The 144,179-nt window shown below is 37.9% G+C and overlaps 5 protein-coding genes across 6 annotated transcripts; 2 read left to right on the forward strand and 3 right to left on the reverse strand.

Moving 5' to 3' along the window:
• Positions 1-767: 767 nt before the first annotated feature.
• Positions 768-5,682, reverse strand: LOC131425258 (phosphoinositide 3-kinase regulatory subunit 4). Its single transcript, XM_058587002.1, has 6 exons — positions 5,469-5,682; positions 5,227-5,407; positions 4,180-5,098; positions 3,000-4,117; positions 1,393-2,906; positions 768-1,330 (listed from the first exon to the last, which is right to left on the reverse strand). The coding sequence occupies exons 1-6, from the start codon at positions 5,564-5,566 to the stop codon at positions 1,099-1,101; spliced, it is 4,062 nt and encodes a 1,353-aa protein (XP_058442985.1). The 5' UTR covers positions 5,567-5,682; the 3' UTR covers positions 768-1,098.
• A 1,690-nt stretch (positions 5,683-7,372) lies between these two features.
• Positions 7,373-11,034, forward strand: LOC131425260 (sesquipedalian-1). Its single transcript, XM_058587004.1, has 3 exons — positions 7,373-7,997; positions 8,056-8,355; positions 8,942-11,034. The coding sequence occupies exons 1-3, from the start codon at positions 7,796-7,798 to the stop codon at positions 9,322-9,324; spliced, it is 885 nt and encodes a 294-aa protein (XP_058442987.1). The 5' UTR covers positions 7,373-7,795; the 3' UTR covers positions 9,325-11,034.
• Positions 10,949-23,369, reverse strand: LOC131425259 (uncharacterized). Its single transcript, XM_058587003.1, has 10 exons — positions 23,215-23,369; positions 22,603-23,160; positions 22,476-22,548; positions 21,882-21,965; positions 21,405-21,737; positions 20,932-21,348; positions 20,494-20,877; positions 19,586-19,945; positions 11,404-12,078; positions 10,949-11,345 (listed from the first exon to the last, which is right to left on the reverse strand). The coding sequence occupies exons 1-10, from the start codon at positions 23,219-23,221 to the stop codon at positions 11,096-11,098; spliced, it is 3,141 nt and encodes a 1,046-aa protein (XP_058442986.1). The 5' UTR covers positions 23,222-23,369; the 3' UTR covers positions 10,949-11,095.
• Positions 23,370-31,357: 7,988 nt separating this feature from the next.
• Positions 31,358-44,385, reverse strand: LOC131425262 (uncharacterized). Its single transcript, XM_058587005.1, has 10 exons — positions 44,236-44,385; positions 43,497-44,181; positions 43,060-43,443; positions 42,559-42,942; positions 42,058-42,441; positions 41,558-41,941; positions 41,061-41,444; positions 40,422-40,781; positions 32,126-32,800; positions 31,358-32,069 (listed from the first exon to the last, which is right to left on the reverse strand). Exons 1-10 carry the CDS (start codon positions 44,240-44,242, stop codon positions 31,778-31,780), a joined length of 3,939 nt encoding a protein of 1,312 aa, XP_058442988.1. The 5' UTR covers positions 44,243-44,385; the 3' UTR covers positions 31,358-31,777.
• Positions 44,386-45,330: 945 nt separating this feature from the next.
• LOC131425263 (intraflagellar transport protein 140 homolog) lies at positions 45,331-72,812 on the forward strand. Of its 2 annotated transcripts, none has more exons than XM_058587006.1 (5): positions 45,331-45,597; positions 45,648-46,021; positions 46,081-46,302; positions 68,220-69,202; positions 69,596-72,812. In XM_058587006.1, the coding sequence occupies exons 1-5, from the start codon at positions 45,451-45,453 to the stop codon at positions 72,271-72,273; spliced, it is 4,404 nt and encodes a 1,467-aa protein (XP_058442989.1). In that variant the 5' UTR covers positions 45,331-45,450; the 3' UTR covers positions 72,274-72,812. The 2 variants fall into 2 exon arrangements, with proteins under 2 accessions (XP_058442989.1, XP_058442990.1); XM_058587007.1 differs by having other exon boundaries at positions 45,337-45,399.
• The last annotated feature ends 71,367 nt before the right edge of the window (positions 72,813-144,179 follow it).

A 144,179-nucleotide genomic window follows, 5' to 3' on the forward strand; every position in this document is an offset into this window, starting at 1 on the left:
AACATCGATTAAATCCATACAGTTTGTTAGGTGGGCCAAAATATATGAAGTGGCCAAAATACCTCTGTTACCCTATTTACGTCCGGTGTTTTGGCTTTGAGGTTAAATTTGTTCGTATCTGTTATGACAAACCTACTCCATAGCAATTTTACGAACTTACCCCGTTATGGATCAAATGAAAATCTGAGTATTATGTTGTAAACAAATCCACTATCGATATCCAATATCAAACAAGTATTCAACTAAAAAGTATTCGAATGATCTGACGTTAAAATGAAGCCTAACATATCAAGAAATTTTCGTTTAGTATTTACGACTAAATTAAAGTTTTAAAAAACAAAACAATATGAAATTATTTCATGGATGTTAAATAAACAAGATCGTATATTTATATTTATATTGATATTGGTGATAAATGTTCACTAGAGAGTTGACACACTTGCCCCACCTTACCCTATATAGAAAATCATTTACGAAAAATATTATGAATATAGACGTAATATTTTTCGAACATGTTTGTGGATACTTGATCTATAACATAAATACACTAATAGCAAAATCGATTACCAAACGAAAAATGGGCGCGGTGTTACATTTCAGATATTTTTACTAAAGTATAATTGATTATTTGAAAACCAATACAATTTTATTTGAACCAAACTTTGCCGTCGTTCAAACTTGTGTTTTTCTTTAACTCATTTGCATTTCAATGTCAGGAAAACTTAGTTTCGGATAATTTTACTATAGATCAGTATGACAAGGTTAGCTTAGTGCGTATGTTATATTATTTATTACAGCTTCAATTCTAAGGAATGGAATATAATTATACGGATCATTTAACAAATGTGGAATAATGAATATAAATATAAACTATTTTGAGTTTTTGCCGTCCAAAACTATATGAAGTTCGTTCTACGCGTGTGCTACTAGTTTGTGTGTTCTTGTACACATCAGAACTTCAGGTCAAGCGATTTACCACGCGAATGATTTTCATGATATGGAGAACGTTGATAACTATATACCTAAAGAAAACTTATTGGTGTTCCGACATAATTGGAGTTTCTTTCGGAATACAAACTAACAGAAGCAGTGTACTTCTCATTTCCACAGCTTGATCACCCCGTCCCGACTGCTGGATACTACAAAAGATTGCCTCGGTGTTCGACACATTAGCAAATCACTGATGACGTCGTGATGTCCCGGAGCAGGCATTTCCGGTCCCGATCGTGGTACGTCTTCCGAGCCTGCTCGGTTACTGCGATCTAACCCTCCGGTACTGCTATTAGGATAAATTTCTGATATCACTCTGGTGCCATCGATGAGACGGGATCTGAACGGAAGAATATTATATTTAATACTAGAAAGGTTGAAATCGAAATGCGACACTCTTACTCGTAAGAAATATTGGTAGACGCAAGATAATCTCTCGGTGCTGGAACTACCAAAGAGCAGTTTTCTACATTTGTCGAATCCCAATAGCGAATTCGCTGGTCTGTTCCGCCGGTTAGTAAGAAACCATTGCCGTCCACAACTCCCGGAAGAAGAGCACACACTGAATGTGGTGAAACATTAGCATTTGAAAGTGGAGGGCTCGGGCTTGCCCAGAAAGCTTGTTGGCGATGTCCTGTTTCTATGTTCCACACGTAAACTTCATTGTTACCTTGAGAAGCTGATACCAACCACGAAGGCTCAGTTGGATGATGAGAAACGCGGCGTATTCGTGAATCATGTGGATGTCTAATCTCGGCAATTGGAAGTAGGAACCGTAAATCCCAGCAGATGTGACGACCACTGCTTGTGCCTACGGTAAGCCAAGAGCTTGTTGGATCTACACAAAATGTTGTGATTACTCCTTTTCTCAGATCACTTTCTAAGCGCCATGCGTGACCGGGCATCCTGATATCCCAGCCCACCAAAGCCCCATATAGTGTGGCATATACAATCACACTCTGAGCTCCCTGGTCTAATGACTGCATTTCGACCACTGGACCATCATCATGTGGCTCTTCACTTCCCCGATCAACCCGGGTATCCGAATTGAGATGCCGAGCTTGTTGTAACGCCATTTTACTAGAATTGGTGTCTATTTTCAATAACAAAAGCGCTCCGTCCTTACCAGCGATGGCCAACGATTGGCCGGCATCACAAGCAGCAATGGCGTGCAGTGGAGTGTTTGCATGATATGACTGTCTAGAGCGGTTAATGGATTGTTGGCCATCTAATTTGTTACAATCCCATAGCCGTACAGTACCATCTATCGAAGCACTGGCGAATAATGACCCGTATGGTTTCAGCGTAGTCATTCTACTAACGGCTGCTTTATGTTCATGTAAGTGAGCTACTAGTGTTCCGTTCATTTTCCATCCTGGAGCTAGTGGTGAAGCGTTTAACGTTGGATCTCGTAATTCTTTATTCAAAGCATAAGTGGCATATTTTGCTTTTAGCTTTGCGACTAATCTTTCGAATTCCACTCTACACTCGGCGGATCGTTCCTGCATAGATGTCCGTTCGGGCATACTGTACTCCACCAGACTGGAAGTTGGAGTTGGTTGCGTTGGCGGTGCTAGATTTGTGACGTTCAAAACAGATCCTACCGAGTCATTTGAAGGTGATGTAGGCGATGGGGAGTGTGAATCTATTGCTGTGAACATATGTTGCCATTCTTGTGGGTTATCGGATTCACTTTTGCGTTGTTTAGTTTTCGAAGCTGGATCATTTTTGCTAGCCCGATCACAGAGTGTAACGACACGAACGAGTGATGGGTTTATCTGAATACGACCGTTGCTGTGTGGCAGACGTGTCTCCGCTAGTTTATACCGGTGAAGTTTGATTAAATGAGCACTCATTGCAAGCAACTGCGCTTCGATTAGATCTGTTAGTCCTTCAGTACTGAGTCGCCGAAAGAGCTATAACAGGTATAAAGGGATAATTACCAATCATTGATGGAATTCAAAATGATTTCGGCTAGCGTCCAAAATGAAGCTCATTCTACTACTTACATGTTTTATCTGTGTAGTCAATTCTCCATATTGTGGAATGCATCCTTCTCCGCACTTACTACGAGCTACTTTTCGCTCTCGTAGTACTTCAATCAACTGATTAATATCGCTATACTTGATTACGGCATCATATATACTTCTGGGAATCGGCGGCAAAAGACTATCCATCAACAATTCTGGTTTCTCAACCTGAATCAATGGCGTCTTCAGATGATTGGCAATCGATGGCATGATTTTGCATTGGACATCAAGAGCACTCAAAACTCTAGCAGAAGTGGATATCAGCCCGCATATTTCATGCCGGATCCATAAATTTGGATGATTTAGGTAGCAAGCACATTCGGCAATAAATTCGATGATCCCTGGCTTTTGGATCAACCCTAGCTCAATCAGTGAAGTTGTTGCTCTTATCGCTTTAGCGATTACGAACTCTTCCGGATCGGTGAGACCTTGCTGCAGGAGAGGTATCAACATAGGAGAACAATGCCAACCAACAAATGCGGCAACTCCGACAATGCAATCGAAGAATGATCCACGTAAACTTTTGTCTTCTTTGTCATTTAAAAATGTGATCATGTGGGATAAAATTACATCGTTCGCTTTTTGGCGACCGAAAAATACGCACAGTTTGTTGATACCGGATTCCATGAGCATTTGCTTTACAATTGGCTGGGAATCAGTGAGAAGGGACAGAACAGATTGATGAAGCATTTCATGAAGAGCACTCAACTCTGTTTCGTAGTGTGGTGGAGCATGATTTTCTGCGCTGCAACTAAATTGCGATTGCTCTAGAAAGCCCACTGCAGTTTCGGCCAACGTAGCTATATTTCTCGCGTATTCTACACGGACTATCGTGCAAGGGTCGGTCGCGAGAGGAGCAATGGCAGGAAGTATGTAGTCAGGAAAAACATTTGCATCACTCCGAGATAAATTTTTAACCAAACCAAGACAACTGGTAAGGGAATCTAAAGCACGAACCCGAACTCTTGGAGCGGAGTCTTGCGCAAGATGCAGAATATAAGGTAGAATACGGTCAAGAATGGTTTCGGACGTAGTGTTTGCTGCAAGTTTCCGAAATATTTCTAGTGACGCGAGTTTAGAACTGCAAAACTTGAGACCTGTAGATAAAAATTTTATATTATATGTATACGTTTTTGAGCTAACATATTTAGATACTTACCTCGAATGCAAGACGATACTACAGCAGTAATGAGAATTAAACCATCTCCTTCTGATTGTAGTTTGCAATCTTCGGTATTCGCCAATTCAGGAGTCACCTCCTCCGACTCTTGAGATGAAGGTCGATTCTTTTTCTCTGTTACGATTTCAATGATTTGATCAATATCAGAGTGTAATCGTGTAATCTTTTCATCGGGAGGAACAATCGGAATGGTTGAAAACATTTGTAGATAAGATTGCAGAAATGAATAGAAGTATTCTGGAAAAAGTTTGCCTCTTTCCTGGTCCAGATACAGCTCAGCTGATTTTCGTTTTTTTGGATCCAAATTTAACATGGATTGTAGCAGACTTTTTAGACGATCGTTTTCGATACATTCTAAGTGTTTGTTAACCAACTCAACTTCCCCGCGGCGATAAGCCAGAAGTTGAGAAAACTCAAATGGAGCTGTTCCTTCGGTCCACAGTTCCAACAAAGCACAACCGGCCGAGAAGATATCCATCTCGGATTGTAGATTTCCAGTGTAACAGGGACCATCTCCCACCAGTGACACGTCCGCTTTCTGAGGTAATGTTTCCCCACTTGCAGATTTGACAAACCGTTCCGGTGCTATGTAACACGTTCTTCGACGGCTGGTGTCGAAAAAGAAACTATAGTCTGCTGGATTATCCTCCGGTAAAAATGTCGGCTTGAAGGAAGCAAAATCAGATAAAAGGATCCAATTCCATGAAGTGATCATGATGTTTTCTAGTTTAATATCTCCATGGCTAATTTTCTGCTTGTGGCACTGGTGCATCGCACACAGAATTTGAAACGTGATCCACTTCTTTTCAATTAGTGTGAGAAATGGACGAGTTGATACACGATCGTACAAACTATGCTTTACGTATTCGCGAATGATAAGGCATGCACGTTCGGTTGTCTGTAAATGGAAATATATTTATGTTCGTGTTAATAGTTCCTATAGTCTCGGTAGTTTCAGCTGAATAATTATTAGTTTGGATATTTAAGGTACAGAGCCATTGTTTTACGTAAATCGAATGTACTCACCAGAACCCGTTGAAAAGGCAAACAATTCGCTGCATTAGCTAGATTCTTTTTAATGTATTCTATTTTATCGATGTGTTGTTCCAAAGGCAGCGATGGGTCGTGCTTTACAAATACCTTCACCACCACCAATCCTTCGTCGGACTTAGCCCGGGCAACCTTGAGAAAGCGAGTGCTTCCCATACTAGATTGATGGGAAAAATCGAAAAATAATTCAAGATTTGCCATTATCAGTGCATTCGTACCTGGATTCATACTGGAGCTCAGATTCAAATGCTCCAGTTAAGTAATGTTCAACGGGAAAAATTTGTGAAGGAGCTACTCCTACTAACTGGTTTCCCATAACTTTAAAAGCACTATATGTAGCCCAGAGATAAACACAAAACACAGAAACGAAACTGATTTTTCTGATAAATATTTTTTTTCTGATAAGAATTGTGTTTTGATTGCAACCGCTTATAATGAATATTTTGACAGTAAGATGTCATTATCATGAATTGACAGAAAACTAATTTTGAGCAATTTGAGCACATACACGGTTATACATCTTGATTCAAATAATTGTTTTAGTTACTCAGAAAATTCTTTAGTGATTTAGACACAATCAATTGCGAATTTCGTGACCCTTTATATCTTAGTTAAAAACGATACCTTATCATACTGAAATGGAAAATGAGCTTTGAATACATGAGAAATAAATTTTGCCTTTCTACAAATACTTCCGCCAAATGGAAAATAAATGAATGAATGCTATAAAATGAGAGAGAATTCTATCAAATATGATTTTTCTTAATTATCGTTTAACTTTTCCTATAACAAAAATTATCTCGATGAATGAAAACTCACAGAAAAGATTATTTTTTGGAAAAGGTACACTCGGAGCATATGTCAATTGACCCTGACCTGTCTCCCACTGTACGGAAACACTGACAGCAACGACACGACCAGGCACTTCGAAGAAAAATTGGAATAAAAAGTGATCGCTAGCGATTCACCACGGGTTACCCTGACACCCCTTGTTGATTATAAAAATAATCTTCGCGATCAACACAATTCTGGTTGCTAAGAATCAAGAAACCACAGTGAGGAATCGTTTTTCGTTAGCAGTTTGCAAAAATAATAGATAACTAATATTCACAATTATGTTGGGTATTTGCGAGAGGGAACGGGACCATAGTGAAATAAATGTGATTAGATGATGTCTAAACTATGAATTATACGCACATTACCTACGTTGGACTAGAAACATACTGGAATTTGAAGAAAACCACTTCAATAAGGATGTGCTTGATCCTTATAAGTATTCTTAAGAGTTTATTGGCCTTGATTTTGTACTTGTCTATTATTAACTGTTTCAGGGATGTTCTCAGTCGTTCAAAAATGTTCTCAGCCGTATGGGGTAGAATCTGCAGCCAGAGATGTCCATCTCCTCTGTGTGACGAAGAGTAAGCAAAATTTCTCCCCTCGCACTGACAACTTCAACGAGAGCTATTCTCTTTCACATATATACACCACTGTTGTATAAAGTGTACACGCATCATGAGTGCGTTTGTTTATTTCCTTTTACCTCCTCCACTGAATCGCACCTAAGTGCTAGAGCATTAGCTAATAAATTCTCTGAGGTGGATGCAGATACTTTCACAGAGGTGTACACGCCGGTGAGCACTCTGCTGTATGGTTTGCGTAGAAGAAGCGTGGACACACAAAATCAGCAAAATAAAACAATTTATCGTAAAATTTTCGGTTTTCCTTGCAAATTTTTCATAGCAAGGCCAGATCTACTCTCTATTAATTGAAGTTCATAGAAGTGTTCACTCACCATTACGCGCCAGTGGTCTTTTGGGTGTATTTAGACGAGAGCGCGTGAGAGCGATTCATGCGAAGAGAATGTGTTTCACTCGCGCCAGCTGCTTTAACCACAAGCACACACTCAAATGTGGACAAGAATCTGACGCCAGCGTGTATCACTCTGGTGAAATGACATCTCTGTCTGCAGCTGCTTCGGAATTAAGGTGATAATCACACTGAATGTGGACTATTTTTGCTAACAGTGTTGTTTATCATCTGTCTGTACCAGAGTTGCCATTTTAAAATCTGTGTATCAACTTGAAAAATCTGTGTACCATCTGTGTTGCATATTTTCGATCATAATCTGTGAAAATCTGTTAAGAACATTTTGAAAATCTGCTATTTTTATGAAATATTCATAAAAATCTGCAGAAATCTGTGAATTTTGATAAAATCTGTGACACAGAATATGTGTGGCAAAATAGACAAAAAAATTCTGTGGTAAAATCTGTGAATATGGTAACTCTGATCTGTACCCTTCATCTGAAACGCTTTTTAAAATAGAGAGGTTTTTATTGTATATTGCAAAGTATGCCTTTTTAAGGCTTAACAGCCTTAGTTAGCATCGAATTAATCAGTGCTGTTATATAAAAGGATAATTTACTGTTAACTTATACGTCCAGATGTTTTTTATATCGATTAAAATAGTGACTAAATCTCCAGAAGAAATTTTGGGTGGAGCTGCTGTTCGATTGAATAAGATGCTGTATAGTGAGTCATAAAGATGAAAATCAACGAAAAAAATCTATGTATGTTTGCAACTTCACCTCCTGTCGATTTGGAAGGATGGCTCAACAAACGGGGAGAAATAAACAAAAGCTGGCAGCGTCGGTGGTTTGTGTTGAAAGGAAATTTGTTATTCTATTTCGAGCGGAAAGGCGAACGTGAACCACTTGGCATGATCATATTAGAAGGATGTACCGTGGGTAAGACAGCTACATGTAGCGGTGTAGTAGTAATTTTATAGTGCGTTGATTTTCGCAGAACTTGCCGAAGAAGGTGAGCAGTACTGTTTTCAGATCATCTTCCATGGCCCGAATAATAGAACTTATTACTTGAGCACCGAATCACAAGGAAACATGGAGCAATGGATGAAAGCACTTACATGTGCCGGTTATGACTATATGAAGCTTATGGTTGCAGAGCTACAGCGGCAATTGGATGAAATTGAGGGTTGCAAAGAGAAGACCCCAGAAAGAACGCCACTAGCACCACCGAAAGCGCCTCCACGAAGGCAGAATCCTTTTAATCGACCGTCTCCAATCGAGTATGCTTCTAATGCAGGTGGGAAGCTTCACTGACAAAATGCTAATATGATTCGCATTGCTATGCAAATGGTATAGGGTATATGTTGCTATTTTTTTTTATTTTTATCGATATAACTAGCATGCTTGTGAGTTTTTTTTTGCTGATAATTTGTGTTAGAGGCTGGTACGTATTTGTTGTTAAACTTTCATTGTTTACCGAGAAATAAGCCAAGAGTTTGTTTTAATTAATCGCTCCTAAAATGTTAGAATGTACGCACTGTCAAGTATTTGTTGTTCAAATTGATATAAAACGAAGGTTTTTCTTTTTATATTTGGCTTGGAAAATGCTAAATATGTATTCCGGCGCTGCAGCAAATTTAAATTGTAGTCGTGATATATTTTTTGTGATGTGCCATGTCATGTAAGTTACAATGAGCAGAGTTAATACGGAATCGGACAATTTCTAAAAATAAATTAGAAAAATTGGATGTTGGGAAACAAATATTTCTCGGTAACCAATCCATAGAATTTTTATAATTCTATTTCTTTTTCGTTCCCAAATGATTTATTAACAAACTATTGACCATTGAAATTAATTTCAACTAATAACCTTAATGATTTAGTGTCCGATTCGTGTGGCATATCAACGTCGACAACCGTGTCGCCTCAAGTGATCCGACGAGCACCCGTACCCCCAACGCAAATTATGCCATCAACTACATCGTCAGCAATCCAGACCACTTCGACTTTGCCTCCGCTAGAGGTTGCATCAGGCAGTAATGTACAGAAACAGGCAAGTCAGAAACTTGACAATACTTCGCGATCGAATAGTGGAGCATCGAGCAAAAGTAGTAATGTTTTAAATGTCGATTTATTGGCTATTGTAGGCGAATGTGAATTTTCGTTCGAGCGAATGCATTCGGCGCTAGGTGTACCGGTGCTGACGGATCTGCGTGCACGGAAAATAGCGATGGAAAAGAATGAATCTTCGCTCATAATGTTCTAACAGCATTGTCGTTATTATAACAAATTGCAACAATCTCGAAATACTCGATTCAATCTTCATTTGTTTCCAAATCTGGTTGTTTTTCACTGTTTCTACATTAGTGATATGTAGTTTTTCAAACATTTCCATGGAAATACTGCAACTTGAATATTAGCTTCTAACTACTAAAGAAAACTAACTACAAACGAACAAGTAGCAAATTATCAATTAAACTATTTTCAGTTTCAATTATAGATAAACCGACCTAAAAATTTGGTGTTTATAACATTCGTACAATACCAATTTATTATAATATTTTGATAAAGTCAATTACATGATGCACAAATCATAAGGAAACAAAATATTATTTTATTTCCGTGAAATAACTGAAAGCACAAACCACTAATATAACCCAAGCCGTAACTAAACTGTAGTTTTAATTGTATAACTAATTGATCAGAGCATTCAAAAGATTTGATAATTTCTCAAGCTTGACGTAAAATGTATGCAGTTATTAGATTTCAAAAATCTAATATCTATTCCCAAAGGACAAAAAATGCACTGTAATACAAAAACCATTTTTTTAGGTCAGTTTACGTTTCAGAAATAACAGTTTTGATTAGTAACAATTAAATAACTTGTAGCTTCTTTTGAGACAATATTTGCTTCAAATTTAACATCAACGAAATGAAATCAAAATCAATCATCAATTTTCTGAAAATTTTAATTTGTTTTAGATTAATTATCTGATTCCGAAAAATATTGTTTGTATTGTATGGCGTTTTATGATCAAGGATTCATCATATAGGGCAAAAAATGATTCGAAGTAATTTTAACTCTTTAAGTCACAACATCTTTCATTGTGTCAATCAATACAAGATTTATTGGTTTACGCAAACAAATTACTTGTTATTTCATATCTGCAATATTCGTCCAAGTAATAATTGATTCATTGCATGGTTAGATCGAACCAGCCGGAGAATCGCATATGCATGCAGCAAATGCTCTGTGGCACTATGGAAACTTGTTTAACCAGTTCGTTATCATGACATAAGAAACTTACTGCTTACTACTTACACCATGACAAAGTCGCGTATTCACAATCATTTTAACTCTTAAGTCTTGTTGTCTGAACCATATTCGACAACGCTTCGATGTTCTTGTCAATTCTATTGGTACATATCATTTTCCTGCATTCATTACCATATTTGTTGTAAGTGTTGCTAACATTAAACTAAAGAAAAAAATCATATTCGCTCTATCCGTTCTGCGCACGATAGATTAACGCACTAAACCGCCAAACTGCTTAGAGCTAGAGCTACTAGAATACAATTCGAACGAACGAACGATTTTCTTCCATCGAAAATTTTCCGTTCCAGCAGCTGCAAAACGGCACCGCAAAAGAAAGCCGCTTGAGTCTCATTTTTAGACATTTATTTGTTTCCAATGATGTAGCAGATTTTTCGAAAACAATGAATTTTCACCGGACTCTCGACGAAATGGAAAAGAACAAATTCAAGTGCCAAATTGTTAGATTTTAAGTTTCAGTGCAGAATATTTTCAGTACATATTAAGTGGAATCCTCCTTCATCGAAGACCCGTTAGTCACCATCGTTGCATTTCCCCAACACTAATTTTTAACTCGTTTTATGAGATTTGTTAATATGTAATTTATTTACGGAAGAATAGCATGTAGGGCTTTAACATATAATAAATTATCGATACAAATAATAGTTATTCGAATGAGTTTGAATGGAGAATTTGAGAAATCCTCGGCATTTTTGTATCGCACTCATTTAGTCGCAACAGAAGCGATTGCTGATTGCAACTCGTCCAACTGAACGCCATGTTTCTTCAGTAAGTGTGTTTTCAGTTGAACTTTCAGCATAAAGCGTTGATCACATAGCTCACAGGGATACGGTTTCTCATTCGTATGAACACGCATATGGACGTGCAAAGACCACTTCTTTTGAAGTACCTTGCCGCACACTTTGCAGACAAAACTGCTTGTATGAAGCCGCTCGTGATCCTTTATAAGACTCCTGGAAAAAGTAAAGTTTGTTTAGCTTTTTCTATTTAAAAAAATATTACTTATCCTACTTGTGCTTCAGTAATTTTCCACAAATGCCACAAGGGACCTCATGACTCTTGTGTTTGATTGCATAATGATAGTCGTACTTGGCTCTTTGTTTGAACTTCTCTCCGCACTGATCACATTCAAATCGGAATCCTCCCTGCCCGTGGACCATTATTTCGTGTCGATCTCTTGTAATGCGGTTTCCGTATCGTTTGCTACATCCTTCGAACGTACATTCATACGGTGTAAGACCATAATGACCATTCATGTGGTATTCAAACATTGACCGTTCGATTTGTTTGCCACAAAGTTCGCAAATTTTGTGGTACCGAACGCTGCCGTTTTCTCTCACTTTAATGCATCCAAGATCATCGTACTGTCGTTTTCCGGTAAAACGACGCTTGAGTACAGTGGGGTTATTCGTTGGATCCAGAATTGGTCTCTTTTGTCCAGTATCAGGGTTGTCTGTTTTGGTCACTGTACTAGCTCCTTCGCAGACCAGCGATAAATACTGGTTTAATGTATGATATAACGACTCTGCAGCACTCTCCTCGAGATCACCTTGAGATATCCGTACCGTTTGTGCATGATGATAATCCCGAAATCGCTTCCATTCATCTCGAACGACATGTGGTTCAACTTCGAACTTGGCGGCAATTTTTCTCCATGTTTTACCTCGTTTCCCTGATTTGTGAAAGCTGAAAATAATGTAAGAAATTTTCCATATTGGCAAGTATCGAAGAGCACGGTTTGAATAATTTATTTTATCACTGAAATAGACTATAATAATTGAATTAAAAAAGGCGGGTGGCTAATGTAACAGGCACTACTGGAGGTAAAAGTAAAGTAAATTTCTGTCATCAGAGATGGCAATTCACTAGAGTGATACATCAGTGCGTAGGTTTCAATTAAACACTGCGGATACATTTGCTACACTCCACACAAAGAGGAAAGCGCACTTCTTCTCAGTGTCCATACAGACAGACTTTGAATGCGTGCTTGTGTTGAAAGAAGCTGGTAGAGAACATTCTCTTCGCACGAATCACTCTCACGTGCTCTCGCCTAAAATCACCCAAGTGATCACTGGCGCGTGATGGTGAGCGAACATTTCTGTGAACTTCAATTAATAGAGAGTAGATCTGGCCTTGCTATGAAAAATTTGCAATGAAAACCGAAAATTTAACGATAAATTGTTTTATTTTGCTGATTTTGCGTGTCCCACGCTTCTTCTACGCAAACCATACACCAGAGTGCTCACCGGCATGTACACCTCTGTGAAAGTATCTGCATCCATCTCAGAGAATTTATTAGCTAATGCTCTAGCACTTTGTTGCGATTCAGTGGAGGAGGTAAAAGGAAATAAACAAACGCACTCATGATGCGTGCACACTTTATACAACAGTGGTGTATACATCTGAAAGAGAAGAGCTCTCGTTGAAGTTGTCAGTGCGAGGGGAGAAATTTTGCTTGCTCTTCGTCACACAGAGGAGATGGACATCTCTGCCTGTCATTACATTCATTTTGTGGAATTTAGCCTTTCTGTTTCTGTAATTGAAATTCTAAATCAGAATTCTGGATTTGAATCACGAACATAAAAATATGCAACATGAAGAAACGCACATTGAATCAAATGCATGATGCAAGTTGTATTAGTGGGTCGAGAAAAGGATTCATCTTGGTGAATAATACGATCCTATTATTTGAAAACCTACACGCGATGCTCGTAACCTGATCGCTTCTGTGCGACCAACCTCAACACGAATAAATTATATATTATTATTTATAAAAATATCGATTCACGACGCCTGACTTCGCGTTATTTTAATGCTGTAATATTTCTATTTAGATAGGACATACGTCAGGTACACTTCAAATTCTAAGGATGGTAGTCAATCGATTTGAGATGCCACACCAAGGACAATTATTATATATGAATAATCTACAAAAATTGAAATTATAAATTTTATAATGGTTTATAAAAGCCGAAATGCATTGATAAATTTCTAACGAAATGTTAACACGCGGAAAAATAGTTTTAAATTTAAACAGATTGCGCTTTAAGTTCAAAAATAATTTATTTTGAATCTGCGCCTATTTTCATTTCCTTTTGATTCAAATACATTTAATATTTACTTCTGTGTGAATAATTTTTGTTTCAACACGCACAACAATAAATAAAATAAACATTAAATTCAAATACATTGTGTTTCGTATTCAAATATATTTTATTTCAATCTGAATCTAATTTAATTTCACTTAGGCTGTGAACCATTTCGCGGTTAATTTTAACTTTTGGTTAAAATCTGACACATGAGTGTTTATTTTGTGTCGAGTAGTTAAATTTAACTAAAACTGTGGCTTATTTAAAAATTTGACGGATGGAAAGTTATTTGGGTTTATATTGGACTGGAAATAATTTTGATTAAAGAATTGATATTAGAATTTTCTTTAGAAGATTTTTTTCAGTGTCGGAAAATAATCATCGATCTATCAAAAATAACCGTGCTTTCGAGGGTTATTTTTGACAACATCAAAATAAAAATGTTATTATGTTATTTAATTTAAAAAAGTTTTGTTTCCACAATCAGGCTTCCGTGCGGTTGTGTGTAGATTAAATGATTTTTTTTTAAATTCATTAAATTGTTATTTAGAACGAATGTATTGTAAATATAATAATCACCCTGGTTTTCAAAAAAATAAATACTTAGTGTAAACAATAAAACATTTTAAATTTACGCTCAGTCGCGGTGCACGCTCAGCCGACGACGGATTCCTAGCACCTGATCTGTCGGAGATAAGCGAGGAGATCGACAAGCTGAAGAACAACAAAGCCGCGGGTAATGATCAATTGCCAGGCGAGCTGCTCAAACATGGAGGAGAGACATTAGCTAGAGCGCTGCACTGGATGATTTCTTAGAGAAGGAAGAGATTCTACCGCAGGAATGTATGGAAGCAGTGGTATGTCGTTAGATGCACACCTTCTTCGAATTGGACTTTCCGATACTAATCATTGTGCTTGTGGCGAAGGCTATCGCGATATTGATCATGTCGTTTGGACATGCGTGGAGTATCGTGATGTCAGATCTCAACTAATAAATTATTTGCGTACCTTGGGTACCATCCAATATCCCAATTCGAGACATTCTTGCTTGTCTTAACTTTTCTTACACTTTATCATTTTATAAAGATAATTGAAGTTTCAATCTAATAATTGACCCTTTTGAGTCTTAGTTCTGACTCCTACTGCGTCCATTAGTTCATCCAATAGTAAAATTTTAATAAAAATGATGTGCTGATAAAAACAAACTCGAAATAGGTTATGAAATCAACAACAAAATGTATAAAAATTTCATTTTGTTTTATAATTTATAGCAGTTTCTATGAGAGGGCGCCACTAGAATTAAATCCATACCATTTTCAGTTAGTACCAACCTTCAAAAGATACGTGTATAAATTTGACATCTGTCTTATTATTAGTTTGTGAGATATTGCATTTTGAGTGAAGCTACTTTTGTTATTGTGAAAAAATGGAAGAAAAGGAATTTCGTGTGTTGATGAAACACTACTTTTTGATGAAAAAAAGTGCCGCCGATACCAAAAAATGGCTTGATGAGTGTTATCCAGACTCTGCACCGGGCGAAGCAACAATTCGTAAGTGGTTTGCAAAATTTCGTACTGGTCATATGAGCACCGAAGACGATGAACGCAGTGGACGTCCAAAAGAGGCTGTTACCGATGAAAACGTGAAACAAATCCACAAAATGATTTTCAATGACCGTAAAGTGAAGTTGATCGAGAAAGTTGACATCCTAAAGATATCAAAGGAACGTATTGGACATATTATTCAAGAATATTTGGATATGAGAAAGCTTTGTGCAAAATGGGTGCCGCGTGAGCTCACAATCGATCAAAAACAACAACGAATTGATGATTCGGAGCAGTGTTTGGAGCTGTTATATCGAAATAAAACCGATTTTTTTCATCGATATATAACAATGGACGAAACATGGCTCCATCACTTCACTCCGGAGTCCAATCGACAGTCAGCTGAGTGGACTGCACGCGATGAACCGAACCCAAAGCGTGGAAAGACTCAACAATCGGCCGGTAAAGTGATGGCGTCTGTATTTTGGGATTCGCATGGTATAATTTTCATCGACTACCTTGAAAAAGGGGAAATCCATCAACAGTGACTATTATATAGCGTTATTAGAGCGTTTGAAGGACGAAATTTAAAAAAAACGGCCTCATTTGAAGAAGAAAAAAGTTTTGTTCCATTAAGACAATGCACCGTGTCACAAGTCGATGAAAACCATGCTGAAATTGAACGAATCGGGCTTCGAATTGCTCCCTCATCCACCGTATTCTCCAGATTTGGCCACCCAGTGACTTTTTCCTGTTCTCAGACCTCAAGAGAATGCTCGCTGGTAAAAAATTTAGAAGCAATGAAGAGGTAATCGCTGAAACTGAGGCCTATTTTGAGGCAAAGGACAAATCGTACTACAAAAATGGTATCGAAAAGTTGGAAGTTCGCTATAATCGCTGTATCGCCTCTGATGGCAATTATATCGAATAATAAAAACGAATTTTGGCAAAAAAGGTGTGTTTCTATTAAACGATACGAACTTTTCAGCCGAACTGTTAATATGATATTTAAAAAATAAGAGGAATATGTTTTATTAAACTCAAATCGCTGTGACTATATTAGTATTACATTAGGATAAGAATTCTATGTAAAAGTGACATCGAAGAAAAACTTATGCAAATTGCCTTAAGAATTGAACGTATTTATGAAGCAAGTACATTGCTGAACGCCGCCTACAAGGTACTCTCTCAAATCCTTCGCCGTCGTCTATCACCAATTGCTAAGGAAATCGTAGAGTCGCACCAAGTGGGATTCACTGGAGCCCGCTCCACAACGGATCACATATTCGCGATAAGACAAGTAATCCATAAGTGTCGTGAATACAACGTACCCATTCATCACCTATTCATTGATTTCAAAGCAGAATACAACACAATCGATCGAGAACAGCACGATTATGCACGAATACGGTTTCCCGGATAAACTGACGCGATTGGTCAAAGCAACGATGGATAGAGTGATGTGCTACGGCAAGGTGATGGACTCTATTGCATCTTGCTCAATTTTGCTTTGGAAGGTGTGATTCGAAGAGCCAGAATCGACAAGAGTGATACGATCTTTTGAAAGTTCGTACAACTTTTTGGTTTCGCTGACAACGATGATATTGTGACACGTAACCAAGAGAAGACGATGGAAGCATACATCGGACTGAAAGCTGAAGCTAGGCGTATCGGACTGGCCATTAATGGGACCAAAACAAAATACATGAAAGGAAGAGGCTCTAAAGAAGAAACACTGCGCCTCCCACCACGAATACTGTTGGACGTTGATGATATCGATGTGGTTGACGAGGTTCTTGAATCTAATCCGACTGGTACAAGAAAAAGAGGAGCGCAGCGAGCAAGGTGGATCGATCAAGTTGAATGCGATTTACGAAGCATCCGCGCCTTGAGTAGCTGGCGGCGAGCAGCCATGGACCGAGTTGTGAGGAGACGTATGCTTGATACAGCAAAGCACACCCCAGGACTGTAGCTATTAGACAGTGGCGTACCGAGGAAATTTGGCGCCCGGGGCAAAATAAGAGATTTGCCTCCCCCATTGTAGGTTTGATGGGCAAAAAAAACAAAACCGAACTCCATCTCCGGAAAGCTGACTTGGGCGAGCAAAAAAAAAAGGCCGCCATCCTAAAATTGTTGCGCCTGGGGCGAATGCACTCTTCACCCCCTCCCCCCTAGATACGCCACTGCTGTTAGGTGAGGTAAATAATAATAATAAACAATCCACGTTTTGGTTCGGCACGTCAGTATAGACATTGCATTTCGATGCAAAGAAAACAAGTGTTCTGTAAGTAACAGAAAATTTACGTCTGCTTAGCGGTTCAAATTGAACTGCCGAGTTTTGCATAAAGCAGTTCAATTTGAACTGCTATGCACTGATGAGTCAAAGACAAAACGTAAACATATCAAACAATCCAATGATTCAAAGAATAACGTTTATTAGTGAGTTAGCGTTAACCGTTTTGTTTTATGCGATAACGTAAAAAAAAGAAGCACTCTTTACTTTACTCTACTCGTTATATACTATTCGACTCAGCTCGACGATCTGAGCAAATGTATGGGTGTGTGTCTGTTAGTTTGTGCATGTGGCAAAAATGTGCACTCGGTTCTCTCGAAGATAGCTCTCTTGGTCCCATAGTGGTCTTGCTATTCAATTTTGCCCGGATCGAACTTCCGGTTCAGGAGGAACAGAATAAAATGTGCAACAAAAAAAAATGAAGAAAAAGTGCACTTGATTTGATGGCTCAACCGATTTTCTTAAACTTAGATTCTAATTAAAGGCCTTGTAGTCCAATAGCGTGCTATTAAATTTCATGTAGATCCGACTCTCGGTTCGAGAGTTAGGGGGTAGAATATGCAAAAAGAATTAAAAAAGTGCACTCAATTTTTTCGGCAACCGCTCATCGCTAAATTCAAATAGAAGGTCTTATAACCCCATAGAACACTATCAAATTTTACCCTGATACGACCTCCGGTTCCGGAATCACAGGCTGATAAGTTTAAAAATTCCATATTCCAATATTACTCCCGCACAACTGACAACACCAATATATCTAAAATTAGGTCGGTGGAGGAAGGTGGGGTAAAGCGGTACATTTTGGTTTGATGATTATTTTCACTACTTAACAGTTCGGCTGAAAAGTTCGTAGGTCTGAGAACAGGAAAAAGTCACTGGGGGCCAAATCTGGAGAATACGATGGATGAGGAAGCAATTCGAAGCACAATTCGTTTAATTTCAGCATGGGTTTCATCGACTTGTGACACGGTGCATTGTCTTGATGAAACAAAACTTTTTTCTTCTCCAAATGAGGCCGTTTTTTTAAATTTCGTCCTTCAAACGCTCTAATAACGCTATTAATAGTCACTGTTGATGGTTTTTCCCTTTTCAAGGTAGTCGATGAAAATTATACCATGCGAATCCCAAAATACAGACGCCATAACCTTACCGGCCGATTGTTGAGTCTTTCCACGCTTTGGGTTCGGTTCATCGCGTGCAGTCCACTCAGCTGACTGTCGATTGGACTCCGGAGTGAAGTGATGGAGCCATGTTTCGTCCATTGTTATATATCGACAAAAAAAATCGGTTTTATTTCGATATAACAGCTCCAAACACTGCTCAGAATCATCAATTCGTTGTTGCTTTTGATCGATTGTGAGCTCGAGCGGCACCCATTTTGCACAAAGCTTTCTCATATCCAAATATTCGTGAATAATATGTCCAATACGTTCCTTTGATATCTTTAGGATGTCAACTTTCTCGATCAACTTCACTTTACGGTCATTGAAAATCATTTTGTGGATTTTTTTCACGTTTTCATCGGTAACAGCCTCTTTTGGACGTCCACTGCGTTCATCGTCTTCGGTGCTCATATGACCAGTACGAAATTTTGCAAACCAGTTACGAATTGTTGCTTCGCCCGGTGCAGAGTCTGGATAACACTCATCAAGCCATTTTTTGGTATCGGCGGCACTTTTTTTCATCAAAAAGTAGTGTTTCATCAACACACGAAATACCTTTTTTCCATTTTTTTCACAATAACAAAAGTAGCTTCACTCAAAATGCAATATCTCACAAACTAATAATCAGACAGCTGTCAAATTTATACACGTATCTTTTGAAGGCTGGCACTAACTGAAAATTGTATGGATTTAATTCTAGTGGCGCCCTCTCATAGAAACGATACGAACTTTTCAGCCGATCTGTTAAATGAATTTGTTCAAAAATTACATCGCGTAGAAAATTAGCTTTGGCATACTACTCTGTCGAACAATGAATAAGTGAAAAAACAATTACAACGACTATAAAGTGAATTCATTTCTTTTTGAGCATCGAAATTGTATCAGTATGATTCACCAGAGATTGCACCCACTCAGGCAAAGTAAAGTTACAAGTCGCTGAGCGCTGTGCAATACTTTCCGACTCGTAGCAAGCAACGAAATTCTAAATGTTTTCGGTAGCTGGCACCATAACCAGAAAAAAATATCAAGAAAACCCCGCCTTTCCTCCCTTTCCACTACATGGGCGACCTAATACCCCACCAAAATCACTACAGTTTGACTTACTCTGGATGGTCAACGTTCCAAATCATTTCATGTTTCGAGATTTCTTCGGCCAGCCGCACTCTCTCCTCAACGGAGCCGTAGGATTCTGTTTCACTTGGTTTATTCAAAGATTCGTCACTACGAGCTTGACTGCGGATGCCCACTTGCATGTTTTCGCTCAGCATTACGTCCAACACTTTATAGAGTGGATCCATCAGAAGAGAATCGTCTTTGCGTATCTGTCCTCTTATTAAACGTATACTTCTGCATCGATAAACATTACGCAAGCGACCCCACTGGAATTTCACTTCTTCACGTGTGATGTTAAGATGTTTCGCTATCTCATCCCATGCTTCTTCTCGCTTGATTGTAACGGAGTATCTATAAATACAATTTTCATTTGAATACCAAGCTTGCTACTAGATTTTCCAGTAAATTAGTCCTTTTTTGATTACTTTCTTTTGCAATAAATACGTTTTTCATTAAATTCAAAGTTTTCAATAGCAATGGAAACGATTATTACATTAGTCATAAATTGCTTATATCATAATAATCAGAGAAAGTAAACAAAAAAGCTATCATTAACCGATAAGACCATTTGCAGAGTGTTCTTTTATGTGTTCACGATACACGATTAAAGTAAAATACCCATATATGAGTACCACAAATACTCTTTTTCGGTTACAGTTCAAGCTGTTTTTGACATATAAAACTGGGCGGAATACTATCCATATCCATACTCTTTAATTTCTGTGTTTCTACCCATTCTAGGTTCGTTTCCTCATATAAAACTAGATAACAACCCACTCAATTTTTACACTTATTATCTTTACCCATTATTGAGAACAGGATATGGGTCGAATAATCCACATACATGGGGTACTTTATTTTAACCGTGTATAACAAATTGTCCTAAGTAAGTTGCTTACTCTGGGTGTTGGCAGTTCCAAATAACTTCATGACTAAGGCAGATTTCAGCCAATTGCAATTTTTTTTCTAAATTTAATGTAGGGTATCTTGTTGAATTTCCGTCATGCTCATAATCGGTTCCCTGCCGTGCAGATTTCCTTTTATTAATACCACCACGTGATCCCACTTGCATGTTGTTACCAAGCATAGCATCGAGCACTTTGTAAAGAGGTTCGTTCATTAGCGGATCGTCGCTTGCAGTATCACCTTTATTGGCACGTATGATTCGACTTCGATACACGCCTCGTAGGCGATTCCATTGAAATTTGATTTCCGCCCTCGTGACACCGAATTCTGTCGCTATCCTATCCCAAAATGTATCTCGTTTGGTGGGATTGTTATAACTGCAACAAGATTATTAAAGTTTATTTTCTCAAAAAAAATTAATTCATACAAACAATGGATGCTTGTTATTCCAAATTATTTCATAAGTTTGACAAATTTGAGCCAGTTTCAACTTATTCTCGTAATCGAAAATTTTATAAGTTCTTTTACAGAAAGTGTGACCCTGTTGAGTTGAATTTTTATTGCCATCTGAAAGAGTCGGAATCGTATGCTGTCCATTGATTAACTTCTGCGCTCCTCCCCGTGCTCCCACACGCATGTTTGATCGAAGCATTTTATCGAGAATTACGTACAACGGATCTCTCAAACTAGGATCGTCGCTTTGGATACACCCTTTTAGTAATCGTATGTATCGGTTCCGGTACAAGTCTCGTAAGCGTTTCCAATTCGCCTTTAAAAATGTCATTTCAGATCCCAATTTAGCACCGATCTGTTCCCACGTTTCATCTTTCTTTTCCATATGGTGGAAACTAAAATTAACGAAAGTAGCACAAGTAAAGTAATTTACGGAAAATGTCTCACTTACTCTTTATGTTTAAAACTCCAAATTATTGGGTGTTTGATAACTTCTTTAGCGAGAGTTATACATTTTTCCTGGTCTCCGACCCAATCATCTTCATCTTCATCAGGATCATCTTTAACATCTGCGGGGCCATCACCGTAGATTGAATGTAATATTGCATTAAGACGAGCATACGTTTTGTTCTTCGAGAATCGTCTCTTCACTCCCAGCAGCTCTCGTTTCCGTGCCGACATGTATTGCCCACGCAGTCGACGCCAATGGTTGCGAACTGATGCTATACTCATTTGGAACTTTTGGGCTACTGTTTTCCAACCGCTATGTTTTTTTTTCGGTGAACTTAAAAAATATCGGATTTGAAACAATCGAATTAATAACTTATTCTGAATCTATATTCATCCTCATGAAAAACTGAATGACAATGATTTTGATAGCTTTGTACATTATTTATCACTTAACCGTTTTATTCGAAAACAAACTTACCCTGATAACGTGATTTCTAATAATTCTGGATTGTTTTTGATTTCCTTGGCGAGAGCTAATTTTACACTAAGTGGCAATTTTTGGCTGAAATATGATGAATAACATTTATAAAATAATACAGGAACTAATCGCAATCGAAATGAATAACTTCATAAACTTAGAGATAAGTTAGTGTGACTTATTAAATATATCGTTAAATAAATTAAAAGAACTCCATAGAGTTTATGGATTTGTTAAAAGAATTAAGTTATATATTGTCTTATTTCTTGAATATATTTAATCTTGATATTAGACTTGTGCATTTACTTCAATGCAACAAGCCAAACAATGTTGTTTACATCCAGTTTTATAAAGAATGGGAAGCATTTCAATTTGCCAAAGACAATAACAACGCCTGGACAAATAGAAGCAATAACGATAATTCCGCCAATAACTGTTCTCGTTTCAATCGCTGGATAGCAATAAAAACGCTTCTTCTTCAAGGAAGAAAATGACAACGAGATGCAGCTCAAAAAACAAATGTTTTTTTTTTGTTTTGTTAAACGGCCAAGTCGAAAAACGGATGAGCTCCCTCTAACGCAAAAAAAAACTTACAGTTTGTTCGTTTCTTTTCTGTCCGTATATTCGTTCTCTGATGATGTTTCGCTATCTTGGTAGGCTACTGGTTCTGAGTAGAGGAATAATCAGTTTCATAAGAATTTTGAAATTTTTCACGGTATACCTGACATGCATGCGTCGTCATTGATATCTACATTAGTATCTGCTTCAATCTCAAGGCTTTCCTCTTTAATTTCTAGTACAGTTGTTAGTTTTATATCTTCGGTCCATTCAGAGGTAGTATCAAAGCTTTCATGTTTGACAGTAGGGCATGCTTCAACGGGAAAATCTTTCACTTCAACCTCTTCGTTCATTAAGGCTCTGCTTATTCTAAGGTGTTGTTGTTGTATTAATTTTCTCAATTCTATGACATGTTCTTGATACTGTTTTGGTGCGTTTGGATCACCTGTTTGCAGTTGAATCGATTCATATATTTCATCAGTCTGGTGACATAAAATACGGAACTCTTCAATGAGGTTAATGGTTTGTTCGCAATTTCCACATATTTTTATTATGGTTACGTTAACGTCAATAAAAAGTCCTAGACAATCACGTATTTTATCTACCAGGGCTAGGTCCCTTGTTCTGTTTATCACTATTTTTTCAAGATGCACATTTTCCGAATTTTCGATTTGGCAAAGACATAGTCGACAATACTTAGCTTCATCAATCATGTTTTGATCTATAAGATGAAGGATTGTTAATAGTTGTATTTCATAGCTCATTGACCACTTACCGCCCATTTGTTAGTTTCGATTAATTGATATTCTAGTAGATCTCAAACACAAAGTACAAAAATATTCAATAAACTTTTCCGACATTCGCAATTTTATTTTGTCTCTGTAGTGTTGACAAACAAATAGTGTTGCCAGATTTTGGAAGATTGTGAATAATAATGAGATTGTGAATAATAATGAGATATCATTTTGAAAGGTCGCAACAAAAAATTGTGAGCAAACAACAATTAAGGTCTAACCGACGACACGACCTGCCACTCGTCTATCAAAACTGTATCGTAAATTTAACTACCCCTCAGTAACTGGAAATGTCAAATCGAAAACGCTAGTGATTTTTTTTAAACTGGCAGCACAAGTTGATATATTTATTGATTTTGAACAACAGTCACCATAACCTTGGTTACTGCATATCGAAGGCAAGATGAATGTAAACAAAATAAATTTCAGATCGGTTATTATATTACGGAACAGTTTAATGGATTTACCTGACTCGAGCGGAATGTAAAAAATGAGGAGTATGAGTTATGTCTTGTATAAAGCCAAGTTCAAAATTCATGTCTTGACTTGAAACCGTTGTGTGAGAAGGAAGACATGGAAATGACCGACAACGAGCTGAGCGAGGCTAGTGCTCTGCGGTACCTGTATAACGTACGGTAAAATGATTTCTTTGTGGAATTCCACTAGTAATCCTCGAATAGTGGCCAACAAGGTGAAATACTGATCATTGTCCTCGTTCGTTGGTTTCATCCTTAGTTTCGATTAAATTCCGAAAATCGAGTTCATTTAAATGCATTTCTGCTTAATTTGGACAAAGTTATAGAAATTTGGACACTAATAGAACTATTCCACCGCTTTCAAAACATGTTTATTTGTTTTGGGGTTCCTTGTAGAGATGGGCAATTCGCTCCTGAGCTGTTCCAGTGAATCGAATCATTGAAGTGAGCTGACAGCTCACAGCTCTTTTTAAAAGAACCGCAGCTCACCAGCTCACTCATTTGCTACCCAGTTCACTGCATTATGACGCAGGGAACACGCTACGAGCTGATCGGATCTTCGGCTCTTTAAGAGATTCAATTTAGTCGACATCAATTGAAGATAAATTATTTCGCATGGCATTCATTGCATCATTGCAAATCAATGATTCAATTTCGATCATGCATTTGAAAAAAAACCGGTGCATAAGAAAAACGGCGCACAAAATGAACCTTAAGTTCAAAATAAAAGAGCTGATGAGCTGATACATCGAATCGGTTCACTTTGGTGAGCTGATCGGTTCGGAGCTGTTCACCAAAATGAGCTGTTTTGCACGCCTCTAGTTCCTTGGTAACTAGTCCATAGCAACTTAAACAGTGTTGCTCGAGATTATTTTTATCATTTACAAGGGGTCGCTAGATTTGTGGTAACTGGCGGTGAATCGTTAGCGAACAGTTTTAATGCTGATTTTTCTTCGAAGTGCCTGGTCGTGTCGTCGGTCTAACCCCATCTGGCCGATCACCGACATCACCGATCTTTTTTCGGTCTTCGGTTATGACTGAGCTACCGGTGTGCGCATGTACTGTTTCGTAGAAGTCCTCCGCTGGTGTGCGAATCAACGTATGCTTGAGCTGAATTTTTGTCAAACGGTGTTCCATCCGCCATCTCCATACAGCGAATGTAGTCTCCGAAATATCGAAGAACCGTTAGCGGCTACCGTTATTAACAAGAATAATCTCCATCTCACTAACATCCGAAGTATTTCTGTTTCGGTCTGATAATTTTTCATCCCGTAGCTCATCGCTGTAAATTCCTGCTGGATCCTACTTCTAGCCGAAACTTTGCTACTAACTTCAAAATAACTGCTTACCCAACAATCTCGGTAGCAAATTTTAAAGATAATTTTATTTAAGTTCATTTCATCAAGTCTGTAATTACAGGGTTGTTACGGTCGCGCGGATTCCGCGGATATTCATTCGATATTTTTTAATTTGCACTCAATTAACAGAAGACATCGCAAACATTTGTCTGGTAGATACACCAAAGCAAATGTTTTGGTGATAACAATGTCAACAAGTTATCTTGGGAATTCCGTTCTGAAGATCATGAATCAATGTGAAAATATGTTCAAGAGAGTAGTAATGCTGGATTAAACTCGGGAAAATGAATTTATCTGTTAACATTTTTCTTTATCTTGAATCAATTCCAATTACGATATCAAGACAATTGAAGGATTCGGCGAAATTACCCTTTCGGCGAAACGGCTTTTGACGAAATTACACTGACACCTGACGGGACGGCTTTTTTCTCTTCGGCTTCAACGAAGCAGTCGACATTAGAGAAGGGCAATTCGTTCGCGAACGGTACAAAAGAACTAGTTCTTTTGAAAGAATGAATGATCAATCATGATACAATAAAAAATACCCACATTATCAGATACGAATGGATTCCGAATCAATTCCGAATCGGTGAGAAATTTTCATTCGAAATTCCATGTGGAAATCATGTGGAATTCCGAATCAATTCCAACTCCAGTGCAACAACCAATTCCGAATGAATTTCGCCTACAACCGGTTGATTCGGAAATCTGTCGGAATTGAGTGAGAAAATGCGGACTGAATTGTCAATTCGTCTTCTTCTTCTTCTTCTACTTTCCCGATTTTGCACGTTTTCGTGCTGATTTTCAGTTTATTTTAAAACGAAAACATTATATAACTGAATATACAAATTTAAATCTTCATGTTTTTCGGATATACAGAACTAGTAAATAACCAGTTCTTCTTAGAATTCCATTCGCTCAAATTAACAAAACGGTCTACCTTAGTCAGCATCATATATTCCTCTAGCTGGAGTGTAGTGAAATGGCTTAAGTCGCCTCAATTTTTCACTAACACATCCATAAAATGAGCGAATATTCAATGACATTTATAATGTCACTGTCAATCAGGTTGATCGAGCAGCCAACTCAGGCGAAAATTCTAGCACTGAACCGATCGAGCACTAAAAAATCATGCAGTCAAGTAAGAATTCATTGCCCATTCCGTCATTTCGATAATCTGGGTTTTCGTGCTGATTATCAGTTTATTTTTAAATGAAAACATTACATAACAGAATATACATATTTAAATCTTCATGATTTTCGGATATACAGAACTAGTAAATAACCAGTTCTTCTTAGAATTCCAACATAAACTGTTGAAATTCGCTGGAAATTAACAAAACGGCCTACCCTAGTCAGCATCATCCATCCCTCTAGCTGGAGTGTAGTGAAATGGCTTAAGTCGCCTAAATTTACACTAACACACTTATAAAATGAGCGTATATTCAATGACATTTATAATGTCACTGTCATCGAGCAGCCAACTCAGGCGAAAATTCTAGCACTGAACCGATCAAGCACTGAAAAATCATGCAGTCGAGTAAGAACTCATTGCGCATTCCGTCTTTTAGATAATGTGGTTAAACTCAAGATAGAGTAGTTTGCGATTTCTTATATATCATTTGAATAGTACCTCTCATTGAGCTCGGTTCAGTTTTTTGAAGCAAAACAACAAGCGTCTGATCACTAGATGCGTCGTAACTTGACAATGAAATTATGTTTGGAAAAATATCAAGTTAAAGTATGAACGATATTGAGCAATTTTGCTTTATATCCAGTGATTCCTACATTCGGAAAGTAAAAACTTATTACCGAACCAACTGGTTCACGATTACTGACCCAACATTTTTCAATGAATCGTATGGAACATTGTAATCTTGAATTTATCTTTGATACAATGTACACCGTCCTACTTGACATCAATATATACCATATATGAATGAGTTAACACGCAATGTGTATATTTACTCGAAGGCGAATATCACATTAAAGCTTTCATAACATAGTTTTGTAACAGGCATTGTATGGAACTTTTATTGAATGTCATATTGGATCTTCACAAACGAATGTTGTGGATTCATGTAGTGTATTGCGTTATATATTTTAACAAATTGTGCACGGTTTCATTACTTTACTTCCAGAATTGTAACGATTCACCTATAGGCTCATGTGATCTTGTTAATGATTTTTATAGGATTTCTTTTTTCAGAGTATACTAAAGTACAACGATTGCACGACACACTCATTCTAACAATAAATTAATAAGAAGGTAAAAGAGAGTAAAAAATTGTTTGACTACAGAAGCACACACGGTACGAATTACAATTATTTCAATGGAAGATAATATCAAAAAGTTCTTTAATAATTAGTTTATTGATATTAACAAAACGTTTCAAATTTTACATTTTATATCTACCTAGCTGGTAACCCGAAAATGCAATGTCGCTCACTGCATCAAAACCGTTGTCCGAGCACGAGAAAGACAAACAAGAGCCATGGAATTTTCTTTTTAATATTCGTCGAAACCAAACATTTAAAAAAATAATTTTGGGTTATTTATGGTTATTTCATACTACTGAAAATTCAAACACAAATTTTTGATTTTATTTCCGATAGCATGGAGAGAAAATTATGTTGTTAAGTACAAGAGATATTCACGATTAAGTTCAACCCATTCTTGTGCAAGGTAAAGTAAGTCGTATTCACGACAAAAGGTACTATCAATCTCCCATTGAACCCCAGCCCCTATTTGTAAACATTTATTCGTTTACAATGATAAATTAGTTTTTTCCAAAATTTAGAATGTTCATTGGGTGTTACCAAAGACATCATATTAACAAGATATCCAGCTCTCACATTTCCCGAACAAATCATTGGCAACATCCTTTTTTGCGAGCATGTCGCCCTCAGGTGAGTCCGCATCGAATCTCATACATAGAAGTAAGGGAGAGAAATGTCAAATTCGTGCACTCCAAAATAGCAGGGCTGCGCACCCATACAATTGACATGATATGTTGAATGTGATGCCGTGCGATGGCGTTGTTGAACTGAACATTGATTTCGCTCCAAGCTGACAGGGTCTGGTGTTACGTTATGTACTAACCCCTCGTTTGTCACTCCGATTGACACACGATTGAAAAAAGAGAAAAACAGAGTTTTTAAGCGGGAAGCAGTTTAAAAACGCTAGATGAATTCGCTCTGTATTTCAGTTGAAATAAATCGATGTTAACTATTATAAACCGTGTTTATATCAAATACAACATGGTGTCAGAAGTCGGCGCGAGTTTTGTATAGTTTTGTTCCGGCGTCATTATCACCTATATCGCGGAAAAAACAGTGTTACAAACTCGCATCAGTGATTAATATTCGGCGCGATAGCAGCCATTTTATTCTCAAGTGAAATTAAGGAAAAAAACGGTGTATACTCATAGAAATGGATCCCAATCAGTTCAAAATGTTTTTAGAACATCAGACACACATTTCAACAACTCATGCAAACCGTTAATGCATCTACAACGGCATCGACATTAACCATCCAACAGCGTCAACAATCCGAGCAGCAGCGATCTTGAGCAGCGAACGTTTCGGTACCACAACCATCGACACTAGCTTTAGAAGGCGATATGGAAGTAATTTACGACTTCTTTGTCAGAAGTTGGAACGACTACTCTAAAGCGATTGTAATGGACCAATGGCCACCAAGCGATAACGCTAAAAAAGTCAGCTTCTTACTAACTGTTATCGGTGAACCTACGAGGAAAAAATATTTCAATTTTGAGCTTACAGAAGAGGAGTCAGTGAGCATAGAATCCGTATTACGTGCAATCAAATCAAAAGTGGTAGCAAAACGCAACATAATCATCGATCGGTTGGATTTTTTTTCGGCCTTACAAGCTTCTCAAGAATCAATTGATGAATTTTCCTCTCGCCTCAAAGGGTTAAAGAAAGTCTCGAAGCTTGGGGCTTTACAATCAGAACTCTTAACTTACAAAATTGTTAGAACAAATCGATGGCAACATCTAAGGACAAAAATGTTAACGATCACAGATATAACGTTGGATAAAGCAATAGATCTGTGTCGAGCTGAAGAAATCACGAAGAAGAGGTCCCAGGAATTAACGTACATCGTTCCTGAATCGGAAGTATGTACATAAAGTCAACAAGAGCAGTTCTCGCTTTAAACAGTGGAAGTCATCTCGATGCAAGTTGTGCGGAGATGTACATGAATTCTCCAAAGGAGCATGCCCCGCTCTCGGAAAACGTTGTCATCGGTGTAACAGAAAAAATCATTTCGAGAAAGTGTGCCGAGCAACGGAAAAGTCCAAAAATAACAGATCTCGACGTGTAAGAGAGGTGAAGGATGAGGAAGAATGTTCAAGAAACGAAGAATCTTCGGATGAAAGTGAACAGGAGTACGAAATCAGCCAAATTTTCGACAATACTGACAAAGGAGGTGGAGTTGCGGTCGAGTTGGACTTTAAATTAAAAATTTCGTGGAAATCTGTGCTCTGTGACCTGGATACGGGAGCCAATACTAGTCTTACTGGTTTTAATCATTGGGCAGAACTTACGAGAGAACGCAGTCCATCCTTACAACCGTCGTCAGTTCGACTACAAAGTTTCGGAGGTAATTCGATTAAACTTCTGGGACAGGTGTCGACGATCAAATCGCAAATATCGATTGATTTTGCAAGTCGTTGACGTTAACCATCGTCCGCTGCTGTCAGCTAAAGCATCACGAGAACTCGGATTCATTAAGTTTTGTTAAACAGTGAAGCTGGAAGCAGAGGAATCTACTAATTCGTCTGAAAAATTACTTCACGTGTATCGATTGAAGACGCAACAAAGCATCCATGAATATCAAGAGCTTTTCGAAGGATATGGAAAGTTACCTGGAACAGTGACCCTCGAAATTAATGACAGTTGCACACCGTCAATCCAATCACCTCGGCGCGTACCGATAGCAATGCGTAACGAGTTCAAAAAAGAGCTTAACTATCTGGAAGAAAATGGTGTAATCGTTAAAGAGACAAACCACAATGATTGGGTCAGCAATCTGGTCCTGGTTAAGCGACCTACCGGTATACGAATTTGTCTGGATCCAGTATCACTAAATAAAGCACTACTCAGACCGAATTTACAATTCGCTACATTGGACGAAATCCTTCTAGAACTTGGCAAGGCTCGTGTATTTTCCACAATGGACACAAAAAAAAGGATTTTGGCACGTAGTTCTAGACATGGAAAGTAGCAAACTGATAACGTTCTGGATACCGTTCGGCAGATATCGGTGGACTCGCTTACCTTTCGGAGTCGTAGCGACTCCAGAAATATTTCACGTAAAACTACAGGAGGTGATCCAAGATCTAAAAGGCGTTGAGTGCATTGCGGACGATTTACTTATTTTCGGAATAGGCGATACGCTCGAAGAAGCCTTAAAAAATCACAATGTTTACAGTTTCTTCTTCTCCGGCCCAAAAAAAACAATGTTAAACTTAATCGCTCGAAATTAAATCTTTGGCAGACGTCTGTTAGATTCTATGGCTATATTCTAACAACCCAAGGACTACGACCTGATGAAACATAATTGGCGCCATAAAAAACTATCCGACCCCTACCAACAAAAAAGAACTTCATAGGTTTGTGAGCATGGTTAACTATCTGAGCAGATACATTCGTGATCGGAGCGTTAATCTCACGTGCCACCGCAAACTAATCGTCGAAACTACACCTTGGCAATGGACACCCACCGAGCAGAAAGAATTCGAGTTGATAAAGAACGTAGTATCTAATATAGACACGCTACGATATTATGACGTAACGAAGCCGTTGACCATCGAATGCGACGCAAGCTGCTTCGGTTTAGGAGCTGCTGTATTTCAAGGTGACGGGGTTATAGGTTACGCCTCACGAACTTTGACACCAACGGAAAGAAATTACGCTCAAATAGAGAAGGAATTGTTAGCAATAGTGTTTGCTTATACAAGATTTGATCAAATAATTGTCGGTAATCCAAAAACAATTATTAAATCGGACCATAAGCCATTGATAACCTTGTTCAGCAAACCACTTCTTTCAACCCCAAAGCGTCTCCAGCACATGTTGAAATTGCAACGATAACGATAACAATTGAATGCGTTGCCGGGAAGAACAATGTGGTAGTAGACGCCTTTTCTCGTGAGACAGAGACAGAGTTTTTAAGCGGGAAGCAGTTTAAAAACGCCAAATGAATTCGCTCTGTATTTCAGTTGAAATAAATCGCTGTTAACTATTATAAACAGTGTTTATATTAAATACAACATTGGGTTCTCGGAGAAATATACTTCCAGTCTAACCTCATCGAAAACCTATTAGTCATAATCGATGCATTTCTCCAACACTAATTTTAACTCGTTTTGTAGGATTTGTTACTATGTAATTTATTTATGAAAGAATACCGTGTAGGGCTTTAACAAATAAATCATCGATACAAATATGGGAAATAATAGTTATTCGAATGAACTGAATGGAGAAATTGAGAGATCCTAGGCAGTTTAGTATTGTATTCATTTAGTAGCGACAGAAAACCAAAAGTATTCGCGGATTTTTTAGGATCTTTAAAATACAGAACAAGGTTCCGAGTGAACTTTCAAGCTGCATAAAAACTGATTAGAAGTTCGTTCGGTTGCGTCGCGTGAACTTTCAAGTGTGGATAATTAGTTGTTTAATGTTTATGAATTTCGTAAGCTGCTTAAGCCAAATAAGTCGCTTTTATTTGAACTCTTGTTGAGTTCGGCCATTGCTGATTTTATTTCGTCCTGCTGAATACCGTGTTTGCTTAAGTGTGTTTTCAATTGAACTTTCAGCATAAAGCGTTGATCACATAGCTCACAAGGATACGGTTTCTCATTTGTATGAACACGCATATGGACATGCAAAGTCCACTTCTTTTGAAGTACCTTGCCGCACACTTTACAGACAAAACTGTTTGTATGAATCCGTTCGTGATTCTTTAAAAGATTCCTGAAAAAGGTAAATTTGTTTAGCGTTTTCTATTTGAAAATGATCACTTATCCTACTTGTGCTTCAGTAATTTTCCACAGATGCCGCAGGGGACCTCTTGACTCTTGTGTTTGATTGCATAATGATAGTCGTACTTGGCTCTTTGTTTGAACTTCTCTCCGCACTGATCACATTGAAATCGGAATCCTTCCTCCCCGTGGACCATTATTTCATGCCGATCTCTCGTAACACGGTTGCCGTATCGTTTGTTACATCCTTCGAATGTACATTCATACGGTGTAAGACCATAATGACCATTCATGTGGAATTCAAACAATGACCGTTCGATTTGTTTTCCACAAAGTTCGCAAGTTTTGTGGTACCGGACGCTGCCGTTTTCTCTCACTTTAATGCATCCATGATCATCGAAATATCGTTTCCCGGTGAAACGACGCTTAAGTACAGTGGGGTTATTCGTAGGATCCGGCATTGGTCTCTTTTGGCCAGTACCAGTGTTGTCTGTTTTGGTCACTACACTAGCTCTTTCGCAGACCAGCGATAGGTATTGGTTTAACGTTTTATATAACGAGTCTGCGGAACTCTCATCTAGATCACCTTGAGATATCCGTACCGTTTGTGCATGATGATAATCTCGAAATCGCCTCCATTCACTTCGAACGACGTGTGGTTCAAGTTCGAACTTGGCTGCAATTTCCCTCCAAATATTACCTCGTTGCTCAGCTTTGTAAAAACTGAAAAATATAAATAAATTAAATAAATTTTTAAAAATAAATTCAGTTCCATATTATCAAGTATCAAGCATAAGAACACATGTATTAATCGGTGTATTCAAACCTTTTCGGTCCGATTCTGTGCCGACACAGTTCCGTGCACAGACGCAAATAATCTTCCTCACGATGCAATGCGTGTATTCTAACTTCCGTGTGAGTCCGTGCATGGAACTATGCCGGCACTGAACTGAATCGGAAATGTTTGAATAGACCCTAAACAAAAACAAGTTATATTTAAAGATTCTGAGGTTTGCTATTAAGACATGTAGCAACCACCTTTGGACACCTCTAAATACGTATATCTCTACACCTCTGTAAACTTGTCTGGAATTTGATTTCCAAATGGATTTCGAATCATATGCTACAATCTATTCCGAACCGATCCGTGTTAAAATCGGTTTTTGCATCTGAGATTATGGACGATGAAACTTATGTGCTGCAAGACTTCATGCAGCTTCCCGGAATGTCTTTTTTTACTGTCATACAACAGAACGGCGTAGAGTTAGTTTATCTAAATATATTTGGTTTGGCGGGCAATATGCAGCTGTGGTCGAGCAAGCCAAAGCTTCATTAGTACGGAAACGATTAACAATTAAATATACCGTGGAGAATGCCTAAAGAAACGATTGATACCATTCCTACGCAGCCATAGCGGCCCTCGCTATTCTGGCCCAATTTGGCATCTTTTCACTACGCTAAAGATGTTTTGGAATGGTATAAAGCGAATGGAAGACGTTTTTTGGTAAAAAAAATGACATCTAGAAGTAACTTTTTGCACTAAAATATCACTTGAAATGTTCATTGAGGATGTATTTAATTTTATTTTATTTAGAAGTAGGAAAAAGCCCAATGGAGCTGAACCCTCATAACCTTGCTTTCTATTAGGCATTTCCTCGTGTTTTATATCAACAGATTACAGTAATCCAACAGATACATATACACTAAAGAATTTTTCTATGCGTTTTTATACGGGTTTTTTATCCGCCTTTTTCATGCGAATTTTCAAAGATTACGAGAGTGAATATCTAAAATCAGTTTTTATAGCAAATCATAGTAATCAGTTGAAGATTGTAACAAATGTGCTAGAAAAATGAATTAAGAGACATCTCGACAAACAGATAACAAGTCGAGATCGATTAAGTTTACAATGCTTCTGAAACTGAGAAGGTTGTAGGGATCCTTCCAAGGGAGGCTATGAAGAGCGAACCGAAGAAATTTAAACTGAACGGCTTTGATGCGTTGGATGTCGAGTTGATAATAAGGAGTCCAAACGACAGTATATTTGAAAATAAAGCGAACCAGTGTGCGATATAATGCATTCTAGCAATATTTATATTATATTTATATACGTATTATATTATCACGTATTCCTTAACATTAAGTTTTGTATGCAATAAGATTCTTAAATCCTTGACGGTCGAATCTCGTTTGAGAACAGTTTGGAAAACGATATAGACACCCTCATTCTTGTTTACGGCCGTATGCGATACGTTCGAAAGTATAGCAAATTCGTATTCCCGTTTACGTTCGAATCAATCACACTTTTAAACATCGTACATGCATAAAAACAACGCCCATCCAACTTTAAACTATCAGTTCTGGTACAGATTTGAGTTGTAAATAAAAATCTTTGATATCATTTGTTATTTGACTTGTTTTTTTCACTGATTTTGTATCATCATGTTTGCTTACGTCCGTATCGACCATACGACGAACACATGCTTTCGAACGAATGCGAACAAGCCATTCTTGTTTTCACTCGAATTTGAAATAGCAGTCCGATCAGTGGTATCTGCGAAAAATATGTTGCATTTTTCTTGCAATTTTGTCATGTTTTCGATAGCCTACATATTTATTTCTTTGGTAAAATCATGCATTTAATATAAAATAAAGCATGTTTACCAATGGCGTATTTTCCATAAAGTACTTAATAGATGAAAAATTGATGCGTAAAAACTTTGAACCTCGCATATATTCAAAGGCTCCCCAGAAAAAAAACAGCATTTTACTATACTGCTTTGCTTTCTAAATGATTTATGCAAAACACAAATTTATGATTTGATTAAAAATCACCTTTAGATTCGAAAATAATTTTGTTAGAGATAGGTTAAACTTTTTTCAATGTGTTCGAACGGTTGATTCGCAACATTAAACTGACGAATCGAAACCACGGCATTTCGTCTATTCGTCCGTAAACGGGAATGGGACATTTCGTTCGTACGAATGATGTTCGAATACACGATTCGTTTGAAACTAAAATGGCGTACATTCTAGCGTTTCGCATATGGTTAATCACATGAATTGGACTGATTACATCAAGGCTTAGCATTTATTTTAAAAAGTTTACTGATATTTGAATATTTTGTGGCAAACGAGTCGCGTTCAAATTCATTCGAGTGAAAACAAGAATGGCTTATTCGTATTCGTTCGAAAGTACCCGTTCGTCGTATTGCGGATACGGACGTAAACAAGAATGTTTTAAATATGATTTTCCCGGAAAATTTTTGTTTTAAATTTGTGGCTACCCCGTTTGGCATAACAGTAATTGGCATAAAATTTACAAATCTTTGTTACTCCATTTCACATGCTGTAAAGTGCGACATTGTCATTTCTTCAAGCATCGGATGGGTAACGTCAGAGACATAACTGGATGACATTAAATCGTATCGCCTTTTTCATAAAGAAATGTTTTGCAATCACTGTGAAAACCGACCTTTGAACCGAGTCCCGAAAAATGTCAGTGTGTGTATGTAACGTTTTTTTTAGCATTAACTTGTCTCGGGGATTGCTGAGCAGATTTTCACAAACTTGGAATTATATGAATGGTCTTATGATCCTATACAAAAGTTCTGAAATTCATCTGGATTCTAGATTCCGGTTCCGGAATTACATGATAAAGAGTGTTGAACATCTCACTCATACAGAGAAGTGTTGCAAAACACGGAAAAATGGGGTTACTGGGAGCTCAAATCAGTTTTAATTGATGGGCATTGTCAGTTGACGGCTGAACGTAGCCATTCCGGCTATACCAGTCCCTGGAAATAGTGGTCACACAATCTAAAATGGAACGAACTCACTTTTCTCAGCGATGGTCTTTCATCCGGCTCTGACTTCCGGTTCCATAATTTCAAGGTGATGAATGTCCAAAACTTCAAACCTTCTTATAAAGTGCACCGGTACGTACATGCAGTGGTACGGAAGAAGAAAACACAACACCAATGACGTTATGAGATTGCATGGAAACATACCGGGACGCACTGTTATAGGCATTTTGGAAGCTCCTGAACCCCTCACCACAGTCGAGCCATTGCAGCCAGCGTTCTCCAGCCGTCCTGGTCCTGTGTGTGGGTGTGATGAAGGAGTCTTCCAAACATTTCTCCACGGCAAGTATTGTCTTTTTTCTTTGCATCCAAGTCCTGATCTTGTTCGTGCTTGTAGATGTCTGCCCTCGTTGGAAACCTCTTGCTGCCCAGCACCATTGATGCGCGTGATTTATCGTTTGAGGTTGAACTGGGACGCAACATAGTTAGCATCATGGAAGCCCCCGATACGTTCCCACAGTCGAGCCACAGCCGCCAGCGATCGTCAGCCGTTCCGGTCCTGTGTGCGGAAACGAAAAGGGGGTCTTCCAAACCACCACAAATGGCAAGTACTCATCTGCATTGAACGGTTCTAGCACTGATCCGATCCCCGTTTCCAGCCTTCCATCGTAAGTCCGATCTGCAGATTTACTACCAAAACGTCGGTGGTATGAACTCATGTGTCGACGAGTATTTGTTAGCAAGTTCAGACGATTGTTTTGACATTATCGCTCTTACCGAAACTTGGCTCCGAGAAAACACGCTGTCTGTCCAGGGGTTTGGTGCCAGTTACGAAGTTTTTCGAACCGATCGCAGTACTCTTAACAGTCCCAAATCTATCGGAGGCGGAGTGCTCGTTGCGGTACATAGACGTTTCGAAGCGCAGTTGATCGAATCAACGCCTGGTAGTCGTGTCGAGCAATTGTGGATCAGTATCAAGCTCGCCGAGTTCACACTCTTCCTCTGCGTAATCTATCTTCCACCTGATCGATGTCGCGATCTTGCTCTAATCAATGCTCACTTAGAGTCCCTTCATGAAATTTTTTCAACTCACGCGCGTCCAATCGACGAAATTTTAATCGTTGGAGACTTCAATTTTCCCGGAATCAAATGGCAAGGAACTTCCGGTGGATTCTTTTTCGCTGATCCGACGCTTTCAACATTTCATGTTGGCACTACGACCTTGCTCGACGGTTATAGTGTCAACTTACTTCGCCAATCCTGTTGCCAACGAAAACGACCGAATGCTGTATCTTTGCTTCTCGAGCAGAGCAGATGTTGCACCTATAATTAGTGCCTCACCGTTTCCTTTGGTCAAATCTGTTCGACATCACCTGCCACTTCATATTGTGCTCAACTCTAATCTTCCACCAGATGGCTACAACACGACCGACATCATCAGCTATAATTTTAATAAAGCTGACTACACTAAAATGACCGACTTTCTAATACATATTGACTGGGAGGAGATTCTCGACAATGATGATGTCAACGCTGTTGTACAAACGTTCTCTAACGTCATGAGCTACGCGATTGACTTTTTTGTACCAAAACGATCCAAACGGCTGTCCCTGCATCCACCATGGCAGACCACCGTAGTGAGACAACTGAAAACGACTAAAAGAGCCGCCCTAAAACGGTATTCAAAACATGGAGGATAGGCACTGCGTAATCAATATGTCCAGATCAATCAATTATACAAGAAAACTGTCAAGCGTTGTCATGTCAACTACTTGAAAAATGTACAAGGAAATTGAAATCCAATCCGAAGTCTTTTTGGAAACACGTGAACGAGCAAAGAAAGGAGTCTGAGTTACCTTCTATAATGAAGTTTGGAGAGTTTACTGGTTCGTGTAAGCGGGAAATCTGCCAGCTTTTTTCGGAAAAAATTTCTCGTGCCTTTACAAACGAAACCTTAAGCCCGCAACAAATTACACTCGCCGCGCTAAACGTTCCAGAATCTAATAATTCTTCAAATCTCATTCATATTGACTAAGATTCGATTCGGACGGCAATCGGATGAAGTCGTCTACCTCCTCTGGCCCTGACGGCTTACCGGCAGTTATATTGAAAAATTGCTCGACTGGTGTAATTGTTCCCCTTTGTCGAATATTTCGGATGTCACTCTCTAAAGAAGTTTTTCCCAACTTATGGAAATCTTCTTTTATGTTCCCAGTGTATAAGAAAGGTGACAAAAAAGACGTGAACAATTACCGTGGCATCACATCGCTTAGTGCAGGTCCTAAACTGTTTGAAGAGGTTATTCTGGCACCGATTTTCAACCACTGCAAGCAATATATTGTTGACACTCAATATGGTTTTATGCCTAAGCGCTCCACAACCACCAACCTATTGTCATTCATGTGCTACGTGACTGATGGTATGTCGAAAGGTTTACAAACAGACGCTATTTACACCGATCTCTCTGCTGCCTTTGATATAATAAACCACAATATAACAATTGCTAAATTGGAAAGACTTGGATTCGGCTCTAACATCCTTCGGTGGCTGCAGTCATATCTTATAGATCGTCGTTTAGCAGTGAAAACCGGCGATCACGTTTCCAATGAGTTTATCACTTCGTCCGGAATTCCGCAGGGTAGCCATCTCGGGCCTTTAATATTTTTACTGTATTTCAACGACGTCAACTTTACTCTAGAGGGCCCTCGTCTATCGTTTGCCGATGACGTTAAGATCTACTATTACATTCGAAGCCCAGAAGATGCAGGTTTTCTTCAACGACAGTTGTGGTGTAAAGTAAACCGTATGAAATTGAATCCTAACAAATGCTCGACCATCACGTTCTCGAAGAAGAAAGAGCCATTTCATTTTGATTACTTTCTGGAAGGATCCCCGATAGTCAGAACGACGTGTGTTAAAGACCTTGGTGTCTTTCTCGATGAGCAACTGACATTCAAGAAACACATCAGCTATATCGTTTCTAAAGCTTCTCGCAACCTAGGATTTGTAATGAGGATGGCTAAACATTTTACAGACGTGCACTGTTTAAAATCTCTGTTTTGCTCGCTTGTTCGTTCATCCTTGGAGTACTGTCCTGTCGTTTGGAATCCTCACTACATAAACGGAGCTCATAGAATCGAATCGATACAACGCAGATTCATTCGCTTCGCCCTACGGCGCTTACCGTGGAACAATCTTCACCAACTACCAAGCTACGAAAGTCGCGGGTTATTAATCGGTCTCGATACACTACAAGTTCGTCGAGATGTTGCACGTGCTTTATTGATAGCAGATGTTCTGACCGATAGGATTGACTGCCCTGCTTTGCTCCTCGAAATTAATATCAACGTCCGACCCCGTGCTCTTCGCAACAGTGCATTTCTTCGACTTCCTTTACGACGAACTAACTACGGTGCTAACAATGCTATTGTTGGCTTGCAGAGATCATTCAACCGCGTTTCATCAGGATTTGACTTCAATCTATCACGCAGTAGGACACTTGGAAATTTTTTATATATTACCAGAAATTATCATTAGGACCATATTGTGTCTGTTGATTATACCTAAATAAATAAATAAATAAATGATATCAGAACCGTTTCGACGTTGCAACAGAAAAAAAACAACACCGCCTTTACGAAAGAAGTACAGTGTGCGTGGTGTTCGATTACCTACTCGCGATAAAGAAAACGAAAACCAACACCGAAGCTCGATTTAAAAAAAGCGATTCCATTGGCACCGTGCACACATGAGTCCGAGTTTTCAACCGTTTAAAAGAAAACCGAATCACGACATAGGTACCTGTAACCGGTGTGTGATTGAAGAAATGAGTAAAGAATGAGCATAATGAAAGATAAAAATGTCTAACCTTTATATAGTAGACGACACAAAACTGTACGAAATTTTCGGAACAGATTAAATAATTAATCGAACTCGTAGGCTTGCTATTTAATGGCTGTTAAATTTACAGCTACATTGACAAATTCCGGATTCCGGTTTCGGAAAGAGTTCTTTGTCCGATATGAAACTTGCATTCTGAACTTTTGAAAATTTTACAGAATATTCTCAACTAAATTTAGTACACATTGTCAGATTGATTTTGAAAATAATTGCCACTTTACAGTGTTCTTGCATGGGCAGTGGTACGAACCTACGGACTCTAAGGATCCTTTTAAGTCAGGTCTCGGACATACGAGATCTGGCTTGCTAGACCAGCGCCTTATACTCCGAACCGTCGACCCTGACGCTCAAAGCAAATCGACCAATGAGCATCCGATGGGAAGAAATACAATTTTCAGTTACTTGGAATGATTACTACCCAGGAGTATGAGCTTTTCTACTTGATTCCTATCAAGAACTTATCACATGGACTTATCTCTTACATGGTAAATTTTGAAAATACGTCCAATAGTAGAGTAAAACGTGTTCATTCAAAAATAAGTTCGGAAAACATATAATAAACATGGCTGTAGTCGCTCACGGGAAGGAAAACATATAAGCAATTCTAGCTGCAGTTTCTATCGTTCATACGTTAGACTTACTCTGGATGGTCAAGGTTCCAAATCATTTCATGCTTAGAAATTTCTTCGGCTAGCCGCACTCTCTGCTCAACGGAGCTGTAGGATTCTGTTTCACTTGGCTTATCCAATATTTCGTCGATACGAGCTTCACTGCGGATGCCCACTTGCATGTTTTCATTTAGCATAACGTCCAACACTTTATAGAGTGGATCCGTCAAAATAGGATCGTCTTTGCGAATCTGTCCCCTTATTAAACGTATACTTCTGGTCCGATAAATACTACGCAAGCGATCCCAATGGAATTTCACTTCTGCACATGTCATGTTAAGCTGCTTCGATATTTCATCCCATGCTTCCTCTCGCTTGGTTGTACCGTAGTATCTATAAATATAATTTACATTTGAAGACCAAGTTTAATACTGGATCTATTAGAAAACAAATCTACTTTTAATTACTTTCATTTCGAATTGTTACGTATTTTTTACATATGATTTTTTTCAACACCGATGAAGATGATTATGGGTTTAGTCATAAATTGTAAAGTTTCTGTTGCTGTTCCGTTATAATCAGAGAAAGGTATCATTAACCGATAAAACCCATTCGTGAGGTTTCTTTTTATTTATTTTATTTGATATAAAAAAATTGTCCTAAGTTACTTACTCTGGGTGTTGGCAGTTCCAAATAATTTCATGACTACAGCAGATTTCAGCCAATTGCATTTTTTGTTCTGGATTCAATGTAGGAAATCTGGATGAATTTTCTTCATGTTCATAATCAGTTCCAATCCGCGCACTTTTCTTCTTATGCATACCACCGCGTGATCCCATTTGCATATTGTCACCAAGCATAGCATCAAGCACTTTGTAAAGAGGTTCGTTAATTATCGGATCATCACTCGGATAACCGCTTTTCTTGGAACGTATACTTCGACATCGATACACGTCTCGTAGCCGAGCCCACTGTAATTTAGCTTCTGCTCTCGTGACACCGAATTCTGCCGCTATCTTATCCCAAGATGAATCCCGTTTGATAAGATTGTTATAACTGTAACAAGATATTATAAAATAGAATGAAACTAACATTTTCTGATAACCCATTAGTAGTATTTCTTTTTATTTTTTTACGATATAACAAATTATCTCTAGTAAATTACTTACTCTGGGTGTAGACAGTTCCAAATAGCTTCATGGGTAAGGCAGATTTCAGCCAACTGCAATTTTTCATCTGAATCCAATGTAGGAAATCTGGATGAATTTTCTTCGTGTTCAGATTCAGTTCCCTTCCGTGAACATTTTTCCTTAGGCATACAACTGCGTGATCCCACCTTCATATTGTCACCAAGCATAGCATCGAGCACTTTGTAAAGAGGTTCATTAATTATCGGATCATCACTTGCAATATCACCTTTACTGGCACGTATGCTTCGACTTCGATATACGTCTCGTAGACGAGCCCACTGTAATTTGACTTCTGCTATCGTGACACCGAATTCTGCCGCTATTTTATCCCAAGATGCATCCCGTTTGGTTATATTGTTATAACTGCAACAAGATTACATTATTAAACAAAATGAAACGATCATTTACCAAAAAAATATATGTAGTGTTTCTCTTTACCTATTCACGATATAACAAATTGTCCTTAGTAAATTACTTACTCTGGGTGTAGGCAGTTCCAAACAACTTCATGACAACGGAAAATTTCAGCCAATTGCAATTTTTGTTCTGGATTCAATATAGGGAATCTGGTTGAACCTCCTTCATGTTCATCAGCAGTTCGCTTTCGTGCACTTTGCTTCTTATGTATATCACCACGTAATCCCACTTTCATATTGTCACCAAGCATAGCATCGAGCACTTTGTAAAGAGGTTCGTTAATTATCGGATCATCACTTGCAATATCACCTTTATTGGCACGTGTGCTTCGACTTCGATACACATCTCGTAGACGAGCCCACTGTAATTTGACTTCAGCTATCGTGACACCGAATTCTGCCGCTATCTCATCCCAAGATGCATCCCGTTTGATTAGATTGTTATAACTGCAACAAGATCACATTATTAAACAAAATGAAACTATCATTTGCCAATAAAACCATATGTAGTGCTTCTCTTTATATATTCACGATATAACAAATTGTCCTTAGTAAATTACTTACTCTGGGTGTAGGCAGTTCCAAATAACTTCATGACTACGGCAAATCTCAGCCAATTGCAGTCTTTGTTCTGGATTCAATATAGGGAATCTGGTTGAACCTTCTTCGTGTTCATCATCAGTTCCCGTCCGTGAACTTTTCTTTTTAGACATACAACTGCGTGATCCCACTTTCATGTTGTCACCAAGCATAGCATCAAGCACTTTGTAAAGAGGTTCATTAATTATCGGATCATCACTTGCAATATCACCTTTACTGGCACGTATGCTTCGACTTCGATATACGTCTCGTAGACGAGCCCACTGTAATTTGACTTCTGCTATCGTGACACCGAATGCTGCCGCTATCTCATCCCAAGATGCATCCCGTTTGATTGGATTGGTATAACTGCAACAAAATTACATTATTAAACAAAATGAAACTATCATTTACCAATAAAACCATATGTAGTGCTTCTCTTTATCTATTCACGATATAACAAATTGTCCTTAGTGAATTACTTACTCGGGGTGTAGGCAGTTCCAAATAACTTCATGACTACGGCAAACTTCAGCCAATTGCAATTTTTGTTCTGAATCCAATATAGGAAATCTGGTTGAACCTCCTCTATGTTCATCATCAGTTCGCTTTCGTGCACTTTTCTTCTTTTGTGTATCACCGCGTAAACCCAATTTCATATTGTCACCAAGCATAGCATCAAGAACTTTGTAAAGAGGTTCGTTAGTTATTCGATCGACGCTTGCAGCATCACCTTTGCTGGCACGTATGGTTCGGGTTCGATACACGTCTCGTAGACGAGACCACTGTAATTTGACTTCCGCTCTCGTGACTCCGAATTCTGTCGCTATCTTATCCCAAGAAGCTTCCCGTTTCGTTGGATTTTTATAACTGTAACAAGATTAATAAAGTTTATATTCTCAACAAAATTAATTCATACAAACGATGGATGCTTGCTATTCCAAATTATTTCGTAACTTTGACAAATCTGAGCCAGTTTCAACTTGTTCTCGCGATCGAAAAATTTTTCACAGATGGTCTGGTCCTGTTGATTTGAATTTATATCTGACACGTACATTAATGCGTCGTCGTTGATATCTATATAATCTGCTTCAATCTCAAGGCTTTCCACTTTAATGCCTGGTAAATTAGTTGGTTTTATATCCTCGGTCCATTCCGAGATATTATCAAAACTTTCATGTTTGATAGTAGGACATGCTTCAATGGGAAAATCTTTCACTTCAAGCTCTTCATTCTCCAAGGCTCTGTTTATTCGAAGGCGTTGTTCTTGTATTAGTTTTCTCAATTCTGTGACATGTTCTTGATACTTTTTGGGTGCGTTTGGATCATCTGTTTGCAGTTGAATCGATTCATATATTTCATCAGTCTGGTGACATAAGATACGGAACTCTTCAATCAGGTTAATGGTTTGTTCGCAATTTTCACATATTTTTATTATGGTATCGTTGGCGTTAATAAAAAGTCCTAGACAATCACGTATTTTATCTAATAGGGATAGGTTTTCGGTATTGCTTTCGACTGATATATTTTCAAGAGGATCCATACTTTCCGAATATTCGATTTGGCAAAGACATAGTCGACAATACTTTCCTTCAATCATTATTTGATCTATAATATGAAGGATTGTTGCTGTATCCATTTCTTAGAATATTGAAGGCTTACCGCTCATTGTTTAGTCTCGAATACTTAAAACTTATCGAATTTTTGTAGATTTCGTGCATAAAATTTTCAAATACAATAATATTCAATAAACTCTTTTGACATTTGCAAGAGCTTACACTGATAAAAATTGACACGTTGACATCATGTGCAGAACATGTAAATTACAAACTCTCATTGAAAAACACTGGTGGCGTGGATTGCTCGAGCAAAAAATGGCAATGAAACACCGCTCTAGAATAGGAAATTGACGATTCGTTTGGCTCCTTAAAAAGTATTCGCCGGTCTGGTACTATGAGAGCCTGTAATATAACCCTCTTAAAAAAAAAAGTTCAACGTTCCGATCAACATCCAATTAATCGTTCAACGGGAGGCCAACACGGATCCTTCGTTTGCCGATTTTGAAATGGTCTGTTGAACCGAATGCCATGTTTTTCGTTCAACAAACCCGGCAGACAGAGGCCTATTGTTGAGCCATTTTTAATACGAGGAGTTGGAGCCCCGTTGGACTAAAGAATTTCTGAAGTTTTTTCACTTTTTTTAAAACTAACACTACATAACTGTTCAATTCTTTTACTTCATGTAAAATAACAACAAATTTTCTTAATGTTGCAAGAGAAAAAACAACAACAAACCGTTCGTGACAACTGAACGATTATTTCGTGCAGTATGCCGTTCAACAAACGCTCAACGACCAACAAAATGTAATCGCTTGCGGAATGGGAAACTATAAACTATTCTCGTGGAGTGTTTTGCTCGATTCTGGAATTTTTCGTGCAGTCGAGCAGTCAAAACAGATGCACAAATTTTATTAGTGTAATATTTTGTTTCTGAGCTGTACTGAAATAAAAAAAGCTTATTTATATTAAATAGAGATTTTAATCGCATATCAGAGTAATTAATGTATATTTTGATCAATTGTTCAATTATGATCATAGAATTTGATTGATTAATAATCGAATATTAGTTTCAAACTAATCGATTGTATTCTAGTCGATTGTCTGGGTTATTCGTTTATTCGATTATTCGATCGACATCTCGACATCCCTAACTATAACTGTTACGATATATTTGGCAACCCTGACTGGACCAAACGTCGTCGCTATGGAAACGGATTGTTGTGTGATTTTTAGTAAACAAGTCGCAAACTATGAATGAATTAGATTTGTAAGAATTATTTGATTGATTTTATTAAAATTTGATTGCAAAAGAACAAATATGACTCTGTATTTTGAAACAAAAGTTCAGTTTTTGGACAGTGAAGCAATCAGTACCGTTGGTAGTTGGCATCCAAAGGAGCCAATATTTGCTGTGGCATCTTATAGCAATGAACGAGGCGGCTCTGTTACACTATTCGATGATACTGTACTGTCTGTATATTGAACGTAGTTCATTTCTAACCTTTCTTATTGTAGGGTATACCTCTAAGGAACATTACTTACCCCGTTCACACAACATCCCAAGCAACTGTTCTTACATGGCACCCAGAGAAAAAAATTTTACTAAGTGGCTGGGAGAATGGTGAGATTCATGCATGGTATGAGGGTAAACGCGATTTCACGACGATCAACGGCCCACACAAATGTCCAATAATGTTACTTGAATTCAGTGAAAAAGGAGGCAGAGTTATCACTGCTGATGCTATGGGTGTATTAACTGGCTGGCGGTATGATGGCCACGGTCAATTTTTGACCTTGTTTCATCACGATCTGAGAGATCCATTACTGCATATCACATTTCGAAAGTCAATTGAAAGTGCAAGTAATCGAGAACTAACGGATTTGGCGAAGTAAATACTGTTTTTTTTATATTGTGATACAGTTCTTTTACGTTATTTTATAATTGCAGAGCTGCAGTTGCCGGCGACGAAGCTGCTCTGGATACATTAACAACCTGGCGACCAAGAACAGCTGTTCGAAACATGGCTCATTCGTCAATGCAGGATAACTATTGTTTTTATGCTTGCACCCAAGGCGGTTTTTTATACTACATCAATCAACAAGGAATTTGCACAGAAATCATTAGTGGAGATAGTATTCCAATCATACAAATTTTGTGGCATCCTAAACAGTAAGTCAAAAAGATAACATAAATCGTTCGTATTTTCTCCAAAAAGATTGATATGTTTCATCAAGTGAAACAAGTTTCGTTCATCTAATGACATTTATGCAAAACTATGTTTGAGATTGCACTAAAATTTTCCAGTAGATTTGTAGTAATTTGGTAAGGAAACTTTGAAAGATCTCGAGCAAAACTAAAGAAACTAATCACATTAGCTTTGGTTAAATCTATGTGATAACGTAATAAACATACAGTTCCTTGTCCAATTCTGAGCGAGAGCAGGCAGATACACGGTAGAAAATAAAGTCTACCGCGTTGAGTACAATAATGTTCTGTTGTTGCCATTGACGTTCGTGTGAATGACCTTTCTCGGAGTTTCAGAGAGCTTAATTAAGCCTTACACGAGATCGAGTCAAAAGAACATTGATTCCGAACCACCACTTCTGGAACAAGAAATGACAACAATAATATACTACAACGAAGTACATATGGTACAACACCAACATAAAAAATGAATACGAAATAATGCTTACAAAAACAACCATAACGAATGCAGCAATAGCTACAAAGAATGGATGGATGAAGCCGTAATTAGTGAACCAAGAGACCTCTAGTCCCACCGGTTGGTGAGGAGACTTCCTCTCCCCCAAGACCACTGGTACACAAAAACCTCAATTTACGCGCCTTATATATGTATATATGTTACATGTGAGGCGCGTAAATTTAGGTTTTGGTGTAGAGACCCTGCACTAAAGTCCCTATTATAAGAATCGCGCGAGTATGAAGCCGAAAGCAATCAAACGAACCGCCAAACGTTGAACCAAACGAGTAAAGTAAACATTATTTGTTTCTGAAATATTCAAGAGGAGTATTGTTATCAAAGCTAAACAATTAGTTAATGAGTTTAATTAAGCGAAATATCAAAGGAATGATTTTGTTTAATTAAGATCTAATTCTTTAGATACAACCCTCCCGTGGTTGATGGGCTTGACGGTATTGCAAACATCATCAGATACAATCAATTTGCGTTAAAATTTGATAAAGATATGTGTTACAGTTTTTAGCTTCATTATTGAATTAAATAAATAAGATATGGAATGACTTGAAAAATATGTTGATTGCATTACGCTCCAACATCCGGGGTTGAAGAGGCCGGTAGGGCTTAACTGAGCTCAGTTTTATGTTTCATTTTCATACTACCGGCCCTTATTACCAGTGTGGAGTGGAAATTAAGTGAAATGAACATATCCCAATTGGGTTTCACACGATGGCAACAGGTGAACGGTAAATCAAGTTCATTTTTGACGTTTATTGTTGGTTTGTGTACCATAGAATATAGTGGAATGAGATGTAATATTGTGAAATAGAATAAAATAATATAGACTGAACATGTAAGCAAACCAGCTAATAGCTGTCAAACGATGTTCATCCAGTTTATTTTGTAAGGATGTCTGATGGGTGAGTTGATGTGTGATTGAAATGTAAGAGGAAGTGCATGCAAGAACGGTAAGAAAGGCCACCGTTCCAGCTCAGGACTAACGATCGACCAATAGTAGAGATAGAAGTAGGGTAACGGTACCCTCTTTATCTCACCTCCATTAGTCATCTCATATACGAAAACCATTAGTTAGAGTGAGATCTGTTGTTTCTGTTTGATAAATTGTTTTTGTTTGAAAGAATTGATTCTAGAGTGAGATAAAATTAGGAGCATTCGCTTCGAGTTTTCGCATCGCTATATCAGTATTGAAAAATTTTCGAACTACTTTTTCTGCGATATAACTTCACAAAACCAAAGCAAAAATGTTGGATTAGATTTTATCATAATTTATTGATTAAAATTTGAGTAATCGGTAAATTAACATGATGACTCTACTAATGAGATGACTATTGGTACATTAACCCTTGTTCAAAACTATTAGAATAGAAATAGTAACTCAATGTTATGATGTTTATATGTGTGTGTGTGTATGTATTTATATATGTATGTTTGCATGTATGCAGGGCTTTTTTTCACTTCTCTCCAAGGGACGCGCTAATGCTAATTTTTTTGTATCTCCAACATTATGTTTTAGAGAAAATATTGAAGTCATTCATACCTTAAAAACCCTAATATTATAGTAAAATAGAATAGCAGACCTTTTAATCGGTTTTTATTGTTATAAAATAGTAACTTTTGTTTAAAACATACGTATCAAATTTTAAAACAGCTTCCATATTTGGATGTTAAAAATCCCAACTTCCGTATGGTTGATGACGCAAAACAGGGAGGAAATCATCAAGATTTGTTGGTCTGGCTAGTTGATGATCAAAATCATTTACGAATTGATAACTACAGGGTGATTTTTTAAGAGCTTGAGAACTTTTTTAAACAATAAAACGCATAAAATTTGCAAAATCTCATCGGTTCTTTATTTTAAACGTTAGATTGGTACATGACATTTACTTTTTGAAGATAATTTCATTTAAATGTTGACCGCGGCTGCGTCTTAGGTGGTCCATTCGGAAAATCCGCTTTTTTATCGACAAATTTTGTTCAGCGATGAGGCTCATTTCTGGTTGAATGGCTACGTAAATAAGCAAAATTGCCGCATTTGGAGTGAAGAGCAACCAGAAGCCGTTCAAGAACTGCCCATGCATCCCGAAAAATGCACTGTTTGGTGTGGTTTGTACGCTGGTGGAATCATTGGACCGTATTTTTTCAAAGATGCTGTTGGACGCAACGTTACAGTGAATGGCGATCGCTATCGTTCGATGCTAACAAACTTTTTGTTGCCAAAAATGGAAGAACTGAACTTGGTTGACATGTGGTTTCAACAAGATGGCGCTACATGCCACACAGCTCGCGATTCTATGGCCATTTTGAGGAAAAACTTCGGAGAACAATTCATCTCAAGAAATGGACCGGTAAGTTGGCCACCAAGATCATGCGATTTGACGCCTTTAGACTATTTTTTGTGGGGCTACGTCAAGTCTAAAGTCTACAGAAATAAGCCAGTAACTATTCCAGCTTTGGAAGACAACATTTCCGAAGAAATTCGGGCTATTCCGGCCGAAATGCTCGAAAAAGTTGCCCAAAATTGGACTTTCCGAATGGACCACCTAAGACGCAGCCGCGGTCAACATTTAAATGAAATTATCTTCAAAAAGTAAATGTCATGTACCAATCTAACGTTTAAAATAAAGAACCGATGAGATTTTGCAAATTTTATGCGTTTTATTGTTTAAAAAAGTTCTCAAGCTCTTAAAAAATCACCCTGTATGATAAGCCTAAAAATGCTCAGATGAGTCAGGGTGATATTTTCGAAATTTTCTTTAGGGGCACTGCGTGTCCTCGCGTGCTTCCACAAAAAGCCCTGTATGTATGTATGTGTGTATGTATATTTGTAGGTATGTACAATATACATATTCAAAAAATAAAACAAACAAATACACGATGATGACGAAAACTGCAACTGAATTCATAAGACACAAACATGAACACACTTAACAACAATTTTATAAAATCTGTTTGAATCAGCACAAAAAAACAGTGACCAAGTGGGCACCATAGCCTAGGAACGTCTGTGTTTTGATTCAAAATAGAAGCTCATAGAAGCAAATCATATTAAGGGTTCAGTGTAGAACTGCTGCCACTGTGACTACTTACAAACAAAAAAAAACCTGTTTTAATTCACCTAGTGTTGTAATGATGCCTTTCTCATATCAATCATACTATCATATATAATACTGTGGTATTCTTCAAAATAATTTTCTTCGATTCTTAAAAGAATAACCGAAATCGGTTTGTTTGACCGTCTACTGATAAAAACTATCAATTGGAGAAGATTTGATGTCGATTTAGAAATTTTTTTAAGGTTTTTCCCCATTTTCAGTGATGGTATACAATTTTTAACCCACTTTACCCTATATTTTCGGATCCGGAAGTCGGATCCGCATGAAATTCAGGAATTACGTATGGGACCACAGGACCTTTCATTTGAACATAAGTTTGTAAAAATCGGTCGCGCCATCTATGAGAAAAGTTAGAACATATTTTTTTGCACATTTTACCCCATAACTCCCGAACCGGAAGTCGGATCCAAATAATACTCAGGAATTTTATATGGGACCTAAAGACCTTTCATTTGAATCTAAGTTTGTGAAAATCGGTTCAGCCATCTCCGAGAAAAGTTAGTGCAAAAAAACGTTACATACACACATACGCACATACACACACATACATACACACACACACATACACACACACATACACACACACATACACATACACACACAGAGACATTTTGCGTACTCGACGAACTGAGTCGAATGGTATATGACACTCGGCCCTCCGGGCCTCGGTTCAAAAGTCGGTTTTCACAGTGATTGCATAATATTTCTATATGAGAAAGCAAAAATTAAGATCTAATTCATTAGATACAATTATTCATTTATAGGTTTGATAATCAAGTTACATGGATCGAGGAATGTGTGTGCTGAACCTAAAACCCGGTTCAAATTATTCTTTTGGTGGTAAGCTTCAACAAGGATGGATTTTTTAAACTGGCCGTAACTGGAGAGTTTACCAAACGTTTACTTTGAAACACCCGATGAACATAAAATAAGCTTGACATACGCGGTAATTTATCCTCATTTAAATATCCGCGATATTTTATCCTCGAGATAATACCGATTTGAACATACCGACATTACCAAGTGAACAAAATGTGACCTTCACAGTACTATATGCACGGATTTATTAAAATCTTCGTTGATGTTTTAAGCAACGCTCAAATTCGGAACAGACATGTAAACTGGGATAGCCCAACCAACAATAGAACCAACATTACTTTCTTTCTTTGGAAGCAATACACAAATCACGTTCATAATTGAAGTGGAGCTTAAATACGAATCTAAAACTTACTCTATACATCCTAGAATATTCTGTTAATTCGCAAAAAAACATTCCATTGAAATTGAATAATTTTCAGGTGACTCATGGTGATGGAGCCCTTCTCCAGATGAATCAAGTACAGTTGATCTCGATACTTCCGATTTTCCGTGTCGTTTTATTCTATCCTCTCGATCAAATTCCACATTGGAATGTAATTCCATAACTTTGCTTTGCTATATAGAAAACAAAGACGTAGTCTTACGTCAAAATGTGCGATACCAGTGCAGTGAATAGTAGTACCGATATCTACGCTCACGCACATTAGATTAAACTTGGATCTTCCATTAGCTAATTTTCCGTTGAATTATTCCTTATTTTCAGAGAACATATCTGTATTTCTGTATCGAGTCCAAAAATCGGTATAGTTGGCAGCGCTGGTCAACACCCAAAAAATTTGCATTGTTGGTGATACTGTATTCTAAATGGATGTAGAGCTGCCCCTTTATGTAAAAAATGATAATGATTACGGAGGCATCTCATCGGATTTATATAACAGTATAATACTAATCGGAAACATGATCTAGCTTAAATAATTTTCCCGGGAAAGTTCGAAATAAATTATTTTTTTGATGAACAAATTCTCACCAATGCCATTATGTTTCGGCGCCCCCTGTATGTTGGCGCCCGAAGCGGTCGCCTCACTCGCCTCACCCTCACTTTCATAATTTGCTTCGGTTCTTGAAAGAATAACCGGAATCGGAATGTTTGGCCGTCACTCTTCAAGTGATGATATAAAATTTTTAACACACTTTACCCTAGAATTCCGGAACTGGTAGTCGGATTCGGTTGTAATTCAGGAATTTCGTATGGAACCATAGGACTTTTCATTTGAACCTACGCTTGTGGAAATCGGTCAAACCATCACCGAGAAAAGAGAAATTTTGGGAAAATATGACCACTATTTCCGGTACTAAGTCGAGAATCAGGGGTGGAATCATGTAAGGTGATTATCACTTTTGAAAATTTGGAATCATGTAAGGTGATAATCACCATGTTCTGTCACCACTGCTGAAAGGCTAACATCACTATCAAACGTTGGCATTACGTAAGGTGATAGTCATCACGATTTAATCACCTTCATGTCAAAATGGAGGTGATAGCAATTTAGTTATCACTTTTAGTAGTGATTTGATTTTTTGAGAAGTGGCTTTATAAATTATTGTCCGTTAGGTGAGTTTTGAGCCACTGATATAAACATAACCTACCAATATTGGTCAGAGAGGATAATTTTTTAAATAAAATTCGTACTGATACTGTGTCAAAATTAAATACCTAAATGAAAAGTAACTTAGTTTATATAGTTTAAAGAATTCACAGAATGAACGGTAGTATTTACCAATTAAATCAATTCATTTATGTTGTAATTATTATTTGAAGGAATATCATTGGGGTTTTCGTAGAGTCAAAGATAAATTGCTTTCTGGAAAAGTGGTAAGTTTATGAATGTAGACATCTCCTGTTGCACATAATGTAACAACATAAAAAATCTATGCTAACATTTTCAGTAGAATTAGATGGCCGTGACTTAGTGAGCAACATATCAGTCTCGTTCAACTGAACGAGTAAAAAAGATTAAACTGCGTTCTTAATTTTCTTCTTGTGAGTTGAACTAAATAAGGCAATATTTTTGGACAATTAGTTGCTGCTAATCATAGTGGATATTCGTAGTACCGGTGGGTAAAATTTCCGAAATGGAACTAGCATTTGAAAGCTCTGTGAAATGCCATAATCGTAAAGTGAATGAAAACTATACACAAAATTAGGGTAACAGAGGTATTTTGGCCACTTCATATATTTTGGCCCACCTAACAAACTTTATCGATTTCATCGGATTTTATCGATGTTAAGTAACTCATTTTGCATCAATTTGAAGCTAATCACATTAAATTACCTATTGCGGAAGGGGTTTTTCAAGACATTACAATATTTGGTGGATAAAGTGGGCCAAAATAAAATCAATCCTAAAGTGGGCCAAAATACCTCTGTTACCCTATTTAACGGATCTTTCTCATTCGAGAGGAATGTCATCCATTGTGAAACATCAAGAAGATCTATCAGGAATCAGGAATCAGAACAAATTGGCCCAAATGGCACGTTCCCCTTGATATTTGGAGATTTGTGCCTTGCCATCAATTTGTTTTTAGCATCATTTTCCCGATATATAAGAGGGAAGGATTGAAAGGAAATGGTAAGGGTTGGACTAGGAGGATGGGAAAAATTGACGACACAAAAACACATAAAAGCAGAAGTAAATTCTGCACCCCTAAGGGATGCTGAACAATCTGCTGAGGATCACATTTAGTGGAAGCAGAAGGAAATTCTGAACCTCTACGAGGTCCCGAACAGTCTGCTGTTAATAAAACCTCCAACCCCCGAGTGGATTTAGAGATCTTACAAAAGCGACACCATTCTGCACTCCCGGAAGAATGCAGAACGACTCGCAGTATGTACGAGCAGAAGTAAATGCGGTACCCCCCAGAGGATGCCAAACAATCTGCCAAACCCTATTTAAGGTGAATACAGAAGGGATTCATTCACTCCAGGAAGAACGATGAACCCTTCTGACTATAGCTCCTTACCACATTGGGTGAGAAACGAGAGAATATCCTTCAATTTTAGCTCCGCATACACAGACTCAACCATGTATGGAGAACCAAAAACCCGGATACGTAGCTGCGTCAATGCGGGACAGTTACATATCAGATGATATGAAGTACCATAATCGCATTCACACAAATCACACGAATAATACTCAGCACGTTGAATAGTAGCCATGTGATAATTGAGTTTGCAATGTCCAGTCAGAGCTCTGACCAGAATACTTCAATGATACTTGGAGAAATGCAGTAGACACTTTGACATTTTCAGATTTAAATCTGGTAGAAATGCTTTTGTCTGAGCGCAAGTTTGCAAGCTGCGCCAGTAGCTGGCATGTTTGGATGCAGCCCAAGAACGTATCTTGTGCTTTATCCAACTAGTTGAAAATGGTAAAGCTGGTCCAGGACCAACGAAATCATTCGTTGCACCAGCTCTAGCCAACTCATCAGCCCATTCATTTCCAGTAATACCAGAATGGCCGGGTACCCATATGAAGTAAACAGCATTTGAAATGCTGAGGTCTTCAATTTGAGTTCGACATGCGATCACTAGATTCGACCGTGAGTCATTCGAACTGAGTGCTTTTAAGGCTGCCTGACTGTCGGAACAAAAATAAATACGTTTACCACAGATCCTCTGCTGAAGTGCCGATTGTACTCCACACAGAATTGCGTAGATTTCTGCTTGGAACACAGTACAGTATCTACCAAGTGAATGAGACTGCTCCAGCCTATTTCACGACAGTAGATACCAGCACCAGCACGACCATTCAACAGAGAACCGTCCGTATAACAAACTATGTGTTCATCAAGTTGTCGTTCCAGACAACCAGACAATCATTCCTAACGAAGAGGATAGCTCACATTGAATGTTTTAAAAGGAAAACTGCATGTGAGAGTTAGGTCACTAGGAGCGAGTAAATACTCATCCCACGGAACCATTTGAGACCACAAGCGAGTGTGACTGGTAGCATATTCTAATGGGTTACTGTTCCAAAGCCCTGTAACCCTAAGACGGTATGCACAAGATAATGCTTCTTGTTTTAGGAACACATGTAGTGGTTTAATGCACAGTAGCGCCTCTAGAGCAGCAGTAGGAGTTGTCGTGAATGCTCCTGTAATCGCCATTAGGACCATCCTTTGGAGATGATTTAGCTTTGACTGAACTGTCGCGACTTCTCCTTTCTGCCACCATACAAGACATCCATATGCTAAAATTGGTCTAACGATAGTTGTGTAGATCCAATGAATATATCTGGGTTTGAGTCCCCATGATTTTCCAAAAGCTCGTCTGCATTGGCCGAAAACAATGCAAGCTCTTACAATCCTGAAGTCAATGTGAGCAGACCAATTCAGTTTTGAGTCAAGAATAACCCCGACGTATTTAACTTGATCGACCACAGTGACCCCTGAACCAAAGAACTGCAACGGACGAGCTCCTGTAATTATCCTACGATGAGTGAAAAGCACCATTGATGTTTTACCCGGATTTACAGATAATCCAAACCTGACAACACCATTGTTCAACAGATCGCAGGGCTTGCTGCATTAAATCAAAGAGAGTGTTAATGCTTATACCGGTCATCAATATATGATAATCGTCGGCAAAACCATAAGTCGGAAGTCCAAGGTTATTAAGTTTCCTTAACAAACTATCAGCGACTAGGTTCCATAAAAGTGGGGATAGTACACCACCTTGAGGACACCCACAGACACTCAGCTTTCTAATCTCTGGCCTGCCGAAGCGATGATCAAAGAAGTTGATTGCTAAGCATTGCGTGTATCCAGTAAGGGAAAAACCCAAGATATTCCGTTCACGACTGCAATGTTTAACCTCCTGCAGCCATTCAGCCATCGGCACGGAAATACACCTTGACTTAGGAGTTCCTATTTTTGTGGCCTTTTACGACATGGAATAGGAAACCAGTGGATCAATTCTTGGTAAAAAATAATTCCGCCGGATGCCACACGGCTTACCTGTTTGGTGGACTTATACCACCGGTACAGGTGGACCGTAGCGTTATTCTTAGCAGTTGGGAAACCGCTACCGACACTACACGGCTATCTAGGCTGCTCAGAGAGGGAAGTTAACATTGATGGTCAACTTCCATGGATGGCCGAGCAGCCGGTGGGCCAAAATACCTCTGTTACCCTATTTAACGGATCTTTCTCATTCGAGAGGAATGTCATCCATTGTGAAACATCAAGAAGATCTAACAATTCGTGTAATTTCAAAGCTAGCAAATTTATCCCAAAGAACTGACTGTGACATTGATTTCCATTGAAAAATAAAAATCGGCACTAAATTAAACCAACAAGTTAATTTTTTTATTTGTTTGTGCGCAGTTTGCCATACTCGCGAGGCATTTTTTTTCAATCATCATTGATAAACATGACTCGAATTAATGAAATGGATTGAAAACTATAGGAATAAAAATTTAGATTTTAGAATATTACATGGGTATACGCCACTTTCATATGTTACTCCTCCTAATATCAACGGTATACGCCACATTCATATTTTACTCCTGAAAAATTGACGTTTCTTGACAGGTGATAAATTCTTAACATACTTTACTCTATTATTCTGGAACCGAAAGTTGGGTCCAAATGATATTCAGAAGTTTTGTATAGTCATCAGACCATTCATTTGAAACTAAGCTTGTAAAAATTAATCACGCCATCTCTGAGAAAAGTGAGTAAGTAATTTGAAATTGGAACTTTCACACTAATCATCCTATAACTCCGGAACTGGAATTTGGATCCAGATGAAATTCAAGTTTGGGAAAGGACTCTTAGACCATTAATTCGAATCTAAGTTTGAAAAAATCAGTCACACCATGTCTGAGAAAGATTAGTACACATATTTTCATTTTTTGAACATTTTACCTCGTTACTTTGGAACCGAATATCAGATTCCAACAAAATTCAGGAATTTTGTGAGGGATCATAAAAACTTTCATTTGAATCCAAGTTTGTGAAAATCAGTTCAGCCATCTCTGAGCAAAATAGGTGCACTTAATTTCACATTTTTTGCACATTTTTTCCATAATTCCAGAACCGGAAGTCGGATCCAAACAATATTCAGTCTATTTTTTGTGGCGACATGCGATCTAAAAGGAAAAGCTGGTGCGTTGAAATTTAGATTCAGAATGTAATTTTATTTCAGAAACTTTTGGTTTTGTTAAATCTATGAAGTGTGATAGACTCTTAGACCATTAATTCGAATCTAAGTTTGAAAAAATCAGTCACGCCATGTCTGAGAAAGATTAGTACACATATTTTCATTTTTTGAACATTTTACCTCGTTACTTTGGAACCGAATATCAGATTCCAACAAAATTCAGGAATTTTGTGAGGGATCATAAAAACTTTCATTTGAATCCAAGTTTGTGAAAATCAGTTCAGCCATCTCTGAGCAAAATAGGTGCACTTAATTTCACATTTTTTGCACATTTTTTCCATAATTCCAGAACCGGAAGTCGGATCCAAACAATATTCAGTCTATTTTTTGTGGCGACATGCGATCTAAAAGGAAAAGCTGGTGCGTTGAAATTTAGATTCAGAATGTAATTTTATTTCAGAAACTTTTGGTTTTGTTAAATCTATGAAGTGTGATAGTATATGTTATGGTCTTGAGACTTCGGTAAATTGTTAAGTATATAGAAATGTTTGAACAAGGCTAGTTATTTATTGAATATCGCCCAAACTGAGGCGACTAAAAGTACAATCAAAGTTACGGGCAGCGCGAAAGTTAAAATATTTATTTTCATTTCCTTACTTCGCTATGTGCTATAAGCAATTTAAGTATTTCAAGTGTTTGAAGTGCGGTTGACCGTTTTCGGTACCGAGCATAGAATTTGAAGATATGATTCTTAGAGTGCTGATGTACCAAATCATGAGATCAAATGTGCTACAATGTATGGCTGGGTTCCGTAGAAAGTAACTTCTAGAAAGGCTTACAATGTATTGACATTGTGTTGCAATGGGATATGCTTTTTGAAGATTAGAATGTAGAAAGCGTTGTAAATTAGCATGTAAAAAGAGTTTACGGATTCATTTTCGTTAAATTAAAAAAGCTAAGTTTGTGTCTCGAGAGATCTCTTACAATACAGTGTAAAGTATAGTGTGTTTTACAATGTTTTGAATTTTCTTATATAATGGGAATTCCTGGATTTGAATTTTGATTTACATTGTTGTATACACCGAAACCTCCATTTACGAACTAAACGGGGGTTCGTAAAAAGAGGTAGTTCGTAAAAAAAGTTTACGTTATTTGGGATTTGGTTCGTAAAAAAAGTTTACGTTATTTGGGATTTGGTTCGTAAAAAAAGTTTACGTTATTTGGAATTTACTTCGTAAAAAAAGTTTTGTGTGATTATTGTGGAAACCGCGCATCATATGTTTATTTTCGGAACGGATGTGAAGAGTAAGTGCAATAAAATGATGTTTGGGTTCGTTTCAAAATCCAAGATGGCGGCTTCCGGTTTATTGAGATTGCCTAAAACCCCTAACAATATGGGTATCTTCGGAACGGAATTGATGAGTAGAAGTCGGAAAACGATGTTTGAAGTGGTTCTGAAATCCAAGATGGCGACTTCCGGTTTCTTGATATTCCTTGAAAATCTTTACAATATGGATATTTTCGGAACGGAATTGATAAGTAGATGTCATAAAACGATGTTTGAGGTAGTTTCGAAATTCAAGATGGCGACTTCCGGTTTGTTGATATTCCTTAAAAATCCTTACAATATGGGTATTTTCGGAACGGGGTTAAGGTGTACATATCACTAAAGGATGTTTGAAGTGGTTCTGAAATCCAAAATGGCGACTTCCGGTTTCTTGATATTCCTTGAAAACCCTTACAATATGGATATTTTCGGAACGGAATTGATGAGTAGATGTCAGAAAACGATGTTTGAGGTAGTTTTGAAATTCAAGATGGCGACTTCCGGTTTGTTGATGTTCCTTGAAAACCCTTGCAATATGGGTATTTTCGGAACGGAATTGATGAGTAGATGTCAGAAAACGATGTTTGAGGTAGTTTTGAAATTCAAGATGGCGACTTCCGGTTTGTTGATATTCCTTGAAAACTCTTGCAATATGGGTATTTTCGGAACGGGGTTAATGAGTAGATATCAGAAAACGATTTTTGAGGTAGTTTTGAAATTCAAGATGGCGACTTCCGGTTTGTGGATATTCCCTGAAAACCCTTACAATATGGGTATTTTTGAAACGGGGTTAATGAGTAGATGTCGGAAAATGATGTTTGAAGTGGTTCTGAAATCCAAGATGGCTACTTCCGGTTTGTTGATATTCCTTGAAAACCCTTACAATATGGATATTTTCGGAACGGGATTGATGAGTAGATATCAGAAAACGATGTTTGAGGTGGTTCTGACATCCAATATGGTGTCATCCGGTTTCTTGATATTCCTTGAAAACCCTTACAATTTGGGTATTTTCGGAATGGGATTGATGAGTAGATGTCAGAAAACAATGTTTGAGGTGGTTCTTAGTTCCAAGATGGCAACTTCCGGTTTCTTGATATTCCTTGAAAACCCTTACAATATGGGTATTTTCGGAACGGGATTGATGATTATTTGTCAGAACACGATGTTTGAGGTAGTTCTTGAATCCAAGATGGTAACTTCCGATTTGTTGATATTCCTTGAAACCCCTTACAATATGGGTACTTCGGAAAGAGATTTAAAAGTAGACGTCGGAAAATTATATTTGAGGTGGTCTTGAAATACTAAACAGTGACTTCCAGTTGATTATTATCTTTTGAAAGTTTTTGCCATTTTCTTTTAACTATTTATTCCTTTAAAACACTATACCGTTCCGAAAATATCCATATTGTATGGGTTTTCAAGGAAAATCAACAAACCGGAAGTCGCCATCTTGAATTTCAAAACAACCTCAAACATTATTTTCTGGCATCTACTCATCAATTCCGTTCCGAAAATACCTATATTGTATGGGTTTTCAAGGAATATCGATAAACCGGAAGTCGACATCTTGGATTTCAGAACCACCTCAAACATCATTTTCCGACATCTACTCATTAACCCCGTTCCGAAAATACCCATATTGTATGGGTTTTCAAGGAATATCCACAAACCGGAAGTCGCCATTTTGGATTCCAGAACCACTTCAAACATAATTTTCCGACATCTACTCATTAACCCCGTTTCGAAAATACCCATATCGTAAGGGTTTTCAAGGAATATCAACACACCGGAAGTCGCCATCTTGGATTTGAGAACCACTTCAAACATAATTTTTCGACATCTACTCATCAATTTCGTTCCGAAAATACCTATATTGTATGGGTTTTAAAGGAATATCAACAAACCGGAAGTCAGTTCGTGCTCGCAACGCATCCGACGCAGTCCAAAATTTCTTACGGTCGCGACGACAGAAACAAAGACAATACAGTGCAATGAACAATAGAGTGTACGAAATGGGCAAATACGATTTAACAAAGCCTGAAACTTGGCCTACAAGGCCAAATTCAATTTGTATTGATTTCAAGCACTGCAAAGTTAGACCTGCAGCAACCGAAATTGAAATCTTGCTTAAGGAACGAATGCATCTAAACGTTAATGATGTTAGTGAGATTCAATTCAACAAGGCGTCGAACTGTGTGTACATTATGTTTAAACGTGAAAAAGATGCAATTGCATTTGCTTCGGTTAATAACGGGGTGCACAGTATTGATCATGACAATGTTAAATATAAAATCCCTGTGTACATGGTGGACAATGCCATAGAAGTACGCGTGCATGACCTTCCCCCGCAGACCAGCGAGGGGTATGTTCGGGAATGTATGTCGCAGTACGGTGAAGTTCTTTCCATCGAAAAGGAAGTATGGCGGAATTTTTTCCCGGGTATCCGGAATGGCGTGCGAGTGGTACGTATGCAACTACGTAAAGCAATTCCATCTTACATCATTTGTGGTCAAGACGGGATACATCCGTGTAAAACGTTGATTACGTATGAAAATCAATTGGTTACATGTCAGTTTTGTGAACAACCTGCACACTACGGCAAACCTTGCACTGAAACTGCGAAAACAAACAAAACAAACAAAAACAAGGACAACCGCTCAACAACGGAAACTAGTGAATGCAGTGCTCCTGTTTCAAAAACACCTTCACCATCTAACCAACTATCAACTGCAATCAATGTACAAAGCGCATCTGCGGCAACTGCAAATGAACCCAATACGGCGATCAACAACGAAAACAAGGAAACGGAAACCGCTCACAACTCCAACGATATAGCAATGGATGATACGAGCAACGGACAAAACGACCTCCAATCTTCGCTAGAAGGAAATGGAAGCTCCTCTCCCCCTAGAAGAAGGGTGACAACGAGATCCAACAATAAAAAAATAATTTTATGTAACAAAAACATGGGTAAATCGGCCACGTAAAGCTATACGCAAATTGGCCTGAATAAAAATTGTTGAAAAAAAAAAAAAAAACCGGAAGTCGCCATATTGGATTTCAGAACCACCTCAAACATCATTTTCGGACATCTACTCATTAACCCCGTTCCGAAAATACCCATATCGTAAGGGTTTTCGAGGAATATTAACAAACCGGAAGTCGCCATCTTGAATCTCAAAACTACCTCAAACATCGTTTTCTGACATCTACTCATCAATTCCGTTCCGAAAATATCCATATTGTATGGGTTTTCAAGGAATATCAACACACCGGAAGTCGCCATCTTGAATTTGAGAACCACTTCAAACATAATTTTCCGACATCTACTCATCAATTCCGTTCCGAAAATACCCATATTGCAAGGGTTTTCAAGGAATATCGATAAACCGGAAGTCGACATCTTGGATTTCAGAACCACCTCAAACATCATTTTTCGACATCTACTCATTAACCCCGTTCCGAAAATACCCATATTGTATGGGTTTTCAAGGAATATCCACAAACCGGAAGTCGCCATCTTGGATTCCAGAACCACTTCAAACATAATTTTCCGACATCTACTCATTAACCCCGTTTCGAAAATACCCATATTGTAAGGGTTTTCAAGGAATATTAGCAAATCGGAAGTCGCCATCTTGAATTTCAAAACTACCTCAAACATCGTTTTCTGACATCTACTCATCAATTCCGTTCCGAAAATATCCATATTGTATGGGTTTTCAAGGAATATCAACACACCGGAAGTCGCCATCTTGGATTTGAGAACCACTTCAAACATAGTTTTCCGACGTCTTCTCATCAATTCCGTTCCGAAAATACCCATATTGCAAGGATTTTCAAGGAATATCGATAAACCATAAGTCGACATCTTGGATTTCAGAACCACCTCAAACATAATTTTCCGACATCTACTCATTAACTCCGTTCCGGAAATACCCATATTATTAGGTTTTCAAAGAATATCAACAAACCGGAAGTCGCCATCTTGAATTTCAAAACTACAAACATCGTTTCTGACATCTACTCATCAATTCCGTTCCGAAAATACCCATATTGTATGGGTTTTCAAGGAATATCAATCAACCGGAAGTCGCCATCTTGGATTTCCAAAATACCTCAAACATCATTTTCCGGAATCTACTCTTTAAACCCGTTCCAAAAATACCAATATTGTAGTAGTTTCCATGGAGTCGAAAATCACTTTCGATGAATGACAAAACCTCTTTTTACGAAGTAGGTTCGTAAAAAAAGTTTACGTTATTTGGGATTTGGTTCGTAAAAAGAGGTACGTAAAAAGAGGTTACGTATAAAAAGTGTTCGTAAACGGAGGTTTGGGTGTAATGGTTATGAAATGTGGTTATCTTATATAATATTGTGTTATAAGGTAATAGTATAATAATATTATCAAACGTAATGGCCTTTTAATTATGTAATAGTATTGTCTTGCAAAAGAGATTTTGTAGTATAATAGTAGTATAGAATTTATATATATATATATATATATATATATATATATATATATATATATATATATATATATATATATATATATATATATATATATATATATATATATATATATATATATATATATATATATATATATATATATATATATATATATATATATATATATATATATAATTTAAAATATCTACCCTCGCAAAGGGGTTTTTAAAAAGAGAGAACACTTTTCACTTCTAAGGTTAAACTGAAACTAAACTTTATTTTTGTTCTAACTTTACTCTAAGCCTAACCTAGCTAGCTGCCGATCGTGAGAACCCTGTCGATTTACTATTCCCTAGCGCCGGTAACGCGATACAAGATTTGTTTACCGTGTACGTGACTGATGCTGGGGCGACGATTGTTGTTGATGCTGCGGTCTTCATTCTGTGGGAATCTCGATCGTCTGCTATTGGTGACGTTCTTGGGAAACGCTGGCTGTAAACTTATATACGGAGATATAAAAAATATATTTTTTTGTAATTATATTTGAGTGAAGGATATAGTATTTGCATTTTGAATGAATGCAATTGTTGTATTTTGTTATGAGGACATCATTTGGTTTTTGTGAACCTGATTGCTTTGTTTCTGTATTTACTATTGTTACATTGTGATTGTCTACAGGGTCCGCCATCTAACATTTTTTTTAACTAGCGGTTATTTCGACATTGGTAACCTTAATGTCACTTCTGATTTGACAGAAACTTAGTTTTATCCTTCCGCTGAACGAAAATGGTTTTGTATACGCTTGAGGAACGCGTGAAAATAGTGCAGTTTTACTTTGAAAATCAGCTTGAAAAAGACGCCGATTTTTGCCAAAAAATCATCTTCTCGGATGAGGCACATTTTCATCTCGGTGGGTATGTCAATAAGCAAAATTGTCGCATCTAGGGGACGGAAAACCTGCACGTTATCATGGAGAAGCCATGCATGCATCCTCAGAGAGTGACGGTTTGCTCTGGGCTTTGATCTGGCGGCATCATTGGGCCATTTTTCTTCGAAAATTAGGCAGGAGCCGCCGCCACGGTCAATGGCGAGCGCTACCGCGCCATTATTAGCGATTGGTTCTTCCCGTTACTTGAAGAGGAAGATTTGGACACCATTTGGTTCCAACAAGACGGCGCTCCATGCCACACAGTCAACGCTACGATCGATCTTCTGCGCACAGTCTTTGAAGATCGAATTATCAGTCGAAATTCGGATGTCGTTTGGCCGCCTCGGAGCTGTGATTTGACGCCGTTAGATTATTATCTTTGGGGGGGCTGTCAAAGACAAGTGTTATGTGGACAAGCCAGAGACAATTCAAGTCTTGAAGGACAACATTCGTGCAACCATAGCTGAAATAAAGCTGCATACAATCGAAAATGTACTAAAAAGCCCTTCTTAATCCACCTAGTGGTGTGATAATGCCTTTCTCTTCTTTCATAACAGTCTCATGAAAATATATTTCATACTTTTATTTAATAATTTCGGATACTAATTTTGACACCAATTGATTCAGATTGATTCGAGTAGTTCACAAAAGCATGCTTCAGTGTTTATGTCACACAGTCAGCATCATTTTTCCAAACTAGTGCTTGACATTTGCGTTGCCTATTTGTATAAGAACAGTGATGCTAATCTAAAAAAAGCCTTCTTAGTCCACTTAGTGGAATTTTCATATATCTTGAAAAATCACCATAGGGGGGAATACATGAAATTTTCGAAATCGAAAAAAAATTTTTGATGCCAAAAGGCTTAGAATTGCATGAAACGTCGAGATTTAGTGTCATCTCGAAAAAAATTTTTTTTGAAAAAGTCGACTTTTTGGGACTTAGAAAAAATATGAAAATTTTTCTAAGTCCCAGAAAGTTGATTTTTTCAAAAAAAAATTTTTTTTGAGATGACACTAAATTTCGATGTTTTATGCAGTTTTAAGAGTTTCGGCATCAAAAAAAATTTTCGATTTTGGAAATTTCATGTACTCCCCCTTATAGTGCTTTTTCAAGATCGAAAATTGTCAAACCTTTACCACCGGGCAGCACCCCTTACGCATGTCCGATTTAGTTCAAATTTTGCATGAAGCCATTTTTCGAGGTGCTTAAACTTTTGAGCACTAGAGCTTAACGAAAATAGAGGTGATCCCAAAATTTTGGCACCCTTATATATATAAGAGCGATAAAAATCAATGTGTTTTGTCGGTTACGTCACTTATACCATCATATATCTGGAACCAAACGTCACAACCATTTGATCTTCGAACTTGATCAATGGCCCGACAGTAGCTTTCAAACGAGCCCAAGTTTGTTAAAATCGGTTCAGCTATCTCTGAGAAAATTGAGCGCGTTCAAATACAACGCTTTTTGTCGGTTACGTCACTTATACAATCATATCTCCGGAACCAAAAGTCACAGCCATTTGATCTTCGAACTTGATCAATGGCCCGACAGTAGCTTCAAACGAGTCCAAGTTTGTTAAAATCGGTTCAGCCATCTCTGAGAAAATTGAGCGCGTTCAAATAGCACGATTTTTGTCGGTTACGTCACTTATACAATCATATCTCCGGAACCAACAGTCACAGCCATTTTATATTCGAACCTGATCAATGGCCCGACAGTAGCTTTCAAACGAGCCCAAGTTTGTTAAAATCGGTTGAGCCATCTCTGAGAAAATTGAGCGCGTTCAAAAATCTTCGAAAAATGCACACACATACACACACACATACACACACAGACATTTTCCGATCTCGTCGAGCTGAGTCGAATGGTATATAACACTATGGGTCTCCGAGGCTCCGTTCGAAAGTCGGTTTTTCCAGCAATTCTACTACCTTTCTATAGAGAAAGGCAAAACTGGACCGACCGTATGGGGTACCGCAAGGCCAGTCGAGGCAGCCATTTGAATGAAATTATATTCCACAATTAACCGGAAGGATTGTACTTTAATATGAAAAAATAAATTTTGAAATCGGATGAACCGTTTGTGTTTTATTGCATGTTTAAAAAAAAAGTTACATGGCGGACCCTGTTTATTTGATACTACATAAGGACCTTTATAGATTTTGTCAAATTTTGTTTTGTTGTGATTTTCTAATATCACTTTGTCGTTTATTTCTAGTGATAAAGGTTTTGATTTGCTTTCTTGATTTTTATTTCTTTTGATTTTGATTTGCTCCAAAAGTTCTGAAAGCTGCATCAAAACTATTTTTAGTTTATATTTTAATTCTAAGTAATACTCGTCGTAATTGTAAACTGGTTCAATTGTTTCTGAGTTTCTTAGTTCGTTCGGTAATGATGCTGGTTTTCCAAAAAATAACTCAAAAGGTCCAGTCGGTGTTGAACAGTCGTTCGCACCGCACGCGTATAGCTCTTGGCTCCTGGAAATTTTTTCTGGCTACCTAGAGTTTCATTGATTCAAGGCTTCAGTCTTTTTCAAGGCTACCTGAATCACTAACAGTCTTTTTAAAGACTAACAATTAGTCAGCCTTTCTCAAGGCTATACAAAGAGTGATATTAGAGTGACTAAGAAATTAATCAGCCTTTTTTAAGGCTAGCTAGGAGTCTAGTCGAAGACTAATTTAGCCTAGTTAATTTAATTTAAAATTTCATTCATTTCAAAAATGCCTGCGTCCAACCGGAAAGGCAACAAGCCTAAGGCTAAAAATAATTCAATACGGAATAAATCACAATCCGTTATTCAACATTTTTCTAATAACATTCACGATCTTATAGAATCTGAATGTAAAAATAAAAGACACTAAACTTTTTGAAAAAAAAATCTTGTTGAGAATTATGTCTCATATAAATGAGAATTCAATTTTTCTACCAGAGCAGTTTAGATTTCGTCATGAACATTCAACTTCTCATCAACTTGTCAGAGTAACGAACATGATAAAAGCAAATAAATCTTCTGGGTTATCCACTGGAGTTGCTCTTCAAGACATAGAAAAAGCATTCGACAGTGTTTGGCACAAAGGTTTAATAGCAAAAATTTCTGATTTCCAGTTTCCTATTTATTTGATCAAAATGATTCAAAATTATTTAACTGATCGTACTCTTCAGGTTAGCTATCAGAATTGTAAATCTGAATTGCTACCCGTACGAGCAGGCGTTCGGCAGGGTTCGAGCGTAGCTACAATCTTGTATAATATTTTCAATTCTGATCTTCCAAATCTACCCGTTGGTTGTCAGAAATCGATATTCTGTGACGATTCAAGTCTGTTAGCACAGGTAGAAATCTAAGAGTGATCTGCAGTCGCCTACAAAGAAGTTTAAATATTTTCAGTGAATATCTGTCAAAATGGAAAATTAAACCAAATGCAGCAAAAACGCAATTAATTATCTTTCCTCATAAGCCAAGAGCTTCTTTTCTTAAACCAAACAATAATCACATTCTCAAATTGAATGGCTTGGAATTGACATGGTCTGATCAAGCTAAATACTTAGGTTTAACGTATGACAAAAAACTCACTTTCAAGGATCACATTGAAGGAATCCAGGCAAAGTGTAATAAATATATTAAATGTTTATATCCTCTTATAAACAGAAATTCTAAGCTCTGTCTAAAAAACAAATTGTTAATTTATAAACAAATTTTCAGACCAGCCATGCTTTATGCAGTACCAATTTGGTCAAGTTGTTGTTCTACCAGGAAGAAAACGCTTCAAAGGATTCAGAATAAAGAATCCTCCCTGGTTTAGTACAAAATGAGTTACACAGACTCACAAATATAGAACCATTATATATAATGTCACATAATATTATAAGCAAATACCGACAAAAATCGATGCAATCTTCAATTGAATCGATTCGCTCTCTGTATTAGCTAGTAAGTTAGTATATAAGTTCCTTTTCCCCATTACACAATGCAAGTAGGTTTAGAATTTTCCCTGCACAAAAATATCAGAATTGCGGAAGCAAATTATGTCCTCATGGTAACAATCATATATATAATAGGGCTGAAAAGTCACCACTTGTGGCTGAACACCCAATTTAAATCTTAATAATTTAATTTTAACTCATATTCCAATAAATAGTTATTTAAAAAAAGACTCAAAAGGTGTGTATGGAAAGTCAGTATGAGGGGCCGTAATGTAACAGAATGTGTAGTAGTAATGAGATTCGTTGATAATTGTTTTACGTCCTCATTGAGACATCTATGATTTTTCTCTAGACTTCCAATAGTTTGTGGGTGATATGGTATTGAAAAATCGGTCTAGCCATCTCCGAAGGAAGTTGAAGTTCGTTACATACTCACATATGCACATACACACACATACACACACAGACATTTTGTGTACTCGACGAACTGAGTTGAATGGCATATAAAATTCGGCACGTTATTCTGTACCTAAATGAATGCATTCATTAATGTTCGATTTGGTGAATGTTCTGTTTTTGTTCGATCATTTTACTGGCAGGTAAACTAAAGTTGTATATATTTTTTTTGCAAATTCAGAGACTCCATCGTGCTACTACTGGAAGATCTCACAATTGGTCATTATGACGTAGATGGCAATGGTCAAATTACCGAGCTGGATCGAGTAAAGCTGTCGGGATCGGTTAAAGTATCTGGTTATAAAAGTGCTATTACATGGGTAGCCGGGGTAGGAGCGGCACTTGCAATTTTAACAGGCGATCTAACAGTACGAATTTGGGATATAGAAAGCAATGATAACTACGTACTATCGATGGAATTGACAACAAAATTGAGTGTTGATGAAAACAGTACAATTACGCGGGCTGCGGCTGTAGAAGTATTTACATGTGTTGCTTATTGCAAAGAAAACCAAACGTTGAGTGCTGGAACAAATCAGGGAAATTTGTACACATGGCGACGTCTGAACATCAACCGATCATATGACTATCCTGAAAATCAGTGGCAACTATCTAACGTTACTCCCGTGAGAGGAACGATTAAAAGTTTGACTTGGGGTCTAACGAACACAAATCGATCCTGCATGATGGTAAATTGTTTATCGAGTGTATTCATATTGAAGGAACAGGCATTACTATCTGGTCATATCAGAAATCTATGGGTAACCCAAAAAAAGTCCAACGAACTGGATGTTGTGCTATACAGCACATCGGCTTCTGCGAAAAGTGGCACGACGCAAAAAGCAGTGTTGAAAAGCGATAATTCCATCATCCATCTTGCACTGAGCGAGATAAATCTTGTTCTAACGAATGGCCGCACGGTTGCTGTGTATCGATTGGGCAGCGGTGGCGTTCCAGGTAGCAAATCTTCCGTCGTGTCCTCAGCGACCGTTGGTGATGAAGATGTCGATGGACTGTCTATCACGTACGTAGGCAGTTTTGCCGTTGATTGTGTCGCGATTTTCCTTTACGAGCAAAGCGTGGTAGCACTTGAAGCGGACCAGGTTAAAATTTATTCACTCAGTGGAGTAGTATTGCAGGAGATATTTTTCAATGATAATGAAGGTAAGTATAAAGTTTAACCTCTATTTGACCCATTTATTTCCGTATCATTGTTGCGAAATTCAAATCTTGTGGGCACCAAAAGTTCACGTTAGGCTTAAATAGGTTAATGTTTATTGTCGAACCCTAATCTAAAATTGTTTTTTTTTGTTTTCAAATCGTCCGCCCTGATTCATAATGTATTTTGGAACTATTTACCATAGAACAGAACTAATCCAATACCATTAGATCGATTGATTAATGAATTTACTGTTGATAGTCGCTGTTTTTTCCTCATCAGAAACTATAGCATAGTTAACTAATGTATTTTCTACAAGCACGTAGATGAAATTAACTTTTTTCTCGTTTAACAATTCTTATCTTCAATAGGAAAGTAACTGTAATATATTTTTACAGGTAAACCAATCGGCGCTGATCTGTTGGGCCAATATCTAACCATCTTTACCCTGAACGGCTATATCAAGCTATTCGATATTTCGCGGCACGAATTAAAATTGGTACAACCTCCGAAATGTGCCTACGATTTATTTGAAAAATTCGGAGAAATCATTTCAGCTAAAAGTAATTCAACCGGCACACATCTGGCGTTGACGATCGCAAATGAACAGTTACTTCCGGATGGAAAGTTGTACTTATGGAATTTGGAAAGCAATAGCATTCAACATTATGAATTTTTAACTAAGATTGACTCCGAGTCAATTGTTTCGCATCTGCCCGTAGTATTTTTCTGGGACACTGATGACCCGAGAGTGTTGGCTTGTGAGAATAAGCCTATTTTTGGATCAGGGCAGAAGCTATCTGGTAAAACTGGAAACATTCCAGAAGCCCAAATCACTATTATGTTTGTTGACCAAGCAACGCAGCTGAAAGAGTTGGAAGTGATTGAGCTGAATAGTGGAGATCAGTTGATAAATTTATGCATACCCCACTTGGTGTTACTTAAACTGAATCAAATTGAACGGATTCCTTTGCGTGACTTCAAAGGAATGGACCATTGTGATATTGTAACAAAGAATATGATTCTGAATTTTAGTTTGAATGTGGCACAGGAGAATATGGATCTTGCGTTCAGTTGTATTCGCTCGCTGAAATCGGACACTGTTTGGACCAACTTGGCTAAGCTTTGCGTACATACTGGTCGTTTGGATGTTGCGAAGGTGTGCTTAGGTCATCTTATGAAAGCTAGATCAGTTCGTGCGCTAAGAAAGGCCATGGAAGATGAAACATTAGAACATGAATGTCGTGTAGCAGTTTTGGCAATTGAGTTGAACATGATTCCAGAAGCAGAAGTTTTGTATAAGAAAGTCGGCCGATATGATCTATTGAATAAATTATATCAGGCGGCTGGAAGGTTCGAAGAAGCACTAGAAATTGCAGAGAATCTCGATCGGGTACATTTGAAAAATACATATTTTAAATATGCAGAATGGTTAAAAGAAAACGGTAAAATTCAGAAAGCAATTCAGTACTATGAGAAAACTAACACCCTGCTGCATAACGTTAGTCAGTTGTTAATGGATGATCCGACTGCCTTGAAAAAATATATGCAAACTACGAAGGACCCCGAACTATTGAAATGGTGGGCACAATATATTGAAAGTAGTGGTGACATGGAAGGAGCTTTCAAAATTTATCAAAAATCCGAGGACTGGTTTTCTCAAGTGAGAATCTTATGTTTTATTGGTCAAGTAGCGAAAGCGGATGAAATAGCTAAGAATAGTGGAGATCGAGCTGCTTGCTATCATCTGGCACGATACTATGAAAATAGCGGGAAATTCTCGGAAGCAATTCAATTTTACACGCGAGCTGAAACTTATGGCAATGCTGTGCGAATATGTAAGGAAAATGATCTTCAAGATGAGCTTTGGACCGTCGCATGTACGGCTAGACCACGTGATAAAGCTACTGCAGCTGCTTATTTCGAAGAAAACGGAGACTACAGACGAGCTGTGGAATTGTACCATCGAGCAGGAATGCTGCACAAAGCTGTAGAGATGGCTTTCAAATCGCAACAGCCAGAATCACTACAGGTGATAGCTTCTGAGTTAGATGAAAATTCTGACCCCGAACTGGTAGGTCGTTGTGCTGACTTTTTCATCGGGGTTGAACAGAATTACAAAGCTGTTCAATTGTTGGCTACTACTCGACAGCTCGAACGAGCTTTGCAAGTGGCAGCTGATAACTCGGTACCATTGACTGAGACATTAGCCGAGCTTTTAACGCCTGCCAAAAATGAAATACCGGAGGAAAGACGGGTATCTCTACTGCTGCAGCTTGGTGATATACTACAAGAGCAAGGAGATTATCATTCAGCTACTAAAAAATTTACTCAAGCGGGTGATAAAATTCGAGCGATGAAAAGCCTATTAAAATCTGGTGATACAGAGAAAATAATTTTTTTTGCTGGGATGTCCCGTCAGAAGGAAGTATACGTGATGGCAGCCAATTACTTACAAGCTTTAAGTTGGCAGAGTGATTCAAAAATATTGAAAAATATTGTAACCTTCTACACTAAAGGGCAGGCTTACAGTCAATTAGCGAATTTTTATGCCAATTGTGCTCAAGCCGAAATTGATGAATTCCGTGATTACGATAAGGCGTTGAAAGCCTTACAAGAAGCAGGAAAATGTTTATCCCGAGTATCGCCACCATCGCAAAAAATGAATGAAACGTTGCAACAAGCGATGATGGAAGTTCGAAAAGTTATAGATTTACAGGATGCTGTTGAAAGAAGAGAGTTTTTAGCGGCAATCAAAGTGTTAAAAGTTAAACTGGAAGAACAGATAGCTCCTCCAGTAAGGATTTGGGACCTTTTGGCCTTATTAGTAGAATGCTTGGTTTCGACTAGCCAATACTCGGAGGCATTGTTCTATTTGAAGCAGCTTGCACAGAAAAAGATCGATTGGTATCAACAGGATTTAATTGAAAGAAGTTTGCTGGATAAACTTGTCGCTGAAACGGGGATCAACTTGGAACCTTACGCTAATCCCGGGAAAGTTCAGCGTCCGTTAACATCTTCAACTGTGACGATGAATAGCGACGAAGAAGAAATTCAGGAAGAGTTTGATGTGTGAAATGTTACAGTACTATCGAAGATTACAATATTTCATACTCATTCATTGAAAAATGTTGGGTTAGTAATCATGAGCTAGTAGGCTCGGTAATAGTGTAATTTTATTGATCCTTCGTTGATACGGGGCGATAAGCTCCGGCAAAATGCCATGGAACAATAAAACAATACTTTCTTGTATTTAAATTGCTCAATATAGTTCATACTGCAACTTGACATTTTTTCAAACATCAACAAACATTGTCATAGTTACGACGCATGTAGTGATCAGATGCTTGTTGTTTTGCTTCAAATGATGATTGAACTGAAAGTGACAGTGAACCGAGTTCATCGAGGGGTCCTCTTCAAATGATATAAGAGAAATAGCAGATCACTCTATCTTGAGTTTATTTTTAGTACTATGACGAGAACAATTACTGTTAGTTGTACGTCACGTTAGTCACGTGTATTAGTATTTAGTTTCCTGAGTAAAACGATATTGATGCAGAACTATTTCTAATAGTGAACAGAAATTGCATTAAAACCCATTAATGACAAGTTGACCAAGCCTTGAGAACGTGTGTTTATATTGGTTCGTCCGAAAGCCTAGATTACCATTAATGACTATAGCATACTGTACGCTATGATTCGACTCGAGGTTTGTTGAAACAGAAAGTCAAACTCCACCAAACGAATATATATATTCATATGTGCACGTATATGTAAATGTATGATATATATATATATATATATATATATATATATATATATATATATATATATATATATATATATATATATATATATATATATATATATATATATATATATATATATATATATATATATATATATATATATATATATATATATATATATATATATATATATATATATATATATATATATATATATATATATATATATATATATATATATATATATATATATATATATATATATATATATATATATATATATATATATATATATATATATATATATATATATATATAAAGACATAACCATGAATACACACATACATATATAAGGCGTGTAGATCATCGTAGTCATCTCATTAGTAGAGCCGCAAAATTATTTTCACGATTCCTCAACTTTCAATCAACGAATTGTGATAAAATTGGATATAATATCCCGGTAAGTGACCGGGAAAAAGTCGGAAATTTGTTGAAACAGAAAGTCAAACTCCACCAAACGAATATATATATTCATATGTGCACGTATATGTAAATGTATGATATATATATATATATATATATATATATATATATATATATATATATATATATATATATATATATATATATATATATATATATATATATATATATATATTTATATATATATATATATATGTATATATATATATATGTATATATATATATATATATATATATATATATATATATATATATATATATATATATATATATATATATATATATATATATATATATATATATATATATATATATATATATATAAAGACATAACCATGAATACACACATACATATATAAGGCGTGTAGATCATCGTAGTCATCTCATTAGTAGAGCCGCAAAATTATTTTCACGATTCCTCAACTTTCAATCAACGAATTGTGATAAAATTGGATATAATATCCCGGTAAGTGACCGGGAAAAAGTCGGAAATTTGGTTTCATGAAAAAAAAACAGGAATTTAATTGAAAAATCGAAAAATATTACTAGCCCAAGTATGACTAATTGTTAATATAATGATTTTTTTTATTCAACAAACGAAAAGTAGGAGACAATACCCAGTTTTGCGTTTGTCAATTTTTAGTCAAAGTGTTGAAACAACTTATTCTCTTATACAGGTTCTATGTTGAACAATCCATTGGAAATTGGACCAACGATTTTTTAGGGGTCTGTTTTTGCAATGACTGAGTGGAAACATATATTGCAGAAGCCAAATGAATGAAAAACTTACAGAAAAGATGATTTTTTGGAAAAAGATACACTCAGAGACAGGACTCGAACCTGCGTTCTTATGTATTCCGTGCATACGCGCTACCATTTCGCTACCCTAAGCCTTGTGATAGACACAGCTCTAAAACACGATTAGTCATGATAAAGCGTTCATCGAACATGGTCTACAATTCGTCAAAGAGAATAAGGACTTTTGGCCGGTTCTGGTGAAGGCTCATTGTGCCAAGAGATTGCTACGCCAACCTATTCAATGTCCTCCAGTGTGGTTCTACACCAATAATCTCGTGACCAAAAATAAGGAGCATTGTTGGTGTAAAAGCTGTAAAAAATGTTGACAATCTTCTTTCACTGATCACGGTTATTGTTCCTGCCAACTTCCACAGGATGTCGAAGCATTTTTGTAAAACGCAACACAGGATTCAATAAATAATGGTTCCATTGAAATTCACTTTTGCATTTTTCTATCGCCCTATGAAATTAGTCTTATTCCAATGCATGCATGAAGTTGCTGCTTTTTATATTATCATTTTTTGAGTGTCATAAAACTTTGGCCTCGTGTTTTTTTCCCAAAGCGAACAGCAAAATGATAACATAATGTGATATCAATTGAAAAATTCATTAGCTGAAATCAAATTAATTATGATAGTAATATCATCATAATTAGATTTCGATTTGTTCTCGACAAGCAGAGAAATTCAGAGACGCATCTTGTCAGGAAATCGAGGTAAAAGTAACCTCGATTTCCTGACTTCGCAGGACGCTTCGATCGAGCAAAATTCGTCGTCGAACGAAGTTAGCTATCTACAAAACTCTGATTAAACAGGTTACCCTCTACGTGTACAATCCCTGGACAATGCTTGCCGATCATCAACGTGCACTAGGTGTTTTCGAATGGAAGGTGCAGCAAACCATCTATGTCAGAGGACGGATGGAAGACGGTAGGTGGAAAAGGCAAATGAATCATGAAATGCATCAGTTTTTTGGAAGGATCGTCCCTCGTCCAAACGGCCAAGGTCGGACGGTTACGGTGAGCCGGGCATGTTGCTAGAATGTCGGAGAACAACCCGGTCTAAATGGTCCTCGACAATTATCTAGTATAAAAAGAATAGGAGAACACATAGCGTACAGAATCATTGCATGGCTAGTGCAACAATCCTACTGTCACTAAAAATCTTTCCAGGCTTACCCGGTTGAATGGAGACGCCTCCTATATACAACGGAATCCCACGTGGCCTACGACTGAAAAAGTAAGTACAAATTATCAAATAAGGCGCAACACAAAAAGTGTTTTGCAAATTGCATCGATTTTACTTCTGCCTAGTGGTTTATGTTGTTATGCACTGACGAGTCTGAGACTAATTGTAAAGAAAAGTTCATCTGGAATCGAAATTATGAGTGGTATGCATTTTACTTTTATGATCGAAAGCCGCTTTTTCGTACATGCTAGAATTATTCTGAAATGTTAGAATCTCTATTACACCTAAACAAACTGTGGTGAGTGGATTTCCGGAAAACAAGTTCCTCATTTCAGTTTCACCAATTGGCTTTAATTATGAATCGAATTATTTGCTATCGAATGGTGCATTCAATACAGTATTTCTCTCGAATGGCTTTAATCAAGAGCTCTGCAGTTTCCGTTTTTATGATTTTCATAGCGCGCTGACGAAAAGGGAATAGTCCATTCATTGAATAACTTCCGATAATGCTTGGTTACTCATCCGAGTGCCCTGTTCAGCGTGATTCGGTTTGAGAAGGAAACTAAATCTATGTTCACTTATCAGTAATGAGAGAGAAAACGCGATGCTACAAAACCAGGCCAATTGCAGTAAATAGTACAAAAATAAAACATTACATCAATTCAACGATCAGTGCGAAGAAATCTTCTAACCAATCATATATATAGTGGTTGAATATATTTCTGAGTTCCAACTTTATCTCAGGTTGGGACTGGATTCAGTAGGAGTCGGGGGGACCCCTAGAGTCGGGTCATTTTTGTAGAACATGTGTTGTTCTTAAGAAAAAGTGTGTTGTTCTTAAGAAAAAAACTAACAAACTGATTTTATCAGTTGAGTCAATAGTGAGAACTTGACATTTTTGTAGTCCCGAAAGACATTTTAGCGCCTTGCAGTAACAAAAACTTACGAAATCCGTATAATGTAATAATGTATAATGTAATTCAAAATTCAACAACTGTACGTGGTAAAGCAGGGTTTTCTTGATATCTCTTCTGGTTTGTGGTGCCAGCTACCGAAAAAAATGGAATTCGTCAATTTTCTTGTATATTTATGACACTAGTCTTTTGTCTCAGGGTGTCATTATAATCGTTTGAAAATTTTAACCGCACTTGAGGTAAACTTTATTTAATTCAATTGAAACCGAATGTCAAACAGGGGACGGGTATAGCGTGATGGGATAGTCGATACCTTTCACGCAGCCCGCCTGGGTTCGATTCCCAACCCCGCACATAGGGTCAGAAAGTTTTTCTGGTCCGAAGAGGCGAATGACCTAAGATGTTAAAGCCTCTATAATTGAAACAAAAAAAAAATGTCAAACACACTGACGATCTCTCTACTGCAGTAAGCGTCACACTCTGACACACACAACGTTCGCTGACGTACCGAACGGGCAGCATTCAGTTCTTCAGTCGATTCTCTTCAAAACAAAAGTCACTTTAACAACTGTCAGTTGATCTCTTGAAATAACAAAATATCTCTTTCAATAGTTCAAATAGTTTCCTCCTTCAGTTTTCAATTTTAATATTTTACTCCATTTGTAATTCTATTCATTCGAAATTTCTCACTACCAACAGCGTAGGCAATGACGCGGATAGATTACTTGGCACTTGAAACTGAGCAAGCAAAACTTCAAATCAAATGATGATGAAAACTTCACTTAAAATGGCAGTAAAAGTCAAACGAATTTGTATCGATATACGATCTTTTGTTTCTTATTTCATTCGATTTCAAACTCGTGCAATTTTCAAACCAAACAATCAAGCTAGTCAAAATTGTCATATACCATTCGATTCAGTTCGTCAAGCTGAGCAATGGCTGTGTGTGCGTATGTGTCAAGTAATCTCACTAGGTTTTCTCGGTGATCCGCTGAACCGATTTTGACAAACTAGAATGAAAGATCTCGTGGCCCCATATGGTACTCCTGAATTCCATTCGGATCCGACTTCCGACCCCGCGTTGATCCCTACATGGGGCAAAGCGAGAAAAAACATTTTTTTTTAAATATTATTCTGAACAACTCGTTAACGTAACGAATGTTTAAAATAAAAATAGTTTATAGTCGGGTTATTAGTTACTAAGAAAATGCACTTTACTTTGATGGCTTTTCGAAAAAAAAAATCCAAAATAGGAATAAAAATAGCCGTCATACCTGCTGACACCCTTAAAGTGATGTATAAATTCGCAATTAGTATATGAACACAGTAGTTATCCTTCAGTCAATGCAATATTCCATTTTGTACGTTTCATTGTACCCTAATAATGAGGAAGAGTGGTTACTTGCAAAGAAGAAGGTAAAATGAAATTCAAGCGGACAAGCCTGGCTGTATTCCACTAACGATACTGCAATACGCAGTTTTTAGTATAATTTAAACTGCGATATTTAGAAGAAAAAAAATGTAATACTGTTTTTCAATTATTTGTCCATGTCCATAATAGAGTTTTTGTACCAATAGACATCTCGTTAGTAGAGTCACCGCGTTATTCTACGGATGACTCAACTCCATTTACCGATCTGTGATAAAATCCGGAAATAATAGCTAAGAAATAATATTACAGAAAAAAATAGTTCGACAATTTTGTATTGCTGCTATTATAACGACGCGAAAATGCGTTAGTTTTCGTTTTACTTTTCGAATCAATACTCACTCTATCTAATGGTTTTAGTATTTGAGGTGAATGATGGAGCTGTGATAAATGGGGGTACCGTTACCCTACGTGCATGTTGAATAATATACAAAATTATTACACTTGCTAGCTTTATGTTTCGTCTTCGACTCGGTAGTTGGATGATGCGATATTAGTAAACTTCAACTTTAGAGTGAATAGTTTGTTACCGTATTCGTGGTAATGCTTACACCTTCCTTTGTTTTCTCTAGATTCATGTAAGCTATAACTTATACAATGGTAGGCTGCGCATAAAAGATGATTTGTCTCATGCGCAAATATCTCAGAAAGACATTTCAATCGTCTTAGATCGCGAAAAGAAAGGACAACTATCCGCGAAGGCGGCCATAGGTCGTTCGAGGCACAGAGAACAGGCATCCAAGTCGAGATTTCAACTTATGTGAGAAATTTAACGGTTGCTTTAAAAAGTAATCACCAAGTAGCAATTCTCCTGTAGAGGCGCTTCGAGCAGTCCAGTACATAATTCCTTATGGGCTCTTGCGTTCGAGCTTTCATACAATGGAAATTCATGCGTGCAAGGTCGTGCGCAACGGTGATTTTTAATGGAGCTTTTTTGAAAAAGTTTGTACTAGCTTGGATGTCTGTTCTCTGTGTTCGTGGTCAGCTCCTGTTCCGAAGGTTATCGCTACCAACAAATGGATTCTGGCGAATTCAGTGCGTCCCATTAGAAAAGTGGCGAAGAACACGGGATCTCCAACTTTACGACCTGGAATATTGTGAATGAATGTGGCGAGAACGAAGTCGAGTGCACGATAACAAAAAGTACGGGTGTGTAATGTCAGAGACATAACTGGATGTCGTGAATACGAATAAATCTGACACGATTTCTTTACACTTTCGAATTCGAATTGATAGTTGATCGATTGTGTGAATTGCTAAATTTTCCCCCTTTTCATTACTAAAATTTTCAACGATTTTTGACGTCGATTATCTCATTTCGGATTTGCATATTTCATTGAAAGAAACTATAAAGATGCTGTACAGGATTCATTTCTGCCTTTTAGAAGGCCCAAATTGTGGAATTCTCTACGATGTTTAGCACAGTTCGGAACATTTATCTCGAACGATTTTCGCACAGCGCAAATCAAATTATTTTGATTTTTCACCAAACTGATGATTTCTAACTTCGATTTGTAAAGAATTAATCTTACTAGTTCTTTAGATAACATTTAGAGCCATTAGAACGGCTGATTTTATATAATGTTGTCCACTTTTCGTTTCTTGTTTTCTTTCTCTCCAATGCAAAGCACCAGCAGCTGATGTAATCGTTCTTGCTTGAATTGAAACTAGCTTTGCGTACAAACCGACACATCCGCTCGCAGTGCCAAATGATGCGAAACTGGTTTAATGCGTCTTCTCGCCTTGACGACCGGAAGGCAAATGAGAACTACGACCTGAGCGTTTGAGGGCTTTAACCACGCAAAAGGTGCGCTCTCCTTTGCCGCTGTTTGAATGCGTCTTCTCGCCCCGAGGTCTGCTTTCATCCAACGCACAAGAAGAAATTATCGATTTTCGCATTTTTTGCATAAATATCTGTTTATTAATCTTATTTTTGTGTATTACATCAACATTTTACAGTACAAGTGTTTTGACCCTTTGGCCTTTCATCTTTGTTGTTCATAGGGGGTAGATTTAGAATCATCTTTAAGATTTTACTTTGAATGCGCTGAAGCCTAAGTTTGTATGTTCGTGCATAGCCCCGCCAAACAGGGACTGCGTATTCAATTGCGGAGTAGAAGATTTGTTTATAGACAGCCATCTGATTCTTCAGGTACAGTTGAGACCTAATGAGTATGCTGCATTTTTGAACGATTTTGTCAACATGTGACCTGAATATCAGATGTCTGTCAAAGGTGAGTCCTGGATAGATAACTTCGTCAGACCATTGGATGACCTCATCACCGAATCGTATTCGGCATTCGTCTGATGGAACAAGTTTTGGAGATCTTGAATGTGGAAACAAGATGACCTGAGTTTTTGCTGCATTGATCACAATTTTCCAGCTTGTAAAATATTCAGTTAGAGCGTCCAGACCTGTCTGTAGTTTATTCTTCAGAGCATTAATGACACGACCTTTGTAAAGAATGGCAGTATCATCAGCAAATTGTGACAGAACACCACCACCCGGAAGAGGTGGGATGTCTGATGTAAAAATGTTGTATAGAATGGGACCTAGGATACTTCCGTGGGGTACACCAGCAGGAATAGTAAATCTTTCTGAAAGTGCATTATTCAGAGAAACCTGGAATGCTCTATCTGCAAGATAATTTTTGATAATTTTAATAAGATACATGGGAAAATTATACCGATGCAGTTTAAACACCAGGCCATCGTGCCACACATTATCGAATGCCTTTTCAATATCCAATATTGCCATGGCAGTTGTTTTGGACACTTATTTGTTTTGCTGGATGACGTTGTTAACCCTTGTGAGTTGGTGGATGGTGGATCTTCCTATCCGGGACCCAAACTGTTCTTCCAGTAATATATCCTGTTCATCTGCAAAAGCAAGAATTCGCCTTTGATCGATTTTCGCCCACGGTTCCCCTTTTATAACGTTCAGTTGAAGATATGTGCCTGACTACCTCAAAATCGTCGTCCTTGCGCGAAAAACGCAAGCAAAAGTAAAGTGTTCCGCGTTGTTTTAAAATTTTCAGAAAACTTAATGTTTGAGTTGTTTGTGGTTATCTCAGACTGTTCAAAATATTGTCCTAAATTCCTGATCATATTTTTATGTTGCTGCCATTAATACAAGTCGAGATATTCACGATTAAGTTCTGCCCATTCTTCCATATGGCTAATTTTGTAAAGGCGCCCCATAGTAAAGTAAGTCGTATTCACGACAAAAACAACTCATATGATTACCAATCGTATCTTTGAGCTACGAGTCGAGTGAAGTAAGAAAATTGTAAATTTCTTTGACAATTTATATAAACGTTGAATCAAATCAGGTTTTTAAGTAACTAATTACACTTGAAAGTTCACGAGTAACTTGCTCTGTACTTTCAAGTTACTAAGAAGGCTTCCGGAACTTCTACCGTAATTTCAAGTTGCCTAAAGATCCACGTATACTTCCGAGTAGTCATAAAGCTCACGCGGGTTTAGTTCTGTATCTCTAAACAGTAAAGCTTGAACTTGAAAGTGGGGTTTTATTTAGATACTGTGTAACTTTTGATTGCTTAGTTAAGAATAGATGCCCTTATTCCAAAGTAGTTTTCATGTTACTTGACTACTAAAGCTGTTATGCGAGACCTGCTTCTTTTCTTGCCTTTAAAGGCAAATTAAAAATTAAAGGCAAGTGTTGGATTCTTTTTCTTTTTACTAACTCGTATTAGTCTTAACATTTGTTTTTTTGATAATTCCGTTAACTTTGTTTGTGTTTATAAATGTTATACTTATTTTTTGTTATTCTTTAAACATCTTTTCTGCTATACTATTGAGAACTAAAGACACAGTTAGGCTTGATGAAACATTTTTGCCTTTGGCCACCTTTCGACACGTTGTTTCAAATCAAATTATATTGATAGCTTTATTCACAATAAAAATATCACACGACACGTGGGAAACCTTGTTTCATGCTGGTTTTACTCGTAGAAACATTCACTTTATCCCCCGTGGACGTGTTATCCCGTCAGTAAAAGTTAAGGCGAGACCAAATCTGAATGTAATTTGTCATCAAATAGATCTAATTTGTCTCCAAGTCTCGCTTCGGAAGCTCCATGCAACAGCGTGAGGGTTCCGATGGTATTCAAGTGGAAAAGGTGTTTGACTTTTTCTATCGGATTTCTCTTGCTTTGTGAGAGGGTGTAGTTAGTGATGTTCAGTTTGCTTTATCTTTGATGATGTTTCAATCATTAATTGTTTTTTATGTTAAAGCGCTTTCTTTTCGTTCTATGCAATATTCTTTCAGGAAGAAAAAATATTCTCAGAATTGCTTAAACATCTCTCTCCCTCACTGTCCCTTTTAGTAGAATTGACAATCCAGTTTTGGTGTTCCACTTCCGCATCGGATTAAGAGGTGACTTACCATTTCCCATGTTCATCACAACCTCAGGCACAGGTAGCAGATCGCTCATTCACATCTTCAATAAAATATGTTCGCTTCGCAAGTGTATTTCCGGTCGGTGGTGTTGCGTATTTGCTTTGAAATTTCCATTTTCATGCCAATCCTGAAATGGTGACACAGTCTTCTTTCTATTCCACAAAAAAGGACCGATGCTAGCAGTTGATAAGCCAACAGTTCGCAGTTTGGGTGAATAAAAAAAAACATTTGAAAACCAGGCATCAGGTAGTCTATTTATCATATCAAGCTTCTTTCCGACCCTTACAGTTGAATTTGTGAACAACCATCATCATGAATAAAATATTTATGGTGGTATCAGCTTATGGGAGATGGAATTCTCTTGATACATTTTTTTTTTCTCTATGAAATCGTGAATGAATATTGTGGGTTGGACTGAAAAGTCTGTTGGAAAAGAAAACATGCCTCGGTTTCGTACACCAGATCAGAGGTCGGGCTCAACAGCTAAGTTGCTTGAATGTGAGGGATTTTACCGTCACCTTTCCGGTGTGATGATAGAATGATAACGGCTTTTTGTATGTAATCAAATTAGGCGGATGAAAAGGATTGTTAAAAAGAGTGGTTTATTAAGAGATTGGCTCTCGTGTGTTTTGCTTCCATTTTTGAATAAACTGAGTAAAATGAATCGGATTTTTCTCTGTAACTGGTGCAATACTCTCGCTATGGGTTAGTTTGAGAATGTTCAACTATAAAATAATATCACAAACATCTAAATATGTTGAATATTGGTCGATGTTTTTATTTATTTTCTAATTTTGTAAGTATTTTATGTAAATGAAATAAACAAAGTTTCAGGTAACTGAAACAATCAATTGTTTCACTTAGGACTACATGTTATCATGGTAGATAGAGTAGAGACGACAATTTCGTATCAGGCTATTGTACCAATAGCCATCTCATTAGTAGTGTCACCATGTTATTTAACCGATTACTTGACTTTCAATCAATTAATTGTGATAAAATTTAACGATTACGCCACTTGTACGATTATATCTCCGAATCTTGACGTGTCAGCCATATGATTTTCGAAATCAACTCACAGCTAAATTTAAGTCTCGAAAGAGCCTAGAATTATTGATATCAGTTTATTCGTTTCCGAAAAAATGATGCGGAAATGAGTTTTGACGTATACTTCACTTGTACCATCATATCTCCGGAGCCAGAACTAATAGGGATATGGTCTTCGAACTTAATCAATCGCTTAATAGTCGCTTTCAAACGAACCTAAGTTTGTTGAAATTGGTTCAAATTCTGCTAACAAGCAACACAAATTATAAATATGGGATTACGGACAATATATGCTTAACTAAAAAATAATCATACTTCAATTGGATGAAGCGGTAGATTTTCTCTGGAATACAACCAAATACATTAATTTCACATCCAACCTCCTGCTGTCTGAATTGTTACCACTAGATCGCGTTTGGTTTATAAAATATTACAAATTATTTACAGCTCATTAATTTACAAGAAGCGTACGTGTAATGTATGTGCCAAAACTTTTGGCCTCTTTTTTAATTCTTCGTGATTATACATTTCTTCTATAGTGGTCTTTATTTTCCACGTCGAATAATTTGTCATATTGAAGATGTGTGCATTAGTTTTATTAGACTCAGTTCGTCGAGTACGCAAAATGTCTGTATATAATTACGTTCTTGGTTCGCGGGAGCGAGTTTTAAAAAACTTATTTTATTATTATTATTAACAAAGGAACCTTCTTTGTACACTTCTGATAAAAGACTGATTGAAAACTGCCTAAGCTACCTGCCGCTAACCTAACCTGTTGGGACCAAGGGTGCTGATGATGCAGTTAATATGCCGGGTCTCTGGTTTCGTTGCTAACCGGGATAGTGCTTACGTTGTTTCCTGTCTCACGCCACGTCGTCTGTTGGCAAGTGCGTGAGATGCTTAGTTTGCATGAATTTAGTCCATAACTCCTCCGGGGGGTGAAAAAGTGGCGTCCTCGGCACTTGAGCATGGGTTTCTAGAATTTGTAATGGTTTGGGAATTATTGGGTTTATGAGTTGTCTTGTGGTGATTTTTCCAACGATCTTTTGAACGTTTGTAGGAAAGAATTATGAAGGCACTTAAGGCTATTAACAATATTGTCGTTAGAGACAATCCTCCTGATAGACTCCATGTCCAGATCTTATTATCATACTGCTTTAAATAAACATGCTGAATTTGTTTGCGGTTCAGCAGTGTTCTATTATCGATCTCGTCAATGTCATGATTGTCCAACAGTTGATGATTCATAAGTAGGTTGTGTAGAGCGCCTTGCATAACTTGTGGTTCTTCGAAGATTTCGTTTGTTGTGAATTGTTTATTCATAATTATTATGGTACAGTTTGAGAATGTTATTAGGAGATTTCCTTTTAATGGTCTGTTGTCTGGACCACAGTCGGATTTTAGCTCGTTGTTTTTAGCATTCGTAATTAGAAGCTGGTTGTTTCCGATGAGTTTTGCTTCGGTACCGGATTCGGTTTTGGTTATACAGTGGCTTTGCATTCCGTTGATAATGGGATAAATGCAATTGTCTTGGAACTTTTCGATGAATGTGCTTCGTTGAACGTAGTCTTCTGGTTTGCTTGTTGTAAAAAGTTCTTTTCCATGTTTGATGAGGTGAATTGGATGGTTTTTGATAACTGTGTTGTTGTAGTTTAATGCGAAAATACGGATTATGTCCGATTCCTTTTCCTGTAGTTTTGGAATATGTAGGATGTACAAAAGTGTGTCCTTGCTAGTAGCTATTTTGGGTGTAACATAGGTAAGCGCTTCATCTGGGATGTCTACTGTGACTCCTTGGTTTTGTAGTATTTGTTTGATGGTGTTAACTTCTTTGAATGATAACATTTTACTGTTGGCTGTTGCAGTTTTCGATAATAGTATCGCGTCCTGGATGTCTAGTAGTATTTTGTTTATTGTGTCTACGTTCAAGATCAGCGTAATTGTATCTAGTTCGGTGAGAACTAGCTGGTTGGAGTGGTAGTTTTCTGCTATGCTATTTATAGCGTTTGTTAATTGTTGAATTCTTTTGACCCAGTTGCTCGTTGACCGTGTACTGCCTATTATTTTCGTCTATTAGTTTGTTCAGCGTTGTGTTGATTATCCTTAAGTCCTCTGCATCCGGGTTGCCGGCGATCCATTTCCATGTACTCCCTAGTGTGTCCCATCTCTTGAATCTGTGGTTTGTTTCTGGTCTGATCTGATAGAAGTTACTATATGTATTTCTAATCTTATGTTTTGCTATGTTTTTCAGAGTGTTGTTATCTGAGATCTTTTTGTATGCTATGTTGGTCAATGTTTGAATAGTAATTTCTAGATTTGTTAAGTTTATAGGATGTATAATTTGAGTGTTCCCTATTTGGATCCTGCATTTTCTTAGTTTCAACATCAAGATAGGCTTCTCGTTCAAGTCTGTGATTCCTAGGTTCTGACACAATGTTCCTGTTACTAAAAATAAGATAGTTATAATTTGCATCTTGGTATTGAATGAAGGGAGAGAGAAAAATTTGATACTAGGGTTTTTTTTTTGTTGAGCTGAAAAGAAAAGAATGCTGGTATTTTGGTTAGTGTAGGCTGCTTTCAGTGGCCGGTTTTGTAGTACGTCTCTTTATTTTCTATATATTTTTTTTTATTGTATCAATGGTTCCTAAAACGAGAAAGGAAAATATTAGTGGAGTTATCTCTTGTTTCTTGTCCGTTTTAATTTGCTCTTGTTCCTTTTAACGTTTCGTTTAATTGCAATTGTTTTTTCGTTGTTACTTAAACATTTTGATTCTGTAAATCTGGGGTCAGTTTTCTTTCTAGTTATCTTTTTTATAAAAACATCATCATTTAATTTAATTTCTGGGGGGTGTTCTTTTGTGTCGTTGTATTTGGTCATGTTTATTTGACTTCTTTTTAGGTGGTTTCGGGTTTTGGAGAATATATTCTGGGCGGCTTGTGTTATGTTGCGTGGGTGTATTGTATTCGTTTGGTTGAAGATAATTTCATTAGGTTTATATGAGGTAGCTGAGTGTATGGTTTCGTTGTATAGAGCTACGACAAGTGCAATGATTTCTGGAGAATTGAGTTCGGGGAATTTATGTTTGTTTGTGTTGAACATCTCGATTATTGTGCTGTGAGTCTTTTCGACTTGGCCATTGGATTCTGATGAAGAGGCGAATTGTATTTGAATTCCGAGTTCACCTAGAAAACTTTTGATTTGGATGCTCGTGAATGAGGCTTCGTGATCACAAATTAGCAGTTTAGGTGTGCCAAAATGTAGGAAATATTGGGATAGTGCGTTTTGGATGTCTACAACGTTTCGAGTTGGGATTTCGATAAGATAGAGGTGTTTCGAGAAAGCACATATTAGGGATAAGTAGTTGTGCTTGTCAATGCCAAAGATGTCCATATGGACCCTATGGAAAGGAGCTGTTTCTATTGGCCTGGGTGATATTTTGATGTTGTATGGTCGTCTTTCGTATTTATGTTGCGCGCAGATTATGCATGAATTTATAAATTTCCGATTTTTTTTTGTTATATTAGGGAAGAAGAAAGATCGTTTTATCTGGTTCTCCACTTCTTGTATGCCACGGTGGGCACGTTCGTGCTCTCTTTTTATAATTTGATCTTGTCTCTCTTCTACGGTCACGTCCTCTACTGTATTTTGTGTTATGACAAAGTGGGAGTTAGAGTTTGAGAAATGTTCTCTATACACGTCCTGAATCATTTGCAACATATTTTCTGGGGCTTGTATGGCTGTCTGCCTTCCGTTATGATATGTTTTCAGAGCGTCTGTAATGGTTTCATGGTTAAAAGAACCACGGCAGATAATTGTTCTTCTATAGTTTGGAAAAATTTGTTCGGTGATGTCTGAATTGAAGGTAGCTTCTCGGAATATTAATTGGTTTCTGAAGTTATTGATGGGTCTTTCGGTACAGTGGATGTAGAAGTCGTCGGACGTATCAGCGGAGTGTGAGGTGTCTGGCAAGGAACAGGGTGGGTTGTTGATTTGGGAGTCTGAGAGGCTTGAGGTTTCGTCTGTTTCGTTTGTTTTACCTGTTCTGTATACTACGTCGTAGTCGTAGTTTTCTAGGTCTAATCTCCAGCGGATTATTTTCTGGTTTTTGGTCGAATTTTTTATAAAAATCAAAGGTTTATGATCCGTTATGAGAGTGAATTTGTTTCCGTATAAATACGGTTTGAATTTTTCTACGGCCCAAATTATGGCTAGCGCTTCTTTTTCTGTCGTGGAATAGTTGATTTCGTGTTTATTTAACGTACGGGATGCGAAAGCAATGGGATGGTCTTTTTGTTCGTGTATTTGGGATAATACAGCGCCCAATGCGTAATTAGACGCGTCGGTCGTCAAAATGAAGGGTTTGGTGAAGTCGGGGTATCTGAGTATGGGGTCGCCTACTAGGATTTTTTTGCATTTTTCGAAAGTTTCTATAGCTGCCCTTACACGAGACAATATTATTGTCAATACAAGGAGTATTGACAATACTTTTGATCGTGTAATGGAAACTTCATTGGATTGACGAAAATATTGTCAAAAAAATCAAAACTGCTCATCAATCCAACAATACTTTCTCTCCAGAGAGAAACTGTTAAATATGTGCAATAATCTCTTATCTCTATATTTTAATATTCATTTGCAATATTTGAAGCTCCAAACGCTTGATTTTCTCGAAAAATGCGGACTCCAGTGACCAAGTCAATTGGATTGACGGTATTGACAATACTTTGGATTGACAATAATATTGTCACGTGTAAGGGCTGCTTATGAATTGTGGGTCGTTAGCATTTAGTGTTTTTTTCTTTTTTTAAGTATTGGGTCATGGGTTTTGTAAGTTTTGCGTAATCTTTTATAAATTTCCTGTAGTAGCCTAAAAGTCCTAGGAATTGTTTGATTTGTTTTTCTGAAGTTGGCAATTGCAAATTTTGTATTTCTTTAATTTTTTCTATGTTGGGTTTTATACCGTCGGGAGTTATTATGTGTCCGAGAAATTCACAATTTCTTTGGAGAAATTCGCATTTGTCGAGTTGTATTTTGAGATTAGCGTTCTCCAATCTTTCCAATACGTTTTTCAGATTTTTTAAATGATCTTTTAGGTCCCTGCCGAAAACGATTACGTCGTCTAGGTATACATAACAGATTTTGCCGATTAGTTCTCCTAAGATGGCGTTCATGGCCCTTTGAAAAGTTGCCGGAGCATTTTTGAGGCCGAACGGCATCCGCAAGAATTCGTAGTGTCCGAGATCGGTACTAAATGCCGTTTTTTGTCTCGATTCATCGTCCATTTCGATTTGGTGGAATCCTGATTTTAGGTCGATAGTGGTGAAATATTGTGAATGTCCTAAATTGTCGAGTATATCTTCGATTTGTGGTATAGGGTGTTTGTCGTCTATTGTTACTTCGTTCAGTTTCCTGTAGTCTATAACTACGCGAAACTTCTTTTTGCCTGACGCATCGGTTTTTTTTTTCGGTACAATTCATATAGGAGCGTTCCACGGTGAGTTTGAGTGTGTTATTATTCCGTTCTCGAACATTTCTTGAATTTGTTCTTTAACGGTTTCTTTATGGATGTGCGGATAGCGATAGGTTTTAGTATAGATTGGTCTGTCGCTAGTTGTTTGGATCTTATGCTTTATTTTGGTTGTCGAGGTCAGTTTTTCGTCTTCTTTTGATATGACATTATGATGATCGGTGAGTACCTGTAGTAGTTCGGTTTTCTCTAGGTTAGAAAGATGGTCGGTTCGAATTAAGGTTTTTAGGTTATCTTTAAATTTGGGTGAGTTTTCTGTTTTTTGCGAAAAGAAATCATGTGTTTCGAAGTTGTTGACTTTGATTTGAATTTTCTTAAGTGGTAATTGTGGTTTTTTGGGACTGTTTGTTCTGACAAGAAGAGAAGTAAGTTTATTTTTTGATTGGTATAAGCCAGGTTCGACGAGTATGTTTTTGCATAGTTTTGTAGATTTCGGGACAAACCAGTCTCCATTTCTGTTGCTTGGAAGAGTTATTATATGGTTGAAACTTTTCTTCAGTGGGTAATATTTGCAATAAGGTATCGTGTGACCTGCTATCGATATTGTTTCTGTTTTGTAGTCAATTACAGTATTTGTTTTAGCGAAGAATTCTGAGCCAATGATTCCGTCAAAAAAATTGTGAAAATTTGCTTCGAAATCGATTTGTTTGGGGATGTCAAAACCAAGTAAGTTGACTTCTCCTTTGCGATTGATGATGTGCGTACCAGTGATATTTTTCACGCTTGTATTTTTGGTTATTTTTGTGTTGGGGATTATTCCCGGTTTAATGATATTCTTATTAGCTCCTGTATCTAAAAGCGATTTTATTTTATGTTGTGTTTCTAAATATGGGAGGTAATTCATGTTTCGGGGATGTTCTGAGTTGTTAGCCAAAAATTTACTTCATTTTCCTCCTCTTCGTATGACTGCTCCGAGTTGTCGGAATCGGCTACCGTTTCACTATTATTAATCGCTTTCTTGTTCAAAGTGAGTCTACTCCTGATCGATGGATCTACGTCCTTGGGTATGGTGGGTGGTTGTTGGTTGTAGAAAGGTTTTTTCGGTTCCGGCTTGTCGTTAGAAGTTTATTTGTTAAAATTAAGTTTATCATTTGGGTTTTGTCTGTTGGGGTTTGATTTTACGAATTTCGGCTGGTTCATATAATTCGCCGTTATTTCTTTGCTTCTAAATTTGCACAGGAAGGCGTATGCATCTTCCAGATCTTTTGGGCGCGCAGCTTGTGTATAACCAAAGTATGGTTCGCGAAGGCCGGCAATAAAGGCTGCGAGTGCGTCCTCTTCTATGAAGCTGTTAATTGCGTCCCAGTGTATGCGATATTTTTCGTTTTGTTTTGAGAGTGTTTTGATATTTTGGATGAGGTCTTTAGTCCGTTGATAGTATTTATGTACGCTTGTGTTTTCAGTCATTTTATTTTGCCATAACTGGCTCTTGTAAGTAGATAATTCTTGTCTGTCACCTATGGCATTGGTTAGTATTTCCTTGATTTCTTCGAAAGATGTCGGGTTTCCGGCGAGGCATAAAATGTCTTTTGCCTTACCCTCTATTTTATTGCTAACTGCTTGTAAATATATTTGGAATACCTGTTCGTTAACGATAGGTCTAAAAATGTTGAGTGTATTCTCGGCAGTGGTTAGCCAAGAATTTAGTTGCCTACGGTTACCATCATAAGCTGGGATGGACTTAATAGGGTCGGGGATCCTGAATAGGTCCTTTTGGTTAACTGTGGATATTGGTGGAGGATAAAAAGTGTCCTGTGTGGAGCTATTGTTATCTATTTTAGTGTTCATCGTCGCTAGCATGTTCTCATATTGCGTTTGTTTAGCAGTCATCGTGTTGATTGATTGCGTCAACGCGTTCATTTGGCTAGCAAGTTGCTGCAAAAATTCGTTTTGATCTGTCATTTCAGCCTTTTCTTGTAATGTAAGGTCAAATGAAAGATCCAAATTTTTTATTGGAATGTGGGAATTTTGTTCTGAGTTCTCGCTATCGTCACTATGTTCGTCGTCGCTATTAATCAGTCGATTCGCGAACAGGACTTCTGCTAGCCTTTTACTCATGTAGTTTAAATAAGTAGAATGAAAACAGCGTCTATCTGGTAGTGCGTTGTTTTCGGAGAAAGGGAGAGAGGAAGAGAAAAAAATAACGCCTATCTGGTAGTGCGAGATTTTCTTGGACGGCGCCTATCTGGTAGTACGCTATCAAAAAGATTTTGGCCTATTTGCTAGTGCACAGAATCTTCTTCGCAAATAACTACTTAAATGATTAACGTATAGTTACTCACGGTGCTGTCGTGTCCTGTTCGGCTGACGTTGCTGGTTGTCCAGATGGTTACACACGGGGGGATCCTCAACTCGACGTACACACTTTCGAGACGTTGATGCTTTCGCGGAATCACTTAAGGTATAAGAGTTCACTTTATACACAAGTCCACTGTTATCGCATGTAAATCCACTTAGCCGATTCCCGGACGGCTGCGCCAATTACGTTCTTGGTTCGCGGGAGCGAGTTTTAAAAAACTTATTTTATTATTATTATTAACAAAGGAACCTTCTTTGTACACTTCTGATAAAAGACTGATTGAAAACTGCCTAAGCTACCTGCCGCTAACCTAACCTGTTGGGACCAAGGGTGCTGATGATGCAGTTAATATGCCGGGTCTCTGGTTTCGTTGCTAACCGGGATAGTGCTTACGTTGTTTCCTGTCTCACGCCACGTCGTCTGTTGGCAAGTGCGTGAGATGCTTAGTTTGCATGAATTTAGTCCATAACTATATATGTGTGTGTATGTATGTAACATTTTTTCGCACTCACTTTTCTCGGAGGTGGATTATTTTCATAAACTTAGATTTAAATGAAAGGTCTTCAGGAACTTTGTGTGGGGTTAACAAAGTTCCTGAATTTTATTCGAATTCGACATCCGGTTCCGGAATTACAGGGTGATAGATGCAAAAAATGAAAATATTCATAAATACGTTTATTTCTTAAGGCAGTTTACATAAGTTTTTCTTCGCCGTAGCATTTACATAAAATAACTTTTACATAAAATTCTTATCCTAATTTAATTCTAACATAGTCACAACGATATGAATTTATTAAAACATATTCCTCTTATTACTTAAATATCATCTTAGGTAACTCGTCATTAATTACGAAATCTACTCGAAAATATTATTTGAACCAAACGATTAACTTCTATAAATTATAAAATAAGCTGTTATTTTCAGACATTTAGTTCATAATTTCATAAACTGTTTCGAGTTTGTTTGTATCATTACATAATTTCTATTCTAATTTAGTTATTGGTTGAACTCATGGACGCAGCTGGAATAACTAAGTCTTAGAAGGGGCCTTTATTAAGTTGAAACTCCAATTTTCTTTATGAAATGATAAATAAGTTTCATGTACGGAAGGTCACGACAAGCAAGAATGTCTCGAACTGGGACATTGGATAGTCTACCTTGGGTACGCAAAGAATTTATTAGTTAAGATCTGTCATCACGATACTCCACGCATGTCCAAACGACATGATCAATATCCCGATAACCTTCGCCACAAGCACAATGATTAGTCTCGGAGAGCACAATTCGAAGGAGATGTGCGTCTAACGTGTAGTGATTGGACATGAGTCTGGACATCACACGAATGAAATCCCTACTCACATCCAGTCCCCTGAACCATGCCTTTGTCGATATTTTCGGAATAATTGAGTGCATCCACCGACCCAGATCATCTTTATCCCAAGAAGCTTGCCAGCTGGCAAGTGTTCTTTGGCGAGACGAGCTATAGAATTCGTTGAAAGCAATCGGTCTCTCATAAATTTCACCCTCAATAGCACCACGTTTAGCTAAAATATCGGCTCTTTCATTGCCAGGAATGAAGCAATGAGCCGGGACCCAAACTATAGTGATTAGATAATTATTGTTCAATATGTCGTTCAGGCACTGTTTTATTTTGCCCAGGAAAAACGGTTCAGTCTTGCCAGTCATGTTTGAGCGAATGGCTTCAATTGCACTTAGACTATCTGTGAAGAGGAAATAATGGTTTGGAGATAATGTGACGATTACACTCAAACTATAATGAACTGCTGCTAACTCTGCTATATAAACAGATGCAGGTTCTTGAAGCCTGAATGAGGCCGAAACATTATTGTTGAACATACCAAACCCTGTCGCTTATTCAATTCGCGATCCGTCCGTGTAAAACATTTTATAAGAGTCAATATGCCTGAACTTACTTGAAAATATTTTTGGGATTTCCGTCGAGCGTAGATGATCCGGGATTCCACGCACTTCGCGCTGCATGGATGTATCAAAAAATAAAGTTGAGTCAGGAACATTTATAGGGCTGTCACGGATAGGAATATATCTTGATGTGTTGATTTCCTGTGACATGTGATTAAAATATACTGTCATGAATTTTGTTTGAGATCGAAGCTCGACTAGTCGTTCGAAATTATTAATTACCATGGGATTCAGCACCTCACATCTTATTAGCAGGCGTGATGAAAGCTCCCAAAATCGATCTTTTAATGGAAGAACTCCCGCCAGAACTTCAAGACTCATTGTATGTGTCGAATGCATGCAGCCTTAGGCAATTCGCAAACAACGGTACTGAATACGCTCAAGTTTGATAATATGAGAGTTTGCAGCGGAACGAAAACAAACGCATCCATATTCCATCACTGAAAGTATCGTTGTTTGATACAATTTTATTAGATCTTGCGGATGAGCACCCCACCAAGATCCTGTTATTGTTCGAAGAAAATTTACTCTTTGTTGGCATTTCGTTATCAGATACCTAATGTGTCCTCCCCACGTGCATTTGGAATCGAACCACACCCCGAGGTATTTAAAAGTTAAAACCTGTTGGATCATTCTTCCCATCATATGGAGCTGAAGCTGCGCGGGATCATGCTTTCTTGAAAAGACGACTAACTCTGTTTTCTCCGCAGAGAATTCGATACCCAGATGAACAGCCCAAACGGACAAGTTATCTAAGGTATCTTGCAATGGTTTATGGAGATCAATAGCTTTGGGTCCAGTAACTGAAACCACGCCATCATCTGCCAATTGTCTTAGTGTACATGGGGATACTAGACAGCTGTCAATGTCATTCACGTAAAAATTATAAAGGAGCGGGCTGAGGCATGAGCCTTGTGGTAGACCCATGTAGCTAATTCTGAATGTGGCCAAATTGCCATGTGAAAAATGCATGCGTTTCTCTGACAAAAGGTTGTGCAAATAATTATTTATAACCGCTGGGAGTCCATGTTGGTGGAGCTTGTCTGAAAGAACATCAATGGAAACTGAATCAAATGCTCCTTTAATGTCTAAAAATACAGATGCCATTTGTTGTTTTTGAGCGAAGGCAATTTGGATGTCAGACGAAAGTAATGCAAGGCAATCATTCGTCCCTTTATTTCTACGGAAGCCAAACTGAGTATCTGACAACAAACCGTTCGTCTCGACCCAAGTGTCGAGACGTCGTAGAATAATTTTTTCGAACAATTTTCTGATGCAGGACAACATCGCAATGGGTCTATATGAGTTGTGATTGGAAGCTGGTTTCCCCGGCTTTTGAATGGCGATAACTTTCACTTGCCTCCAGTCAGGTGAAACAATATTTTGCTCAAGAAACTTGTTGAACAATTCCAACACACGTCTTTTTGCGAGGTCGGGCAGATTCTTCACCAAGTTGAATTTAATTCTGTCCAACCCAGGAGCGTTTTTGTTACAAGATAAGAGTGCTATAGAAAATTCCATCATTGAAAATGGGTTATTAATAAAACCATTATTTGGAGGAAATTCCCGAATAATGCTCTGCGTAGGAACAGAATCTGGGCAAACTTTCCTAGCAAAGTCAAATATCCATCGAGTATTCATCACTCTCATTGCCCACGTCACGATTCCTCATTCGTCTGGCCGTAGCAATGCAATTGCTACTGCTAATTGAGATGATGATTGATAAATGATCGCTACCGTGTAAATCAGGCAATATTTTCCAGGTGCAATCTAGTCGAATTGATGTTGAGCAAAGAGATAGATCTAATGCACTTGGGCGTGCAGGAGGTCTTGGGATCCGTGTCATGCTACCCATATTTAATACCGTCATGTTAAAATTGTCACAAATGTTTTGTATTAAAGATGATCTGCTATCATTGTAAACGGAACCCCACATAATACCGTGCGAATTTAAATCCCCCAGAATCAATCGTGGAGCAGGAAGGGCTTCAACCATTTCATTAAGCTGTCGCTGTCCAACTTGTGCTTTTGGAGGAATATAAACCGAAGCTATACAAATATCTTTTCCTTCAATGTTTGTTTGGCAAGCAACAACTTCTATACTAGATGTTGAAGGGATGTTTAATCTATAAAAGGAATAGCATTTCCTAATTCCCAAAAGCACTCCACCATACGGAGAGTCTCTATCGAGACGTATAATGTTAAAATCATTAAAATTTAAAGCTATGTTTGAAGTAAGCCATGTTTCGCATAAAGCAAATACATCACATTTTTGACTATGCAATAAGATTTTAAATGAATCAAGTTTTGGCATGATGCTTCGACAATTCCACTGCAGGACAGTGATTGTATCATTTGCGGCGGGTGATAAATTATCCATCAAAAGATACAAAACCTGAGACAATTGGCCTTTGAGCTGATAACTGCTTCAAAAAGGTTCTAGCTATTGGAAGGAATGCCATTATGAGGGTCTTTAAGGGTTCAGATATATTGAATGCTGAGAAAATCCATTCTACAATTTCCGAAAACTTCAATAATCCTGTTGGTGGCTGTGAAATGGAGCCCACAGGATTATTATCTTTTTCTGTGCTAGATCCTGGATTGATTTGTGAATTTGACAAACCAGGAGGCACAGTCTTTGGTTTTGACTTTTTTTGTTTAACACGGGGATCTTTTTTTGAAGATGAAATTTTAGGTGTCTTTTTTGGTAATTTGGAGGAAGACTTCTTTCTCTTAACTGACCCTTGGGTAGTGATAAACGAATTACCTTCACTATTTTCGTCAGAGTCAGAGTCCTCTGGTTCCTCTAGATTTGAAAACCCGTTTTCGGTTTCCAAAGGGGGGACATCAATGACCGTTTTAAGCATTTCTGCATATGTGCGCTTAGACCGTGCTTTTAAAGAAAGCTTAATTTTGTCTTTGTGCACTTTAAATGCAGTGCATACTGAAATATCATCATGAGGGCTCTCCCCACATAAAAAAAATGAAAATAAGTGCACGTACTTTTCTTAGAGACGGCTTAGCCGATTCTCACAAACTTAGATTCAAATGAAAGGTATAATTGTTCTTCATAAAGTTCCTGAATTTTATTTTGATCCAACTTCTGGTTACGGAGTTACAGGGTGATTAGTGAAAAAATGCTTATTTCAAATTACTTACTCACATTTCTCAAAGATGGCGTGATCGATTTCAACAAACTTAAATTCAAATGATAGATCTCATTGTCTTATATAAAACTTCCAAATTTCATCCGGAACTTTTCCAATCGGTAGTCCTTGTCATTAGACGGCCAAACATTAATTTAGCTTTCCTTGTTCTTGGTTCTTAGTTGGTTGCTCAAATAAACTTATTATAGAATTAGTTAAATAAACCGATGTGGAACTTAAAAACGTTTAGGTTTTTGACTTGGTTTCACAAGCAGTAATATGAATGATTTTCACATTTGTTACTAAAACATGTAAAATCATTTGTCAAACATATCTGACATGAATAACTGTTCTGTAGCAATTGTGAAATATGCCAATTTTAACAAGTTTCAATTGCTACTTGGGCTATGAATAAACCTTTTTGTTTTTGCCTTTCTCATATAGAAAGGCTATGCAATCACTGTGAAAATCGACTTTTTAACCGAGGCCTGGAGGGTCGAATGTTATATACCATTCGACTCAGCTCGACGAACTGAGCAAATGTCTGTGTGTGTATGTGTCCGTGTTTGTGTTTGTATGTAACATAAATATGCACTCACTTTTCTCAGAGATGGCTAAACCGATTTTCACAAAAAAAGATTCAATTGAAAGGTCTCATAGTCCCATAGCCTGCTATTGAATTTCATTCCGGTCCGACTTCCGGTTCCGGAGATATAGGATAATATATACCAAAAAAGTGAAAAAAATATGCAACCACTTTTTTCAAAGATGGCTGAACCGATTTTCACAAACTAAGATTCAAATAAAAGGTTTTGTGGTCCCATAGTTTGTTATTGAATTTCATTTGAATGTGACTTCCGGTTTCGGAGTTATACGGTAATAGGTGAAAAATTGAGAAATAGTTTACACTCAATTATCTCTGGTACAATTCAACCGATTTTTGCAAACTAAGAAAGGTCTTATAATATCCTAAAAATTTGTAGAACATTTTATCAGGATCCGACTTCCGGTTTCGGAACTAAAGCGTGATAAGTGGAAAATTACCAATTTTATTAGTATTTTTCCAAGAACGATGGTTAAAAACAGATACAAATCCCATAAAACTGTCTGATAAATTCTTCTAGTTTGCAGAGCTTGTTAGTTTGTGGGCATGAAAACTTAATTCGGCATTACTAGTCCCCTTTTTCCTGTTCCGAGAGCACCGAAAGTGGAGAAGAAAAACTCCTAAAACTAAATTCACTTCGATTTCTCTGCGATGCTTGAACCGATTTTCACAAATTTTGATTTAAATTAAAGTCCATACTGTCTTTAAATCTACTGTGAAATTTCATCCCGATCCGACTTCTGGTTCCGCAGTTGCAGGGCGATAAGTGTCAAAGTTTTCAAATCGCCATATAGAGTGACAATGCGTGCTTTGTTCTATTTCGTACACGTTGTGTAGTGATGTCAATATAAAATAATAATAATAATAATAATAATAATAATAATAATAATAATAATAATAATAATAATAATAATAATAATAATAATAATAATAATAATAATAATAATAATAATAATAATAATAATAATAATAATAATAATAATAATAATAATAATAATAATAATAATAATAATAATAAAAATAATAATCCTATTACATGTTTTATGCTGTTTAGCTTGACTTACATATGCAGAAGTAACAAAAACGCAGGTTAGTTTCGTTTGTTAGATATCGTTTAATTGGTTTAATCGAAATAGAGCATGAGATAGAAAGTATAGGTTTAACTACGTTCAAAACTGTTCCAATTTGTAGGTCATATTTGTTGGTAGTAAACGAACGGATGAATTGGAAATAGTGATCAAAAACTGCAAAAAGGATCTCACTTACTTTTCTTGGAGATGGTCAAATCGATTTTCACAAACTGATAGGTTCAAAAGAAAAGTCTTACAGTTTCATACGGAATTCCTTAATTTTTTGGATACTACTTTCGGTTCCGGAACTACAGGGTAAACAGGTTTTATAGAGTTTGTGAGATTAGATCCGAACAAATGATCCTATTTCTATTCAATGAACAGTTGTTTTTGCGAATTTCACGATTATATTTATGATGTAATGAGTAATATGAAAAAGGCATCATTACACCACTAGGTAGATTAAAATAGGTTTTTTAAGAATCAAAAACAAATATTTTGAAGAATACCACACATTTGTATATGAGAATATGTGAGATATGAGAAAGGCATCATTACACTACTAGGTGGATTAAAACAGGTTTTTGTTGTAGACATTGTGGGAAAGGCTTACAATTTTTTGAAAATGTATTTCCTGCATTAAAAAAATCTTAAACTTTTTTATGCACTTTCGATTTTAGTACCACTCGGATTTTTTTATTAATAAAAAAATACTCTTTGCACACATTGAAGTGCTCCTGTTTCATATTGTTTTAAAATAAGGCCAACCACTATATTTGATTTTTTTAAATTACAATCAACCATGCGTTTCCTGTTTAAGCTCTATTAGATGGAAATGCATAGTGCTTAGTTTTAGTAGTCAAGCACCATGCGTTTACTTGTAATAAAACTTAAGATGCATGGTTGAATGTATTTTTTCTTGTTAGAAAAAAAAAACACAAATTATGGTTTTCCACATGTAAAAAACCTGTTTTAATCCACCTAGTGGTGTAATGATGCCTTTCTCATATCAATCATACTATCATATATAATACTGTGGTATTCTTCAAAATTATTTTTCTTCGATTCTTAAAAGAATAACCGAAATAGATTTGTTTGACCGTCTACTGATAAAAACTATCAATTGGAAAAGATTTGAGGTCGATTTAGAAAACTTTTTACGGTTTTTTTTGCACATTTTACCCCATAACTCCCGATCCGGAAGTCAGATCCAAATAATATTCAGGAATTTTTTATGGGACCTCAAGACCTTTCATTTGAATCTAAGTTTGTGAAAATCGGTTCAGCCAACTCCGAGAAAAGTTAGTGCAAAAAAACGTTACATACACACATACGCACATACACACACACACATACATATATATATACACACAGACATTTTGCGTACTCGACGAACTGAGTCGAATGGTATATGACACTCGGGCCTCCGTCAATTTGGCAGTTGAATGATTGAGGTTTTGAGAAAATGTTTTTCAAATATGGTATAACGTAATGAATTCATTTTTGGGGCAGATTCCACATGCTTACCCGGCTATACTCTTTGTAGATAAAGAGTGATTGTATATCCGTGTAGATGTGTTAGAGCATAATATTTGAAAAGACTCGTAGAACCATGAAGTCATTTTAAGCGGAGTACCGATTTTATAGTATTTCATGCAGATTTATCTATCTATGCGTTTTTACCTTTTTCTTATAGATGGGCTATGAAATCGCTGTGAAACCCGACTTTTGAATCGATGCCCAGAGGAGCGAGTGACCGTTCGATTCAGTTAATTGAGATCGCAAAATGTATTTTTATATGCATGTGTGTGTAACGCAAATGTGTATTTAATTTCCTCGAAGATGGCTGGACCGATTTTTACAAACTTAGATTCATATGAAAGATCTCATGATGCCAGAGAAAATGTTCGATATCAATTTCCTTCAAAATGGTTACACCAACGTGAAACGGAAGTCCTCCGTTGGTCCAATAATTGAACCGTTGGTCCAATTAAAGTCCAATAAATCGTCCAATGGGTGGCCGATTCGAGACTTTCGTGTGCTGATTTTGGAACACCATTGAACCGTGCGCCATTTTTTTCGCTCAACAAACTCGGTAGACAGATGTCAATTATTGAACCATTTTCAATATGAGGAATTACAGCCCCGTTGGTATAGTTTTACTGGTAAATTTTGGATGTTTCTAACAATCTATTTTATAAATGAACACTACATATCGGTAGAATACTACTACTTTGCGTAGGATACAGGAAAAAAAAACATACAGGATACAGGAAAAAAAAACAAGTAGTTCCAACAAACTGAACAAATATTTCGTTCAGTATGTCGTTCAACAAACGCTCAACGCCCAACAAGATCTAACCGCATTCTCAGTGGGTTCTCAATGAAGTATAACGTGCATTCCATCCCTTTGCCAACACTACAGATCACTTCGATTTCTCGATTCCAAGCTAATCTGTTCTGTTGCCACATCGTAGATATAATACATCAGCGGTTTTTCATTCTTTCTTTAAGATGGGGAAACTGGCAGAAAGCTAATTTGGTTTCCTCAGTATAACGACTATTTGCCTGTAGACATAAACGTTGATTTCACTCCAGACTGTTTACCAGTGAAGTTAGGTGGAACACCTTATTCGGCATTTCGGTTTCGATAACAGAAACAGCGTTGCTTTTGGCTTAAGAAGTACTAAGGGAAAAAACTAGGAGTGTAATTGGGAATAGCAAATATCAATCTGTGAACCTTTCTGTTCTGTTCTAGATATTTACTGTGCTACTCACGCACACGTACATACACGTACAAACGTAAAAATCCTATAAAATAATAAAATAAAATCTCATGTTCAAATATTTATCTGAAATTTCAATATTTTGAATTTCAATTTCTATGTCTGTCGCATTCGCTTCAGTTTGGTAAGTGGGGAATTCAAAGTGTATATGTTAGACACTGCATTTTTATTTCTTCGTTCCAACGCATCTCAACCGATTTTCTCATTCACTTACAGTAGTGCACTATGGGACCAAATGTTGTTCTTCACGACAAAATAGCCTATAGTATACACGCAGAGAAATATTGCAAAAATAAATAAATTTTTTCATCGATATAGTGGCAATAACAACTCTTGATTTGATTCCACCAATATTATTTGTTTAAACAACCAACATTTGTTTGGATCAAGTATGTTCTAGTTTGGAGCAAGCATAGTTGCAAAACTTCACTCAATCAACTCATACGAAAGATTATCTATATTCAGATTTATTCGTATTCACGTCATTTATATCTGTGGTATTACCCACCCGCCTTTTTTGAACATGTATTTCTTGTATTAAAAATAGGTGAAATCGGGGGTAACCCTGACACTTTTGGAAATGAAAAAAAATTAAGACATCCATTACATCTAGGTTTTTACTATAGTTATCTATATACCGTTGTGTAGCTTGAACCTTTAGCTACAACTCTCAATTAGTGATTTGGAAGAATTGCATTAGTTGTCGTACCAAGTCGCGATAAAGTGACCAACCAAGAATTCAAAATTCCGGACACTGCGGGGTTAAACTGGACTATAAAATTTATCACAGAACAAGTACAGTAGAGCACCAAGTCAAGCCATGTTCGAATAGGTTCTCTGTTGATTTCAACATTTTGAGGGAAATAATCCAGCTTGCTAAAAATATAGGTACTGTCTCGAAACTTGACGTTCCACTGTATCATATAATTTAAGCTGAAACTGGCCTGGTTTTAGCTGAAAACATCTACAATAAAGACATAAAAAATCCATGCGTTTTTTTGGGACGGGCAGAGCGTCATAGGTTTCACCTGGGTTCGATTCTTAACCACGCACATAGGGTAAGGATTTTTTTTTACCCAAGAAGCTTAAGGTCAAAACTTGTAAAATCGAAATAAAAAAACCATGCGTTTCTATTGATAACTTCGTTGGAAGGAAACGCATGGTGCCTAGTTCCTCTGACTGGTTTGCTAGTTTCAACTTGATTCTGGCACAAACGCATACATTGCCGGCGGTATAGTTCCCATGTGATTTTCTTGGAGGAACCCATACTAGTTGACGTACTTCTGGTGTCATAAAATACATACCAATACTTTGGAACCGTGAGCTGGTTTTGTGAGAATAGCCTTTTAAATTTTTTTCATGGATAATGATAGGCCATTATTATTAATATCATTTATTTTACCCCGGCTTTAACTTTTTGGTCGTTCACCGGGGGGAATGATAGGCCAAGTCTAATGTTCGGAGACTGCCAGCTGACTTTTTTCAAATGTCAGGAAAAGATATAAGCTTTTCACAAATGGCATTTCGATGACAGAACTTTAGATGAATTTAAATTGAGAAAATAATATTTCTATATACACACTCAAAATTTACTTAGCATTCAAACATGAAAACAGATGGTACCGTTTTGACCTGAGTAACCTGAGTTTTGTTCTGAATACAAGCAAGTGGATTGATTTCTGAAATCAAGAAATTTTAATACTTTCTTCGGAAATGTTGGAAAAAGCCTGGAATAAGCAATACTATGAATTCGTTCCGTTCTGCGTTAAAATTTAGAGTTTTACACAGATTGAGAGTAAATTTCACATACATTTCTGTCAATAGGGATTATCGATTTAACTTTGTAGAGTATGTGTCAGAAAATTTTGAGACTCTCACTAATTCTACCTAACCGCTCAAGTCACTCAACCTAGTTTTAGAGAATTTTGCTCCAGGTGTCAGGTATTGTTTACAAACAGATTGGTATGTTTTAATTTGTTTTAATGAGGGAGAGTTTTTTAAAATTTACGACAAGGATGACTTCCTTAGATTACTTTACGCTCAGAAGTCAGTTTCAGATATCAAGGCTCTTGTAAAGTGGTCAAGGTATACTGTATTTCATGCAAGGCGTCAGTTGGACTCCCAACAGTACCAACAAAACCTGGAAGTGGCCGAAATCGGTCTGTTAGAACGAAAGGATTGATACAATCCATTAAGATGAAAGTAACTCGTAATCACGTTCGGAGCATAAGAAAAATGGCAGAGCAGGCTAATGTATCAGAAGCAACGGTAAGAAGAGTTGTGAAATAAGACTTAAAATGAAAATCTAGAGCAGGAGTTAAAAGACATTTGATTACTGACAGAATTATAGCAACTAGTGTGGAGCAAAGCAAGATACTGGTTAATAATCTGAAAAAGAGGTCCACCGTCATTATCTTTACGAATGAGAAGCTGATGTACCTGATAACATCAAATTCACGTTTCGGATCAAGCATCTAGCATGGGTGAAGGTGTTTGGATTGGTTGCTTCCGATGGCCAAAAAATTGACCCCGTTTTTAATCCAAGGAGGCCTGAAAGTGAACACAGAAGTGTACTTAGGAATTCTTAAGGATCATATTTTGCCAGCCCGTGGACAACTTGACAGCTCCCATACATCGAGAATATAAGTAAAAGTTTTGGTTCTATGGTTCCACAATGGCGTCATAAATAGAATAATATTTGGAAATAACGTATATGTTTTTCGACAATCTGTGGTTTAAATTTTTATATTTAAATAAGTAAAATAAATGTTGTTAGCGTTTCTTGACATTAATAAAATAATTATGGAGATAAGTTACTATGGTTTAGTATAAGTATAATTTTTCTCTTTTCATCAATAGAAGGTTTAAAAGTAGTTCATCACATTTCAATGATCAATGAACGTGAAGTAATGTTTTCTACTGAAACTTGAAGAACAACACTGTTCTTTTGCAAACCAAGATTAAATCTATGGTTCCCTAACCTTTATCCGAGTCGTTAGAAGATCATCCCTAGAAAAAGGATACTAATTCCTTTCGTTTTCATTGATACGACTAAATACGTTAGGTACTCTTTAGTCACACAACACATTTCAAAAAACACTTCATTTCTAACTCTGTCAATTACTATTAACAGTTATCTTTTTAGACCAACGAGAAGACGTTGGGCAGAGTGATTTAAAAGTTAGAAAGATTACAAAATACGCATGACGTGTGTTATTGATGAGTTTGTTGCTATGCAGCGCTGTTAGAAAAATTGGGAATATTTTCATTACATTCAGTTCTTGCGTGAGTCATTACGCTCCTTTCAAATATATTGCCTGACGCATACACAGTGACCGTAAATAACGTAATGAAGTACTGGTTTCTCTTGTAATCTTTTTGTTTCGTAATTCATTGCATCCGTATTGTTTAGGTACACTAGCGCTGTCCTGAATTCAGTGGAACACATATGAAACAGACTCATTTCTGTCAGGTTGTGTATGGGTTGTATTTTGCCTTAGATTACATCGAAGGCATCTATTAACAAGATATCCAGCTCTCACATTTCCCGAACAAATCATTAGCAACATCCTTTTTTGCTAGCATGGCGCCCTCAGACGAGTCCACATCAAATCTCGTACATAGAAGTAGGGGAGAGAAATGTCAAATTCGTGCGCGCCAAAATAGTAGCACTGCGCACCCATACGATTGACATGAATTGTTGGATGTGATGCCGTGCGATGGCGTTGCTGAGCTGAATATTGATTCCGCTCCAAGCTGACAAGGTCTGATTACACCTAACTACGGCAAGGATGCAAATATTGTTTTCCAGCAAGACGGTGCCTCTGCCCACACGTCGAAGAAAACACAAATGTGATTGAGGGACAGCATTCCTCAATTCTGGTCCAAAGAGATGTGGCCACCTAGCTCACCTAACTTAAATCCTCTGGATTTCAGTGTATGGGCGAATAATGAAGCACGTGTATGTGAACATCCTCACTCGAATTTAATATTTCTATGGACCTCCATAACAAAGCATTGTCACCAGTTTATGTTTCTAAGGTCTGCAAAAGCTTCAGGCGTCGTCTAGAAGCGATCATAAATGCAAATGGCGAACATATTGAGTGGAGAGGAAGCTTAGTTTTCTACAAACATTTTATTTTAATACAGGTTGTGTTTGAATTTGATAATAATAAATAGCCCAAATCAAATTAAAAATGTTTGAGTCTCATTATTTTCTGACGCATACTGTATTCTCTCTAGAATTAGTAAAAGATGGTATTTTAAGCTGTATTTACAGCTTTTTTTCGTGCAGTGCATATGGAGAAATGTTTTATATATTTGGGGTCGTTTGAATCAGTGTACTGATTGAAAAAGCTGTCATATGTGTTTAAAAAAATTGTAGTGTATTCGGAACCTTTTTTGCCTCCGCAATGTTACTGTGTTGTCCCTCGTGTTACGTAATTACCAAGTTTCGTTCTACACTCGCTCTTTTGGATGTTAGGCCATTTACAAGTGAATTCAGTATCTGGTTGCTTAATCAATTATATGAAGACGTTTTTTTACCGCAAAATTCTCTTCATTTGCTTGAATGGATACGTCAACAAACAAAAATGCCATATTTGGGGCAAAAATAATCCACACACCGTTCAAAAATTACCGATGCATCCCAATAAATGAACTGTTTGGTGTGGTTTATGGGCTGGTAGAATCATCTGTCCTTATTTTTTTAAAAATAAATAAGGATGACACGTTACCGTGAATGGAAATCGATACAGAACCATGGTCAATGGATTTTAGTTGCCAAATATTCAAGATATGGATGTTTATGAAATGTGGTTTCAACAGGAAGGTACCACTTGTCATACTGCGTCCGAAACAATCGTCTTATTGAAAGAACATTTCAACGATAACATTGACGCCACTCGATTATTTTTGTGGGGATACGTGAAGTCATTGGTTTAAGTGGATAGACCAGCAACGATTGTTGTTGCTTTGGAAACCAATATTTAACGTGTCATTGCTAAAATATGTCCTTAAATGCTTAAAAAGTGAAAAAAAGTCTTGGAAGCCGTATTCCCGAATTCATATTTAATTGTTAAATACCAAAAAAATATCTACCAAAATACAAAAATGGTCATTTCATAATTTGACATGTTTCATTCACATTTTGAATCTGTAAGCTCTTGAAAAAACGTTCACCCTGTATTATCAGATCAATATTTGCTTGTCCGAGTTTATAAGGCTTTGTTTGTGAGTTTCGAACATTTTCACTGCATACAAATTCTGAGTTCAAAGCTCTAAGCTATCTAAACTCTGCCCTAAGAAGCACCTCCATTTTTACTGAGTATTTGACAGTGCGCAGAATTAAATCGACATTGTTTCCTAAACAGAAACGCCTCATATGAACGTACACCCTAAATATACCTATGGCTGTCCTCCCAGCGCAGGCGTTCTTCCAAATGTGGTATGATCTGCCGCGGTTTCGAGCTTGTACAATGGAATTGAAGCTTGGGATTTGTAAACTTTGTCTGTTTGTGTTGTTGAGGCTGACAAGAATACCCATTTTCGCTAAGTTCTCAACGAAAACGAAAAATACATCCATGGACGACTACTTTCTTCGAATTTTCGAACAACATTGGGGTTAATAAGCGAATGCAACGTAGCCGACCTATTACACGATCACGAAAAGAATAGAATTTTCCCCACTTTTTCTAATGGAACAGGCTATAACTGGAATAATTCCAAAGTGTTAAGTACGCAAATGTTCTGATGCTTTGAAAAGATTAATGCATTAATTTGTTGCACAAAAACGTACCGAAATAATTGCAGTTGAACGGTTTTGATGATTTCAATTATTCCCACAAATGTTCCTAGTTGTAACCTACAGTGCACTGGAGGAATATTCTACTGAAGCACGCCATCGGGGTTTATGTGTAATCCTTTTATGCTTTCTGACTTCGTCGTATGGGAAGAGGGTTTCTTCGAAGGTACAGAACATCAGCCATGTCTTTCTACGAAGCTAACACCAATCCATTTCGAGGTTGATTTGATGTTCCCACCAAATTTTCGTACGCTGGTACTTTGCTCAAGTCTAAGATTTGTAACCGCTTGTTTGCCAATTTCATGACAAACATTGTCGTTCAAACGAGAAAGAAGCGCTCATGTTTTTTTTTGTGAAAATGCTATTTACAGTTTGCTGAATAGGATGTTCGAGTGCCGATACTGCTACAATTCTGTTCGAATTCTTGAACCTATTTCGCCATAAATACCTAGCTATCTTCATGGATGTAGCTTACGATCACATTCGGAAGTGTGCAAAAAGAATGCTGAATGTTTTCCATCAATTTTAGGAGAAAGGAAATGAGATATTAATTTCGATAGCGGATGGAACGGTTATTACATGTTGATGTTAATTTTCTGTCTGGTGCGGGTGGTGCGTAAAGAAATTAAATAAAAATTATTTGTCGACATATTATAAACGATTCAACTCACCTGTGCTGATGGTAAAACCAATTAATTATCGTGTAACATCTTGCTTCGAATGGTATTGAATTCTGGGGTGATCAGTAATCTTGCATGGGACTTATGCACTCTAGAAAAGAAAACAAAATTGATATATGTTTGACGGAACTTAGAAAAAGTAAAATTGTTCACGAATATAGTTGAATGCCAAAAAACTCAAGTCTATGTCAAAGGACATTCAATCCTTCTATGATAATTTTAGGCAAAACGCTTGAGCAGGAATTTTTCTCCTGCGTCACACGTTCTATTGTACCGATGGAATACAACCGCTCATTGACATAATCTTTACTGCAATCTAGCATCAAAGTAGTGCATTTCGTTTGTGTCTATAGTCAGCGGCAGCAATCGATCCGTTTTCGGTTGAGTGAAGGGTTCATTGAAGGGTACGACAAACAATTGTGATTTTCAATCCCTGGAATATACTTTAAAAGAAACCTGGATGTACCGTGATTGTTTATAGCTTCAGTTGCCAGTTCGGATGTGGAGAAAGCTAAAACGTGTAAGTTTCCGTTCTCCCTGGTTTTGGTCGAAACCGGCCTGTTTTGATGCGTATTTAATTCGATAAGTGTTATTTCAAGCCAGCCAAATAAAACAGTTTGAACTGAAATTTCCTTCCCGATAGAAATAAGTTGTCATGACAGAATAAAGTTAAAGACAAGTCAGAATGTCCTGAAATGGAAATGGGTGGGCCTTTTCGGACTTGTGAGGAAGCCACTGAATATAATCTGGTGCAAAATTACCCCACTGAGTTGTTTGAAAAATGTAGTTGTTTAAAAAATGTAGTGTTTTCCAAAGTGGAAAGTAGGGATGGAGCGAGAAGACTGATGTGTGATGAACAGAGAAGATAATTGGATGGAATGTGTCGGACGTGAGGTGGCAAGGATTGGCCTGACTTGTTCGATGGGGTTCAAGTTCTGCCTCCGGGTGTACTTTTTTCCCAAAAAAATCAACTGTTTTGAGAATTTTAATTTATTTAACTACTCAATCTGTTTTCCACTCAGTCTTTGTTCGTTAGGTGCAGTTTTTTTCTCGGAATCCTGAACGGTCGCTCATGTGTAGTGCGCTCAAGGAAACCTATTCCTTCTTATGAGATTTCCGGTCAAAACACAAGGTACATTAATAAATCGTTGGTAACTTACGACAATCAGCTGATCTCATGGCAACATCCCAGAAACTCGTTGAATTCTGTAAGCTTTGCGAGAAACTGTACACTGAAACATTTACATCCAAGGACTACGGAAATGCTACTGCTACTCTGATTCCAAATAAGGGTTACAACTCCGATTCTAATAAGTCGTGAGCGGGTCATTTCGACGAAAGCCATTTCGCCGAAAGTCGTTTAGCCGAATGCCATTTCGCCGATTAGGTCATTTCGCCGAATAGGTCATTTCGAAAGTCGTTTCGTCGAAAGGGTCATTTCGCCGAAAGAGTCACTTAGCCGAAAGCGTCATTTTGCCGAAAAGGTAAATTCGAATACATAATATTATTTTTTTGTGTTATTATGCCTCCTGTATAACTGATGTGGCGCAGCCACATAACCGAAGCAAAGATGGATCTTGCATACAAACCTGTAACCGCCTCGTTTGCCCGTTCTACTCAAAGCAAGGTTTCTTTGCTTTAGTTAAGTTCGAACGAGCGGGAGCGACCAAATGGATGTGGCGAAGCCGCATTAGATATTTTTTCACTGAGTAAACGGAAAATACCACATACATTTGCTTGTTAGATACACCTATGCAATTGCTTTGATGCTTAGTGACTAATAGTCAACAAGTTTCCTTGGGAACTCTGTCCTGAGGTTAATGAATCAATCTTTATTCCAGAGTACAAGAATCAATCTTTATTCAAGAAGTACAATTGTAGGTAAAAAAAACGGGCGTTAACGTATTATCATTCATTTGTGTTTATTTTAAATCAATTCCAATTATAATATTAAGACAATTGCAGAAATCGGCGAAATGACCCTTTCGGCGAAGTGGCCCATTCGGCGAAATGACCCTTTCGGCGAAGTGACCCATTCGGCGAAATGTCATTCGGCGAAATGACCCTACTTATACCCCGAGAAAAGGGATCTTGAGATTTCCTGTTACCCAAGATATAGGAATAAATAAACTTAGACGCAGACGCAGAAGTAGTTGAGGTTTTCATCACAACTTTAATGAATTTGACCTCCGCTATGGTTGGGATATGGTTCAGAATTTGAACTTCAATTATGAATTAAGGAATTATTTGAACTGTTATTAGTACTATGCGAAATTTACTGGGGCCGGTGTCACCACGGATCGCATATTCGCGATAGGACATGTACACAAGAATTGTTGTATTCCCCTCTCCCCCTTCCCTTCGCCCGTCCTCTCTTTGATACAACACCCGGTGAACGACCAAAAAGGTGATATTCGGGTATATTATTATTATTATTAATGTTATTTTATTTCGACCCGGTTTTAGACATTAACGGTCATTCGTCTGAGGGTTTAAATCCGGGTATAGATAAACGACAATAATTTTAATAATACAGAATGTTCGTGAATAAAATGTACCCACATATCCACCAATTAACAGTTATGGCTCCGCTGCTAATGTGACACGTAACTTTGAGAAGATGATGAGAACATACATCGGACTGACAGCCGAAGCTAGGCGTAACGGACTGGCCATTGATGCGTCAAAAACGAAATACATAAGAGAACGAGGCTCTAGAGAAGAAACACTACACCTCCCACCACGAATATTGATAGACGGTGATGATATCGAGGTGGTTGAAGAGTTCGTGCATTAACTTCAGCTGCGATTTGTATAGTTCGCTTAATTTAACTTCGCTGCGATTCGTATAGTTCATTTGTTTATTTGTTAGAGCAGGTAAAAACCTTCTTGAGTTGACCAAAGTGTACTTACTCACTTCGAAGGGCGTCTTTTCGTATGAACAGATATAATTTAATCCAAATGAAACATAAATGTCTTAAAACTTAACTAATACTTAAGATACTTAATAAATTAAACATTAAGAAACAACAACAATACATAGTATCTTAGATTAAGTCTTTGAAAAAGGTAAAAATGAACGCCTGAGAAAGTAGCGAGACAAATTAAAATTAAACAAAATATAACAGCGATTAAATATACTACCTTGAACAAAAAGTTCCCGGAATCACCACCGTGTGCCGCTCTCAGTCACCCGATCATATTTTTTCAGTCTCTCACATCTGTCATTGATATTCTATCAAATACTCAGCTTAATAATTGGACATTTGTAAAAGTTACGCTGTATTGAATACATCTGCAATTGTGCGTGTCCCTGATTTTGAACAATTTTTAAAATGGAATTGAATTTGCAACAGCAAGTTTACATTAAATTTTGCGTTAAAAACGGTTTCAATGTTAGAAGAGTGTTTCGGAGTGGCACGAACGTTTTAGAAGCGGCAGTGAATCGACGTCGTTTTCAGTCGAAAAAGAAAACGATGCTCACAGTTTTCGTTGATTACAAGGGTGTTGTGTATTATGAATTCTTTCTACAAGGCCAAACCGTCAACAAGGAGTATGTGCGTTATGAGACGTTTGCGTGAAGCAATTTGCCGAAAAAGACAAGATTTGAGGGCAAACAACTCGTGAAGCACCACGATAACACACCGTCACACAATGCCATCGTTATCCGTTAATATTTGGATAAAAGCGAAACGAATACCATTCAGCAATCACCGAATTCACCTGATTTGGCCCCCTGTGAGTTATTCCTATTCGGTCGACTCAAGAAACCGATAACTGAATATAAAAAATGTTTCGAGAATTGGATCAAGCGCTGGAAAAGTGTGTTGCAGTTGATGGGGAGAACTTTGAAGGGGACCATATCGATTTTGATGAATAATCATGTATTTTCAATTTTCTGAATAAATTCCGGAACTTTTTGATTCATCGTCTTATTCGTTGTTGCAAGACATTACGCAAGACAATTACTTGCTGTAGAATTCCCAGGGCCTCTGCAAGCATTTGCGTGTCGTCTTTATCTATTAATGCTTGCAATTTGGCGTCATCAAACAATTTTATCATACTGGAACGGGTGACGTTGTTAAGCTCAAGATCTTCTCTAAATTTTCGAAACCGGGTTTCATATGTTCGAAGTTATAGATCCCGATCCCCTTAAACATCCACAAGCGGATGGAGACTTTTTTTTTCTTTGATCGAACATAAAAAGTAATGCATGGCGTATCCCGGGTAGGTGTAAATAGCAAACAAAGATCAAAATAATAACAACTTTTACCATCATTCCTTTCGTGACCGTCGTATCGATCGGATGGTAGTTTGCATTAGAGCAGCTGTGCGTTAATCCATTCTAATCCGTTTCAAGGTCATTTAATATCAGATCTTTTGTTCGTGAGCTTGTGCAGTAGATCAATACAGTATAAACAATAAATACCGTTAGACAGTGCCGGGTGCTATTGTGTTAAAACAATAAGAACAGTGAACCGACGTTTAGTGTGGTGCCGTGAACCGGTGCTGTGTGCATATTTATTCTCGGAGGTCGTTGTAACTAACGCTTGGCCTCAGCGGCCGAGTTGCTACGGATCATTAGCTAAGTATAATATTTTTACCCTTCGTGTCCCTTTCTCGTCTTATATTTTGACTCCCCCTATAATTTGCGCGGAACCTCAACCGCGCTATGGCAAGTCCATTAAATTCTCCCCTGCCCCCCGAAGATAAAATGGAAACAGATTTTAAATCTGCCCCAAATAGTAAGACTCACCGGGTTAAACAGTATCCCGAAGAGCCTTCACCCTCGGCCGGCCTTTATGTGGTTTATTTTCGGACCAAAGAGAAGAATAAACCGCTTAATATTTTGAAAATATCTAAAGACTTGGAGTCGAAATATACAACATTGAAATTTATTTCAAAAATTCGTCCCGATAAGCTCAGGGTCTCGTTGACCAGTCTGAAACATGCTAATGAGATCGCTCGAAACGATCACTTTACGCGGGACTACCGCGTTTATATACCAGCTCGCGAAGTCGAGATAGACGGAGTGATCACGGATCCAAGTCTGACATGCGAGGACATTCTCAAACATGGGGTCGGATGTTTTAAAGATCCCTTGCTTAAGAATGTCAAGATACTGGACTGCAAACGTTTGCATTCAGTATCGATCGCCGCGGATGGGACAAAGTCTTATCCCCACTCGGACTCGTATCGGGTGACCTTCTCCGGCTCGGCTTTGCCGAAATTCGTTCTCCTGGCCAGGGTTCGTCTACCTGTACGACTTTTCGTACCACGGGTAATGAATTGCACTAGTTGTCAACAACTAGGACACACAGCTTCCCATTGTGGAAATCGGCCCCGCTGCTCGAAGTGTGGAGAGAGTCATGCGGATGGCGTTTGCGACAGAGACATTGAAAAGTGTCTTTACTGTGGGGCGGCCCCGCATGACCTCACAGCATGTTCTGCGTATAAATTGCGTGGAGATCATTTGAAACGATCTCTCAAGCAACGATCAAACCGCTCGTTCGCAGAAATGCTGAAAATCGCCACACCACCTGAACAGAACCCCTACACCTGTTTGTCTGCGGACGATTGCGACTCTGACGATCCTCAAGAAGGTACATCTTCAACTGTCCCTCGTAGTTTTAGGAAGAGGAAAAATATATCATCTCCTAAACTCCCTAGAAAGGGTTCGAAGATATCTCTTGAAGGCCCTCCAAAAGTAACAGCAGAAGGAAGTGTTGGTAAAAAAAACGAAAAGAAGAAGCCAAAAGCTCCTAGTTCCGGAGACTTGAAATCGGAGAAAGAATATCCAACACTTCCGGGGACACCCAAAACCCCGAAAGTCCCCAAGGAACCAGAAAACACATCAAGTGCTGGACTTGTAAAATTCAGTGACATTGTGGACTTTATATTTTCCGTCTTCAACATTTCTGACCCCCTAAAAGGTATTTTGATGACTTTCCTGCCAAAAGTTAAAATGTTTTTGATGCAGCTGACTGCAAAATGGCCCCTCCTCTCAGCAATCGTTTCCTTCGATGGCTAATTTTTCGAACGAGGTCAAGGATTCGATCACTGTTTTACAGTGGAACTGTAGAAGTATCATCCCGAAAATAGATCCTTCTAAATACTTAGTAAATAATCTGAAATGTGACGCATTTGCATTGTGCGAAACTTGGTTAACTTCTGATGTATCACTAAACTTCCACGATTTTAACATTATTCGCCTGGATCGAGATAATCCCTACGGAGGAGTACTTTTGGGGATCAAAAAGTGCTATTCCTTCTTTCGAATTAACCTCCCCTCGATATCAGGTATTGAAGTTGTCGCATGTCATGTCACAATTAAAGGCAAGGACCTTTGTATTGCTTCCATCTATATTCCCCCTAGAGCCTCAGTTGGGTACCACTGGCTCAGCAGTATCATGCAACTTCTTCCCGCACCGACGTTAGTTTTAGGAGACTTTAACTCTCACGGTGCGGGATGGGGTTGTCTTCATGATGATAACAGATCAGCTATGATCCATGATATTTGCGACAACTTCAATATGACAATCTTGAATACGGGAGAAATGACACGAATTCCCGCACCACCAGCAAGACCAAGTGCGCTGGACTTATCCCTCTGCTCGACATCGCTACGGTTGAATTGCACGTGGAAGGTAATCCCTGATCCCCACGGTAGCGATCATCTGCCTATCGTAATTTCAATCGCCAGCGGATTAAGACCATCGGAAACAATCAATGTTTTGTATGACCTCACACGAAATATTGATTGGAAATGCTACGCAATATCGATATCTGAGAAACTAGAAACAACACAAGAACTTCCTCCGGAGGAAGAGTATACGTTTATGGCTGGCTTGATTCTCGACACTGCGATTCAAGCTCAGACGAAACGTATACTCGGCGCGAATACTAACATTCGTCCTCCCAACCCGTGGTGGGACAAAGAGTGCTCATCACTGAACGCGGAAAGATCTTTAGCATTCAAAAAGTTCAGAAAATATGGAACACCTGATAATTATAGAAATTACGCAGCGCAAGATAAGCAAATGAAGAACTTAGTTAAAGCAAAGAAACTAGGTTACTGGCGACGGTTTGTTGACGGATTAACAAAAGAAACATCGATGAGCACTCTTTGGAACACAGCCCGACGAATGCGCAACCAAAACACAACGAACGAAAGCGAGGAATATTCTAACCGCTGGATATTCGATTTCGCTAAAAAAGTATGTCCTGATTCTGTTCCGGAACAGAAGATATCCCGCGCCGCGACTTCGAATACAAACGAAACACCGTTTTCGATGGTAGAGTTCTCACTTGCGCTCTTGTCGTGTAACAATAAGGCCCCGGGGTTAGACAGAATTAAATTCAACTTGTTGAAAAAGCTTCCTGACTCTGCCAAAAGGCGCTTGCTGAATTTGTTTAACAAGTTCCTCGAGGGTAATATTGTTCCACACGACTGGAGACAAGTGAGAGTTATCGCCATTCAAAAACCTGGGAAACCAGCCTCCGATCACAATTCGTATCGGCCGATTGCTATGCTTTCCTGTATCCGGAAGTTGTTCGAAAAAATGATTCTCTTCCGTCTAGACAATTGGGTCGAGACTAATGGTTTACTTTCAGATACACAATTCGGCTTCCGCAGGGGTAAAGGAACGAACGATTGTCTTGCGTTGCTCTCAACCGAAATTCAAATGGCATTTGCTCGTAAAGAACAAATGGCATCAGTATTTCTAGATATCAAGGGGGCTTTTGATTCAGTTTCTATAAATATCCTATCTAAGAAGCTGCACCAGCATGGTCTTTCGCCGGTTTTGAATACCTTTTTACATAATCTATTGTCCGAGAAACACATGTATTTTGCACATGGTGATTTGTCGACAATACGATTCAGTTACATGGGTCTTCCTCAGGGCTCATGCTTAAGCCCCCTTTTATACAACTTTTACGTAAACAATATCGATGAATGTATCAACACATCTTGCACGCTAAGACAACTTGCCGACGACAGCGTTGTGTCCATTATAGGACCCAAAGCTGCCGATCTCCAAGGACCATTACAAGATACCCTCGACAACTTGTCGACATGGGCTCTTCAAATGGGTATCGAGTTCTCTACGGAGAAAACTGAGCTGGTCGTATTTCCAAGAAAGCGAGAACCAGCACAACTACAGCTTCAACTAGGGGGTGGAACCATAGCTCAGGTCTTCACATTTAAATATCTCGGGGTCTGGTTCGACTCCAAAGGCATCTGGAGATGTCACATTAGATATCTGAAACAAAAATGCCAGCAGAGAATCAATTTTCTTCGCACAATAACCGGAACTTGGTGGGGTGCAAACCCAGGAGACCTAATCAGGCTGTACCAAACAACGATATTGTCCGTAATGGAATATGGATGCTTCTGCTTCCGATCTGCCGCGAACACCAATTTCATTAAACTGGAAAGAATTCAGTATCGTTGTTTGCGTATTGCCTTAGGTTGCATGCAGTCGACTCATACGATGAGTCTCGAAGTGCTCGCGGGCGTCTTACCGTTGAAAAACCGATTCTGGGATCTCTCATATCGATTGCTAATCCGATGCGATATCTTAAATCCGATGGTGATTGAAAACTTCGAAAGGCTTGTCGAGCTCAATTCTCAGACCCGTTTTATGTCCTTGTATTTTGAATACATGGCTCAGAATATTAATCCTTCTTCGTTTGTTTCCAACCGTGCTCATTTCTTGGATACTACTAATTCTACTGTGTTTTTCGACACATCCATGGGAGAAGAAATTCGTGGAATTCCGGACCACGTGCGCCCTCAAGTGGCCCCAAATATTTTTTATAATAAATTTAGAACAGTCAACTGTGAAAAGATGTTTTACACTGACGGATCAAACATCAACAGGTCCACAGGCTTCGGAATCTTCAATCAGAACATCACCGCTTCGTACAAACTCAGTGATCCGGCTTCAGTCTACGTCGCAGAATTAGCTGCTATTCAGTACACCCTCGAGATCATTGAAACCTTGCCCAAAGACCATTACTTCATTGTCACGGACAGTCTAAGCTCAATAGAAGCTCTCCGGGCAATGAAGTCAGGAAAGTATCCCCCATATTTCCTGGGGAAAATACGGGAACATTTGAGAACTTTATCTGAACGGTCTTATTTAATATCGTTAGTCTGGGTCCCTTCGCATTGTTCCATTCCGGGCAATGAAAAGGCAGACTCATTGGCTAAGGTGGGCGCATTAGAAGGTGATATTTATGAAAGACCAATCTGCTTCAATGAATTTTTCAGTATCTCTCGTCAGAAAACTCTCGAAAGTTGGCAAACTTCATGGAGCAATGGCGAACTGGGACGATGGCTGCATTCCATTATCCCTAGGGTATCGACGAAACCTTGGTTCAGGGGGATGAACGTGAGTCGTGACTTCATTCGTGTGATGTCTCGGCTCATGTCAAACCATTACACCTTCAACGCGCACCTCCGGCGTATTGGAATCGTGGAGAGCGGTCTCTGCGCTTGTGGTGACGGTTATCAGGACATCGAGCATGTCGTATGGACGTGTACGGAGTATCGTGACGCCAGGTCTTTATTAAAGGACTCCCTAAGGGCCCGAGGTAGACCACCTGAAGTTCCGGTCCGAGATGTGTTGGCTAGTCGGGATATCTCTTATATGCTTCTTATATACCAGTACCTCAAACACATTAATATCCAAGTGTAATCTGTTATACCTCGCTCAGAAAGTATAATCTCCACCTACAGGTTCGACACTAACATCCGCTCGATTCTCTCGATCACTGTCCCTGTCCACCATCTTCATTGGAACTAACAAGATCTTTTTTTGTCACTAACTTTTCGTTCCCCCCTTCCATGTCTCTTCACCATCTCGATGGCAACTAATTAGATCTCTGTAGTTTTCAGACATTTTGTTTCCATACCCCCTATTTACCTCGGTTTTCACAATATTTACTTTTTTTATTTTCTCATCTCTTCGTAACATCACCATCACCGCCTACGGTCCTACGCTCCAGACGATGACCAGCATGCGGGCCACCCGCCGGGCCTTCGTAGCCTGGGGGTGTTTCCCGCGGACCCACACGAACCGAAAGGAAGCGGCCATATATAGCACCATTTGGAATTCATGCAATATTCAATTCACCGACACCTGCCGAATACCAGCTAAAAGCTTTTTTCAAAAATTCTAGACGACATAATCTAATGATACTATTCTAGTTTTAAGTTAGTCGTTAATTAAGATTAGGAAATACCCTTGGCATCTTAGAGCTTAAGCAGTGTGCCTGAAAATATATATTATACTATTGAAAAAAAAAAAAAAAACTTTTACCATCATATCTTGGTTTGATGTTTCTGTGTTATCACAGCGATACTTGATATTGCATCTAAGGAATCAAGATATTATACAATATCAGTTCAACATTAAAATTAGTTATAATATCTTATTTCGTTATTGATGAGCTATTCTTATTTCATTAAGTAAATTGATCCCGTAGCTCTATCTTCAAATGAAATACTATTGATTAAACTGCATCAGAATCAGATATTGGAAATACTAATGATATTACTCTATTCTGAATGCTAGAATATAAAATAATTGAGAAATTCATCTTCTATAAATATTTTGTTCTTGGTTTCATATTACAATGACAGAATTTAAAATTTTGTTGCTCATGCAAGTTTTGTTATGATTTTTGATATTTTAACTCTTATTTCAAACTAAATAATGTTAATTTCTACCATTGAGATGTTTGGATTTAATAGCAGAATTTGTTATTGGTTTGCAAATAACTTCTACCCGGGATATGTTCAGTTGGTTCGTACGCCGACAACTTTGAAACGCGATAAAATCTTATTAAAAGAACGAATCGTCAACATAATTTCGACTATCAACACTACGAAATGCAATGACACCTATATTTTACCAATGACAACACGAATCTTAGTATAGTATCATCGATCGGAAAACTTTTAAAGTTCACGTCCTGAGCAGGGCTGGCAATAATCAACTCCGTACTTCATCATCACCGAGTTCAGCTCACCTGCAAATAGTGATGTATTTTATTACTCGATTAATCAAAATAATCGAATAAACGGCTAAAGTAATCGAGTACTTGTAATCGATTAACGGCATTGCCACTAATCGAGATAATCGATTAATAGCAATCAATTAATCGAGATCTATATCAGTTTGTAGATAACGGTTAGTCTTAGGCTGCAGACAGAGTGAACGCGAGAAGCTGAGCTAAATGGCATTAGCAAACCAAAAGCGGGATTGATACTAGCATCAAATCAAGCGAGACTCAGCTTTCACTCTAACAGGGTTCCCTTTGAATTGCCGTAAGTACATTTTCCGCTTTGATCAGAATCAAGCTTGCCTCAGCTGCTCGCGCTCACTCTGTCTACAGCCTAAGGTCGATGTCAGACTGAGCGCGGAACGCGGACCGAAGCAAAGCGATTCAATGCGATGAACTGTTTTCGCATCGCATTGACTCTGACAGGTTTGCTTTGATCAAATGCAACTAGCTCGCACGCACGCCTAGACGCTTCGCGTTACGCTTTCACTCTGACAGCAACCTAAGGTTGAGCTCTAGGACAAGACCAGACGACTATGTACATATTCGCTTATGAAGCCAGCCCACGATTGGTTAAAATTGGGCTTTCTGACAGCTCACTTATTTATTTAATATTTTTTTTAGCCGAATATTACTCACGTACCCGAAGTCAAAATGTTCCGTGAACTTGACGTTGTGTCCCTTTATATCGGCCCCCTGTCACGACGCCATCTTGATGAGATCTAAATCGGTACTTCAAAATCAGCTGATCACAACGTAAATATGCAATCAGCAATGCAATTGTTTTCTAGTTTATGTTGTTTATTGCACGCAAATTAGAAATTTTTGAGGCGATTCTCTCACATTTATTTGTCGGTTTACCTAAAATTCAACTGATAGTGTTTTGTGACATCAAGTGGAGGTAATTTTTACAATTTGAAAGTCGTGATGAGTATCAAAACATCGCAGTGTTTGGGGCTCGAAACACGAGGGGCTCAACGTAATCGGTGTACTTTCAAATGGCTGATGCTAACATACCGGTGCCATGTGGCTGCTTTATATGAAAAGCTTACAATTAATGTTGTTGTTCCGTAACCGTTCCATATCGGTGTTCGTCGCTTGATGCCACGTGTGAATTGCTCTTATATATTGTTTTGTGTTTATCAGGAAATATATTGGCCACCCATTTTTCACTAGGGTCGCCGTTAATTTTTCACCGGGCATAGCAACATCAATTAGATTTTTTATCGTGACGTCACAAATGAACAAGCATTCATCCTTGACAGTTCAGCGGTACTGTTTACAAACAAGCTTAAACAAAAATCGAAGAACACGTTTTAAACAATCATCTTTAAACTTTGCGACTAGTCATTGTTATTTAATAAATCTCAAGAACAATCGAATGTCCAATCGTGAACAAATGTTTTAAAACTCTATTTAGGCGATATGGACCGTAAATGGTCTCATCCAAATTGTTAAAAGACAAACAAAAAAATCTCTGTAAATGTCTGTAAATGAAGTTTACGTACCGCAAAAAAAAACCGCAAAACTCTGAAAATTCGCAAAAGAAACTGCATAACTCTGAAACTTCGCATAAAAAACCGCATAAAAAAGACCGCATAAAAAAAGACCTTAGTGTAAATATAAAGTGCAAAGCATTGTTTTGTAAGCGGATCAATTCGAAGAATACACAATCAAAGTTCTTCAGTCAGTACTTTCATATGGATTGTAATTGAAGTTAAATTGAATATTTATTATCTTTTAACTGTTCTGGTATCATTGGTTGAAAGCCTTTTAAAATTTACATCAGGGATCCACAAAAATAAAAAGATGCATTTCATATTAAAAAAAAAAGCGGATGGAATCATATTCGAATAAAACTGACATGGCCTTTATCACACATCCGAAAAGCGATAATCAATCGATAATTCTGGAATCGGACTCTAGAACTAGACTCAAAATCTTGGACAGATTTTGTACATGAATTTAGTTCTAGAATTCAGTACATGAATTTAGTTCTAGAGCTATGAAACTGAACTGAATCGAACTTCTAGAATTGAATTCTGTATTTGAACTCCAAACCTGAATAAAGGAACTGAATTCAGTTCCAAAATCTAGTTCCAGAATCCAATTTCGGAATATAGTTTCAGCATACATGTCTTGAATTCTGAATATGAATTCTGAAAATGGATGTACCAGAATGATGAAGGTGTGAAATCGCAGTACTCATTTTTTAAAACTAGGAATGAGAGTTGAATGTTATGAATTCGAAACTGAGAACCATCAATACCATCATAATTTGATGTCAGTAATTCTCTGTATAGGTGAGTGTGTTTGTTTAGATCAGCGATGAGTTTCATCTTTACCATCATTTTACGAATTACATCGTAAATCTGATGGTAAGAATGAATATGATGAATAGAAAAAAATCGAATCTGATGAGCGAGTTTTTGCCACCCTTGGTCCTAAGCGGGGGATCCAAAAATTTCTAAGGTTGCGTGTACAAATGTTAAATGTTAAATCTTAATTCTAAAATTCATTTTTAAAAAAAGTGAGTAATTTAATTATATTTTTGAATCAGAATGTTATATTTTTGCTCCATCAGAATAACACTTTACTGGCCTAGCCTAGCAAAGCGCTGCTTTGACCAAATTCGATGCACCGGGAGGTTGCCGATGCCGTTCTATAGTGAGAGAGTAATCAACGAGTGGTAGGCAAACAATTATCCTAAATGCTTTTCTATTATGCTCCATTTAGGCTCTATTTCATTGATTTTCGAGGGCCCATTAGTATCAATTAGTAGTGATATTGATAAAACAGTTCAGATTTTCAAAGCTGTATCAGTCTTCAGGGCAACCACATCTTTTGTAGTTTGTTCATTTGCATTTCGTTTCGGATAGAAGGGCTATGCAATCACTGTGTAAAACCGATTTTTCAGTCGAGGCCCGTAGCCCCGAGTGTCATGGACTATTCGGATCAGTTTGTCGCAAATTTGAATGTCTGCATTTTGGAAAAGTTATTAAAGATGGACACTGAACATATTTGAACATCTTCTGTTTTAATTCTTTCTAGTTTTATCATTTTATACCGATTGACGATCAATTAGGTTATAATTAATAAAAGTCTCATCATACGAGCTGTGATTGTTTATTACAAAAATTAAGTTAAACAATGAGAAGGAGGTTATTCCACTAGAATGTGAATTAAAACACAGATTTTGCAGTTCAATTCGGCACAAAGCATAATCAAAGAAAATATTGTTTTCTGTTGGTTTTAACTCTATTAAAAGGAACTGCAACTACCTTTTAACGTCAATTGACAGCATTTTCGCGTAAATTTATCACCGTCACCGGGCTTGTACGGCAACAAACCTAGCTTAATTTATAGGATACTGGCATGTGGTCGTACCATGAGCGGGGTAAAGAAAAAGACAAAATCGTGCCACCGGGGAAGCATAAATTTTGGCACGATGAAACACTCTACCAGACAGCGTGAGATAGATTAAACAGTATTATCTGCGCCGGTGTCCCCCGGAGGCGCTTCAGTTCCTCCGTTCCGGAAACATCAGTTGGCAGTACCGGATGTCGGTGCTGGCGGGAAGGAACAACTTTTTGCAAATTTCTCGTCATTTCATCATGTTTTCTTTGCTTTTCTCCTTCCAGACGAGAGTCGCCGGATTCTTGTTCGTCGTAAGGTGGAGGACAGTTCTCATTCGCTTCAGAAGAAGACACTAAAGTTGAAAGGCCTCTTCCGAATCTATGCAGCCTTGTGGTTAGAGAGGCCTCTAGGGGAAGGAGGAGAAACTTTTCAGCTCGTTTCATCCCAAATAGGTTTTTATTACAAATTATTTAATTTCCCACTGATTTAATATTTGCTGGGAGGTGGAAGGGATTTGCGCGAACTGAAGACCTAGACTGACGTTTGATGGGTTAGGGAATGGTAGCGACAAACAAGGTGATGAATATTTATAAACATTTCGTTTGCTGTAGATAGAAGTAATAGATTGTGGCATGATGTGGAAGACGCGACAGATACGATGAATTTATTGAGCGATAAATTTGGTGTCTAGTTTGAAATTTCATTACCGCTTTGAATATGTTATGTTATTCTACAAAAATATCCAAGAAAAAAACCACACCAAAGAAAATGCGTTTGAGTAAAGCAAAGATTTGTATATTTTGCTCGAGATTATCGATTAGTTTGATCAATTACGAGTAAGTTTGGTTCACTTTTTACTCGATTGATCGAAAGATTATTTGCAGTAGAACAATTAATGTTAACTAGGCATTGATATCTTGATCATTGACACCTTTGCAACGTTCAAACGTGACCGAGTTTGTCGAAACTAGTCGAGATATCTATGAGAAAGTAGTGCGTTTTGTAAGTTACGTCACTTATACAATTTTATATCCATAATCCATTTGAACGTGACCTGTGACCATACTGAAGCTTTAAATGTGCCAAAGTTTGTCGATTCACCCATCACTGAGATAATTATGAGAACAAAAAAGTAGGTTTTGTCGGTTATGTCACTTATACCATTATATTTCTAGAGCCGGATGTGTCAGCTATTTGATATTGGAGTTTCCTAGCGATTTTTTTGTATTTTTTTATTTGGCTCAAATTTTACATATGCGCATTCTTTATGATCAAAAGAGATAATTTTCATCATAGATTTGACATTTTTACTCTAGCCTTACTTTTGAGAAGGGACTAAAAATCCCTTGAAGCCGAGGCAGCCATTTGAATGAAATTATATTCCACAATTAACCGGAAGGATTGTACTTTAATATGAAAAAATAAATTTTGAAATCGGATGAACCGTTTGTGTTTTATTGCATGTTTAAAAAAAGAGTTACATTGCGGACCCTGTAATACACCCAAACCTCCATTTACGTAATAATCGGGACTTCGTAAATCGAATTATGACCCGTTTCGAAAATACCTATACTGTGAGGGTTTTCAAGGAATATCAATAAACCGGAAGTCGCCATCTTGGAATTCAAACTATCTCAAACATCGTTTTTCGACATCTACTAATCAAACCCCTTTCCAAAAATACCCATATTGAAAGGGTTTTCAAGGAATATCAATAAACCGGAAGTCGCCATCTTGGAATTCAGAACCACCTCAAACATCGTTTTCCGACATCTACTCATCAAACCCGTTCCCAAAATACCCATATTGTAGTAATTTCCATGGAATATAAATGAGCCGGAAATGATTTTCATTGTACGCAAAACCCTCTTTTTACGAAGTAGGTTCGTAAAAAAAGTTTACGTTATTAGAGATTTTGTTTGTAAAAAGAGTTACGTAAAAAGAGGTAACGTAAAAAAAGTTTACGTAAACGGAGGTTTGGGTGTACAGTGATGTTTTTTCACGCGGTTTCTATATGCGTTCTTTTACGCGGATTTTCGAAGTTACACGAGTTTTTTTGACGCGGATTCTCGAAGTTACGTGGTTTTTTAGGTGAATTTTCAATGTTATACGGTTTTATTGTTTTGTCTTAGAAATGCATAAAACGTCGAGATCTGGTGCTATCCCGTTTTTTTTAAGTCAACTCTATGACACTGACATTTTCAATAATAATTTTGCTTAGAATCTACCAGATGTCGACTTTTCATGCATTTCTAAGATATTTGGCATAAAAAAAAATGTTCGGATTTCGGAAATCTAAAAATTTTTCGAAGTCCCAGATTGGATTTTTATCAGGATTTTTCTGAGATTACATCAGATCTGTACGTTTCATGATTTTCTAAGACATTTGGCATAAAAATAATCTTTCAATTTTGCGGATTTTTTCTACGCGGATTTTCGAAGTTCTCCCAAAGTCCCTTTTTTTCCCAAAATTTTTGTTTTAGGGTATCACTATATCTCAATGTATTTCTAGGACATTCGGCATCAAAAAATAAAAATTCGATTTTGGAAATCTCAAATTTTCTCCCAAAGTTAAAGTTTTTTTTGAGATTACACCAGATATGGACGTTTCTAAGATATTTGGCACCTAAAAATAAATTTCTTTAGTTCGGTGGTTTTTTATGCGGATTTCTGAAATTACGTGTTTTTTTGCGAGGTTTTTTTTTCCTCAGTGTATATATTTCAGAAACGGCCCGATCGATGATTTGTTTTTTTTTATTTTAAAAATAACATATCAAATTCAATTATTTAAGAAACGTGTTCTCGATTTTTTTGAATTTTTTTCATATTTTGTAGATGAAGTCCAAAATGAAATACTGTCAATTTTTTGTCAATTTGTGTGTTTTCTATTTCTCAACCAAATTTTTTGAACTAATGCTAAATTTCCAATAAAACTTGTTTTAATCCACCTAGTGGTGTAATGATGCCTTTCTCATGTATAATATTGTGGTATTCTATTCAAAATTTTTCTCTTCGATTTTTGAAAGAAACCAAGAGATTGTTTGTGCATCAACTATTATAACATACAGAATGAAACAGTGCTTTGTTCGCGTAGGTCATCCTTAAAAAAACGAAGTGGGTTCACTATTATATGCACCTCAGGTACCGCAACCCGCTAATCGGTTTAATCGAAGTCGGTTCGTACGGCCACCAACTAACATGACGTAAAAACTCTACTAATTTTTATTCAAATTTTGAAGATTTTATACAATTTTGCCATCGCACTCTAAATGACGATTTAAATATTTGTTGTATCCGAAAATATGCAGTAATTTTTGGTAGCTTTTATTTGACCCTAAGATTGGGAATAACGGTTTTGAGTCCAGTTTACAACATTTTTTACGTTTTTTGTTCCGCCGGTTTAAGTGACGGTGTACAATATTGAACACACTTTACCCTATAACTCCTGAACCGGACGTCGGATCCGGATGAAATTCAGGAAATCCGTATGGGACCGTGAGACCTTTCATTTGAATCTAAGTTTGTGGAAATCGGTCAAACCATCGCTGAGAAAAGTGAGTGAGATCCATTTTGGTATATATGACCACTATTTCCGGTGCTTCTGGAACCGGATACCGGGAACCAGGATAGCCTAAATCGGTTTGTTTAGTTGACTACTGATAATGACTATCGATTTGTGTAGTTTTGAAACCAGTTTATGAAATTTTTTACGTCTTTTGTTTCGCCGGTTCAAGTGACGGTGTACAATTTTGAACACACTTTACCCTATAATTCCGAATCCGGATGAAATTTAGAAATTTCGTATGGGACCATGAGACCTTTTATTTGAATCTAAGTTTGTCAAAATCGGTTTAGCCATCTCCGAGAAAACCTAGTGAGATTATTTGACACATACACACACAGACATTGCTCAGCTCGATGAACTGAGTCGAATGGTATATGACACTTTGCCCTCCGGGCCAATTTTTACTAATCGGTTTTTCAAGTGATTGCATAACCTTTCTATATGAGAAAGGCAATAAGATGTTAATCAACATTTTGCTTTATGTTACTGTTCTCGAGGTACAGTGGTTTGGAAAAATAATTATTTTTATTTTTGTAACGATTTTCGAATGGTTATTTGAAAAAAAAGTTTTTGTATCCGAAAGAATTTCATTTCAAGTTCTTATACAATACTTGAGTCGCATTTATTAAAGATATCTGTTCTGTTTGGTAATATCTACTGTTATTAAACTAGCAATAATACATTTTTTGAGATATTTGAATTTTAGGTGTGATTTTTCAATTAATAATAACTAAAAACAAATTTTCAACCGTGCTAAAGATACCTTAGAAGTCCTTAGAAGATACCAAATCGATCGGACTCATCGTTTCTGGGATATATATTACTAAAAATTTCCAAGGAATTTTTTCTTAGTAACTTCTCAAAAGTAAGGTTAGAGTTAAGATAGCGAACTGATGATGCAAATTGTTTCGCTTGGCCATAAATAACGTTTATGCAAAATTCTAACCAAATCAAAATATACAAAAATAAAATTTCGAAATAAATCTGTCATTTGAGGTGAAATTGTTCATGGGAGCATAATCAATGACTCAATTTATTAATAACGTTTTATGCCTTCCCAAGACTGTTCAAAAATTTCATACTTCTTAGTACGTCAAAAAGCTTTAACCAAAACGTTTGTTATCAGTAGTGATACAAAAGGATTCAACTCAGCCAACGACCAAAATCCTATAACTGCTCCGCCAAGTTAATTTATTATACGTACGACTCTCGCTCATTGAATATGTGAAGGAGTTGAATTTTCCTCAATAGGAAGATTGCATCTATCTCGTGCCAGTTTTCCCATCACCACATCATCAAAAGTAGAAGCAAACCGGAACGTGCTCTCTTATCCTTATTTCTTCTGTTATCTGTTCAGCTTTTCTTACGGTCACTCTCCCAGGATCTGCTGATAATCCATGATGTATCAGCTATTTTTCAACATACCTCTTGTCATCAGTTCCCATCCGGACGAAACGCCAAACGGGGGATAGATTAATATGTCTAGTGTTCTCAAAGTGGAGACTTTTACTAGATCTACGCGACCAGACTTCGGTGGTTTTTTGAATGATTAGATCACAGGAGATTGACTCGTTGTCGGTCGTGACGAGATGTTTATTTCGTTCAATCTCATTTCCTTTTTCCGGTAGCCCGAACAATGTGAAAGAGCGAACCCTCGGACTACAAATTGTTAGTCACAGGAACATAATTGAAGCAAAGATTGAAATCAATCACTCGTGTGATGGCTAAATTGAATACAGTTTTTACTCTTTTTATACGATGCAGGACCATGTGTGCAGTTCACAACGTACCTGATACGAGTTCCTACATCCTTCGTAATTGTCATACGTTTATCCTTTGCAGCCTATGGTAAAAAGAGCTTATTTCGAATTAAATTCGCGCATTCCATTGTAGCAATGTACGGGATTTTTTGCCACGTTTTGTAACAAACAGAAAGGCGCATAAGAAACCGAATTCCAGACGCGTTATCTTCTCCAGCAGACAGTAACAGGCCCATTTGAAAAGTTTCTTCCGTTTCGGGTGAGGAGGTAGTGAGGGACTAAGATAGTAAAAGTGTACACATCTGTTGCAAAGCGCATTTCGGAGGCAACATTTCAGAGTCGCGGTGGAATGTTCGCGGGTGTTTCTGCGAGACATGGAAGTCCTGCCTGTTTGAATTTGAACTGCACACTGCCATGGCTCCGTTCCACGACAAAGGCACAAATCTGCTCATATAGTGTTGTAGTACCTTGTACGTAGAGCTTATGTAGGAAACGAATGGATACAAGAAAAAACGGAGTGCAGTTTAAAATTGGCTTTAGGCAAACAAACAGAATGAATTTCCGCGCTGCTTTCCTTGCTTGTGCTCTGTCGCGGGCACAGTAAAATAGAAGTTTATTTAGGAGACTTCCTTGGTTGGGGCCTCTGGTTGCTTATAATGGATCCGTATAGATAATGTTTGAAACAGTTGAATAAATACAGAAAAGTAGAATACAGAATACAGAAGACAGAAGACAGAAGACAGAAGACAGAAGACAGAAGATAGAAGACAGAAGACAGAAGACAGAAGACAGAAGACAGAAGACAGAAGACAGAAGACAGAAGACAGAAGACAGAAGACAGAAGACAGAAGACAGAAGACAGAAGACAGAAGACAGAAGACAGAAGACAGAAGACAGAAGACAGAAGACAGAAGACAGAAGACAGAAGACAGAAGACAGAAGACAGAAGACAGAAGACAGAAGACAGAAGACAGAAGACAGAAGACAGAAGACAGAAGACAGAAGACAGAAGACAGAAGACAGAAGACAGAAGACAGAAGACAGAAGACAGAAGACAGAAGACAGAAGACAGAAGACAGAAGACAGAAGACAGAAGACAGAAGACAGAAGACAGAAGACAGAAGACAGAAGACAGAAGACAGAAGACAGAAGACAGAAGACAGAAGACAGAAGACAGAAGACAGAAGACAGAAGACAGAAGACAGAAGACAGAAGACAGAAGACAGAAGACAGAAGACAGAAGACAGAAGACAGAAGACAGAAGACAGAAGACAGAAGACAGAAGACAGAAGACAGAAGACAGAAGACAGAAGACAGAAGACAGAAGACAGAAGACAGAAGACAGAAGACAGAAGACAGAAGACAGAAGACAGAAGACAGAAGACAGAAGACAGAAGACAGAAGACAGAAGACAGAAGACAGAAGACAGAAGACAGAAGACAGAAGACAGAAGACAGAAGACAGAAGACAGAAGACAGAAGACAGAAGACAGAAGACAGAAGACAGAAGACAGAAGACAGAAGACAGAAGACAGAAGACAGAAGACAGAAGACAGAAGACAGAAGACAGAAGACAGAAGACAGAAGACAGAAGACAGAAGACAGAATACAGAAGACAGAAGACAGAAGACAGAAGACAGAAGACAGAAGACAGAAGACAGAAGACAGAAGACAGAAGACAGAAGACAGAAGACAGAAGACAGAAGACAGAAGACAGAAGACAGAAGACAGAAGACAGAAGACAGAAGACAGAAGACAGAAGACAGAAGACAGAAGACAGAAGACAGAAGACAGAAGACAGAAGACAGAAGACAGAAGACAGAAGACAGAAGACAGAAGACAGAAGACAGAAGACAGAAGACAGAAGACAGAAGACAGAAGACAGAAGACAGAAGACAGAAGACAGAAGACAGAAGACAGAAGACAGAAGACAGAAGACAGAAGACAAAAGACAGAAGGTTGAAAAAATTATATTTTCGGAATCTTCACAAAAAATGTTCAATTAACACATGCTCAATGATTCGATGTTTTTGTTGCATGAATTTAAGCATTACTTGTTTTGCGGACGCCCCTTCGAATGAGGTCGTGCAGCATCTTCATTATCGTGAGTGAATTGAATCGAGAAAACTTTTCCCTTCTTTTCAACTGTAGCTCAGAAAAGCAAACTGAGCCCCCGGGGTAAGCAGAAATATTTGTACACACAAATGTCTAAAAAATGTAGTGAAGGATGGGGAGTTGCACTCTTGCATTTCATCTTGTGCTGATTCGTCCCAGAGTGCCCAGGGCAAATTTGACAGCTGTCGGGATCTGTCGACTGTCAGCTATGGTGACGACGCGTCGACATCTGTGATATTTCATCAGTTCGGTTAGGTAAAATATGTGGCTTTGATTTTCTGGGTTTGCTTTTCAACTGATTATACACCCTCACACTTTATAATAATTGAATGAATCTTGACCTGAACCTTATTCTCAACGGTGGTTTCCGGGTTATGCATATACAATTTGACTTCTGCTCTTGAACGCTCTTTGCAAACTTTATTGGCACTCTACAAAAATAGCCTGGTCGGGCAAACTTATTTCCATCTAAGACGACGGTATCCTTTTCCCATCGAACCCTTGCCCTTATCGGTGAGGTGCCTGACTAACAAAACCGGATTCAACCCCAATCATCACTTTTGTATATATTTCTAACCTCGCTCCTTGGTCCAATGACTAGTCTCAATATCAGTCTGTAAACCCAAGTTCCACATAGATAGAAAACGTCTTACGTGCGAGTTTTGGTTGAACGTTGGGAAGGAATACTACTACTCTGCTATTATATAGGTGTATCCTTTTAACTTAAATCAATTGTACGGTCATTTGTTGTGTTTTTCAAGCTTCTTTTTCCTGTAACCGACCGACTGGGATCAACAGGAACAGTCTGCTCATGTTCCCATAATCCAAAGGATCTTTTCGTGATGTTTTTTGTGCTTAGTTTTACCAACTTCTTCGGTTCTTCTGCCAACTTCTTTTTCGGTAGGACGAATGTCTATGGTTTGTCGGAAATAATAGGATAGCAGCTCCGCCGTACTCATCCTTAGTGGGCAGCATGTGTGTGTGTCGCTTAGACCGTGTTTGTTTATTTCTTCGTATTGGAATAATGCCGGACGAGACTGATGATTGTGGGTTTATTTGCTTTCATAGCAAAACTTTTATTCTGGGACAGGAAAACAAGATTTGTTTGCCATCACATCAAATTGTAGGTGTTGGGTATTTGTTACACGGTGGATCTCGTGTCATATAATTTTCCACTCAGTCATAATAGGAAAATATGGGTAAAGAATTGGATATAAGTGTCACCGATTGTTAAATCGATTTTCGATACTATTATAATGAATTGTACAACGCTCTTTATTTCTACAAAATTTTGAGATCTGAGTTTTGCTGTTAGGCAATAACATACAATGCCAACATTTTAATTTCTAATTCGAAAAACGACCAAATTCAAAGAAATTGAACAAAAAGAATTTGGTAATTGTATTAATGTTTGAATCCGAATATCTTTTCCAAGTTACAATCCGCAACTACTTCTAATACGACCAAGTGCAAACTATGCGGAAACAAGAGCACGAATATGTTTTATGTTACACTGGTTAAATCAAGGTGACGGCAATCTTTCTTTATAACATAATTAGTTTTAAAGTGGTTATTTAAGTTTTCAATCATCGCTATTTGGCCATTTTGAACAATTATTATTAAGTATTTTTTTAATCCCGTTATTGTTACTCAATTCGAACATACATTTGATAATAGCTACACAGAAAAAAAAATCATGAATCATACAGGTGACATAATTCTACAAACGATACAATTCATAACTACTTAATTTTTCAAATGGCGCATAACTCCACTCTCACTGAAATTTACAGGCTCCGAGTGCCACTCTATGGATGGATTATTCATCAAGCGGATATGGACTGCTGTGGTTCAGTCGATTAACTGACGTGCTTTGTGATCTAATGTTTCTCGGTTCATGTCACGCTGTCGCTATCGATCTTTTGCTTTTTAATTGATTCGATTTCAAACTCCTTCAATTTTGAATTCACACAATTTTACATATTCTTTAATATAAATCTGTGTCAAATGCTCTATTTATGTGCATCTTAAAAACAGTAAATTCACAAGACTTTTTCGAACTGTGTAAGCTTTTAAAAACTAATTGAATATAAGTTTATTTGACGTAGCTAAGCCATTATGAGCACATAAGCGTATGTGCAAATCATTATCGCGAATTGATGTAGCGGTAGCATAGATATAACTAGATTGTAACATACAATATGCGCATTCATCCAGATGGCTATTGATTGATTGCGGCAACGTAATGGTAACTAGGATACATTTTTCTATTATCGTTCAATTCTGTTACGAGTATATCACGTCACTATACACATTCACTGTGTATCTCACAACACTTAAAATCATGTATAATGAACGTCACATCACAGATACGTATTTCGAATACAACTTGTATTACTCTTCAGTGTATCAGGTTTTTTTTTTAAATTATTGATTGTTTGAATTGAGCGCTCCGGATATCCATTGAGCTTTCCAATTTCGAAGAAAAAATTTCCTCTTCCACTACCGCATCTTCTCTGAGGGGTAAGGTTAGCATTCTATGAAAAATATGATGAAATGCTGTCATTTTGTGTTGGTGATAATGGTTAGAAATATTAGGTATAACTCGTTCTGTATTGTTTGGCTTCCTATATACTTCGAAAGGTAAAATTTTTTCCTCTCGTACAATAAGAACATCTAAGAAAGGTAAACTATTGTTTGTGTCCTTCTCACAGGTAAACTTGATGTTCCTATGTAAATTGTTGTTAAATTGTTTTTGAGGGACAATCGAATACTGATGTGGCTCGAAAAAAAGGTTTTTTGCTCCTGTACTGATCAATACATTCTGGGTTTACCCGAAGATGTACATTGAAGGATGATTTGTTTTGATTATCTAGAAATTCTCTGTACAATTTCAGCTAATCTCGATCAGTAACAGAGTAGCAACCAGAGGTGGTCGCTCAAGCTCAAGCTTAAAGTCTACGGCATTAGTTGCATACCACTCTTGTGTACATTTTTATCGTGCTGTGTCGAAAAGAGCAGAACTGTTTTTGGAGAGACTCAGTTTGTGATGCTTTTGGTCCCGAATTGTTCACTTTGTTTGCTACAAACGCATATGGTCTGGCAAATAAGGTACAGCTTTTTTTTTGTTTGAAACAGTCATATTTATAGTAAATTTACTTTGGCTTGAAACCTTACTGTTCCGGAAAATCCGCATTGATGTAGGCCTTATCATCACTGATGTATCTATTTATTTATTTATTCAACAAATTTAAGTCCTAATGCTTGTTTCTAAGAATATTTGAAAAAGTTTCTCTCATTAGGCTGCGGGAAAAATGAAAATCGAATCCCGTAGAAACACCGTCAACATCAATGTTCGTTCCAGAGCTCTCCTCACCAACAACCTCCTCAGATTGCCTCTACGTTGTACTAACTACGGAATCAACGGTGCCGTCATTGGATTGCAGCGGGCACAAATCTCCAAATGTCAAGGGGAACGTGCCATTTGAGCCAATTTGTTCTGATTCCTGATAGTACAACGTAGAGGCAATCTGAGGAGGTTGTTGGTGAGGAGAGCTCTGGAACGAACATTGATGTTGATTTGACTAAGAAGTGCTGGGCAATCGATATTGTTCGCCAAGACATCGGCAATCAGCATTGCACGGAATAGGTCACGACGCACTTGCAAAGTATCGAGCCCGATAAGCATCCCACGGCTTTGGTAGCTCGGCAGCTGATGAGGGTTGTTCCAGGGCAATTTGCGAAGAGTGAAACGAACGAAACGTCGTTGGATTGACTCAATTCTGAGAACACCGTTAACATAGTGAGGGTTCCATATCACCGAGCAGTATTCGAGTGTTGAGCGAACAAGTGAGCAGTAGAGCGACTTCAAACAGTATACATCTGTGAAGCGTTTAGCAATTCTCATAACAAATCCCAAACAACGAGAAGCCTTCGTAACTATGTAACCAATATGGTGCTTGTAATTCATTTGTTCGTCTGCATAAACTCCATGATCATTGACACAAATGACTCTTTCAATCGCTGCTTCATGGCAATAATCAAACCGCAAAGGGTCTTTCCTACGAGTGAATGTGATAATAGAGTATTTGCTAATGTTTAAAATTATTCGGTTGATCTCGCACCACCTTGACGTCAGTTGACGCTGAAGGTATGAAGCATCCTCTGCACTCTTGATTATTTGGTATAACTTTAAGTCATCAGCAAAAGATAGTCGTGGGCCTTCCAGTGAGTAATTCACATCGTTGAAATAAAGGAGGAAAATCAGTTGACCGAGATGGCTTCAATGAGGTATTCCGGAAATAGCAAAGAACTCCTGCGATAGACTGTCATTGATTTTAACCGCCAGCCGTCGATTGCAGAGATACGATTGTATCCATCGAAGAATATCCAGCCTATCCAGTTTGGTGATCGTGATAGCGTGATTGATTTAATCAAAAGCTGCGGAGAGATTCGTGTAAATAGCATCCGTTTGGAAGCCATTAGACATAGCATCAATTATGTACGTCGTAAAAGATAAAGTACCATTGGAGCGTTTTGGCATGAATCCGTGATGTATTGTTCACAGTGGTCGAAAATTTGCTTAAGAACTACTAATTCGAACAATTTAGAGATGGCGCTTAGGGCAGTAATTCCACAAAAATTGTCAATGTTCTTTTTGTCTCCTTTTTTGTGAACTGGAAACATGTAGGAAGATTTCCACATAACGGGAAATACTCCGGTCGTGAGTGATAGTTAAAACAGTTGGCATAAGGGAGTTACTACTGCACTTGAACATCTCTTCAAGACAACTGCCGGGATGCCGTCGGGTCCAGCAGAGTGTGAAAGTTTAAGTTGTACGATTGCCGTTACTATAGCGTCGATGTCGATATTCATTAAATACAAAGACTGGCTCGATATGGGAACATTAAGAGCCGCCTGCAGTCCTTTTTGAACTTTTCAAACGTAATAGCTCTGCGGTTTGCCACGGAGCCTGTTTAGAGGGTTGGATAATTCTCTTAGGAACGTATTGATCGATTGCATACGTCATAACGTTAGAAAAGGTTTGAGTCGCAAGATTAACATCGTCGTTGTCAAGAATTTCACTCCATGTCAAGTTAGAAAGAAAAACAATGATACTATTGTAGTCGGCTTTTTTGAAATTGTAGCTGATGATGCGAGAATTATATCGGTCGTGCGACGGTCCATCTGATTCGAGTACAATGTGGAGCGGAGGGTGGTGTATAACGGATTTCACCAGAGGAAAGGGTGCTGCGATAATTCTGGGTGCACAATCGGATTGGCTCGAGAAGCAGAGGTCGAGTATTCTGCCATTCTCATTTTGAACGTGATTCACTTGCCGTAACAGGTTTAGACTGTATCGGTCATGCAAGTTCGTGATACCAGTGTGGAAGGAAGAATGCAACGCAGGAAACCGTCGGAAGCGGGGAGCCATTTCAGGCAGAGAAAATTGAAATCACCGATAATAAAGATATTATCAGTAGGTCGCATATGAACGGAAGTAATTTCTAATTTCGTCTATCGATTGTTCATGCGTATCGATCAGTGACAGGTCACGTATTCGGTCCGGTGGAAGATAAACCACACAGAGAAATAATGATGAGCTATCCCTCAAACTGATCTTCACACATACCTGCTCAACGTTCAGAAGCCTTTTTAAAAGTTGTGCTTTCAAACGACGACGCATAGCAACAAGAACTCCACCACCGATGATTTTGTTACTATTGCGGGAGCTGCGATCGGTTCGAAATACTTCGTAGTTCCTATCGAATGCTTGTATGGACAGCATTTTCGGTATTTTCGGTCAGCCAAGTTTCTGTTAATGCGGTGATATCAAAACAGTCGTCCGAACAGGCTAGTCGGTAGTTCTCCAAGCATGAATTCATATCGCCAGCGTTCTGATAATAAACTTGAATTTGTAAAACGTTTCGAAGAGCAGGTAGTCTATGTAAGTTTGCGCTGGAAGCAGGGAGGCAGTCAATTGTTGAATTGTGCAAGTTGCTAGTATACTTGACGGCGGTGACGGGTTGGAAGACCTCTTCACCGCTCTCGCACACTGGACCGGGACGGCTGACGAGCGCTGGCTGCGATGGCACGACTGTGGCGAGGGGATCAGAGGCTTCCATAATACCAATTGCATTGCGTCCCAGTGTCCGGTGAGTAGAAGGCATCGAACTGGAACCGGAGAACGAATCAGCGCATACATAACTGGGAAATGATGAATACTTGCCATGGTGAAAAGTTCGGAAAACCCCTTCACCGCATCCGCCCACAGGACCGGGACGGCTGATGAACGCTGGCGGCGACGGCACGACTGGGGCGGGGGTGTCGGAGGCTTCCATTAATCGAACAACGATGAATCCCAGTGTGTTACATCCAGTTATTGAACGAAGTTAGTTCGACGACAAATAAATAAATAAATAAATTGTCGAGCAGCATCCACTAGCGGCGATGCAGGAGTAGGAGACGGGTCCACTACAGGAGGAATTAGAAATTTTTGAGTAGATTTGTCCTCAAACTTGCGAAAGTAAATTCCTTGTAGCCACGTTGCGGGATTTAAAGCGACGGACTCCAACCCTCGATCAAGACCGACTTTGAACGAAACAAAAGTCATGGTGCTAACGTCAGCACCTTTGGCAACCAATTTAACAACAACCGGGTCCTGTGCTAGTCCGAGATTGGCTCGTACCATGGCAGAAATCTCGTTATTCGTGACATCAGGTTGAATACGAGACAAATAAAGCCAAAACTTCTCAGACGATTGTTCGCACACTGGAACATGAACGACGTTATCAACTATAAGTTTAGATCCCGATCTCACTCGGAAGCTTTTTGTTCGATATCAAGTCCACGAGGTCTTTTAGCCGGACGACGATGGTCCAAGGTTGGCCAGGGCTGATTGAATGGATTGGGAGTCCGTGGAGTCGGTTTAGATAACGCTTTTATCTCACTCTGTAAGCCGTTTATTGCCTCCGTGAGTGATACCAATGGCGACTTCTCGTCTGCAGCTTTCGTGATAGATCGGAGATGCGAGTTCTCGAACAAACTAGCGCAAGCATCACACATCCAGAAAAGATTTTTTTGATGCGATGTAAAATACCCCAAAAGAGCGTGTGAGACTCCCGAGCATGCCATGTGAAACGAGCATCCACAGTATCCACGGCAAACTATTGAATCAATACCGGTAATGACTTGACTGCATTTACGACAATTTCATCCAGGGAAGCGCCTTTGATTAGGCTATACACCAAGCAGATGACTAAGTATGCGAAGAACTCGATCAAGACGATAGCTTGTTGTTTAAACCACAAAGCGACAGCAGCTGTACAAATAGCACTAAGCACGGCACGAATAAACGTAAATCACTAATCAATATGCAATTGATGACCAAGAATAACACCTCACACAGATTCAGACAGCATGTAGTCAATCACCAGTTGAAATATGAACTATATAATGATGCGGAAAACAGTTTAAATTGCAAAAATAACGGACTTTTAAAAACACAACAAACTTAATTTAACAGTGTTCCCAGAAACATTCACCTGTATTTGATTAGCTGTTTCTTTTAGAGTTCGGCAAAACTTTAATGGCATTCATCCGGATCTGTAAAATCTTGACCATCTGGATCAAACTTTGCGAGAAATAATGCTTTTTGGTCGAGCTCCTGGTTTGTGGTCCATTGTCATCAATTCTGGGAAGTTTTGGATGACCCTTGAAATAATTTTCTTATTCTGTTACTACATCGAGAACCCGGGAGTCGTGCAATCTGTTGACCGTTGACCGAGAAATAATTTCGATTGTTTAGATGGCTTCGGTAAAATTATTGTGTCGTAAAGTAATTTTTTCACATGTTCATAATTAGTCAAGTGCTGCTCAGCAAATGCATGAGACATCGATGAAAACGAACGATAGTCGGATGGGGCCAAGTATGGTGTGTGAGGGCGAATGATGTATTTTATTGCTTTCGTTGTGTGGGCGGTTGCGTTGTCGTGATGCAAAATGACTCTCATTTTTTTTTTGGTTTATATGTGCGTTTTTTGTCATTCACACTGAGATTCCGACGTATAAAACCACTTAAACCAACGTTCACAAGTCGCCACCGATGCTGCATGATTCTCGTAAGTTTTAACAAGAATCCGATGAGATTCAGCCGCACATTTTTTAGAACAAAAAAATGAATCAACACTTCCCGCAAATTCTCTTCATTTGGCAATAATTTCGAAATGTTCACTTCACTAAATGCATATGCCAAAAGAATGGTTTTATGAACATCACGTTCTAGCAAAAAAAAAAAGACGGAATGGTTTCGATGGTGAACTAATCCCTGTTTGCTGATTCTAACTAATCCTTGTTTGCTTGAAAAAAATTGCGCATTATCAACTGGCAGTGCGCATTATCAACTGGCACCAGGGTTTGGATGAATGAAGCAGTAAAGATGAGTATACATGCTTCACGGCGTATGATATTCATGAATATACCTGCTTTATGAACCAAGTCGCTTTTGAAGAAACGTGGACCTTGTTGCTTTATTGGAATGGTTGTCCATGCACGAGAATGGAAGAGAGCAAACAATATTCACCCCTACTACTGTTTCTCCTTCTCACGGTTTCTTAATATTCACGGGGCTAGAAAGTGACGAAGATTATATATTCAGTTTTCGCTAACAGACTGATGACTGGCTCTTAACTGTCGAATCACTTTTCAGCAGGAACTTGATTTACAGAAGTAACAAGAGTGCAGGAGCTAGTTTCTATATAAAACCCAGCAAACGAAGCGTTTGTTTGTTAGCAGTATTTGCTGAGATCACCAGATCGCCATTGCTAATTGCTGCACTCCTGCTACTTCTGTTTATAATATTCAAGTATAACTAAGCATTCTCACCCTCTACTAACTTGACACGAATTAAATAAGTGATATGCAACACTTTTCGAGGCATAAAGTCATCAATAACATCCGTTCGCGCTCGGAGCCAGTCATCAGTCTGTTAGCGAAAACTGAATATATAATCTTCATCACTTTCAAGCCCCGTGAAGATTTTTTTTCTTCAGATCGTTTATTTGATATGGCACATAGCTTTAGCTCAGAGGTGCCAAAGTCTGTATTGTATTTTTTCGTACAATATAATTACAATTATTATTTAACATATATACATACACATACAAGGTTGGTGGGAGAGTTAAAGAGTGGGGAATACATTCATGGTTAAACTATAGAAAATTTAAGGTTAGTGTTGAAAAAGGGAGCCGAATTACTGGCGGTTACTCCAGGTTAGTATGGAAAAAACAAATAGTTACATACACACTCAAACAATATACAACAACAAAAAACAGATAATAATAATGTAATAACTTCAAAGTCTTCGTGTAATCTTCGTTTCATTTTGGCTCAAAATTTCCGATGTGTGATTACCAAAAACCAATCAGTACGTCACCATATGGCATTTTGGGGAAAGGTGAACTGTAAAGGATGTAAATAAAGAAAAGCAGTAACTAGATTGATAAACCAATATTTTTCAGAAAGATGTGAATCGAGTACATATAAGTGCAATCGCGACTTGCTAGTACATCTCGCACCGGCACATTTGGTGGCCTACCTCGGGCCCAAAGGGAGTCTCTTAACTGTAATCTTGCGAAACGATTCAGGGCACATGACCACACAATATGCTCGATGTCGTGGTAACCATTGCCACAAGCGCAGATACCATTTTCAGCGAGGCCAATTCGCCAGAGATGCGTACCCAACTCGGAGTGATTAGACATAAGTCGGGACATCACACGAATGAAATCGCGACCCACTTTCATCCCCTCAAACCAAGGCTTCGTCGATACCTTTGGAATTATAGAGTATAGCCAACGTCCTAGGTCTCCATTGCTCCATGATGCTTGCCAACTTTCGAGTGTCTTCTGACGAGAAATGCTGAAAAATTCGTTGAAGCAGATTGGTCTTTCGTAAATATCACCTTCCAATGCGCCCACTTTAGCCAATGAGTCTGCCTTTTCATTGCCCGGAATAGAGCAATGCGAAGGGACCCAGACTAACGATATTAAATAAGACCGCTCAGATAAAGCTCTTAAATGTTCCCTTATTCTCCCCAGGAAATATGGGGGATACTTTCCTGGTTTCATCGCCCGGAGAGCTTCTATTGAGCTTAGACTGTCCGTAACGATGAAGTAATGGTCTTTGGGCAAGGTTTCAATGATCTCGAGGGTGTACTGAATAGCAGCTAATTCTGCGACGTAAACTGAAGCCGGATCACTGAGTTTGTAAGAAGCGGTGATGTTCTGATTGAAGATTCCAAAGCCAGTGGACCTGTTGATGTTTGATCCGTCAGTGTAAAACATCTTTTCACAGTTGACTGTTCTGAATTTGTTATTAAAAATATTTGGGGCCACTTGAGGGCGTACGTGATCCGGGATTCCACGAATTTCTTCTTTCATGGATGTATCGAAAAACACAGTAGAATTAGAAGTATCCAAGAAATGAGCACGGTTTGGAATATATGAAGAAGGATTGATATTTTGAGCCATGAAATTAAAGTACAAGGACATGAAACGGGTCTGAGAATTGAGCTCGATAAGCCTTTCGAAGTTTTCAATCACCATCGGATTCAAGATGTCGCATCGGATTAGCAATCGATATGAGAGATCCCAGAATCGATTTTTCAACGGTAAGACGCCCGCGAGCACTTCGAGACTCATCGTGTGAGTCGACTGCATGCAACCTAAGGCAATACGCAAACAACGATACTGAATTCTTTCCAGTTTAATGAAATGGGTGTTCGCGGCGGATCGGAAGCAGAAGCATCCATATTCCATAACGGACAATATCGTTGTTTGGTATAGCCTTATTAAGTCTCCTGGGTGAGCTCCCCACCAAGTTCCAGTTATTGTACGAAGAAAATTTATTCTCTGCTGGCATTTTTGTTTCAGATACCTAATGTGACATCCCCAGGTTCCCTTGGAGTCGAACCAGACCCCGAGATATTTAAATGTGAAGACCTGAGCTATGGTTTCACCCCTTAGTTGAAGCTGTAATTGTGCTGGTTCTCGCTTCCTTGAAAATACAACCAACTCAGTTTTCTCCGTAGAGAACTCGATACCCATCTGAAGAGCCCATGATGACAAGTTGTCGAGAGTATCTTGTAATGGTCCTTGAAGATCGGCAGCTTTGGGTCCTATAATAGACACAACGCTGTCGTCGGCAAGTTGTCTTAGCGTGCAAGATGTATTGATACATTCATCAATGTTGTTCACGTAAAAATTGTATAAAAGGGGGCTTAAGCATGAGCCCTGAGGAAGACCCATGTAACTGAATCGTATTGTCGACAAATCACCATGCGCGAAATACATGTGTTTCTCGGACAATAGATTATACAAAAAGTTATTCAAAACTGGTGAAAGACCATGCTGATGCAACTTCTCAGACAGGATATTTATAGAAACTGAGTCGAAAGCCCCCTTGATATCTAGGAAAACTGATGCCATTTGTTCTTTACGAGTAAATGCCATTTGAATTTCTGTTGAGAGCAACGCAAGACAATCGTTCGTTCCTTTCCCCTTGCGGAAGCCAAATTGTGTATCTGAAAGCAAACCATTAGTCTCGGCCCAATTGTCTAGGCGAAATAGAATCATTTTTTCGAACAATTTTCGGATACAGGAAAGCATAGCAATCGGCCTATACGAATTGTGATCGGAGGCTGGTTTCCCTGGTTTTTGAATGGCGATCACTCTCACTTGTCTCCAGTCGTGTGGTACAATATTACCCTCTAGGAACTCGTTGAATAAATTCAGCAAGCGTCTTTTGGCGGTGTCAGGCAGATTCTTCAACAAGTTGAATTTGATTCTGTCTAGCCCCGGAGCTTTATTGTTACATGACAGGAGCGCAAGTGAGAACTCTACCATTGAAAACGATGTGTCGTTCCTGTTTGATGACGTGACGTGGGTGATCTTCAGCTCCGGAACAGAGTCAGGACATACTTTTTTAGCGAAATCGAATATCCAGCGGTGAGAATATTCCTCATTTTCGTTCGTGGTATTATGGTTGCGCATTCGTCGGGCCGTATTCCAAAGAGTGCTCATTGATGTTTCTCTCGACAATCCCTCTACGAACCGACGCCAATAACCGCGTTTCTTAGCTTTAATTATGCTTTTCATTTTAAAATCTAACGACGCGTATTTTCGATAGTTATCTGGTGTTCCATTTTTTCTAAACGCGATGAAAGCTGAAGTTTTTTCTACTTTCAGCTCTGAGCACTCTTTGTCCCACCACGGGTTGGGAGGATGGATGTAAGTTTTCGCGCCGGGTACACGTTTGGTCTGAGATTGAATCGCGGTATCGAGAATCAAGTCAGCCAGAAATGTGTACTCTTCCTCCGGAGGAAGTTCTTGTGTTGTAGCTAGTTTCTCAGATATCGAATTTGCGTAGTATTTCCAATCAATATTTCGTGTGAGGTCATACGAAACATTGATTGTCTCCAATGATCTCAATCCGCTAGTGATTGAAATTACGATCGGCAAATGATCGCTACCGTGGGGATCAGGGATTACCTTCCACTTGCAATCCAACCTTAGCGATGTCGAACAAATGGAAAGATCCAGTGCACTTGGTCTCGCTGGTGGTGCAGGAATCCGTGTCATTTCTCCCGTATTCAAAATGGTCATATTGAAGTTATCGCAAAGATCATAGATCAAAGTTGATCTGTTATCATCATGAAGACAGCCCCATCCCGTACCATGAGAGTTAAAGTCTCCTAAAACTAACGTTGGTGTAGGAAGGAGAGTTATGAGATCGCAAAACCGTCGGTGCCCAATCGAGGCTCTTGGGGGAATGTAGACGGAAGCAATGCAAAGGTCTTTGCCTTTCATTGTGACTTGACATGCGACAACTTCAATATCTGGTATCGAGGGGAGGTTAATACGATGGAAGGAATAGCACTTTTTGATCCCTAAAAGTACTCCTCCGTACGGGGTTTCTCGATCCCAGCGAATAATGTTAAAATCGTGGAAGTTGAGGGGTATTTCAGAAGTTAACCATGATTCACATAAAGCAAATGCGTCACATTGTAAGTTGTTTATTAAGAATTTAAAAGAATCTATTTTAGGAATGATACTTCTGCAATTCCACTGTAGAACAGTGATCAAATCCTTAATCTCTTTCAATGATTTAGCCATTGAAGGATACGATCGCTGAAAGGAGGGGCCATTTTGCAGTCAACTGCTTCAAAAATGATTCAACTGTGGGTATAATAGCTATCACAAAGCTTTTAAAAGGATCAGGCATGTTGAAAGTAGATAGGATCCACTCCACGATGTCGGAAAATTTTATAAACCCAGCACTGGTCTGATTCTCTGACTGATCTCGTGGAACACTGAGGGGTTTTGATGTTCCAGGAAGTGCTGGATACTCCTTGTCGGATCTAAGATTTCCTAGACCTGGAGCAATTTGCTTTGATTTTTTTGGAGCACTAAGTTTAGATGTTGTATTTGATGGTCCCTGAGAAGATATCTTCGGGCCTTTACAAGGAAGTTTGTTGGACGAAATATTTTTTCGCTTCCTAAAACTTCTAGGCACAGTAGAAGATGTACCTTCTTGGGGATCGTCAGACTCACATTCGTCAGCTGACAAGCAAGTAAAGAGAAGATTGTTTGCTTGCAGTTAAATATTTTGTGAGAAGAACGACGCTCAGACCAACGAGAGAGAAAATTATATTCACGGCTTCTGTGCTTCATGAAGACTCTAATACCAGCACACTGTACCATCTGTGCATATATGGAATATATTTGCTTCCACTAGCGTTTTGTTTGTGTGGTTCTGTTTGGCTGGAAAGGCGTCCTCTTTGTGAGCGGTGGAATTGTTCGTTCACAATGCAATGGAAACTATATATTCATTCACCGGTGAATGAATATTCCAAACCCTGCTAATCCCCGGAAGTTGCGAATATCAGCCATGATTTGAGTATTGGTACATATGGTGCATACCAATAGTGTGAAAATTTAAGTATGATTGAAGAGTTTTCACAGAGACGGCTTCTGAATTTGAACAGATTTCAATGGTATTTTTTCTTGAATGTCCGTTTTAATTTGCATGTTTGTGTAGTTAAAACAATAACTCTTATAACTCTATTTTCATTCATTTTTTCGGTTAATAGTATTAACAGTTCGGCTGAAAAGTTCGTATCGTTTAATAGAAACACACATTTTTTTGCCAAAATTCGTTTTTATTATTCAACATAATTGCCATCAGAGGCGATACAGCGATTATAGCGATCTTCCAACTTTTCGATACCATTTTTGTAGTACGATTTGTCCTTTGCCTTAAAATAGGCCTCAGTTTCAGCGATTACTTCTTCATTGCTTTTAAATTTTTTACCAGCGAGCATTCTCTTGAGGTCTGAGAACAGGAAAAAGTCACTGGGGGCCAAATCTGGAGAATACGGTGGATGAGGGAGCAATTCGAAGCCCAATTCGGTCAATTTCAGCATGGTTTTCATCGACTTGTGACACGGTGCATTGTCTTGATGAAACAAAAGTTTTTTCTTCTTCAAATGAGGCCGTTTCTTTAAAATTTTGTCCTTCAAACGCTCTAATAACGCTATATAATAGTCACTGTTGATGGTTTTTCCCTTTTCAAGGTAGTCAATGAAAATTATACCATGCGAATCCCAAAATACAGACGCCATAACCTTACCGGCCGATTGTTGAGTCTTTCCACGCTTTGGGTTCGGTTCATCGCGTGCAGTACACTCAGCTGACTGTCGATTGGACTCCGGAGTGAAGTGATGGAGCCATGTTTCGTCCATTGTTATATATCGACGAAAAAAATCGGTTTTATTTCGATATAACAGCTCCAAACACTGCTCAGAATCATCAATTCGTTGTTGTTTTTGATCGATTGTGAGCCATTTTTTAGTATCGGCGGAACTTTTTTTTCATTAAAAAGTAGTGTTTCATCAACACACGAAATTCCTTTTTTTCCATTTTTTTCACAATAACAAAAGTAGCTTCACTCAAAATGCAATATCTCACAAACTAATAATCAGACAGCCGTCAAATTTATACACGTATCTTTTGAAGGTTGGTACTAACTGAAAGAGGTATGGATTTAACTCTAGTGGCGCCCTCTCATGGAAACGATACGAACTTTTCAGCCGATCTGTTAGACTTAAAGTGTGAATACTTTTTTCCGTTACTAGGCTGGATCAGAATAAATTCTTATCAATCTTGC

The sequence above is a fragment of the Malaya genurostris genome, chromosome 1, assembly GCF_030247185.1.
Source record: "Malaya genurostris strain Urasoe2022 chromosome 1, Malgen_1.1, whole genome shotgun sequence".
NCBI classification, from domain to species: Eukaryota; Metazoa; Arthropoda; class Insecta; order Diptera; family Culicidae; genus Malaya; species Malaya genurostris.

What these genes read in the sequence shown, in the direction of transcription:
- LOC131425260 (XM_058587004.1), top strand. Translation starts at nt 7,796, where the DNA reads ATGAAAATCAACGAAAAAAATCTATGTATGTTTGCAACTTCACCTCCT. An exon ending in ATTAGAAGGATGTACCGTGG is followed by an intron (nt 7,998 to 8,055) that starts GTAAGACAGCTA and finishes TGATTTTCGCAG; the next exon opens with AACTTGCCGAAGAAGGTGAG. An exon ending in CGAGTATGCTTCTAATGCAG is followed by an intron (nt 8,356 to 8,941) that starts GTGGGAAGCTTC and finishes TTAATGATTTAG; the next exon opens with TGTCCGATTCGTGTGGCATA.
- LOC131425262 (XM_058587005.1), bottom strand. An exon ending in TGGAACTGCCTACACCCAGA is followed by an intron (nt 41,942 to 42,057) that starts GTAAGTAATTTA and finishes ATCTTGTTGCAG; the next exon opens with TTATAACAATATAACCAAAC. An exon ending in TGGAACTGCCAACACCCAGA is followed by an intron (nt 40,782 to 41,060) that starts GTAAGTAACTTA and finishes TTATATTTATAG; the next exon opens with ATACTACGGTACAACCAAGC.
- LOC131425259 (XM_058587003.1), bottom strand. An exon ending in TGGAGTTTTAAACATAAAGA is followed by an intron (nt 21,349 to 21,404) that starts GTAAGTGAGACA and finishes CGTTAATTTTAG; the next exon opens with TTTCCACCATATGGAAAAGA. An exon ending in TGGAACTGCCAACACCCAGA is followed by an intron (nt 19,946 to 20,493) that starts GTAAGCAACTTA and finishes TTGTATTTATAG; the next exon opens with ATACTCCGTTACAATCAAGC.
- LOC131425258 (XM_058587002.1), bottom strand. Translation starts at nt 5,566, where the DNA reads ATGGGAAACCAGTTAGTAGGAGTAGCTCCTTCACAAATTTTTCCCGTT. An exon ending in TGCCTTTTCAACGGGTTCTG is followed by an intron (nt 5,099 to 5,226) that starts GTGAGTACATTC and finishes TTCCATTTACAG; the next exon opens with ACAACCGAACGTGCATGCCT. An exon ending in TGACTACACAGATAAAACAT is followed by an intron (nt 2,907 to 2,999) that starts GTAAGTAGTAGA and finishes TACCTGTTATAG; the next exon opens with CTCTTTCGGCGACTCAGTAC.
- LOC131425263 (XM_058587006.1), top strand. Translation starts at nt 45,451, where the DNA reads ATGACTCTGTATTTTGAAACAAAAGTTCAGTTTTTGGACAGTGAAGCA. An exon ending in TTACACTATTCGATGATACT is followed by an intron (nt 45,598 to 45,647) that starts GTACTGTCTGTA and finishes TTCTTATTGTAG; the next exon opens with GGTATACCTCTAAGGAACAT. An exon ending in GAACTAACGGATTTGGCGAA is followed by an intron (nt 46,022 to 46,080) that starts GTAAATACTGTT and finishes TTATAATTGCAG; the next exon opens with AGCTGCAGTTGCCGGCGACG.